The 142,880-nt window shown below is 47.6% G+C and overlaps 9 protein-coding genes, 1 long non-coding RNA gene and 2 pseudogenes across 12 annotated transcripts; 2 read left to right on the top strand and 10 right to left on the bottom strand.

Annotated features, from left to right (window-relative positions):
• Positions 1-24,349: 24,349 nt before the first annotated feature.
• Positions 24,350-26,361, bottom strand: LOC124659972 (PR5-like receptor kinase). The gene has a single exon (XM_047197776.1). It carries the CDS (start codon positions 26,353-26,355, stop codon positions 24,481-24,483), a length of 1,875 nt encoding a protein of 624 aa, XP_047053732.1. The 5' UTR covers positions 26,356-26,361; the 3' UTR covers positions 24,350-24,480.
• Positions 26,362-28,350: 1,989 nt separating this feature from the next.
• On the bottom strand, positions 28,351-30,391 carry LOC124659973 (G-type lectin S-receptor-like serine/threonine-protein kinase SD2-5). Of its 2 annotated transcripts, XM_047197778.1 has the most exons (2): positions 30,049-30,391; positions 28,351-29,937 (listed from the first exon to the last, which is right to left on the bottom strand). In XM_047197778.1, the coding sequence occupies exons 1-2, from the start codon at positions 30,329-30,331 to the stop codon at positions 28,472-28,474; spliced, it is 1,749 nt and encodes a 582-aa protein (XP_047053734.1). In that variant the 5' UTR covers positions 30,332-30,391; the 3' UTR covers positions 28,351-28,471. The 2 variants fall into 2 exon arrangements, with proteins under 2 accessions (XP_047053734.1, XP_047053733.1); XM_047197777.1 differs by having other exon boundaries at positions 28,351-30,391.
• A 13,292-nt stretch (positions 30,392-43,683) lies between these two features.
• On the bottom strand, positions 43,684-46,922 carry LOC124664551 (annotated as a pseudogene).
• A 1,213-nt stretch (positions 46,923-48,135) lies between these two features.
• LOC124665061 lies at positions 48,136-50,923 on the bottom strand. Its single transcript, XR_006990470.1, has 2 exons — positions 50,315-50,923; positions 48,136-48,422 (listed from the first exon to the last, which is right to left on the bottom strand). It is a non-coding gene; the product is annotated as an uncharacterized LOC124665061 (long non-coding RNA).
• Positions 48,681-50,895, top strand: LOC124665060 (G-type lectin S-receptor-like serine/threonine-protein kinase SD2-5). The gene is made up of 2 exons (XM_047202465.1): positions 48,681-48,930; positions 49,000-50,895. The coding sequence occupies exons 1-2, from the start codon at positions 48,763-48,765 to the stop codon at positions 50,761-50,763; spliced, it is 1,932 nt and encodes a 643-aa protein (XP_047058421.1). The 5' UTR covers positions 48,681-48,762; the 3' UTR covers positions 50,764-50,895.
• A 3,038-nt stretch (positions 50,924-53,961) lies between the features above and the next one.
• Positions 53,962-56,252, bottom strand: LOC124667528 (PR5-like receptor kinase). The gene has a single exon (XM_047204797.1). It carries the CDS (start codon positions 56,157-56,159, stop codon positions 54,081-54,083), a length of 2,079 nt encoding a protein of 692 aa, XP_047060753.1. The 5' UTR covers positions 56,160-56,252; the 3' UTR covers positions 53,962-54,080.
• A 3,907-nt stretch (positions 56,253-60,159) lies between these two features.
• LOC124666099 (PR5-like receptor kinase) lies at positions 60,160-62,435 on the bottom strand. Its single transcript, XM_047203451.1, has one exon. It carries the CDS (start codon positions 62,359-62,361, stop codon positions 60,424-60,426), a length of 1,938 nt encoding a protein of 645 aa, XP_047059407.1. The 5' UTR covers positions 62,362-62,435; the 3' UTR covers positions 60,160-60,423.
• A 19,828-nt stretch (positions 62,436-82,263) lies between these two features.
• Positions 82,264-84,262, bottom strand: LOC124668308 (G-type lectin S-receptor-like serine/threonine-protein kinase SD2-5). Its single transcript, XM_047205475.1, has one exon. It carries the CDS (start codon positions 84,260-84,262, stop codon positions 82,355-82,357), a length of 1,908 nt encoding a protein of 635 aa, XP_047061431.1. The 3' UTR covers positions 82,264-82,354.
• Positions 84,263-90,216: 5,954 nt separating this feature from the next.
• On the bottom strand, positions 90,217-91,668 carry LOC124668309. The gene has a single exon (XM_047205476.1). It carries the CDS (start codon positions 91,666-91,668, stop codon positions 90,217-90,219), a length of 1,452 nt encoding a protein of 483 aa, XP_047061432.1.
• Positions 91,669-101,475: 9,807 nt separating this feature from the next.
• LOC124664553 lies at positions 101,476-120,646 on the bottom strand (annotated as a pseudogene).
• A 2,335-nt stretch (positions 120,647-122,981) lies between these two features.
• On the top strand, positions 122,982-129,849 carry LOC124668306 (rust resistance kinase Lr10-like). 2 transcript variants are annotated; one of them, XM_047205473.1, is made up of 5 exons: positions 122,982-123,223; positions 123,343-123,417; positions 128,055-128,190; positions 128,307-128,473; positions 128,557-129,849. In XM_047205473.1, exons 2-5 carry the CDS (start codon positions 123,384-123,386, stop codon positions 129,639-129,641), a joined length of 1,422 nt encoding a protein of 473 aa, XP_047061429.1. In that variant the 5' UTR covers positions 122,982-123,223; positions 123,343-123,383; the 3' UTR covers positions 129,642-129,849. The 2 variants fall into 2 exon arrangements, with proteins under 2 accessions (XP_047061429.1, XP_047061428.1); XM_047205472.1 differs by lacking the exons at positions 122,982-123,223; positions 123,343-123,417 and having other exon boundaries at positions 126,525-128,190.
• LOC124668307 (rust resistance kinase Lr10-like) lies at positions 123,800-127,038 on the bottom strand. Its single transcript, XM_047205474.1, has 3 exons — positions 126,199-127,038; positions 125,032-125,055; positions 123,800-124,898 (listed from the first exon to the last, which is right to left on the bottom strand). The coding sequence occupies exons 1-3, from the start codon at positions 127,001-127,003 to the stop codon at positions 123,820-123,822; spliced, it is 1,908 nt and encodes a 635-aa protein (XP_047061430.1). The 5' UTR covers positions 127,004-127,038; the 3' UTR covers positions 123,800-123,819.
• Positions 129,850-142,880: the final 13,031 nt, after the last annotated feature.

Consider the following 142,880-nt stretch of genomic DNA (forward strand, 5'->3'; position numbering starts at 1 on the left):
CGCGCTCGCGCACGGTGACCGTAAGCCGATCCTAGACAGGGCCTAAAAACCAACACGAGGTTGATCCCCGGAACATCCGTTCTAGGACTAGCAAACGCCACCCTACACGCCGCTGGATCCTCCAACCCTTCGTAAGGCCTAACTATTGCAGATATTAAACTAATCCTTGTAGAACAAGGAGCAATCGTAACGGATCAGATCTACTAAACTATGATCAAGCGGGGTGCCGCCCCTACACCTAAGATAGGTGTAAGGGCGGCTAGACATGCAAGGGTTGCACTACGAAAGCATGTAATATGAAGAACAATGCTAACCCTAACACGTCTAAGATAACTACGTTGCTCGCCATCAAAAAAGCTTCAGTACGAGCAACGCATGAACAACGTAGGCAGGCTTGTGCTGCCTAGAACGCAAGATGCGATCTAGGCAGCATGATGCTTACCGGTAGAAACCCTCGAGACGAAGGAGTTGGCGATGCGCCGAGATTTGTTTGTGGTTGAACGTTGGTTGTTGTTTATTCCATAAACCCTAGGTACATATTTATAGTCCAGGGGACTTTCTAACGTGGGTACAATCCCACCGTGTACGAGACAAACTCTAACTTTCAATCTAGATACAATCTACTATAATTAAAGATACACGGGCAAACAAGCCCAACTCCTCCATGCAAGGCCGCTTCGGAGATCTTCCACGTGTAATCTTCCAAGCCCATCCTGATCGCGGCCCACCTCTGACTCGGTTAAATTCTGGTGATAACACATGCCCCCCTGGTTTTGGAAATGACATTTCCAAAATCATTATGCCTTTCTTTCATCGGGTCATGTCGTGGCAGAACCGTCGCAGTATCCGTCATCATGATGACTTGCCTTCTCAACTTCTCCGCGTGACTTGGCAGTCTTTTCTCTTTTTTTCAAGCACCACTTCCTCGGAAACTGCTGTGGCATTGAATTCCCACTATATCCCCTTTTATTTAACCGCTCCGCACAGTTCAATCCTGCATCTCCTTCGCATTAGCATTCCAAAAGCCGTCCTGCGCCACCATGTCTTCTTCCTCCTCCACTTCATCGGCTCTTTCCACCCAGTCCTCTTCGTCTCGCGCGCCGACGCCGGAGCCAAACCCGGCGGAGATCCATGCGGCCAACATCCGCCGCGCCATCGAGGCCGGGGAGGAGTCTAGCCATGACTTCTCCCTCTGGTCGGAGGACGACAAATCCTCGACAGACGGGGAGGGCGACCTCCGCTTCCTCGCCGACGGGGAATCGGAGGAGGAGAGCGATGACGATCGCTTCTCCTGGGACGACTTCACCACCTCCGAGGAGGTGAAGGAGGAGGAAGAGGAGGACGACGACGATGAAAGCTCTCCCGACGAACCACCGGTCAAGCGCCATTGCCCCTGGCCGGGGAATCTGAGTGACTTCGACAGCGACGATGACGACGACGACGAGGAAGATGAGGACAATGAAGGTCCTGCCGGCGGCCGCTGGAGCAGCGACGACGAGCCGGCCGGGAGCAGCGCCGACACCGGCGATGACGGCGATGATGAGGGCAGCGACGGCCCGTAGATAGGACATCTAGCATAGGACCAGTAGCAGTAGATGGGGCCATGTATCCCCTAGTACTTCCTTTTGAGGGCTATCAGCTTCTTATGTAAGAAATCTATCAATGAAGAACTTTTCCCAATCTGATTTGCCGATTCCTTTAGCTTATCTTAGCCGATTTCTCCTCATACTGGTCTTGCCGATTCGTCCTCTTTTGCTAATGCATAACGAGCCGATAGCAACGCATCGGTCCCTTGATATTTACCCTTACATTCTTCACCTGATGATTATCTTTCCGGTGGATACTGTGGGATTTCCAAGAGAGCCCTTAAATTCCTCCCACCGGTTTCAGAGATCCTTTTTAGCGAGCGCTCATCATTTTGTGAAGAAGGTTGCAACGAAGATCAGCCGATGGTACCCCGATCGGTTCCTCAGAAGAGCATCCACCAGGCCTGTTGCCCCCCGAGTCTCAGCCAAGGCAAGACAGAGACGAGGATACGCCAAGTAGCTGTATGGACCTGGGCTTGATCATGTCTGAGGGAACTTCTTATGCAAAGCCAGCCGATCTGAACATAAATCGGCTTCTCAAAGCAGTGAGCTGCCCCCCGAGTTTCTTCAGTTCTTGCCGGCCAGATCGGCTCCTTTCCTTTGGTGGATCTAATGCAATCCATCCTTGACCTGATCCTTAAATCGATGTTCAGATCCTTAAGTCGATGTCTGCTGCATCGGCTGTGCTCGAAAATTTTCGAATTTTCAGAATTTTATTTTTTACGGCCGACTAGTGCATCGGCCCCCATATTCCAATACCCATCACCAAAAGATGAGATGCTTCCGTTGCATATCCTCATATTTTATCCACCTGGGTGCCCCCCCGAGCCGATTCTGTCAAGAGAATTGATGGTATCGGCTCTGTTGGATAACATGTTGAACCCAAGCAGAACGGTGGGTGAGGATAATTTTGGCCGATTGCTGGAATCGGCCTCCATATTGCTTGTTCGATGAAAGGTTTTGTAATGCCCCTTCATAAATTTTTTGGGGCCGATCACAAAGATCAGCCTCGCCATGTTTGCTCATTGACGTGTTCTTGCTACTCGTCCAGGCCGGTAGACAGAACCAGCCCAATCTCTGATTTTATCATGTTGGTGCGCTTGCTGTCGTCCACCTTGGATGTATCGTGTAACCGTGGAGCACTGAGCTTTGTCGGAAGAACGAGCACCATGTTTGTGCCAGCCGATGTTTCATCATCGGCTTTCCTTTGCTTGGGGCGCCACTCCATTTTTCGTGGACGACCCTCTTCATCCGGGGTTCGCTGAACCTTTGCAGCCGAGATCAGGCCTTGCTTTCCTCAATGTATGCAAGTATAACCTCTCGGCTTCTTCCGGGCCGCGCAATCGTTGAACCCTGCGTTTACGGGAACGGCTGAGTCCATCGGGGCACCACCTTGACCGGTGGTACTGTCTTCTTCTTCTCCCTCGTCTTCTGAATCTTCGAGATCTCCCAACCGAGGGACTCAGCTCGTTTGCTCTGTGGCGGGAGAGGTCCTAAGCGCTCGAACACGGACACGTTGGCTGCCTCCTTCTTCTTCCGGTTGCATTACGGGCAATTGCCGATTGTTGGCAATCGGCTCATTCCTGAATCCCGGCGGTGCTGAAGAAAGGACAATCCTAGTGCCTGTCCTCGTCGTCTTGCTCCCTTGCCTTTCCCTTGGCACAACGCTCGTGCTCCTCCTCATCGCGATTATGCCGACGATGTCTTCTGGCTTCTCTGGCCAGACGAACTCTTTCATCATCATCGCTGGACCGTCGGCGTTGGTCGTACTGACCCACATACTTGTTGAGGAGGTGATTAGAGAGAGGTTGCTGATATCTTATGTTCTTCACTTCTCCCTCTGTGACGTAGCGCTTGACGTCTTGGCGGAGCCGATCGCGTGGAGCGGCTTCCTCTGTATCTTTGCTATGAGAGCAGCTGCCCTCATCTCCATCCTTGCCAGCGTGGTGTCCAAGATCTACCATGTTGATATTGCACAGGAAACCCGGCTGGCAGCCTGCATGGCACGCATACTCCACCATGTACACGGCGGGGAAGGGCTGGGTATCGACCTTCATGGCGTACTGGTTGAAAATTAGACGCCCGTTCTCTATCGCCGCTTGGATGTGTTGACGCCACACCCTGCGGTCGTTGGTGGTATGGGAGAGCGAGTTATGCCATTTGCGGTATGGCTTTCCATTCAGCTCTTGCGCCGTGGGGAATTTGAGACCTTCGGGTATCTTCAACCGCTTTTCCTTGAGTAGGAGGTCGAAGATTTGCTCGGTCTTGGTCACGTCAAAATCAAATCCCACAGGCGGGCCCGGTGGCTTTACCCATTTGCGGGACACGGGGGTTCCTCCCGAGTCCACTCAGCCTTGCTACTTCTTGGTCTCCCGCGGGAACTTCGTCTTCCTCTGCATCGACCGGGGCTACTGCACGCTTGAACTTGTCTTGGTACGAGGTCCGGTGGCGGCTGTTCATATGCTGAAAGTTTCTGAACCACGTGCGCCGGCGAGGATAATCTGCTTGGGAGGCCATGTCCTTGAGGCTGTGTTGCAAGGCCTGCTACTGCCAACTCGGCTGCTTCCTTTTCGGTTATACGAACCGAATAGCATCGGTTCCTAAGATTCCTGAAGCGGCTGGATGTGATTCCATCACGGTTTCTCCGCGCTTCGACGTAGTTGTGCTAGATCGGCAATGCTAGACTCGGAAGCTTCGAATGATGCTTGCTCATGGAGCTGCTCTTCCAAGCTGCTTCCAAGTTTGGATGGAGTTCGGTGGTAGCGATGTGTACCACCCGAAAGCCGATCATGTGAGGGACTGTGAGAAGAACCTCACGCGCAACTCATCCGACGCTGAGATCGTGCCCGGCTGTGCCAAATATCGGCTCACATGCTCGATGGAGCTGGACCCCTACGACCCATCGAACTTTGTGAAGTCCGGGAGCCGATATTTGGGTGGCAGCGGGATCGGTTCGTAGCTGTTGGGGTACGGCTTGGTGTAGCCGAACGCTTTCCTTTTCGGCATCATACCGGACCGATCTTTCGGAATTGTACAAATCTGATCCGCTGTGATGGCTGAAGGTGTCGAACCACGAAGATTCGCCGGGGTGGCATACTTAACCAGCCATGCTTGCTTTTCCGGTTCTAAGCCAAGCTGCAGGAGCTGGGCTTTGGAGGTTCGTCGGGGTGGCGTACTTAGCCAGCCACGATTGCTTCTCGGGATCGGCTCCCGACGTTCCTCCTGCCGTTCCGAGAGGCCGGCGATATTGCAGCCTGGTTCGAGAGTGCCCGGGCGTTGCGGTCCGGTGCGTATGCGCACGTGTATCCGTGCGGGATCTCCTTAGGCGGCTCGGGTAGGAATTGGTAGTCACTAGGATCACCACCAACCTTGTAGACGACGTATGCCGATGAGTTCGGCGGTTCGGTGCTGCCCATGCGAACGGGCAGGGGCTGGAGCGGCATCTCTCCCTTGAAAGTCCCCGAGCTGGTCCCGATGGAGAGTACCGGTGGCTCATGATTTCTGGACGACGCGCGAGCGACACGCTCCAAAGTGTTCACCGGGCTCTCGAGTGGCGGTGCAGCGAATGAGCCACCATGTAGTTGATCTCCTGCCGCGGCGACACGGTGCGTTCTTCGACGGAGCGGACAGGTCCACTCCATCGAGCGCGCCTTCGGTGTGAAACCCTTCCACCGACGCCATGGGAGCGGGTTCGGTGGAAGGAGCCGATGAGTTCGGCTTCGAGGGTTGCCTTGATCTCGTCATGTTTCTTCTTGAGCTCATCAGGCAGATCCGCATACGTGACCGGAGTGCTTTCCGCCATCTCGGATGTAGATGGCGATGTGGTGGATGTTGAAGGTTGTCCCACCGAGCGTGCCAGAATGTGTTGACGTCAGAAACCCCCTGGCGGGCAGAGACGGGCAACACCGTAGAGCCGGGAACAACTAGGGCTGCGGCTGGCCCCAGTCCCTCTGAGCGACGGCCCGCAAAGCCTCCCGGTCGCACGCGCCGATGTTTATCACAAGGGCGTGCCACCTGACCTATACCGGTCGGGAAGGTGTGGATGATGCCTCGCTTAGTTTCTGCGGGGCACACACGTAAACGTTAAATACGAGCCTCGATCGGCTCTCAGGTTATCCTGTGAATCGGCTCAAAGAGCCGATCCACCCATGATTCAGACGGGGTGTCCGAATATATGGTGGTCCTGCTTGATCAAGGTAAAGCTGATTAGATCTACGACGATGTGGGGTTTTCACCGCATAATCGGATCATCCTACTCATGATTGGGCCTCGCGCTCGCGCACGGTGACCGTAAGCCGATCCTAGACGGGGCCTAAAAACCAACACGAGGTTGATCCCCGGAACATCCGTTCTAGGACTAGCAAACGCCACCCTACACGCCGCTGGATCCTCCAACCCTTCGTAAGGCCTAACTATTGCAGATATTAAACTAATCCTTGTAGAACAAGGAGCAATCGTAACGGATCAGATCTACTAAACTATGATCAAGCGGGGTGCCGCCCCTACACCTAAGATAGGTGTAAGGGCGGCTAGACATGCAAGGGTTGCACTACGAAAGCATGTAATATGAAGAACAATGCTAACCCTAACACGTCTAAGATAACTACGTTGCTCGCCATCAAAAAGGCTTCAGTACGAGCAACGCATGAACAACGTAGGCAGGCTTGTGCTGCCTAGATCGCAAGATGCGATCTAGGCAGCATGATGCTTCCGGTAGAAACCCTCGAGACGAAGGAGTTGGCGATGCGTCGAGATTTGTTTGTGGTTGAACGTTGGTTGTTATTTATTCCATAAACCCTAGGTACATATTTATAGTCCGGGGGACTTTCTAATGTGGGTACAATCCCACCGTGTACGAGACAAACTCTAACTTTCAATCTAGATACAATCTACTATAATTAAAGATACACGGGCAAACAAGCCCAACTCCTCCATGCAAGGCCGCTTCAGAGATCTTCCACGTGTAATCTTCCAAGCCCATCCTGATCGCGGCCCACCTCTGACTCGGTTAAATTCTGGTGATAACAGCGGGATATCCCGTCCCGCCGGACATGCGCCTGCCAAGCAGCGGCGGGTGGAGGATGGCCGTCAACGGCATAGGCGTCCCGCCACCGCCGTTGCCAGACACGGAGCGATGGAGGGACGCGATCAAGATCCGGCGGTCTGGTGGATAGCCTACTTCCAGGCGCAGCACGACATGGAGATGAACAGCGCCACCGGCCTCGCCGGCCGGCGGAACAGCTGGAACAAAGACGGGCGCGTCCTCTTCGACGGCATCCTCAACGGCGCTCCAAGGTTGGAGACGCCGTCGTCGCCGCCACCATCTCCCGCAGCGCGCTGGTAGCCGAGGAGGACGTACTCGTCGTCCTCCAACTCTTCCTCATCGGGGCCGGCGCGATCGACGCCGTCCTCGTCGCACCGGGGCCGCGCCCTACACTGTCCCCAAGCGCGAGGTGAAGGAGGAGCAGGAGTTCGTGACGCCGCCCATAAATCCAAGGTACGGCAGCAGCGGCAGCCGACATCAACATAGGCGCGGCGGCGACGCCCTCCTCATCCCGAAGCCGGAGGTGAAGGAGGAGCATGACGACGAGGCGGCCGGGAAGGTGGCGCAGTTGGCGGAGTACGAGCGGTAGCAGTGACTCATCGCGAGCAGCGATGACCCCGAGGACTGCCTAGGGCTGCACACGGCGTCGCTGAACGACAAGGACGCCTGGAGGGGCGACCTCACGGCGGTGATCGCCATGTCCATCCGCGACACCGGCAAGCCGCTCGTGGACCTCACCGACGACGGCGAGGCTGGGGCAAGCGACCTGATGAAGGACGAGCCCGTCGACGAGCCCGATGAGTGCGTCAAGCAGGAGGTCATCGCTGACGACATGTACAACTTCCTGAAGGAGATATGCCCTAGAGGCAATAATAAAGTGGTTATTATTTATATCTTTATGTTTATGATAAATGTTTATATATCATGCTATAATTGTATTAACCGAAACATTAGTACATGTGTGATATGTAGACAAACAAAGAGTCCCTAGTATACCTCTTAACTAGCTTGTTGATTAATGGATGATTAGTTTCATAATCATGAACATTGGATGTTATTAATAACAAGGTTATATCATTGTATGAATGATGTAATGGACACACCCAATTAAGCGTAGCATAAGATCTCGTCATTAAGTTATTTGCTATAAGCTTTCGATACATAGTTACCTAGTCCTTATGACCATGAGATCATGTAAATCACTTATACCGGAAAGGTACTTTGATTACATCAAACGCCACTGCATAAATGGGTGGTTATAAAGGTGGGATTAAGTATCCGGAAAGTATGAGTTGAGGCATATGGATCAACGAGTGGGATTTGTCCATCCCGATGACGGATAGATATACTCTGGGCCCTCTCGGTGGAATGTCGTCTAATGTCTTGCAAGCATATGAATAAGTTCATAAGAGACCACATACCATGGTACGAGTAAAGAGTACTTGTCGGGAGACGAGGTTGAACAAGGTATAGAGTGATACCGATGATCAAACCTCGGACAAGTAAAATATCGCGTGACAAAGGGAATTGGTATCGTATGTGAATGGTTCATTCGATCACTGAAGTCATCGTTGAATATGTGGGAGCCATTATGGATCTCCAGATCCCGCTATTGGTTATTGGTCGGAGTGAGTACTCAACCATGTCCGCATAGTTCGCGAACCGTAGGGTGACACACTTAAGGTTTGATGTTGAAATGGTAGAACTTGAATATGGAATGGAGTTCGAATATTTGTTCGGAGTCCCGGATGAGATCCCGGACATCACGAGGAGTTCCGGAATGGTCCGGAGAATAAGATTCATATATAGGAAGTCATATTCCAAGTTTGGAAATGATCCGGTGCATTTATGGCAGGTTCTAGAAGGTTCTAGAAAAGTCCGGAAGAAATCACCATGGAAAGTAGAGTCCCGGAGGGACTCCACCTTGCATGGCCAGCCAACCCTAAAGGGGAGGAGTCCAAGGTGGACTCCTCTAGGGTGGCCGTGACGACAAGGGATTAACTTGTCAATGCCTATGGATTGTAGGCTAGGGTTTAGTTAGAAGTAGAGGGCAAGTAGATCTCGAAGGTTTCAGCCGAAAAGTACTCGACGATTATGAAAACTAGGGTTTGCGAGACAATGATTCGATGATCTCCTCGTCCCTCGACTCCCCCTTTATATAAGAGGTGGAGCCGAGGGTTTCGTTTTGTACAAGTTACGAGTCCGGGACGGTTTCTACCTCATCCCGCCAGATTACAAACAACACTTCCTATTACAATTCTACTTTCCTTAATATATCTTGGGCTCTCGAACCTTCTTATTCTTCGGGTAGTGGGCCTTCGTTAAACCCCGGGTACTATCTTTGGCAGGCCCATTTGGGATGCCTATGTCGATAGCCCCGAGATTTTGCTTGAATCGTAGAATCGGGGAAAATCTCCACTGATTATTCTTATTCAACAATTTAAACTTTTCTATATTTCTTTATATAAATTTCTATATTGTACGGGGATATTGGTAGTTGGGGCTAGTTCATCCGACGGATCGGGCACTAGTTAAGCTGCTCTAGTGGCAATCCGCAAAAACCTACTTCAAGATCACGTCCCTGGACATGATCTCGGGATACTGGTGCAAACTTCGACGGGCGCCGCTTAAGGTCTTACCATTCCGTCGAGTCCCGAGTCAAATTTATCGAGTACCTAACGCGTCCGTTAGGATTTTTCTTCGTATCTGTTGATACGGATAAAAGTAGCGAGAGCGCGGTCTTCGGCGATGCCACGCCCGGCGAGAATGGATCCGGGGTCTTACCTTCGCAAATTTGCGGCATTCAGAAATTGATCGCAACATTGGCGTTCGAGAATATATTGTCGAGTGCTTTTCCGGCTGTTGGAATGGCACATTTTATCGAGTCAAATATGACTTATATTAATCTCCCGATGGGAGTATATGTAGAGTTAATTATAACTCGAAATATACTCTCTTGCTTTTCTATCTTTCTTTCTTTTTCCTTTTTATATTTCATCGGGCACGCGAACAGCGTTCCCGATGGGAGTAGCCCCCGAGGCTACAGCCAAGAACTTGTGCTTGGTTGTAGGCTCAACATTTTAGTCCACCTTGTCGCTATATTGCCATTATCTCCCGATATTCTTTCTCTTTCTTTTTTTTTTTATCTCTCGGGTGCGCGAACAGCGCTCCCGATGGGAGTAGCCCCCGAGGCTACAGCCAAGAACTTGTGCTTGGTTGTAGGCTCCCACAATTTCTATATTTGCCATAGTCGAAATTTTACTTTTATCGAAGTAGCCCCCGAGCATTTGGGCAAAAACTTGTTTTTGACCAAAAGCTCCCGAAGAATTCAAATAACTTCTCCTGTCGCCATTCGTCTTTTATTTTTCTTGTCGACATATTTTCCGTTGTCAAATTCTCTTCAGCTCTATTAATAGTCGAGATTTTTCTCGCCTTGTGGGTCCATTGTTCCCACCACGTTGACACGTCGTGCAAGTGGGGGACACACGTCCTCCGCTTTCCTGGCGCACGTTCGGTAACGCCTGTTCCATTCCATCTCCGTAAAAATACCTTTTTACCCTCTTATCAACTGGATCTCTTTTCACCACACGATTTCTCATCCAACGGTTCATTACTTCTCCCAAAGCCTATATAAACCTTTCTTCAACCTCCGTTCACTCCTTCGCTTGCGCCGCACATCTGCTCCCCTTTGCAAGAACTCCCCTGCGCCCAACTCTTTCTGATCTTCCGCACGCACGAACACTGCTTTTCCGAGTCTTGTTGATGCCACCGCGTACGCGACTCATCCGCCACGAGCACTCCGGAATCCAAGATGGCCGGCGAGGATCTTGAGTGGGAGAGATCCAAAATCTCCAATCAAGATGTCAATATGCTGAAGAGGCTTGGCCTGATGAAGAAGGAAGACGCCATCCGTTTTCCCAGCGAAGAAAGCTACCCCAAGCCTCCAATGGAGTACCGGGTTAGTTTCGTTGATCATCTTATCCGCGGCCTTTCTACCCCAATCCACGATTTCCTCCGCGGTCTCCTCTTTGTCTATGGGATTCAGCTGCACCAGCTGACCCCCAATTCCATCCTTCACATTTCTATTTTTATCACGCTTTGCGAATGCTTTCTTGGAGTCGCTCCTAATTGGGCTCTTTGGAAGCGCATTTTCACGCCTTCGCCGCAATGGCGCTCACAACGCCACCTACAACATAGGTGGTGTAGTTATCTGTGTCCGAACCGATGTCGATTATTTCGACGTCAAATTTCACGACTGCGTCCAAGGATGGCGCAAAAGGTGGCTCTATATACACGAAGAAAGCGCCAATTCCGTGGAACACAACATAGTTCCTTTCGACGGAAACGCAAAAATTCAACGCCGCTACTCCTGGGACGGCTGAAGCTTCCGAAGAAGAGAAGAAGGCGACGAAGCTCTTATGTCTCGTATTCATCGGCTCCAAAATACTCGAGGCAAAGAGTTATCCGGTGTCCAAATCACTGCCTATTTTCTTAGGATTAGAGTGCAGCCTCTTCGGGCTCGCAAAAATCCCCTTTGGACGTATTACTGGTGCCAATGACGCCAATAGGCTCTCCGAGTGATCTTTACGTGAAGGACTTGGAGAAGCTTATTCGAAGAATCACCTCGCTGAGCAAGAGGGATCCTATTCCTTCCTCTTGTCGCGTGGAGCCATACAGCTCCACCAATCCACTCCCCGAGGTATTTTGTCTTCTCGAATTTTTATCTTGTTCTGATTTTTCCTGCATCTCATTGTATTGATATCTCTCTATTTTTCCTTTTGCCGCTATTTTCCTGCAGAATCATCCTACTATGGCTTCCCTTCCTCCTCTTCTCGAGGATGGAGAAGTCGAAGAAATGGGCATTGTCACTGATGACAATCAAGAAGCTCCATCCTTTGTGAATGATCCCGTGGATTCTCGAAAATCTGCGGGATCTTCCGAGGACACTACGTCGGTCCAATCTCCTCCTCCCGCCGTTTCTCCACCGAAGAAAAGGAAGAGGAGTAATGCCGAAGATTCCGGCACATCCAAAGCCGAAGAAGTTGTTCCTTCTCATCCGAAGGCAGCTTATGATCCTTACATTGAATCCCTCGTCAGCTCGTAAGTTTTCCTTGGCTTCCCCTTATTTTTGTAGTCGAAGTTTTTCCTTGTCTTGCTTTTTATGCTATTTGATCCTCACTCGCAGTGATGACGAGGAAGAAGTACCAACTCGTGACGTAGCTCCTCGGACGAGCACGTCACATACTTTAGTTATTTCGGAGAAGCCTGTTGAAGGAGAAGAATCATCGCCTCCTCAACAAAATGTTGATACATCTACTCCTCCTTCGAGCCCCCTTGTCCCTTCACCAAAAAGGGCAAGGGTTGAAATGACCGTTGAGCCTCCCCCTCAATTGAGCAGCTCTTCGTCGCAACTCTTGGATGATGTAAGTTTGTCGATGTCTATATTTCTTCTATTTTGCTTTTTTAGGCCCTTACTTTTTTTAATGCCGATGTTTTCCCCTTCGTTCTTCTTCTTTGACAGCCTATGATCAAGGATCTTATCCGCATCGGGTCCCAATTTATTGGGTACCGCGAGTATGCCGACAGAGCCGAAGGTAATAACTTTTATATTTACTTGTTCTTCCTGAATTTTGCTCCTTTTTGTTTGTCGCGATTTTTTGATCTTTCTTTCCCCTTTGTTATCTTGATAGAGAAACTTGCAGAGGCCAACAAGCGTGCCGACGCACTTGCTCGCAAACTAGAGCACAGTGAGGCGGCTCGCGAGAAAGCCGAACTTGCCGCTAGCGAAGCTAAAGCTGAGGCTGATGATGCCAAAGCAAAGGTTGCTAGTGTCGAGGAACTGCAGAAAAGGCTCAAAGATGCTTGAATACTGCTTTAGACGAGCGAAAAGCTGCACAAGCTGCACGTGAGCAAGGGATCATCAAGCGTTTGAAGTCGCAAAGTCGACGTACGCTGAGTAATATCATCAATCCCTTCTATTTTATTGTACTTCCTGTGTCTTGGTTTTTGACTAATGTTTTGTCTCGTGTGGCAGCCCAAACAAACCAAGATTTTGATCTGGAGAATCCCGTCAATGACCCTCTCCTTGACGCACTTTCTCTTCTGGAGTTTCATGGGCGCGAAATTCGTGAAGGCGTGGCCAATGCCAGTGCAGGTTTGTCGGCGTTGTTCCCCTACTTCTTCCCGAAGAAAGAGGAACCTTCGACTTTCCTTGCCCTTGCCAAGCTTTTCAATTCATCGGAAGACCTTGGAGTGAAGATGCGTCATGAAAATATGAAGGTTGCTTGTCGAAAATACTTGTTGCCCGGTTCGTCGACAGCCAACGGACTCTTGATCTGGATGAAGGTTGGCGACACCGATCAAATAGAACGGTCGAGATGGAAGTCGCCGATCAAGGCAGCCAAGCCCAACACGAAGAAGATCTTGGCGTATCTCGGGATCAAGCCGGCTTCGACTCCTAGCTCCTCGAGGCCGGAGGTCTAGTTGCATGCCTCCTTGTTTCTTTTTCTGTTTCTTTTGCTCTTGTCGCCATTTTAGCCTTGGCGACAATTACTCTCTTAGTCCCCCTGGAAAACTTTCTTTTGTAATGTTTGTGTAAATTTTCCAGCAAGTAATGAAATTTCTCTTCGTGCTTTTCATTGATCCTGGGCCTTTCTTTTCCAGTTAATATTTGATAATTACTCGACCCCTCCTTGTTACGCGCTTGCTTCACCTGCATCTTCCTTCTCGAAGAAAGTACTAGTCGACCATAATCTCCTCGAGAGTTCATCAAGCGGACATTTGTCGGAAGATTTGCAAGAACTTCGACAACAACTTCAATCTATGAAGAAACAAACTTTGGCCATGATGGAACAATCTCGGAAAGCATCTGAACGAGAACAACTTGCTTTTCAACAAGCCCAAGAAGCTATGGCTGCTAAGGATGCTGCTGTCTTAGAAGCGAAAGGAGCCACAAATCGAGAAAATAGTATGCTTGAGCTAATGCTGGAAGCTAGCACAGATATGTTAGGTACGTTTTTGCAACCTCAAGGCGCCTTCTCTTTATTTTGCTGTGCTTTTCTTTCAATTTCTTGCCCTGTTGCTTTAACAGGCTCAGTTCTTGATTCTGCTGCCGAAGATCAGAGAGTGAATGAGAGGACAAATCTTCTTGTCAATCTTTCCCTTAATCAAGGGTGTTTGTTACGGGCCACTCACTGAACGAACCCAACAAATTGTTAGGTTCCAAGATCGTGCTTGCCAAGTGCGCGATTTTCTCGGTTTTTGCACGGCGACATTAACCCTTGTCTATAGGAATCTATTTCCGCGAAACGAGGTTCCAAAAACTCTTCCCGAATTATTGGAGGTATTCGAGAGATGCTCCCCGCATCCATAACTTTGTGCGGGCTCAACTCACTTGCTGGAGCGAGATTTGCCATGATTATGATAAATATACGTTATCCAAAGTTGGACTGACGAAGATTGTTGCTTGGTTGCACTGGCCAAGAAAACGCATCGGAAAAATGATATTGACTCAATCGATGCGATGGTAGCTCCTGTGGCCGAATCGATGATAGATGAACTTCTTCGGATGGACTCGGAGTTTTTTACCAAGGGTTCTTATGCTGAACATAAAACAACCCGGGGCTTGTCCGTAGATACTATCTTGGGATTTAACTGACTTGTATTATATTGGAAACCTTGTATCTCACTCTTTTTTGTTTTCCCTCCTCTTTTTTATATTTCCGAAGGAATTTATTGTATATTGCTGAGGTCCTCTATGTTGTTGAAGCCCCCGAGCCTAACTGGGCGGAAATTGTACTATTTTTTATCCTTGAAATCTATCTTTTCTGTTGTAATAAGACATCCTTGTTTGTCCCTTGGATGGATTGCCAATCTTCGAGTACCTTTGATGTCGAAATTCTATGTTTGTATTGCGAGGTTCTTAGACCAAAGCACTTAAGATTTTTGATGTGTACACTATATTTATGATTACTGGCTTCCATTTTTTATATTTGGCGAGGTATTAATGTACCAAGGCGAAATATTTCAGTGAATCTATATTGTATGTATTTTAAGACTTGGGCGTTGAGCCCCGAGCGTGTCGAAAAATAAGAAGTATATCTCCACTATCTTTATTATATTGCAGCACCACGAGCCCGCCTCATTAAAAACCTTTCCCGGCCCCACTCGGTGCCCCGAAAAAGGAAAAGAGTGCGTCTGAAAACTCGTGGGCGTTTCAGTACATTGAAGTTTTACAAGGACTATATTTTTGCTCCTCCACCCCTGTCTTCTTGTCCTTTAACCTGTATGCTCCTCCTCCGATTACTTCCGTGACGATATAGGGACCAAGCCATGGTGACTCGAGTTTTTCATGACTTTTTTGCGTGAGCCGAAGAACTAAGTCTCCCACTTGAAAGGATCTTGGCCGCAAACGTCGGCTTGTGGTAATTCTTTAAGTCCTGTTGATATTTGGTGACCCTTGATAATACTTCGTCTCGAGCTTCGTCGAGTGCGTCTATGTCGTCTTCCAATGCTGTCTTTGAAGCTTCTTCATCATACGCTGTGACTCTAGGGGAGTCGTGCTCTATTTCTATTGGTAGTACTGCCTCCGCGCCATGGACCAGAAAAAACGGTGTTTCTTGTGTCGCTGTATTTGGTGTTGTTCGGATGCTCCACAACACACTTGGTAGTTCTTCGGGCCAGGTATGTCGAGCTTTTTCTAGTGGTCCCAACAGACGTTTCTTGATGCCATTGCAGATAATGCCATTGGCTTTCTCGACCTGCCCGTTGGTTTGAGGATGTGCAAGCGACGCAAAGTGCGGCTTGATACCCACTTCTTTGCGGTAATCTTTGAATTCGTTGGATGTAAAGTTACTTGCCATTGTCCGTGACGATGCTATGAGGCACTCCAAATCTGAAGACGAGGCCTTTTATGAATTTTACTGCGGATGCTCCATCTGGCGAATTTATCGGCTTCGCTTCTATCCACTTTGTAAATTTGTCGACAGATACTAGCATGTATTCCTTTCCTCCTGGCCATGATTTGTGTAACTTGCCCACCATATCGAGTCCCCATTGTGCAAAGGGCCACGACAAAGGTATTGGTGCTAGTTACTGTCGCTAGAGAGTGAGGTTTTGCGGCGAACCTTTGACACGCATCGCAAGTCCTTACTATTTCTTTGGCGTCCTCGATTGCTTGTCAACCAGTAGAATCCTGCCCGAAAAACCTTGGCCGCGATGGCTCGACTACTCGCGTGGTGGCCGCATATTCCTTCATGCACATCCTTCAAAATTACTCTTCCTTCTTCGGGTGTTACACACCTTTGCAGAACACCTGAAATACTTCGCTTGTATAGTTCTCCTTTGATCACCGTGAAGGCTTTAGACCGTCGAATTACTCGCCTTGCTTCAACAGGATCATCGGGTATTTCTTTCCTGAGGATGTATGATACATATGCTTGCATCCAAGGAACTTGTACCATCATCACAAGCTCTTGTTCATCTTCATCCTCCGTGGTTTCTGCGAGGGGTGTCGAAGTTTTTCTTTTTTACGCACCTTTTTTGGCTTTGTAGATCTCTCCGATATTTCTTCCCAAAACACTCCTGGCGGGGCCGGGAGGCACCGTGACCCGATGTTTGCGAGGACGTCGGCTTCATCGTTGCTCAACCTACGATGTGATTTACTTCGCATCCATCGAATAGCTTCTCGAGTTCATTGTACACCTCCTTGTATGCTATCATGCTATCATTGATTGCATCACATTGGTTCATAACTTGCTGGGCCACCAATTGTGAGTCGCCAAAGATTTTTAGTCGAGTTGCACCGCATGCTTTCGCCATCCTCATCCCGTGTATGAGGGCTTCATATTCTGCTTCATTGTTAGATGCGTTAGGGAACGTCATCAGAAGGATATACTTCAATTTGTCGCCTTCAGGTGATATAAGTATGACTCCTGCTCCAGCTCCTTCTACTCTTTTGGACCCGTCAAAATTCATGGTCCGAGGTTCTCGACGAGTGCAGGGGTCCTGTGTTTTGCGGCTCCATCCACTCTGCGATGAAGTCCGGCGAGAACTTGCGATTTGATTGCTTTTCTTTTTCATACGTGATGTCCCGAGGGAAAGTTCTATTCCCCAAAGGGAGACACGACCAGTAGCTTACTGGATTGTTCGGTATATTTGACAAAGGAGCCTCATTGACCACTATGATTGGGTGTGCCGAAAAATAGTGGCGCAATTTTCGTGCTTGTTGTGAACACTCAGTATGCTAGCTTCGATGCGAGGATACCTTTGTTTTGACGGCGATAAAACTTCGCCGACGAAGTAAGCCGGCCTCTGTACTCCGTGGAGTTTTCCTTCTTCTTCTCTTTCGACAACCGGTGCCGTGCTCACCACTTGCGGCGTGGCTGCGATATATAACAGGAGAGGTTCCTTTTCCTTCGGTGCCACCAAGATTGGTGGTGTCGAGATTTTGCGCTTCAAATCTTCGAAAGCTCTGTCGGCTTCTTCGTTCCACTGGAATTTGTCTCCTTGTTTTATCAAAGCGTAAAATGGTAACGCTTTTTCTCCTAACTCGGCGACGAATCTGCTCAAAGCTGCGACTCGCCCGGTTAAGCTGTTGTATCTCTTTCAACTTTGTTGGCTTTCTCATTGTTACAATAGCTTGTATTTTATCGGGATTTGCTTCAATCCCTCTTGCTGAGACTAGAAACCCCAAGAGTTCTCTCTTCGGGACACCAAAGGAACACTTCGTCGGGTTCAACTTCAGGCAGAACTTGTTGAGGTTGTCGAACGTTTCCTTGAGGTCCTCTATCAGCGTTGATCCTTCTTTTGATGTGATGACGATGTCGTCGATGTATACTTGCACGTTTTTCCCAATCTGTGTCGCCAAGCACTTTTGCATCATCCTCTGATATGTTGCTCCCGCGTTTTTCAGACCAAAGGGCATTGTTCTGTAACAAAACACGCCATAAGGTGTAATGAACGCGGTCTTTACTTCATCTTCTTCTTTTAACCTGATCTGGTTGTAACCGGAATACGCGTCCAGGAAGGAAAGACGTTCGCATCCAGCCGTGGAGTCGATAATTTGATCGATCCTCGGGAGGGGGAAGTGATCCTTTGGACAATGTTTGTTGAGACACGTAAAGTCGACGCACATGCGAAGGACCTTAGTGTTTTTCTTTGGCACCATCACGGGATTTGCTACCCATGTGGCTTATGTGAATATTTCTTTGATAAAACCAGCTTCTTGTAGTCGATTGATTTCGACGAGCATAGCTTTGCGGTTTGGTTCCGAAAAACGCCGCAAAGGTTGTTTGATTGGTCTCGCTGATGGATCCAAATTTAGGTGGTGCTCGGCAAGTTCCACAGGTACTCCTGGCATGTCGGCTGGACACCATGCGAAGATTTTCCAGTTCTCACGGAGGAACTCGACGAGCGCGCTTTCCTATGCGATATCCATGTTGTTTGCAATGGATGTCGTCTTTTTGGGTACTGTCGGGTGAATACGCACCTCCTTAGAATTTTTCTCTGTGTTGAAAGTTGATTCTTTATTTGGCCTTCCAACGTCTGGCAGTACGTCGTAATCAGTCATGCTTTTCGACGCCAAATATTCCGCTTGCATCCCGAAAGTTTCTGATAATCGATGGAAATCCTTGTCGCACTTATCAGCTAAGGCGAAACTCCCTTTGACCGTGATTGGTCCCTTGGGTCCAGGCAATCTCCACAACAGGTATGTATAGTGTGGTACTGCCATAAATCTAGCATATGCTGGTCGTCCCAACAAAGCGTGGTACTTGCGATGGAAAATCCACGACTTCAAACTCTAGTTTCTCGATTCTATAATTTTCTCGGGTTCCAAAGGCGAACGTCGAGGTTGATCTTTCCCAATGGGTAACTTGGTTTCTCCGGTGTGATGCCGTGGAACCTTGTGTCCGTTGGCTTCAAGTTTGCTAAGGATATGTTCATCTTCCTCAATGTATACTGCATACATAAGGTTTAAGCTACTGCCACCATCTATGAATACTCGAGAAACATCAAAGCCCGCAATAACTGCTGGCGAGAATAAGTGCTTGACTGCCCTCGGTCGAGGAACTTGCTGCGGGTGGTCCGCTATGGTGAAGCCGATGTCTTGTCCCGACCAATTGAGGTACTCAAGCTGTTGGTGGAGGCATTTTCTCTGCCATGAACACTTGTCTCGAGATTACTTTTTGAGTTCGTTGGACGGCCTTCCCTTCGAATCATCGACACCGCTCCGTTTGAGTTAGGATCAACATAAGGTGGTGGTGGAGGTGCTGCCCCTATTCTGAGCTGATGCCGATTGTCGTCTGTAATCGCGGGAGGTGGCGGTAGATGAACTTCGCTCCTAGGCTCCCGAGGGTTTCTCTGTGCTGCTCGAGCGTGAGCATTTTCTGCGTATCTGAACATTGCCTGAAAATTTCGACAGTCTTTCTGCAGGTGCCCTGACTGTCTTTTCCCGTTGCTGTCGAGGAAAAAATGCATCTGGCACGGTCCGTTCAGCATTTCTTCGGGGGACACGAAAGGTCTTGGAAACCTTGGCCCACTATTTTGTCTATTGCGGGAGTTGTCCCTATTATCGCTTCGCTGCTCATTGCTTCTCTGATACTCATCTCTGTTGTTTCCTCCTGTGTTTGCCCGAAATCCTGCCGAAATTTGCCCTGGGGCATCATAGTTTGGATACTGCCGAGGAAATCGTCGCCTCGATTGATAATTTCGACCACGGTCCTCCTGCGGCGACTGTGTCGTTTATTGTGGACAGCGTCTTCTCCGTCTGCCCATCTATTTGCTATCTCCATCAACGCGGATACTTGTTTTTGGATTGGTCCTTCCCAAGTCCTCGACAAAATCTCCACGCCTAATTCCTGCGACAAACGCATCTATTGCTCTCTCGTCAGATATATTTTCTGCCGAGTTTTTTATGATGTTCCACCTTTGGATGTATTTTCTCATTGACTCATCGGGCTTTTGTCGACACGCTCTCAGCTCTTCTAACGACGCAGGTTTTTTGCACGTGGACACTGAAGTTTTTGACGAATACGTCCTCGAAACTTTCCCAGCTGTCGATAGACCACGGCGGAAGTTTTTTGATCCAAGATCGTGCGGCCCCACTTAAGTGCACCTGAATACTTTGCATGGCTGTTGCTCTAGTTCCTCCGAGTTAACTTCACCGTCTCGAGGTAATCAATTAGCCGATCCTGCGGATCTTGCAGGCCGTCGAACTTTTTGAAGTGATCAGGCAACTTAAATCCCGACGGGACTCGAGTTTTTCATACTCTCCTTGTGAAGCACGGCAGGCCGCACATATCCTCGTCGTTAAGCTCCGGGGATTGCCGATGATCCCTTCTGCTTTGTCTCGCTCTATCGACCCTTGCTTGTGCTCCTGTGTCTCTTGCTCCGCTTGGTCCTTCAGGAACCGCCGCTGTTGCCGCTGCAGGTCGTGGACTATTTTTCCTTGCCGCTCCTTCGGGAGGCGTTGCTACGAACGCTGTCCCCATAGCTCCAACCCCTGCTAACGCCATGTTGTATAATGTTTCCCTTGGATCTCCGGGGGTGGCCTGGATGCGAGGATGTAAGCTTGTGTCGCCATATACCCGGCTTCGGTGTCTTAGGGATAATATTTCCTCTTGTATCTATCGACATAAAGGACATGTCGAGGTTTTGAACCAAGTGCTCTCTTCTACGCTTCGGGTATGTGTTGTAACCTTGATCTTCCTCTGTTCCGAGCCTCCCTGTGGCTATCACCCGAAACTCTAGATTGTCCACTTAGATCTGCCCTTCTCCTGCTGGATGCGAAGCTGCCTCCTTTCTCTGTTCAACTCATCTCGTCCGTTTTTCTATTTCTCGGGCAGTTCGTGCGAGCCTATATTGATAAGCTTGCGGTTCTTGAGCTGTAGCTGTTGTCGTCATTGGCTCCGACCCATCTAAAGCTTTTGCGGCTCTATCCCGAGGCTGCCTCGTGGAAGTTGAACTCTGACACGTGGTGTGGGCCCGACATATTTAGTGCCCATACCTCTCCTTAGATCTGAGGGATCGACAAAAGGATTACCCAAATCGTCGAAAGCCTCCGATGTTTCCTCTTGATTGTCGATAGCATAAATCCGATGATATTTTGTACTCCGATCTATGTTGGGTTTGGTGACATCATTGTTGAGATTGATGAAGACCTTGCCCATTGTGATAGATTTGTCGATGAAGTCGCAAGCTGTCGACATCGCTTGAGCCATCGCTTATATATGAGTCCGTGAGATGACTCAAACGATGTGTTCGTCGAAGATCTTGGCGAGTTTCTCTCTTGCTCGATGCGACGTAACGTGTTGCCGAAGTTTCTTCTTCGACTCGGTTGACGATGCATAGCTTGAAAAATCAGAATCGACCGCCGACGATCCCGACGAAATCGGAATTTCGACACGATACGATCCTTCCTTCTCGACGCGAAAGTGAAACCTTCCGAACGTCATCTCCAAGGGCTCCGCCAGATACGCATATGCATCCAAACGGGAGGGTGGGTGAGGAACAAAATCAACAAGACCGGCGAGCGATCTGTTTACCTCGATCCATAGTGTTGCTTCCGGTTGATGATGTCGAAGATCTTGAACGTGCCATCGAGATCGGATCCTTACGCCTCTAATTCCCACGGACGGCGCCAATTGACAAGGGATTAACTTGTCAATGCCTATGGATTGTAGGCTAGGGTTTAGTTAGAAGTAGAGGGCAAGTAGATCTCGAAGGTTTCAGTCGAAAAGTACTCGACGATTATGAAAACTAGGGTTTGCGAGACAATGATTCGATGATCTCCTCGTCCCTCGACTCCCCCTTTATATAAGAGGTGGAGCCGAGGGTTTCGTTTTGTACAAGTTACAGAGTCCGGGACGGTTTCTACCTCATCCCGCCAGATTACAAACAACACTTCCTATTACAATTCTACTTTCCTTAATATATCTTGGGCTCTCGAACCTTCTTATTCTTCGGGTAGTGGGCCTTCGTTAAACCCCGGGTACTATCTATGGCAGGCCCATTTGGGATGCCTATGTCAGTTGGGATGCCTATGTCACCGGCCAACCCACCTCAAGGAAAGGTGGGAGTCCCACCTTGGGTAGGACTCCCTCCTTGAGTAGGTTTCCCACATATGGGAGGTTTTAGTGTTGGGGTCTTATTCGAAGACTTGGACTAGAACTCTTGGGGCTTCCACCTATATAATGAGGGGCATAGGAGAGGGGGCTGGCCACTTCAAGCCTCAGCCTTGGCCGCACCCCTTAGAGGGCCGGCGCCCAACCCCCCTCTCTCCCCAAACCCTAGCGGTCTCTCTCCTCCACCACATCCCGCACGCTTAAGCGAAGCTCCGCCGGATTTCTCCACTACCACCGACACCACGCCGTCGTGCTGCCGGATTCAAGAGGAGCTACTACTTCCGCTGCCCGGCCGGAACGGGGAGGTGGACGTCGTCTTCATCAACAACCGAACGTGTGACCGAGTACGGAGGTGCTGCCCGTTCGTGGCGCCGGTGATCAAGATCTTCTACGCGCTTTTGCAAGCGGCAAGTGAACGTCTACCGCAGCAACAAGAGCCTCATCTTGTAGGCTTTGGAATCTCTTCAAGGGTGAGACTCGATAATCCCCTCGTTGCTACCGTCTTCTAGATTGCATCTTGGCTTGGATTTCGTGTTCGCGGTAGGAAATTTTTTTTGTTTTCTATGCAACGTTATCCTACACTTCCACCAGTACTACGACGCCCCTGGCCACCACAAGTACTTCTAGATTAGGGTTTATTTTAAATTTTCATCGAATTTCGTTCAAATCTATGTAATATATAACAAGTTTAAATGAATTCGCTCAAGTTATAAATATCTGAAAGTTTATTTGGGGACGTGGCTGGGGAGCGACGTCCCCCAAACGCAGCACCAACAAAACACGTCTCTCAAACGCTCGATCCAACGCCATTTAGAGGATGCTTTGGGGGACGTGACTAGAGATGCTCTTTAGAGATGTGTAGCAGAAGCAAATTCGGTAGTGTTGCACAAACGAAACTGTTGTTAGAGCATCTCTAGCAGAACCGTAAAAACGCGAACTAAAAAATCTTCAGTTCATCAAACTCGTGTTTACTTGTCGGAAAACTGCCAGCGCAGAACAGAGCGCATAATCCTAATCCAAAATCGTAAAACACCTAAAAGTCCACCCGTTAGTTTTTTTTCTCTTTTTTTTTCCTTTTTTTCCTTGGTTCTTCTTCCTCTCACCAACCACGCCGGCCACCCACCAACCGCCCATGCCGCCGCACTCCAGCCCCGCTCCGCGCCGTCGCACGCCGGCCCCGCAGCCCCGCATCCCCGCCCCACGCCCCCGCTCACCAGCCCCGCGCCGGCCCCGGCCCGCCCCGCGCCGCTTGATGTTGCGGCGCCACGAGCTCGCCCGGCCCTGTCCCGGGCCGCCCCGCGCCACCACGAGCTCGCCCAGCCCCTCGCCGCCCCACGCCGCTGCTAGCTCGCCGCCCACAAGCTTGCGCCGCCCCATGCAGGCCACAAATTTGGCTAGATTCCAGCGACTGTACCGACAGAAGCAGTTGGTCGCATCTGAAATTTCACCGCGCCATGAATATAGTTTGGAGTTCAGTTCACCCTTTAAGCCCCCTACAAATACAGGTCGAGTTAAGTTTTCGGTCTCGGACTGAAAACTTTTTCGATTTTGGGCTCGTTTATTTCTGAAACAAATCCGTAATTGGCAGCTATTATTCGATTTTGCCCAGTTTACGGGCTCTGATCTGTAAAAGGTAAGAAGCAGCTGGTAGCAGATTTCAGGCTTCTTCAACTCGGCACCCGGCAGATAGGAAGAAAATAAAGGCGACACCTTTTCCGTTCGCGTGAATGTTTGTGGGCGCGATATTTGGTGGGGTGCGTACTGGGCCAGGCCACCCATGTCTGCGGGAGGTGGTCCCTCCCCAATGGCCTCCTCCAGCCGCCGTTGCCCCGTCCGCGGCGACCACGCCGGCGAACTGGACCGACTGACCAATGGCCTCTCATCTTGCACGCGCCGCCGCAGATCCTCCCTAGTAGATCACATCGTTGCACCTCTACCCATCTGCAGGCGCGCCGCCACTAATCGCCGGCCATCGAGACGCCTCGCCGCCGTCTTCTTCCGTATCATCCCCCTCAAGGCCTCAACCCTCGTAGATAGATGTAACTGCATCCCGTACCAATTGCTTGCTCAGCCAACGATTTGGCGATGAAGAGCTCACAAATGAGTTCGTTAGCATGCCAGGTCAAGGATCAAGGATGGGGATAAATAACACCAACGGCAGCAAAAAGTAAGCATCAACGTCTTGCACACCTCTATACAATGCAGTTTTTTTTTTTGGAAGATCTGATGCAGCATCACTACTTTATCATCTACTCCCTCCGTTTCTATTTAATTGACTTCAATCGGAACAATTGCTAGTTCACTTGTCTCATCTCCTGGCATCGATTAAAATGGAATAGAGGCAGTACCTATGGACTCCATGTACATCACTAACTCAAAAAAACATTTGCACATAACTTCGAAACCACTTATAGCTACTAATTTATCGGTGTTTCTTCGTCTCTCATAGTCCCGGTTTGCTTCATTCAGTGCATTTTTCTGCCTTGTTGGCACTAGGAACATTTTAAAACATGCTACAAGTTTCGAGTCTTGAACGATAATAAGCAGATACACATTTCTGAGTTCAGACATAACTGGACAAAGCAGTAGAAACGAAATGAACTGAAGATAAGGGGCTTAAGATTGTAGTAATTTGACAAAATACAGCAGATGCCTTTTTTTTCTTTACATCAGAAAATCCCCTGCCTACTCATAATCTGATTGCATATCTTGCCAACACCGTCTGGTTTCACCTAGGGCCTGATACATGTGAGGCTAGAGGCGGAACAGAGGAGGTCACACTTCCAGGAATCCCGAAAGTAGCTTGATTTGTTGAGACAAAGTTATGATCTATATTGCTCTCTGCATACATGGTGCCTTCCAAGACCTTGACTACCTCGGACATTTTCGGCCTTCTTTTGCAATCAATCTGCAAACACCACATCGCGAGCTTCATCATCTGAATTGCATCCTGCTGGTGTGCTTCCATGTTGTCATTGTTCTTGTCAATCAAATCTACCAAGTTATCGCACTTCACCTTCTCTTCCAATAGGGCAATGAGATGGATGCTCTCTTCCGATCGAGAGGCGTCGATGTTCTTTCTTCCGCTGATGACTTCCATGACCACAACACCAAAGCTGTAAACATCGGCCTTTTCCGTGATTTGTGATGTCAACCATTCAGGAGCCAAATATCCAGGCGTGCCTCTCATTCGAGTAACTACTTGGCTCATATCCCTATCAATGAGCTTGCATAATCCAAAATCAGAAATTTTTGCATTGAAGTTGTCGTCTAAGAGGATATTTTGTGGCTTGATATCCAAATGAGCAATTCTTTTCATGCACTCCTCATGAAGATAAGAGAGGCCCTTAGCTATGTGAGTGATAATCTTGCATCGCATGCTCCAATCCAGAGGGGGAGCATTATTCTCATGCTGACAATAGATCCACCTGTCCAAAGACCCTTTGGGCATATACTCGTACACCAAAAGCCTATGTGATTTCTCCACGCAGAAACCAATCAGTTTGACCAGATTGATATGGTGGATGCTTCCGATTGTTTGAACCTCTGCTGAAAATTCTTTCCTCCCTTGACCTGCATGATCTAAACGTTTTACCGCAATTTTTCCCCCGCCAAGCTTGCCCTCAAACACAGAACCAAATCCTCCTTCCCCAAGCTTGTCTCTGAATTGCTCGGTTGCTACTTCTAACTGAAGAAATGTGAACCTAATTGGTCTTCCTTGTAGCTTCCCAAACTCTTCCTCCATCTCCTGGTGCCGTCGTGTTCTTCGTCTATGTATGACAAAAAGGATGAATGCGGTGATTAAGATGAAACTGACTATGGTACCTAGAATCAGACCAATGCGTCCTTTGCTGGATGACAATCCGGTGCTTGGAGAAGTTGTTAGATTAATCTGTGGACAAAAGACGATCTGGTAGTTGGTACCCAATGGGCAAGTGAATGTCTTGTTCCAGTCAGTATCCATGGAGTCGACGTAGACGTCTGGGCACATTTGGTTGAAGAACATAGAATATTTGGTGGGTACACAATTGTACGCTGCATTCCCAGTACAGCAGTATCTGTCCTGCTTGAACACAGTGCACGCATTGTTGCAGCCTCCAGGAGCCTTCAACTCGCTTGGGCACTGCGATGTGACGTTGGCGGCGCAGCTCGGCCCTTTGCTGCACCCTGTCCCTCCCTGCGCCGGCACCGGCAGAAAGTCCATGGGAACATTGAAGCCGTCGACGAAGGACATGTCGAAGAAATCCGTACTGTTGAACTGGCCAATTATAAACTCGGCCATCGTGTTGGGTGGCCGACCATGGCCTTTGCAGGCAAGCACGCCACTGCAGTCGCCTGTCTGGCATGAACCGTTGCCTCTGCTGTCGAATGAGCAGCCCGTGCGCGCCCACAGGCGCCCGCGGGAGGTGAGGCCGGACACGTTGAGGGTCCATGTCCTCCCTGGGTTGAGCTGCACCCCACCGCCTATGGGCAAAGCAGCCGGCCACACGGTGTAGGAGCACCGGTTGGTGATGTTTAACATGGTTGCCTCGCTGAGAGCAACCAGAAGTAGGAGGAAAAAGGACAGTGAGTGGAGGGTCGAAGAGGTGCTGGCAGCTGCCATTTCTGTTATCATTGCTCGCTTTGTTGGCACGGACTGAAACTTTTGTTATATATAAGAACTTGGTGGCAAGCTGAAGGTGACGGCAGCTGCGTGGAAGCTGCTCAGGCATGGACCTCTTGTTGACTGGCCTAATCATTCAGTCAACAAAGGATCCATTTTTTTAGGACCTCTAAGGGACCAAAATATAAAGAAACGTTTGGTTTTCTATGCCAAGACAGACGACACCCGAATTTTTAAGTCCTTTGCATACAGTAAATGTTCATTAAAACGTTATTGTGTCCTGTGTAACAAAAATGTTTAGTGGTTCTAGACACTAAACATGTCGTTTTTAGCACAGCACAAGTGGTAAGAATACTCCGTGTAATGAAAAAAATTCATGCGCACAAAGGGCTCGAGTAACCTGTATGTGCAAGTATTTTACAATTATTTATCATTGGAATAAGTTTTTCTTACCAGTGGAGCACGTGCTTCACTGGAAGTTTCCAATGTCTCACTCACTATAACTTTGTGACTTGACCATTTGCGTGCATCTGAGAGGGGCGGCCAAAGCCAGAAAGCGTCGTCATCTTTGTGTCTCTGGCCAATGTGGAAATAATGCAATCTGTATCTTAATTTCTCCGGAGTTTGGAGGCCGCTACAAATACAGGTCACCATTGATAGAACCTCAAGAGCAAGTTGGCAGTGGCAGACGCGCTGTACCTTAATTTCTCTGGATTTTATGGGTCATGGTCGAGAGTCGACATCAACAAGGTGGCACTGGCAGGTGCGTGGAACCAGCTCTGCCTCGAACGCCTAGCTTGACTTGACTGGACTACTAATATACCATTGCCATCAAGGCGTCAACTACGGTCTACCAGGTCAGGTCCAAAACCTGATGGTGCCTTGGTGGTGGGGTTTTGGCTGGGTACTTGCTTGTCAAGTGACAAAATATGGAACTCGGCTGCAACTTTGTGAGTTAGATGTGACCGGCTTGAACTGGACAGGCACAGCTGTACCATCACCTTAGAAGTAAAGCATCTTTTGCTAGCAAGCCTTTGTGATTGATTGCCTCTCTGGATATTGCCATACTTTCGGTGTATCCCTTCGTACCACTCTAACAAAAGTACAAAACTAGCAAGTCCCCAGCCTGCTGTCCAAAAGAAATGAAGAAATTGCATTTCTGTGATGTAGGTATTTTGCAACTTAATTTTTTCAAGAATCGGGAAGTGTGCTAGAAACAGGATTTGTATTGACCATGGTGTAAGATAGCCTTCTTGAGTCGGTGCATATTTTTTTTATTTGAGCACTTATGGTGAGAGGCTAAGTTCGTTGTGGAGTACATAGGGTTTGTCTTTTTTTTTTTGATAAAATTACCTATTTCTAAGTAAACACTAACAACCATCTGATGTGGACAATGCGTGTCTTTTACCTGTCTTCTCAACAATTGTAGATGTCCTGTCTATGTACAACCTCTTATTATGGCTTCTTGAGTCTTTATAAAGTTTATCAAAATTTCATAAGAAAAGCTTTATTCGTAATATTAGATCTGCTTTCGAGGCAAACCTTTTTTTATAGAGAATATTTTTTTTAACCATGCCATTTTTTAGGGTAGAGATACCATGCCATGTCTATCTCCAGTGAATCACAACCTGAAGGTTGATTCTGTCCAGGTGTCTGCTTATGCATGAGCTGCTTGCGCTTGGTCAAGTCCAATATCTGTAAAATCAAGTCCATCGATTGGACAACAGGTTCATGAGGAACTACTTACCCCTCAGTTCTTCGGCATGACTTAAATTTAGGCTCAACCATCACTACCATGTGCCATGGAAACTCAGTGGCAATTGCACAAAACTCAAAAGCACTAGTGGTTGCTAAGTGATTTTCTTTTATTAGTCCCTCGATCTTCCGGTTTGCTTTCGTTCTTGCATTTGTCTGCTTTATGGGAGCTAACAAACATGCTGCTAATTTCAGCTATAAGTAGAAACAGATTGTGGTATTATAGAGTAACTGAAAGGGAATAATAAATTAATAACATATTTTCGTTTGTTTTAAAACAAAAAGTTTCAATATTATACATTTAGGTAAGAAAGTCTGGTGCTCATAATATAATTGCACATTTACTCGGGATTGTCTCATTTCACCTTGGGCCTGATACATCTGAGACCAAAGGTGGAGCTGAGTAGCTTACATTTCCAGCAATACCAAAAAAAATTGGACTTGTTGCAACAAAGTTATTACTTATGTTGATATCTGCATTCATGTTGCCTTCCAAGACTCCGACAACCTCAGACATATTAGGCCTTTTTTTGCACTCAGTCTGTAAGCACCACATCGCAAGCTTCATCATCTGAATTACATCTTTCTTGTGTGCTTGCATGTCTGTACTGCTCTTATCAATTAAATCTACCAACTGATCGCTCTTCACTTTTTCTTCTACCAGTGTAATAAGATGGATGCTCTCTTCAGATCGCGAGGTGTCGAGGTTCTTTCTTTCACAAATGATTTCCATGACCACTATACCGAAGCTGTATACATCAGCCTTTTCTGTGATTTGTGATGTCAACCATTCAGGAGCTAAATATCCAGGTGTGCCCCTCATTCGAGTAACCACATGGCTCGTATCCCTATCAATGAGCTTGCATAATCCAAAATCAGAAAGTTTTGCATTGAAGTTGTCATCTAGGAGGATATTTTGTGGTTTGACATCCAAATGAGCAATTCTTTTCGTGCACTCTTCGTGAAGATAAGAGAGTCCTTTGGCTATGTGAGTAATAATCTTGCATCGTGTGCTCCAATCCAGAGGAGGATCATTATTATCATGTCGACAATAGATCCACCTGTCCAAGGATCGTTTGGGCATATACTCGTATACCAAGAGCCTATGGGATTTCTCAGCACAGAAACCAATCAATCTCACCAGATTGATGTGGTGGATGCTGCTGATTGTCTGAACCTCTGCCAAAAATTGCATCTTTCCTTGCCCAGCTTGATCCAAACGTTTCACTGCAATTCTCTCATCACCGAATTGCCCCTTGAAAACAGACCCGAATCCTCCTTCCCCGAGCTTGTCTGTGAATTGCCTGGTTGCTACTTTTAGCTGTTGAAAAGTGAACCTCACTGGTGTTCCTTGTAGCTCCCGAAACTCTTCCTCTTCCTCCATATCTTGTTGTCGTCGTGCTCTTTGTTTACATGTGAAGAAAGTGATGATAAACAATAGTGTGAGCAAAACAAAGCCACCTACAGGAGCTAGAACCACAACATGGTTTCTTGAGATGGAGGATTTCAAGCTCATGCTTGCTTGCCCAATAGGCGCAGGCTGGGAACTCGCAGGTGCCGGTGAAACTGTTAGGTTTAATGGGGGACAGAAGATGACCTGGTAGTTGGTTCCCGTTGGGCAAGTGAAACCATTGTAGCTGTTGTAAGCATCCGGGCACATCTGCTCAAAGAAGCCTGAGTAGGTGGTCGGTTCGCAGTTGCTTGTCCCACTGGCGATGCATGCATTGTTGCAACCTCCTGGAGCCTGCAGCTCGGTTGGGCAATGCGCCGTTATGTTGGCTTCACAGCGTGGCCCCTTGCTGCACCCTGGCCCTCCCTGTGTTGGCACTGACAGGAAATCCATGGGCACATTGAAGCCATTGACGAGGGAGATGTCGAAGAAATCATCTGTCTGGCCTTGGCCAATCTTGAACTCAGCTAGTGAGATGGGTGGCTGACCATTGTCCGTGCAAGCGAGTACACCACCGCAGTCGCCTGTTTGGCACGACTGGCCGCCTTTGCCATGGAATGAGCAGCCTGTGCGCCCCCACAGGCGCCCATCTGTGGTGCCTGTGGGCATGTCCAGTGTCCACTTCTTCCCTGGATCGAGCTGCATGCCACCTCCCACCGTGAAGGAGCATCGGTTGATGATGGTAAATCTAGTGGCCTCGTTAGTGGTGGCGAGTAGGAGGAGGTGGAGAGATAGGAGGTGGAGAGACGGATAGGTACTGACCACTGCCATGGTGTGTTGTGGTTTCCTTGCATTGGTTAACACATAACGGAGGTGCCAGGAGATACTACACAGAACAATTGAGTTGCGGTAGGTCTCTTGTGACAGCCAATGGGGTGGAAGAACTATTGGAGGGTGCTAGTGGACAGCAGACAGGGACCGGTTAAGTGGAATTATACTGTAATTAAGAATTAGTGGAGGGTGCTAGTGGACAGCAGACATGGACTGGTTATGTGGAATTATCCTGTAATTCGCTACTTTAGTTATTGGACTGTTAGAGCCAGATTGCTTGTTGAGCTTTCTTGTTTAGTTCCTTTGAATTTCTTTTGTACGTCTTTACAATATGTGCAGATAGTTCATTGATGATTTCGGCTGTAAAATACTCAAGTTCCGCTTCTCTGCGCTAGCAGTAATCTTTTGATTTAAAATTGCAGTGATTTACTGAATTAGGTGGTAGAAAATTTGGAGCTGATTGTGATACGGTTGCATCAATGTTTCCTAATATCCGACCGGGCGGGTTTCTCAGTATCTAATGTGTCACGAGGAGTACAGTAAATATCAATTATCTTCTCTCAAGGAAAATCTATCTATTCATTTACTTTACAGAAAAATGGGGAATCAATGTGGAAGGCAATAATTATATTTTGTTGTTTTGACAGGTGTGACTAGACGGCTAGACCAGAGGCCAAGTCTTGGTGGGCGATCAAACTGACATCAACCATTGACTCCGATTGGCAATTCATGGCCAGTGAGTGGTTGTGATTGCGCGATGACTTCACCATTGACTCCTCAGATTGGCAGTTCATGGCCAGTGAGTGGTTAGTAATAGCGATGTTTGGAGGACTTAGCTGAAACTGACAGCGGTCGGCAGCTGCCTGGAAGCAGCAGCTCTAGACCTGCATGCTCCATTCACTGGCCTTAGCTATCATATCCTCAATCACGGAGCCATGTCTTCTTCCCCAGGACTCCGTGAATTACGTCCTGTGAAGCGTTTATTAGCTGTTTTATACATATTTTGTAGCTCAATTGCTCTGTGCTTAACTGTGAAATAAAGTTTCCTGAGGAAATTTGTTAGACTGGACATCTTTGTTCATTCCTTATATGCTGCTCTATGCTTTGTTGCAAAACTGATACAAATAGGCCGTCACTGTCACTATGCAAGAAGTACTTGGGAGCAAGCTGAATCTGACAGCAGTCGGCAGCTGCCTGTAAGCTTATGAGCATCTTACTACAACAACCATGAAAGGATTCACGTCTGATTACAGATAGCCTAGGCCGCTTTTCTGCAAACTAAAAAAATCTAAAGTTCAGAGGTTGAGAACTAGCCCTGGAAGCAAACTGTAAATGGAAGATTTGAGCAGCATGAAAGAGTTCCTTATTATTCTTTGTAAAAAAGTACTACCTCTGTCCATAAATAGATGTCAAAAGCTTGTCTAAATTTGAATACATCTAGCCATGATTTAGTGTATAGATACATCCAAATTTGAATAAATCTTTGGCATCTATTTATGGACGGAGGGAGTAGAACTTATGCTGCGTAGACAATTGCTAATCCATGTAGTGTCTTGCATTGTTCAGTGAAAGCTTTCACGTCTCATGCTGATTATATATTCTAGACTTCTTCAGGTCATCAAACATCTCCAGTAGCTGCTGATGGCTGTGATACTCTTTGCCAGTTGGTGGAAGCTAGTTGAGATTGTAAATTTTACTCAAGATATGGTGTCCATCCCTTTGTCCATCTGTGAAGTTATTGCTAGCTGAATCATTCATTTGTTTTTCAAAATTCTAGTTATCGTGCATGCATCTAAGCTGGAGGTACATCTAAATTCTTAGTCCTTCTGATTACTAATATGGAACGCACTGATGGATCGGAGGGAGTACCATTTCAACTGTAGCAGGTAATTTGATGTGGACAAATCTTACCGATACTGTTCACAGATCTTTGTGTCCGTGTGTGTATGCATCCATGTGATGAACGATAAGAATGAAGGAGTCAAGTCTCCTCGTTCGTTTCGACACGATTCACACTGTGGGGTGAAAATAGGGACCACATAATATTTTTTTACATTGGCATCTGGGGAAAAAAAATTTGGGACCATGTCAATTATCACAGGATATTCCTGCTCCTAATCTGAAGAAGGTCAAAGTGGAGGTTCCTGTTCAGGATGATGTTCCAATTTTCAGGTTCACTGGGGGTTCGGAGGAAGCTCTGGTGGACATGTTCTGAATCAGGTTGGTCCTTATGCGAGACAGGATCAGTACTGTGGCGATTTCTTCGAAGGGCAGCGGATTTGGGGGCTCAGGGCATCTCCAGCGGCGCGACAGCCGGAAATGCGTCTGACACTATCTTCAGCGGAGCGACCCATAGTGATCGGGCCGTTCGCAGAGACGCAAACCTGGTCCAAATATGCGCCAGGTTTGCGTCTCTGCGGACGCTGAGCGGACGCGCAAAGTGTCCGCTCGGTCGTCGCACGGGCCCGCCTGGCAAGGACATAACTGCATCGTCTTCCGCGGCATTACTTGCGAGCGGCGCGCTGCAGCCTTTGCAGGGCCGCGTGAATGGCACGCCTCGGCTTCCGCGAGCGTGCGCAGCGAGGCGGCGTTGCAGTGGCAGGCCATTGAAGGCGAGATGACGTCCGAACCTCTTAAAGGGACGCTGTCGGCGGCCCCGACCAAACCATTGCCACATCCCACGGTATCCACCCCACCGACGCCATGGGGAAGAAATGCTGGCCGTTCCGCAAGACCAAGAACGACCACGAGTCTAGCGGCTCGCGGTCCGGTAAGAAGGCACGGGTCGGCTGGTACGTGCGCGTCGACTTCGCGCGGCAGCTATGGGAGGAAAACCGGCCGGTACCATGGCCGGACGCGAACTTGCCGGGAGGGGGCTGGTACCTCAACTCGAGGCGCGTGCCGGTTCGCCCCGTGACGCGCGAGGGGCGAGAGCGACGGGACGAGGTGCGCCGCCGCCGAGCGATCTTGCCGCCGGATCTGCGGGAGGATCCGGCGTACGCGCTGAACTCCTACAACTGGATTTCATTCGGGTCGTCGGAGTTCGACGCGCGTCGCCGCGCTGGCTACCTCGCCGATGTAGACTACTTCGAGCGCGAGATCGCCGCAGAAGAATAGAGAACGACCAGGAGGACGAGGACGAGGACGTGACCATGGCACAGTACGACCACGACGACAGCGGGCCGGCGTGGGATCCGGAGACCCAGCTGCCGGACATTTCCGAGGAGGAGGCCATTGCCATGGCACAGGGCCACCAGCGAGCAGGACGAGCTCAACGAGCTCGCTTTGTGGGACGGGCTCACAATCCAGCTCCGCGAGTCAGCGCTAGCGCAGGGGAGGCCGGCGACTCCTCCGGCCACGCCGACGCGTTCCAACGACCGCGCTCCGCCTGCTGCTCTGGCGTGGGATCCCTGGCCACAGGCTCCTGCCCATGCGGCGGTACCTCCTCCGCCGTCGGCGTATGAGCTTCCATGGCCGACGCCGGAGTTGATTGACCTCGTCAGCGACGACGACCGCAGTAGGCATCACCTACTTTTAGCACGCCTTTCTGGCTTTTTTATGTTTTTTTATTAATGTAAATTATGGCTTCATGAATGAAAAAAAAAATTATGTGTCGTGCCGCTGGAGCCACCCCCGACGCAAACGGATGTCCGGACGATTTCGACCATTAGGCCAGATGCGCGTCCGTTTGGACGTCCGAAATACGTCGCGCCGCTGGAGATGCCCTCAGGTTTCCATGATGGCGGGTCCAGAGGGGGGTTGTTTTGGTGGTGGTCGTGGTGCACTGCCGCATGGTCTGCGCCCCCTAACCTGGCTGATATCAGGACTGGTGCCTGCAATGGCGGAACCAGGAATTGAACTGAGGGGGGTCGAAACCAAGCTCTAAATTTTTTTTAACAGAAAAGAGCAAATGTATTCAAGAAAAGAGCAAATGTATTCAAGAAAAGAGGTCCAAACAGATTCAATTTGCATATTTCATCAAGTACAACAATAAAATAACTATAAAAAAAAGAACACTAAAATAGAGCTACATTTTGATAAGATAGTATCATACCATTAAGTTGCCTCCTCGTCGGCGTCCATCAAAGGCAGCCGGGGACGAGCCGAGCTGGGGGCAGCCGGGCAGGGCCGACCGGCCAAGCAGAGGCCAGGAGATTGGAGTCGGAGATGGGGACTGGAGATGAAGGCGGCGGCGGGCCGGCGAGGAAAGGCGGCGGCAGGCCGGCGGGGAAAGGCGGCGGGCCGCCGGAACGGCGACGACAGCACCGACCTCCTCGACCTGGTCAGGGACGCCGAGGCCCTGGCTGAAGCGGAGAAGGGAGCATAGGAGGAGCGGGCGGCCCATGCGACGGTCGACGCCGAGATGGAACAACGCATGGTGGCAGCCACCGCAGCCGCAGAGGACTCTGACTCCGACATATCATGGTCTTCCGATGACCATGATGCGCCTACCCCGGAGGAGAAGGCGGTGGAGCAGAGGGCTATAGTCGAGTCCTTCGAGACGCTCAAGGACGACGCCGCCAACGCGAGGCTGCAGCAGTGCCTGCTAGAGGACGCGGCAGCGCACCGAGCCTTAGCGGCCGCACGGGAGGCGGCGAAGAAGCAGACGAGGGAGCGACGCAACGACGGGCCGGCCCGTCAGGCAACAAGTAGTCTAGACTTCTAGAACTACTTCGTATAGTTTGAATGTATTAGGTTTCTATGCTTTCTATATATGTTGCAAATCTTTAAAAAATGGGTCGACCCGGTGGGAGCACACCTAGATGCAAACGGACGCGCGAACAAAATACGTTCGCGAGGCGATGCAAACGGACGCTCGCGATCTCTTTTAGGAGTCCGAAATTCGTCGTCCCATTGAAGATGCCTTAGGGTCGATTATTTTTCCACAGTTTCCGAGCCGGGTCGACAGACCATCCTCGACCCGGTGGTGGATCCGCCCATGACCGTGCCTGGTAGCAGCAGCGGGGTGACTCGTGAGGGAGCAGAGAAAGAGAAACAGAGTGGTCAGATTGCCTCGTTGCATGCTAAGAAGGATCTTTATTATCACACGTGCACCAAGACTTGGCATGTTCAAAGAGATTGGACTGCTGCTCCAACTTGTTAATACATTTAAGCAATCCGGCCATGTCTCTTCTCAATGCGAGGGACCAAAAAACCTGGTCTTGAGGCTCTGTGCGATGGTGGCAGGTGATAGGATGTTCTACAACATGCGTATCAATGTTCCTGATTCGGTTACTATTCCCACTACTGTAGGTGCTGTGTTAACTGTTCAGTCTGGTGCTTGCGGTACTGATCTGGTGATGGAGGAATTAACTCTGTTGTACCGTGATTTGAATTGGCCTTGGCGTATCCGTCAACTGACTTCGAAGGGGAGTTCCTCGATCGGGCAAGTCGCACGGATTTGACACGTTTTGTACATGGCCTTACTTTCATTTCAAACAAGGGTGACTGAGTCTATCCCTGAGTTCGAAGCTTTTGGGTTGTTGGATGAGGTTTGGACGAAAGTGTTTGGCATCTCAGGCTGGGCTTGCAATGAAGATGCGGTATGGGAATTGGTGTTCGTGGTCGGGGAGATTGAAGACATTCAAGAGGATATTCCGGCATATCAACTCCTTTTCTTCACTTATCCTGGCTGTGGAGGTCCGGTCTTGGAACATAATGCTGATGAGGGGGAAGCAAAGAACCTCTTGATCCTACTCCCGTGTCAGTTGCTTTTTCGATGGGCATGAAGCCGTGGAATGGGAAAAGCTTGTGCGAACTTGTATCACACACAAAGAGGGGAAGAACGAGAAGGTTAATCTGAAGGACCCAGTAGTTGCTGTGAGGCAGAGCAATAGGAACCTGAAGAACAACGATGGGCTCTGACAATTTTGCAGAGGGCGGAACAGCGTGCCTCAAAAAAGACATTTCAGGTACATACATCTAACCCTTTCCATGTTCTTACTTCATATCAAAATACTTCTTTAGCAAAAGTCATATAGGATAGCAAAGTGAGTTTAGGCGATTCCCCGGAGGCTATTAATCAGCAAATCAATATTTTCAATATTTTCAAAGCAAAAGAGATGGTGAAGGAGGTTTTCGCGGCATTTAGGGACAACTTGGCTACTGAAGCTCGAGATAACACTACGGGAGAATTGCCGTACGCCGACGGCCAAGCGATGTGCCGACGGCCAAATGTCGGGGCCGTCGGCACAGGAGCCTCCGGAGCGCGGTGACAAGGATGGCCGTCGGTACAGGCTGGAGGTGCCAACGGTCACCGTTGGCACAGTTCTGGCCGTCGGCGCATGACCAGCCTGGCCGTCGGCACAACATTTTTTTTCTTTTTTTTTTCACTACAGACCTGTGCCGACGGTTATACCGTCGGCATAGCTTTTTTCTATTTCTCCACGATAGTCTTCAAAAAAGCATAACTAAATCATTCTAATTGAGAAAAATAAGTATAATATATCAAATTTTGCATAAAACAAGATCTATCATAGAAAAATATCAAAAATGGAATATTTCAAATACCTAAACAAATCTTCTTAGAAATAAGCTATAATGTTCGAGGTTTCATGGTTTTCACACACACCAAAAATGAAAACATGGTCGTCGGTGGGTCGGATTTGAAATTCGCGTATGGGGTATTGCTTACCATCCTAGGGCCCACACATGTGCCAAATATGACCTCGTTTCGGCAAACTATGCCCTGCCGAGGCTGTTTCCCAACTCATTTTCCCTGAAATCCATAAAACTCCGGACGTGATAGCTCTTTTCGTGAAGGGTTTTTCAAAATAATTACCAGATCCCAGTTTTGACAAACATAATAGTTACTATGACATATAATATGATGCCGCGCGGCTCCGTGGGATTTTTTGACTTTTTTCAAATTGCCATCTAGCCAAAACAGGGCCCCGAGACATGCGGTATCGCCGTACCGGGTGTGCGGGTGCACCCATTCGCGAACAAACTAAACGGGAAAAAATTAGCACATATAATGATGCGTCGTAGAGCTAAAAATATTTTTTCCGGAATTTCTGGAGCGACGGATAGTTGAGCCCTAGTTCAAATCCGGTCAGTTTCCAGCGGATTCGGCGGGACACCGCCGGAAGCCGCATGGTTTCCCAAAAAGCTAACGCGTGCACATATCATGTGATAGGTGGTGCGTAGGTGCTCTACTATCATCGCACGGATGTTTCACGTCATACTAAAATGCGGCCCATGTAGCTGCTTCATAAATAAAAACCGTTTGGGCACGCTAAAAATGAAAAGATGGTCGCCCGTGGTTCGGATAGAAATCCGCACCTGGGGACTTTCTTCCCATCCTAGGGACCACACACGTACCAAATATGATCTCGTTTCGGCAAACTATGCCATGCCAAGGTCGTTTCCCACCTCATTTCACCTAAAATCCATAGAACTCCGGACATGATAGCCCTTTTCGTGAAGGGTTTTTCAAAATAATTACCGTATCCCAGTTTTGACAAACGAAATAGTTACTATGACATATAAAATGACGCCCCGCGGCTTCGTGGGATTTTTTGACTTCTTTCCAATTGCCATCTGGCCAAAACAGGGCCCCCGGGACATGCAGTATCGCTGTACCGGGCGTGCGGGTGCACCCATTCGCGAAAAAATTAAACGAACAAAAATTAGCACATATAATGATGCATCCTAGAACTAAAAACATTTTTTCTGGAATTTCTGGAGCGGTGGATAGTTGACCCCTAGTTCAAATCCGGCCAGTTTCCAGCGGATTCGGCAGGACACCGCCGGAAGCCGCATGTGTTCCCAAAAATCTAACGCGTGCACATGCCATGTGATAGTTGGTGTGTAGGTGGTCTACTAACATCACACGGAGGTTTCATGTCATACTAAAATGCGCCCCATGTAGCTGCTTCACAAATAAAAACCGTTTGGGCAAGCTAAAAATGAAAAGATGGTCGCCCGTGGGTTGGATTAGAAATCCGCATTCGGGGTCTTGCTTCCCATCATAGGGCCCACACATGTGCCAAATATGACCTCATTTCGGCAAACTATGTCATGCCGAGGCCGTTTCCCACCTTATTTTCGATAAAGTCAATCAGATTTAAACTAGAGGTACTTGATCTAATGCTCATGATTTTTGGGTAAATTAACTTTGTAGGTTCAAAATATGATATGGATGTCATATTTGTATTCCTCTCATTTTTCTGATCAATTTAGACATATTATTTGCCAAATTCGCATTTACTGATATTAATTATTCCATATTAAATAAAAAAGATAAAAAATAAAATTATTTAATTGTTTTCGAATTATATATTATTATTATTTATATATATTCATTGTTGTTTACTTAAGTGATTGTTTAGAATTCAAAAATATAGAAGTATGGCATCACGGTCAAAGGGTTAATATGATTGAGATGGTAGTATTAACAACAATGTGTCATTTCTTTCGTGGAAGCTCATCAGAAGAGAACCAAGAAGTTAAGCGTGCTGGGGTAGGAGTAGTGTGAGGATGGGTGACCAACTGGGAAGTTTGACTACACGTGCAATTTGACCTAAGATTAGGTGTACTAAATGTGATTGTGAAAGATTAACAAGTAAAAAAGAATAATTAGAAAATTAGAAAAAAAATATTTTTTTTCGAAAAACATAATTTGACTATTTTTTGGAAAATAAATTTGAAAATTTTGAAATACTATGCCGACGGTTAAACCGTCGGTACAGCAATCTATGCCGACGGCCAGTCTGTGCCGATGGTGATCGGGCAGTCCCCGACCAGAACTATACCGACGATGCTACGCCGACGGTCACCGTCGGTACAGCCTGTGCCGACGGCCTTCCTTGCTGTGCCGACGACTGGCGGCCATCGGCAGACTGCAGCTGTCCCGTAGTGTGAAGCTGCTAAGACAAATAGTAAAAATCGACAAAGTGAATCCAATGTATAGCTCCTTGTCGGAGCCGTTGGTGGATGTTGGGGTCCTTTTCGGACTTGTAACTTTGTAACTTTGTTTGTCCTTGGAGAGACAATAACACAAATAGAGCTGCACATAGGGGTAGCAGTTCTAAGAATAAGAAAGTTAGTAGGCATAAAAAGAGAGGTTATGGAAGAAAGCCTAAAGCACGATGAGTGTAATGATTTATAATGTGAGCGGGTTAGGGGCGGCTAGGAGAAAAGGAGAAAATGAACCGGAAAACCAAAACTGATCATGGGTGCATATGCACCTGGTATGTATAAAACATATTTCAAAAAGTAAAAAAAATTAGGAAAAGAATTTAGCATGTAGAGGGACATGTTCTATGTGTACACATAAAGTTTCACGTAAAACCAACAATTTTTGTACCATGTGTAAAAAGACAAATAATGCCTCGAGAAATAGACTATTTTAACACCAAAAATTTGTCTTTTTAGTACAGGGCACAAAACATATCGGTTTTTGCTGAAACAACTTTGTGAACATGTAACATGTCAAGGTATACACGAGGCATTTTTGTTTTTATTTTTTTAACATTTGGAAATATGTTTAATATGCATTTTAAATAAAGGGTGCATATGCACCCGGGTGCAGAAACACCCTGTCCAAAATGAACAAGTTACTTACTTTATTAAATATTTACTCGGTGGAGATTTTTTTTATCTTTAAGAAACAATCAAAGAATCGTTTGCTGCGTAGGCACCGAGAACTCTTGGTGGCCCAAACCCCATCGCCGTCAAACCCATCACCATGGCCGGATCTTCCCGCCACCGCTCCCCTCCAACCATCCGCAGCGCCAGCCGCAACCGCGCGCGGGCAGCATCGCCGAACTAGTGCCCTCCCTGATCTCCCGCCGCCACTGCATAGCCGACACCACAGCGTGCAGCAGCACGAGTGGGGACCCCGAGTGGCCGAGATCACTGGCCGGAACACCGCCTGGAGGATCTGGCTAGGCACCTTCCAGTCGGCGGCGCAGGCGGTGTGGAGGCATGCATGACATCGAGAATGTCAGCGTCCACAGCACCGAGTGCGGCGAGCTCAACTTCCTGCTCGGCACCACTGAGCCCGTGCTGGAGCTCATCACGCCTCCCCGCCGTGGCCGTGCAACGCAGCTCGCGAGGGAGGACCGCGAGGCGTGGGAACGCCTCAAGGCCGAGTGTGCCGGCAAGGAGTACATGGCCAACCTCCGGCCCCACAATCCCGAACACGTCGCGGCGGAGGCGGCGGCGTACACCATGTACGAGGGGAGGTGCCGCGTCGGAGGAGGAGGAGGAGGAGGAGGAGGAGGAGGAGGAGGAGGAGGAGGAGGAGGCGGGAACGACGACTACAGGATTGACTTCTCCGCGTTCGACGACTGGGAGGCGGAGTTTGAGGCTGCAACGATGACAGCGGGCTCGGTTGATGTTTAGTTTAATTGGTTTAAGCTCTACTTTTAGTTTGTTAGCTTAAATTCCGTTCATGTTTTTATTTATTTCTATGAACTATGTGTAAACTGTAGTCGAAATCGTTTAAATCCTACGACAAATGGTTAACTAGTTTTAGGGGATCGGATCGATCTAGCGGCCACCGTTGAGAGCAAAATACTCCTCTATTTTGCTTCACCGTCTGGTCCTCTAAATTTTAGGAAATCGGTTAGAGATGCACCTGGGGCATGTGTACCCAAACGCGGACTAGGAAGCAAACTCATATACTAATCAGTTAAAGGATAGCAAAAGATTGCGAGCTAGCTAGGGTTTTTTTACGTACGAGCTAGGAAGATACTGTTTTTGGTTTGACACGCACGATTCGCAGCGGTACAACAACCAGGATCCCAACCATTTGCCCGACTCATTTTCTTTGCATCTCCAGCCCGCATCTCCAACAGCCGCAATGACTCCGGCGGCGCCTCTGTCCCCGCTCGAAGATGACGATCTCCTCCGCGAGATCCTGCTCCGCCTCCCACCGAAGCCATGCTCCCTCCCACGCGCCTCCGCAGTCTGCAGGCGCTGGCTAGGGCTCGTTACCGACCGCAAGTTCACCGCCCGCTTCCGCGCCCACCACCGGAAGCCGCCCCTTCTCGGTGTCTTTCATCGCAGCAACAGCCAGGAGATCGCCTTCACGCCCGTCCTCGACACTCCGGGCCGCATCCCTCCCCGCGATCGACCTGCGTCGACGCTACAAAGATTACGACGTCCTCGCTTGCCGCCACCGTCGCCTCCTCGCCATCAACCCGCGGCATACAAAGCTCCTCGTGTGCGACCCCATCACCGGCAAGCGGTGCCGCGTGGCCGTTCCACAGGTGTTCAGGCAGTTCAGGCAGTCTAGAGGGTCGGTGCTCTGCGATGACCGCGCCCAGTGCCACGTGCACGGTGGCTGCCACTCCGGCCATTTCAAAGTGGTCTTGATGACGGAGTACACATTGGATTTTAGACCCACTGCCTGTATTTACTCCTCGAAAACTAGAACATGGGGCAAGATCATGTCAACAGCAGCTCCATCTGAGCTTCGTTATTATGGCTATGATTTTCCTGGCGTACTTATTGGTAATGCACTCTACTGGTTGCTGTCAGTTGGCATGGACAGGGACATGCTTGTGCTTGATCTGTATGAGCAGAGTCTGGCTGTGATCGCGTGGCCTCTCATTACATGTGAGTTCCAATCTGGGTACCGTCGGATTGTCGAGGCTGAGGATGGCGCTGTTGGGCTAGCCATATTGTCGTACCCCCGCTTTCGGATTTGGTAGAGGAATGCTAATTTCCATGGCGTTGCCACATGGGAGATATGGAAGACCATCGACATGAACAACATTCCTGGGATCCCGCGGAACGTGGCCCATTACGTTTTACTCGGATATTGCGAGGATACTGATGCATTTTTTATATCTTTGGAACGCAATGTATACATGGTTCAACTTAAGTCGATGCAATCCAGGAGAATTGATCATGGAACACAATATACCAATTGCTACCATCCTTTCGCAAGTTTCTACACACCAGGTGATTGCTCTTGCTCATCCTTAATTAGTGTTTACGTTTACGTTGTAGGAGTAACCAAATACAACACACTATGTTTCGTACATGTTTGCTCAAAACTGAATCCCCAAGATCACTTATGTTTCTAGCTTATTAGCCTGGGCATGTTTTCGTACCGTCTGCTTGACATCAATTCATACTGAAGGATGAGTTCACATAAGAAAAAATCCAGACATTTTTCAATATGGTAGTACCGACATTCTTTGCGTTTTGCATTAGCTGTGATTTTATTCTTCTATTCATAGTATCAAACGTGCGTTCTATAGTACCTGCGCAGTGAGTTTGTTATTTTTCTAAGTCATATTTATAGGTTCATCTGTGTAATAACCACTGTTCAAAAAATCGTCCGATTCAACGATTAATCGCCCGATTAATCCCAATTCAGTGGTCACCGATTAGCCGATAAACTCATTTATCGCCCGATTAACTCATTTATCGCCCGATTAATCGGCCGATTTGGCTATTAATCGCTAATCGGCAGCCGACCGAGTTGACCCCGATAAGCGATTTCCTCAACATTACTAATAACCCACTGTTGCCTTCTCTTATTTTGTGTTTTCCTCGGTGCATTCATTAATTTTCTGACTGTATATGTACCAATCTTTTTTTAAGATCATGCGTCTACCAATCTGGTTATGAAGTTGAAAGCTTTACATCAATAGTCCATTTTTTGTCATAAACATCAGTCATAACTCACAACTCCACCCCAACAAATTACAGCGGCAAAAGACTTAATGGATTTTATTTAAAGTGTTACTCCTATGAGATATAGCCAGTAACGTGATCCGTTACAAAGCTCTTGTTTAAGTTACTGAGCTGATCTTGAGTTTGTGCACAAATCTTGTTCATAGACTATTGTATAGGTCTTATTCTTAGGTTCAGATTTTATCTGTATCAAGATACTAACAGATTGACGATTTGTTTTTCCAGAGGTGAATGAAAGGCTTCCGCAGTACTCTTCAAATTGGTCACGTCGCATCATAAGTTACCTGAAAGAACTTCTTGAATGCACGCCATGGCCTGCCTAAGTTTGCAATGCAACAAGATGCTTTCGAATACCTACTCCGGGAAATTTTAGATTCACAAGTAACAATTCAAGTTGAATTTTTGTCGTATCTTATGAATTCTTATAAGATTGTGCTCCTCAACTATTTTCTTCATTTTTAACTCCAATACTCAGTCTACTTCTCCCCTGTTTCTCCGCCTTGCCTGCAATTATTTAATTTACTAGAAGCGCACCCGTGTTAGCAATTTCCTTGGCAATCTTTTATTCTCTGTGTTTTCAACAAGGAAAAAATAGTGCGCTATAACGAAATAACGTTGGTCTTAAAATACGCTATTACCGCCGACATAGGGCGCTATTTTTTTCCATGGTTTTCACTAATCAAATCTGGCTCAAACTATTTTAGGCAATAATCCGTGGGACAACTGAATGCAGTATCTGTGGGAGCATTGCTAGAGTAGCTTAATGCCTCCGGGCACATACGCATAAAGAAGGCTGAGTATTTATTGGATTCACAGTAGCTCCCATAGCAGCAGTACTTGTAATAATCCTGCTGCTTCTGAAACACTGTACATGCGCTGTTGCAGCCTCCCGGTGCCTTAAGCTCACTTGGGCACTGTGACGTTATGTTGGCCGCACAGCGGGGCCCCTTGCTGCACCCAGGTCTTCCCTTGATCTGTATTGGCAGGAACTCCATAGGTACGTTGAAGCCCTGATAGAGGGAGATGTCGAAGAAACTATTGTTGTCATACTGGTTGAGCGAGAAGTCGGCAGATGTGAAGGGCGGTGTACCATCACTCTTGCAGGCAAGCAATCCGCCACAGTCACCTGTCTGGCACGACCTGTTGCCTTTATGGTCGAATGAGCATCCCGTGCGTGCCCACACACGCCCTCTAGTGATGGTAGAGGATACGTTGAGCGTCCATGTCTTCCCTCAGTCCAGCAGCATGCCGCCGCCCATCGGCATAGCGGCTGGCCACACGGTGTAGGAGCATTGATTAGTGATGTTCATTGTGACGGAGTCGGAGTCTGCGCTGACGACTGGCAGGAGGATCAGAGCGAGAGGGAGGAGAAGGAGGTAGGAGGATATCCATACTTTCCAGTAGTGTTGTGTGGCAGCGGACTCCTCTTGGATGAAATGATAAAGGACGAACGGATGTCAAGATCAGTCTACTTGACAAATTTGTGCTGTGTTGAAATGTTCAAAGGTCTACGGTCAACGTCCGACATAACCCACTGCTGTCCTCCACCATAGATAGTTGCTTGGGAGGCCTGTTTTCCTTTTAGTTCATCTGAACTCTGGAGTGTGGAGGCCATAATAATCTATGGTGGAGATCACTCTGAAACGAGACAACGGGCACAGCGGCTCGCCACACGCTGTAGAAATATCGGTTGATGATGCTGAATGTGGTTTATAGCAGAAGAGGGACTCACCACTGCCATTTGTTCTGTAATTTTTGCTTGCATTCTTTTAACTTAAATCAGATTTGGACTTGCTATAGGACCTCCTGTAGCAGCTGACTGCTGACAGAACGGAAGAACTTCAGGAGGATGCTAGCTGCGACCTTCAGAACCGGGACTGACTGACTTGGTGCTAGTCATGGCTTGAACCAACTACTGAATCTTTGTAGGAAAATTGAGGTTCAATTTACTGTGGATTTTAAAAAGGAAAGAAGAATGATTTTTCGAATGCTGATGAAAACTGTTGCACGCCGAAATTCATAGCCCTCTGATAAACTGTCTCCGTAGTTTGTTTTTCTGATGCTTGGATGAACGGATGTACTGCAAATTTTGTAATGATTCACTGTTGCTGCTTGTGAATTTTATGTGCATCTTGTGCAAGGATGCAGTGTTCTCTGTTCAATCGATGTTGGCACAGATGCCCCTCCAGTTGATGGCGGCAATTCTGGGGAAAGACGGGAAACATCCTCCAGTTGGCTGAGATAAACTAAACTCATAGACAAACTAATTTTGATCACGACCTTACGCCCAAAAGCTCACTCAGAATTCAGAACCGTAGCCGGCTCTTTCACGTGGACACGTCAAAACCAGCTCCAAAAGGCGGAGCACACCTCCTAAGTGAATACTGTCGGTGTTGCTGAAGGGGGTATATCTCCGGCTGCGCGTTCGGTTAATTTGGTTAATTCGGTTCGGTTTATACGGTTTGTCGGTAAATACGGTTTTAATACTTCGGTAAATACGGTTTTGTACGAAAATACGGTTTGGTTTCGGTAGTAACCATTCAACTTCGGTTAGGTTTCGGTAATAACCAAATTAACCAAAGTTGACGTGAATTTTGTAATAACACGTAATTTTATGTTCAATATTTTTAGTTTTGCATATGGTATAACTGAACTAAATCTACTGCAACAAGACAAACAAAGAAGTGGTTCAGTTTTCGGCAAAATAGAAAAAAAAAGCAGCAAAGCTAGTTTGGAACTTGCAACCTGTACGTTAAAATACTTAATATGCATGTTCAAACCAGTGTGACAGAACGATTTTCATTTAAGCATTGCACTTGGCGTCCTATAATAGTTATATGCATAGTTTGGTTGGGCGGGACATGCAATTCTGTGTCTAGATGACCAATGTTCGGTTTCTTTCTTTTTTTTTTTTTTTTTTTTTGAAACGAGGCAAAAGCTTTGCCTTTCATTAATATAGGAGAAAAGAGTTGGCCCGTTTATAAGGAAAACTGGCCGAAAAACCGTTACAACACGACACCACACACCAGCCCCGAGGCTGCGCTCCACACGGGTCGACGACCAACCAGATCGACACCACACCTCAACGCAACAAGCGGAGGCGAAAGACCGGAGCCACCGCTCCAACTACCACGCCGACCCCAAGGCCGCGCCCCGCCTGGCCGAAGACGAACCCGCCTCCGCCGAAACCACCAAAACCCTCCACAAGTCCCTCTGCCCGGTGGACGTCCAAAGCGAGGCCCCAAGAGGCAAAGCGACACAAAAGCGCCGCCCACGCCCGATCCCGCGGGATCTAGGGTTTCCCCCGGAGAGCCCGGGCGGAGATCAAGAAACACCCACTTCGACGACGCCTTCAAGAAGGATGCGGCGCCCACAGGCGTCACCGTCGTCGGTCCTGGCCGGCCGCCAAGATAGAGCTTTCGCCCAGCGAAGAGTCCCAAGACCTCGCGCCCGCCCAACAAGGACCGGCACAAACCACCACCTACTTCCACCGCATCGCAACCCCCAGAGAGCCGCCGAACGCACCCCGCCCCGCAGCTAGAAAACGCTCGTCTTCTAGCAGCAACCTCCTGGCCAACCTCTAGCCGCCGCCGCGTAGCAGGCTGCACACCCAGAAGCCAACGGAGCACCACCGAAGAGCACCGTGGACGCCGCCGGAACGCCACATAGAGGGGACGCCGACCAACACCAACACGAGCTCGAGGACGAACGCCGAAAGCCGTAGACATGAGCTCCCCGCACACCCGTAGCTGTCACCTTCGGTGGAAGGATGCAACACCCCAGTGGTGCCATTCATCTCCCGCAGACCTTGCCAGCGCGAAGCCCTGCCTCCACGGCCATCCGCACAGCACAGCTCCTCCACCCGGTGCGCTAGCATTCCTCCTTCCTCTTCCCCGCACTGAAACGAAGGATGCAACACCTGCAGCGGCGCCATTCGTCTCCAGAGGATGCAACACCCGTCGGTGCCATTCATCTCCGGAGGATGCAACCCGCAGCAGCGGCGCCAAACATCTCCTTCCAGCCACCACCAGGTCACGAGCACCTCCATGAACTTGCAGGACGAGCCCGGCAGAGGCCCAGATCGGGCCCGAGCGGACCCAGATCCGATCCGTGCGTGCAGCCGGAGCTGCCCAGCCGCCAGGCCATCCACCGGCGCCGCACACCGCGCGACCGCCCGTCTGCTCATCCACTGCTCCAGCACGCCGCGCATCACAGATCCTCCGCCCGCGACCCGCAGGAATCCACAGAATCCCCCGTCCGCCTCCTCCAAGCCAGCCGGGCCGGCCTCCTCACGACCAACCAAGCCGGCTGCCTCCTCCTCCTCCTCGCCGACAACCGCGCACGCCGACGAGGACCTCGGGCCGCCGCCCGGCTTCCGCATCTCCGGCCGCCAACGCCCCACACGCGCGACCTCCGCCTGCTGAGGGAACTCCGCCCCGCCACCTTCGGGAGAGGGGCCCGCCGCCACCGCGGCTCAGGCCGGCGGCAGCGGCGGCGGGGGGGAGGCCAGGAACGGCGGCCTGGCGGCGCGGTCGCAAGGGTTCGCCCTCGCGTCGCCTGGGGAGCGACACGAGAGCCACTCGTTTTTTTCCCAAATGCCCCCAATTGTACAGCTTCAACTTCCAATGTTCGGTTTCATTCGGTTAAAATAACTGAATTTATAATGGTTATCTCTTTTGCTAACTGTAACCTAACTGAAAACTGAAAAAACCACAATTTTGGTTCCGGTTAGGTTTTCTTCGGTTCGGTTTTCAGTTTCAGTTCGGTTTTGCACAGCCGGAGGTATTATCGCCAACTTTGGACAAATCATCTACAAGAAGTCTCAAGAATGAATGGACCTAGATGGTGCAGTGTCTCCCAGGGATCAATGGTGTACATATTAGTTGGCGTTCGACAATATCTTGCGTGGTTGGTCAGACCATAGCACAGCCAGGCAATGTCCATGGGCCAGTTTCTTCCTGTGCGCCCGAATGGATCTGAAATACTAGTCGTACAGGAACAATGCGATGGTTAATCTATGAAAGATAAGCTGTTTCTTTGAAATACTTCACTACAGTCCGTGATTCCGTGCTAGTTTTCCACCGCGAGTAACAAAAATTAGAATCACAATCAGCCAAGATGGACCAGCTGCGAGACAGGATTCGATCTGTAAACGGCACAGCCAAATACTCAGCGCTACAAAATGTGTATAAGAAACAGCTAATTCACGCATGTTCACGAAGATGACAAGGCTTTTTGCCACCCTCGTTTGGACGTAATTCACGGAATTATAGTGAGTGAGACATGGTTAATGGTATGATAGCTAAGGCCAGTCAACAAGGCATGCAGGCCTCCAGCTACATGCTTCCAGGCAGCTGCCCACCGGTGTCAGCTTCAGCTTTGCCCCTAGGAGCTTCTTCCAGAGTGACGGTGATGGCCTCCAGATTCCACAGATCTGAATGTGGCAACAAACCGTAGAACGAACAAAAATGAGTGCCTAACAAATTTGCAGAATTAGAGAAAAAAAAAGGAGCCGATGCCTTATGAAATGTACTAGTGACACGGATCATCTGGGTATATTTGCAAACAATATTTCACGACCAAAATACATCAGTCAATTCAACGCAATGCCTACAAAATTCGATGCAATTCCTACAAAATCTGCGGAGACCACAGCTGTCCAGCTTAGCTCCACAGATAAGTATCCTAGCTAGCACCCACTGTTTACTTCTTCCGCTCTGTGAGCCTGTCACAGGAGCCTGACTCCAACTCCAATTTTTTGTTCATGTTAACCTATGCAAACACAGATGCCAGCCATGAGCGCCTCTTCTGCTCTCAACCTCCTGCCTCTCCTCCTCCTGCTCCTCGCTGCCACCAGCTGTGAGGCCACCACGATAAACATCACCAACCGATGCTCCTACACCGTGTGGCCAGCCACCGTGCAAGTGGGCACTGGTGAAAGGGTCATTTCGGGGCATGGCTCCTATACCGCGATTCCAGCCGGTGTGGCTGTGCGCGTTGAGGGCAGTGAGCTCAAGTCAGGGCAGGTGTGGACACTGGATGTGCCCGCCAACGCTTCCAGCTGGCGCATCTGGGCGCGCACGGGCTGTTCTTTTAGCGGCAATGGCATAGGGTCGTGCCAAACAGGTGACTGCGGCGGTGCGCTCGCCTGCAAAATCTTAGGTAAGCCGCCAACCACGTTCGCCGAGTTCATGACTGGCAGCACACAAGATTCCTTCGAGATCTCACTTCTCGATGGCTTCAATGTGCCCATGGATTTCCTGCCAGTGCCGGTAAAGGGAGAGAACGAGTGCAGCAAGGGGCCACGGTGCGCGGCCGACATCACGTCACAGTGCCCAGAGGAGATAAAGGTGCCTGGGGGTTGCAACAACACATGCACCGGAACTGGGTCCAGCAATTGCACCTACTCGGGCTTTTTTAAGCGGATGTGCCCAGACGCACACACTCTCCCGGAAGATTCTGCTAAGTACGCTTGCCCAGCGGGCATGAACTACCAGGTCACCTTCTGTCCCCCAATCAATCTAGCAATTTCTCCTGCAGCTATGAGTCCTCCACCTACACCCACGCTCGAGACAACGCCTTCACTATCAAGTCCTCCGCTTGCTCCTATTGGGTCAAGAAGGACAAAGCGCAGAGTCACAAGCAGAGTTATCGCCATTCTAGCTAGTGTATGCAGCTTTATATTGGTCAGCATGTTGTTCACAATCACTTTCTATATATGTACACGAAGAGCACAATGGAAACATCGGGAGATGGAGGAAGAGGAAGAGTTTAGGGAGCTACAAGGAACACCAATGAGGTTTACATTTCAACAACTAAAGTTAGCAACTGAGCAATTCGCTGACAAGCTTGGGGAAGGAGGATTTGGGTCTGTTTTCAAGGGACAATTTGGGGAGGAAAGTATTGCAGTAAAACGTCTGGATCGAGCTGGCCAAGGAAAACGAGAATTTTCAGCAGAGGTTCATACAATCGGCAGCATCCATCACATCAATCTGGTGAGATTGATTGGTTTTTGTGCAGAAAAATCTCATAGGCTCTTGGTATATGAGTATATGCCAAAAGGATCATTGGACAGATGGATCTACCGCCGACATGACAATAATGCTCCTTCTCTGGATTGGAGCACACGATGCAAGATCATTACTCACATAGCTAAGGGCCTCTCTTATCTTCACGAGGATTGCACAAAAAGAATTGCTCATTTGGATGTTAAACCACAAAATATCCTCTTAGATGACAACTTCAATGCAAAACTTTCTGATTTTGGACTGTGCAAGCTCATTGATAGGGATATAAGCCAAGTGGTTACTAGAATGAGAGGCACACCTGGATATTTAGCACCTGAATGGTTGACATCACAAATAACAGAGAAGGCCGATATCTACAGCTTTGGTGTAGTGGTCATGGAAGTCATCAGCGGAAGAAAGAACATCGACACCTCCCGATCAGAAGAGAGCATCCATCTCATTACCCTATTGGAAGAAAAGGTGAAGTATGGTAACTTGGTAGATTTGATCGACAAGAACAGTAACGACATGCACACACACGAGCAGGATGTAATTCAGATGATGAAGCTCGCGATGTGGTGTTTGCAGATTGATTGCAAAAGAAGACCTAGGATGTCCGAGGTAGTCAAGGTCTTGGAAGGTAACATGAATACGGAGAGCAATATTGACCATAACTTTGTTGCAACAAATCAAGCTACTTTCGACACTGCCGGAAATGTGTCATCCTCAGTTCCACCTATAGCCTCACATGTATCAGGGCCCAGGTGAAACGAGACAATCCTCACAAGATAGATAATTAGATTATGAGCAGGCAATGTTCCAATGTAAAGAAAGAACGATAATTTGCCTGTTTTGTCAATATTTTGTCAAATTACTATAATCGAAAACCCTTTATCTTCAGTTATTGTCATTTTTATTGCTTTGTTCAGTTACGTATGATAGGAAAATCGATTAATTATATTGAAAACTTGAGACTAACAACATGTTTAGCAATGTTCCTACAAGAGCAGAGCAATGCAGACAATGAAATCAAGTTCATAAGTATAAATGAAAGCATGGTTTTCTATTTTTTTTTTTTTTGGAAAGGATGGTAGAACCTATTGTAGTAAGGGACCTGTTAAGTGGTAACTATATTGGAAAAGTTTCTATATTTGCACCAGTGCAAAGGTCCTCAGCTCCGCCTCTAGCCTCGGAATCCAGGACCCAAGTGAAATTAGACAGCCCCACATGATAGCCTCTTCCTCTTTGATTGTGAGCAAGAGATTCTCCTAAATAGAATAAAACCCCTGGTTTGTCGTAATTCCTGAAATTGCTGCAATCCAAAACCACCTATCTCGAGTTAATTTTACCTGCAGTATATTTCAAATATCACGAACATTCTTTGATCTACAAAAGATGAACTCAATTTTACTCCTTCGTTCAGTTTCTCACAGTAGCACAAATCAATCTTCTTCTGAAGATCATAGTGGAAATAGGCAGCATGGTTTAAACATGCCGTAGCTACAATGAATTAGAGAAATGCACAGAACGAAAGCTAGGTAGTAAGTTTGAGGAATAACTAGTAAAAACTGATCAGTTAGTTAGCACAAGTTATTTAAAATCTGCGCCACAGTTGGTGACAGAAAATATTTACAGTTGGTGAACAAAAATATTTGGTTAGAACCCGTTGCTTGAGCGAGTGTTCATACGGGTCGAACCTTCGTCGACGAGGACACAGGGGGGATGAGACCGAAGGCGGCGGCGAGGTACTCCACGGCCTTGTCCGGAGGCCGGCGATCAGGGGCGGCGCGCCCACAGGCTGGGTGCGGTAGGAATATGTGAGACGGCGGAGAAGCGAGAGAGAGCCACCGGGGGCTGGCGGTCCATATCGCCGCCACGGCCGCGGCGGAGGAAGCGCCGCCGGCAACTGCGACGGTGGAAGCGAGGAAGGAAAGGGCATGAGGCGGCCCGCCTACCCAGCCCACCGTACTGGGCTGTTGGAAGAGTGACATTTTCTGGCCCTTTTTTTCTTAAAAAAAAAACTCCCCCGCTGGCGGCATTGCTCCGTCCGCTTCGCCGACGGTGGCGGCGGCGGCGGCCTGGAGCTTCTTCCAAACGTTTCGCCTTGAGCGCGCCGCCACGTTGCCGCGCCCACAGTTCGCTTGACCTTGGGCTCGGGCTCCTACGGTACGCCGTCCCTCCTCCCTGTGCCCTAGCATCGTATCTGCCCACCGCACCCGACCTGAATGCCAGCCGGGGCACCCCGTCTAGGTCATTAGGTCATCGATCTCACATCCTGGCTCCTGCTGAAGTCGATTCTCGTGCGTACTGCTCCACTGCATATATTGGTGTTTTTCACCGGGTGTGTGTTGTCAGACCACACAGCTTTCTGTGCTAAAAGTCTCATTTCTATGGATTGAAAATGTACCAAAATCCTCAAACTGTCAGGGAAACAAACAAACTTCCGCATCAACTATCAATAGTATTGGTTACCACGAGTGATGAAAAGAGAGCAAAAAGAATCCAATACATGAAGCGCTTTATTGTTCTGTTGTGATGAAGTTAGGTTCGATCCATGTTTTCCCCCTTTTGAGGGAAACTGACCCATCATTCCCCCCCCCCCCCCCCCCCTTTCCTCTCTCCTTCCGTCCGCTCCGCTTTGAGAGTCTCCTGCCTCCTCCCGGCTCCTCCCTCCCTCTTCTCCGGCGGCGCCGCCGGCTGGAGGAGGCGGGAGGGAGGAGGCCAGTCTGTATATAGTAGATCTAGGTCTAGGAGTAGTTGTGTTCGGGCTTTGTCCCGGTTTGGCGTCTTGCCGGTGGAGATTCGGTGGCCATGGCTCCTGGGCAGCTCATGGCGGCCGAAGGAGTTTCTACCTCAGCTCGTCAAGCTCTGGAGGAAGGAGCTGATGGCGAGCAGTGGTGCTGCTCCTCCCTCCACAAGAGTCAATAAAGCCCTGTGCTGCACCTTGTTTCCGATCTGTGCAGCATCTCCCTCTTCTCCGGCCGGCCATGGTGGCGAGGGGAGAGGGCGTGGAGGTGCTGTGTCAGTTGGGAAAGCTTGGTGGCAGCAGGGAGAAGGGAAGCTGCTGCAGCGGAAGCTACCAAGCGTCGGCGAGCTGCGCCGCCGCTATCTTTGGCCGAGGGGGCCGCTCCGCGTCTCTGGAGCTCTTGCTCCAGATCTTCATTCTGGAGTTCACCAGCGTCGGCCTTGGCTAGCCGGCGCTATCTTCGGCGTTCTGAGCCACTCCAAGCCGGCTTCTTCGTCGGCTATCTTTCCTCTGCGTGAGGATTTATCTCGACCCCGCTCCAGGAAGCAACGCCATCGACGCCCCAAGTGGCAAAGTCCCCGGCGGCGACAATGGTGCCTGAAGATGGAGGTCTCGCTCCGGCGGCGGCGACTGAGGACTCGATCGCGTTTTTGCAATTTTCTTCAGGGTCCTAGTTGTAATATTCAAGGCCTGCTTTTCATCTTCTTTTTCTTAGAGGGCCTGCTTGTAATTTGTACCGACCGCTTTGACTAATGAAACTTCCTGACTCTTCGGGGTCTCTCCTGTTCAAAAAAAAAAAAAATCTTTTCAATCTTCAACACTGCCTATGTCATGAAAACGCAGTGCAACCGGTTCAGAACATAAAGCACTTGTGGCAACGAACTGATCGATGCATATTACTTAGTCCCTAAAACATCCAGTGTTCTCTTATTCTGTGCATTTTTCTGCTTTGCTGCAGCTGTGAGCATTTTCATTATTTCAAACATGCTGTTAATTTCAAATATGGTATCTGCGAGCAGATTTGCATTACAGAGATACTGGACAAAGGAATAAAGACGTGTTCATTTGTTGTAGATCAAAGAAGGTTTTCATATCAAGATACTCTGCAGGTAATAAGAGGTTTCAGATTGTACTCCTTCCAATCCGTAATAACTGTCGTGGTTTTAGTTTAGATTTGATTTAAAATGATCTAAAACCACAACACTTAATTATGGATCCGAAGGAGTAGTAATTTCAGAAAGTAAATACAATTCTCGAAAAAAGAAAGTAAATACAACAGACCGGGACTTCAAACTCATGCTCACAATCTAATTGGTTTTTTTGCCGGGACAGTCTCATTTCACCTGGGCCCTGATACATCTGAGTTTAGAGGTGGAGCTGAAGAGTTTACATTTCCAGCAATACCAAAATTTGCTTGACCTGTTGTGACAAACTTATAATCTATGTTGGTGTCTGCATCCATTTTACCTTCAAGGACTGTGACGACCTCAGACATCTTAGGCCTTTTTTTGCAATCAATCTGCAAACACCACATTGCAAGCATCATCATCTGGATTGCATCCTGCTTATGTGATTGCATGTCGTAACTGTTATTGTCAATTAAATCTGCCAATCGATCACTCTTCACCTTTTCTTCCAAGAGAGTAATGAGATGGATGCTCCCTTCTGACCGGGAGGTGTCAAGGTTCTTTCTTCCGCTGACGACTTCCATGACCACAACACCAAAGCTGTAGACATCTGCCTTTTCCGTGATGTGTGACGTCAACCATTCAGGAGCTAAATATCCTGGTGTGCCTCTCATTCTAGTAACCACTTGGCTCATATCCCTATCTATGAGCTTACATAGTCCAAAATCTGAAAGTTTAGCATTGAAGTTGTGATCTAAGAGGATATTTTGTGGTTTAACATCCAAATGGGCAATCTTTTTGGTGCACTCCTCATGAAGGTAAGCAAGGCTCTTAGCTATCTGCTTAATAATCTTGCATCGCGTGCTCCAATCCAGAGGAGGAGCATTATTGTCATCCCGAAAATAGATCCATCTGTCCAAGGATCCTTTGGGCATGTACTCGTATACCAAGAGCCTATGGGATTTCTCTGCACAGAAACCAACCAATCTTACCAAATTAATATGATGAATGCTGCCAATGGTCTGAACCTCTGCTGAGAATTCTCTTTTTCCCTGACCAGCTCTATCCAAACGTTTTACGGCAATACTTTCCTCGGCAATTTGTCCCTTGAAAACAGACCCAAACCCTCCTTCCCCTAGCTTCTCCGTGAATTGCTCAGTTGCTACTTTTAGCTGCTGAAATGTGAATCTCATTGGCGTTCCTTGTAGCCCTCCAAACTCTTCTTCCTCGTTTATCTCCTCGTGTTGCCGTGTTCTTCGTTTATATATGAGTAAAGTAAAGATGAATAACACCGTTAACAAAATGAAGCCGCCTACAGGAGCTAGAACCAGAGGAACTCTGCTTGCTATCGAGGATTTCTTGCTTGTTGGCCCAATGGGTGCAGGTAGGGGACTTGGAGATGCAGATGGTATGTCGGCCGCAGGTGTAGGCAGAGGACTCACAGCTGCAGGAGAAATTGTTTGATTTGTCAGGGGACAGAAGATTATCTGGTAGTTGGTGCTCGTCGGACAACTGAAAGTGCTGGAGCTATCATCCTTGGGGTAGCTGTAGGCATCTGGGCACATCTTCTTGAAGAAGATCGAGTAGTTCGTGGAGCTGCAATTGCTTGCCGCGTTACCGGTGCAGCAGTACCTGTCCTGGTTGAACACCGTGCATGCATCTTTACACCCCCCTGGCGCCTTCAGCTCGCTTGGACACTGCAATGTGATGTTGGCTGGACAGCGTGACCCCTTGCACACTGACCTTCCCTCAACGGGCACCGGCAGGAAGTCCATGGGCACATTGAATCCGTCGATGAGGGAGATGTCGAAGGAATCTTTCATTTGTCCTTGACCAACTGTGAACTCTGCGAGCGTGTTGGGCGGCTGGCTATAGCCCGTGCAGGCAAGCAAACCGCCGCAGTCGCCTGTTTGGCATGACCCGTTACCATTGCCATTAAATGAGCAGCCTGTGCGCGCCCAGATGCGCCCGCCCGTGGTGCCAGCGGGCACATTCAGAACCCATGCCTCTCCTGGGTCGAGCTTCTTGCCGCCTCCCACCGGGACGGCGGCTGGCCACACGGTGTAGGAGCATTGGTTGATGATGCTGAATGTAGTGGCCTCGTTGGTGGCGGCGAATAGGAGCAGGTGCAGAGAGAGGAGGTGGAGAGCCCAGGAGGTGCTCACCACCATTTGTGTTGTGATTTTCGCTTGCCAGAGATAGGACTTCTGTGGCAGCTTACAGAGCAGAAGAACTAAAATGGAGGGTGCTAGAGGACTTGATCGGTGGTATTTTTTCCAACATATTTCCATGACCCATGCCTTGAATTATTCAAGGGTCAGCATATGACAGCCTTACATGCTACAGTGGGAACTGTTGATGGACTAGTACTTGCTTGTGGAACTTGTGCTCTCGCTTCTGGAGGTACATGTGAACATCCGTGCATTATGTTTATTGATGATTTTGGCCGTAAGAAATATTTGAATTACTGCTAGATTGGTCTTTTTATGGATTTTTTTATTGCTTGGAGATCTTTATCTGTTCTTGATCTTCTCTATTTAGGCTTGCAAGATAGCTGCTCTTTGAAGGCGATGTCCCGTGGAAGAGGCTGGTCGGGGAAGTTGAGTACTCAGGTTCAGCACTTGCTTGACATCCCTCTTTGAATCTGCAGGGACAATCTTTGCGCAAGCTGATTCTGACAGCAGTGACAGCAGTCGGCCAGCTGCCTCTCTTGAGGCGGTCAAACTGGAATCTAGAAGCAGCAACGAATAGGTCATGCGTGATCTTTGCAAGATGTTGACAGCAGTCAGTAGCTGCCTGGAATTAGCTCTAGACCTGGATGCCATGTTGACTGGAATAATTAGCTGTCAACTTTCGGGCCATGTCGCTTGTCATCAACCAAAACATTCTCCTTGATTTATGGGCTGTCAAGGGTGGCTAAAACCTTGTGTTCACAGAACATCTACGTTAATTAGCTGCTTTTATAGACATTTTGTAGGGTTGAATCAGAGGTTACATGAATGCTCAGTTGCGCCGTTTACATAATTGTGTCTCGCAGCTGGTATTGTACTATCTTAGCTAGTTCCTGTATTTCTGAGTATGAAACTGCCCTTCCTCGGTGGCAAGAAACAATAGCATTGGAGTTTTGAACTATTTCTTCTTGATCGGAAAACATTCAAAAACCTTGCATTCATAGATGAACTGCCGTTATACTCGGCATGATTGATTAGGAACTGAACTGTATGGGCAACACACTATTGCTTGGTTTTGCAATGGTGCTGAACATTGATTCTACTGTAATATGCCTCTGGTAATATAGCATTAAGACCACTACAAGTACATCTGAGTGCATATTTTGAAGTTTGTTACAGAACTAAGAGGAACCATACTATCAAAATCTTGTAACAGAATGGTACAACAGTGCTGAAACCTCAAATTACTATTCTAAAACTGCACCTCAGCGTGACAGTCGACACTGCACCTGTTGCAGTCGCCGTTGGACACTTCAGCTAGCTCCATCCTGTTTAGCTGGTCTACGAAAGCTTCTTCCACTAGTCCGTGCAGGTCCTACGTGTGAGGGTCCCCGCTGGAGTTGGGCGCCGGCGGCGGCATGTCGCTGCTCCTCTCGCCCATCGACTTCGGCAGCGCTGCAAGTTAAGTCGCAGAGTGTTTGATCGATTTGCTGCTAGCTAAGCATTCTAACGGAAGGATGACAGAAGGAGGAGAAGAAGAAGGGACAAGCTACTCTGAGTTAGGTCGACGGCGAAGCTTACCTCCGGCGAAGAAGCCGCCGATGTTGAGCAGCGCCGCTACGAGGACCAGGGACAGTAGCTGCAGCAGCGCCGCTAGGAGGAAGGAGAAGCTGTGACGTTGATGCGGCTGTTTCATCTCTCTTTGTGAACTCTTGACTGATCCTGCACTGTATTAGTCTGGATATTTGTTTGTTTTTTTACTTCTGATGATTCGTAACGAAGCATCTCACTGCCTCTCGTTCTGAATTCGTCTGAAGCTGTCAGGCAGAAGCCGCGAACTGCACATGGGAAGGAGAAATTCTTCAAGGGAAGTGAATGGCTGCGATTGAGGGGAAGGAGAACAGAGAGCAGAGACATGTACAGGTGTATTGTAGGAGGTGATGTGTTAAATCGGTACAGTAGTTTATAAGCAGAGAGCATCTTCTTAATCAGGCTTATGTATAAGCATCGCACGTGTGATGCATTGATGGCGGTATCGCACCAAATCACTGTGGTCAAATCTAACTGCTAGCAATCCATATATATGTATAAACATAACCACTGCAGTATTTTGTTAGGGGAAACATAATCGCTGAGGTGATGCTTGTATGTTTTTTTTATTGAAGATGATGCAAAATCACATTGGAGGAGGATAGTTCGACTCAATTAAACGGCCCACGAGAGGCCCTTTAACGAGAAAATACAAAGACCAAAACTATCCTCCTCCAATGTGATTTTAAAAAAAATAATACGATGGTTTTGTCAATTCAATAATAATACACGTTTTTCGATTTTTTTAAAAAACATGACCTAGTTGCCGGCCAGGGCCTTGTTCGCAGGCCGCTGGCTGACCAAGCCCAAGTCGGCCCTCTAGCTGCCAACCGGCCCTAATTGGCCTATGCGACATGGTCGGCAGGTTGCTTGTCGCCCTTGTTGATCGACTCGATTGCATCTCGGTCGCTCGACTACCGTGCCTAGCCGTGCCCTGATGACCACACCCCGCCCTGTCGTGCCCCAGCCCCGACGACCGCGTCCCATCGCTTCCTTCGCTCGAGCACCTCTCCTCTCCCCTTCACCCATCTCACCCCGGTCACCCTAGTCTCCTCCTCACCTTATGCTCCGACAGCCGCCTCGTCCCCCCTACAGCACGCCGCCAACGAGTGTGTCCCCGCCATCACCAGAAGTGTCGCCTCGTGCCTCCGCGTGTTGTGCGCCACGCCCAAACTTGTACCGTCGCTTGTTCCTCCTTGATGCGACATGTCCATGTTCCATCTGTCTGCATCGCTGCTCCCATCATCATCGACCAGCGCGTTGTCGTGCACCGACCTCCGCACGCCCCTCAAGCTCGACACCCTTCTCCCGCCCTCGCGCGCGAGCGCCTCCTCGACGCGGATGTGCTTGATGCCCTGCTGATGCCGCAAGCACTCCACCGAGTGGTGGTGGTGCTGCCCAAGTCCAAGATGGGGTTCTCGTTACTGTTGTACACGATGCTATGCTCCTTTCCCGAGCTTCGGTGGCCTACCGTGTCGCACCTCGGCCTGCCGCCAAGCTTGCATGGTCGACAGGTAGAGCGCCGACCAACTGCTGTCAGCAGGTGGCGTGCCGACCAGGCACGGTCAGTTGGCAGCCAGCCGACGGAGTCAAAGTTTTGCAATCCTAAAAAAAACATGTATTATTATTATTGAAAATTAACAAAAAAAATCGTATTATATTAAAAAAGAAATCTCGCTTCCTCCAATAGCCCAATATAGTGTGCTGCTGGATGTGGGCTGCCTGCTACGAGATACCATGGGCCGCAGGGTGGGGCTACTCTTTCATTCCTCGCTTCCACCGTCGCAGTTGCCGGCGGCGCTCCGTCCGCCGCGGCCGTTGGCGGCGATCTGGACCATTAGGCCGGTTGCTCGCCGTCGCTTCTCCATAGTCTCACATATTTCCACCGCATCCCACCTGTGGGCGTGCCACCCCTAATCGCCCGCCTCCGGAGAGGGGCCATGGGGTACCATCCTCCTCAGCCTTCACCGACAAGATCAGCGGGTTGATGATGAACCGGGCAAGCAGCCGTGTCAGTGTCAAGGACGCGGATGTGGCCGAACCACGCCAACGCAACTCAAAGTAAGCATCCACATTGCAAATTGTTGGGCAGATCTGATGCTGTGAAATTACTTTGTGGTGATAGCTTTACATGGTTGAAGCTTTCAATTCATGATATTGAAGTTGCTTGAACGGAATGTGATATAAACTTGGCACCACTGGTATAGTGATATTTACGTCGGGCCCTTGTCGAGAAAATGATGTTTATGTGTCGAAGAGTAGCTGATTACTCGTTGTTGTAACACTTCACATGTTTATTCACCAACGGTCAACATTGATGATTATATGTAGTGGTGAAAAGGAGTGAAAAATCCCATACACCTGTAGTCATCCTTTTGATATTCTTCTCGCTGCCTATGTGGCTATGTCAGAAATGCTGCAGAATTTGAGAGCACTTGTGCTAACTACCTGATCAGGATTTATTAGTTACTCTCAAACTTACAACCGGCTTTCATTCTGTTTATTTCTATACTTCATTGTAGCTACAAGCTGTTTAAAACATGATTTTTATTTCCACTATGATCATTAGAAGCAGATTTCTGCTACAGGGAGAAACTGAACAAATGAATAAAACCGAGTTCCATCTTTTGTAGATGAAAGAGTGTCTGTAATTTGAGATATTCTGCTGGTAAAATTAACTCGAGACAAGGGGTTTCAGATTGCAGTTATTTCACAAAATGCAACAGACCAGACATTTTGTTCTACATAAGAGAATCTCCTGCTCACAGTCGAAAAAACTGTGGACTGTCTAATTTCACCTGGGGCCTGATAGTTCTGAGGCTAGAGGGAGAGCTGAGGATTCCACATCTTCTGCAATGCCATAATTTGCTGGACTTGTTGCAACAAAGTTATGGTCTATGTTGGTGTCTGCGTTCATGGTACCTTCCAGGACTTTGACGACCTCGGACATTTTAGGCCTTCTTTTGCAATCAATCTGCAAACACCACATTGCAAGCTTCATCATATGAACTACGTCTTCCTTGTGCGCTTGCATGTTGCTACTATTCTTGTCAATCAAGTCTACCAACTGATCCGTCTTCGCCTTTTCCTCCAATAGGGTGATGAGATGGATGCTCTCTTCTGACCGAGAATTGTCCAGGTTCTTTCTTCCACTGATGATTTCCATCACCACGACGCCAAAGCTGTAGACATCGGCCTTTTCTGTGATATGTGATGTCAACCATTCAGGAGCTAAATATCCAGGTGTGCCTCTCATTCTGGTAACTACTTGACTCATATCCCTATCAATGAGCTTGCATAGTCCAAAATCCGAAAGCTTGGCATTGAAGTTGTCATCTAAGAGGATATTTTGTGGTTTGACATCCAAATGAGCAATCCTTTTTGTGCATTCCTCGTGAAGATACGAGAGGCCTTTCGCTATGTGAGTTACAATCTTGCACCGTGTGCTCCAATCTAAAGGTGGAGCGTCATTCTCATGTTGATAATAGATCCATCTGTCCAAGGATCCTTTGGGCATATACTCATATACCAAGAGCCTATGAGATTTCTCTGCACAGAAACCAATCAATCTGACAAGATTAATATGATGAATGCTGCCAATTGTCTGAACCTCGGCAGAAAATTCTCTTTTGCCCTGACCAGTTCGATCCAAACGTTTGACTGCAATTCTTTCATCACCAAACTGTCCCTTGAAGACAGACCCAAATCCTCCTTCCCCTAGTTTGTTTGTGAATTGCTCGGTTGCTACTTTTAGCTGTTTAAATGTGAACCTCATGGGCGTTCCTTGTAGCCCCCCAAATTCTTCCTCTTCCTCCATCTCATGCCGTCGTTCTGCTCTTCGTTTACGTATAGTGAATATAGTGAGGAACAAGACGGTGAGCAAAATGAAGCCAACTACAGGAGCTAGAATTGCAATGACTCTTCTTACAGAGGACTTAAATTTCTTGCTTGTTGGCCCAATAGGTGCAGGCAGAGCACTGGGGGACAATGGTGTTACCTCAGCTGTAGGCGATATTGCTTCACTGGTCAGGGGACAAAATACAACCTGGTAGCTGGTGCCCGTCGGGCAACTGAAAACGCTCGACCTGTCATCCGCGACGTAGCTGTAGACATCTGGGCACATCTGCTTAAAGAAGACCGAGTAGTTTGTGGGGTTGCAATTGCTTGCCGCGCTCCCTCTGCAGCAGTAATTGTCTTCGTTGAACACCGTGCATGCGTCGTTACAACCCCCCGGCGCCTTCAGCTCGCTTGGGCACTGCGCCGTTATGTTGGCTGTGCATCGGGGCCCTTTGCTGCACCCTCCCCCTCCCTTAGCTTCCAAAGGCAGGAAGTCCATGGGCACGTTGAAGCCGTCAACGAGGGAGATGTCAAAGAAATCCTTGTCATTCACGACACCAAGCCTAAACTCCGCGATGGTGTTTGGTGGCTGACCATAGGCTTTGCAGGCGAGCAAGCCGCCACAGTCACCCGTTTGGCATGTCCCGGTGCCATTGCCATCGAATGAGCAGCCCGTGCGCGCCCACAGGCGCGTGCTGTTGGTCTCACCCGTGTTGAGGGTCCAGGCCTTGCCTGTGTCGAGCTGCATGCCACCACCTATCGGCACAGCAGCTGGCCATATGGTATAGGGGCACCGGTTGGTGATGTAAAATGTGGTGGCCTCGCTGGTGGCGATGAGGAGCAGGAGGAGGGGAGGCAAGAGGTGGAGAGCCGAAGAAGTACTCACCACCGCCATTTGTGTTACATGAATCAGAATTGGAGTATAGAGCTCCTGTGGGCTGTGGCTGCTGCAAGTGTGGAACTGCAGAAGAACTAATGAAGGGTGCTAGGGGACTGGTATAATTTTCAGCTCTTCCCCATGATCCACGCGTTGAGCTGTTCAACGGTCAACATGTGACAACCTGGACGCTGTCCTGATAACTTTTTGATAGAGATGGTTGCTTCTGGAGCTTGTTTTCTTGTTTAATCCTTTTCCAGTTACATGTGTTTATTCATATAGTATGTTGATTGATCTTTTTTTTCCGTAGATTCCTCTCCAAATATTTATTAGGAAAACTTGTTAGGTAAGCACATATTTGGTTACTCCTAATCTGCTTTTTTTTTTTTACCTAATCTGCTTTGTGATTTTGTTGTAATGGCTAGATCTGGAATCTGGAGGCCAGGGACGAATAGGTCATCTTTGCATGAAGTCGACAGCAGCTGCCCGGAAGTAGCTCGAGGCCTGGAATCCTGGATGCGTTGTTGACCCATGCGTTGTCATAACTCAGCGACTTCCGTGCAAACCAGGGTGACCAAAACCTTTTGGTCTTTGTCAACGTCTGTGTTAATTACTTGTACATACACATTTTGTAGCGTTAAATCGGAGGTTGAATGGCTGATTGTAATTCTACTACTGATTATGAATGATCCCTTTCTCATGGCCAAAATATCGCACTTAACAATAATCGGTCAGGAGCTCTTCTTTTGTTTTGTTCTGTTCTGAAAAGCACCATCATTGGAAATTTATGACGATCGTGGAATTCTTTTTCGGCCATTTGCTTTATATACTACCTTTATGCCAAAATAGTGTTTATAAGATGTTTTTGAAGTCAAACTGTGTTAATTTTAATCAAGTTTATAAAAAAGTTAACATTTGGAGTATCAAATGGATATCATTTTGATTAATCATGAAGCATATTTTAATATGGTATACATTTGATATTATAACTATCAATAATTTCTCTATAATGATCGAAGATAATGAAGTTTAACGGAAACCAATGTATGTCAAGGAGGGAGTAACTTTTGCGAACTATTTATTCCATCCTTATCATAAAAAAAGTGAACTATCTTCTTCTCAACGAGAAACATTCAAACACCTTGCTTCATATTCACTAAAACATATCTAGATACATACATTTATGAAAAGAAAAAAAATGGTCCTAGAGCATTGGACACAGATCAGGTGACATGCACCTTTTGCACATGCGGTCTAAATTCAAATTTAAACATTGCGAAAAAATATGAAAAAAATTATGCATATTCATAGCACATATTAAGATAACCCCTAAAAATTTCAGATCAAAATTCGAAACATACATCGAGAAACAAAAAAGAGAAACTCAGATGTGAATAGTCTACAGAGAAACTCAGATTTGAATTCGGAAACTATTCATGAAAGATTTCTCTTTTTTTGTTTCGCGATGTATATTTCGAATTTTGATCTGAAATTTTTAGGGGTTATCTTAATATGTGCTGTGAACATGCATGATTTTTTTCAGATTTTTCCGCAATCTTTAAATTTGAATTTAGGCCGCATGTCACACGGTGACATACAAAAGGTGCATGTTACCTGATCTGTATCCCACTACACTCCAGCTCAGGCGCCGGTACAGGAGAGTGAGGGGGTCGTTGCCGTTGGTGAGGTTGGCGACATTGCCTGAGTCGGTGGCGTCCACCAATCCGTCATCTCGTTCTCTAGCACGGGGACGAGGTTGGTGGACTTTGCGAGCGTTTTACTAAGGCCGGTGCCAACGCGGGCGTGAGCGCGGGCGGTACCGCCCGCCGCCGGCGAGAGAGGGAGGGAGTGGGGCGGGACGGGAGCGCGGGGCGCTGCGGGCTGGCGCCGGGCGGTACCGCCCGCTGCCGCCGGCTCCCGCCCGCGTTGGGGGCGACGGCCGAGGCGTTAGCGGGCGAGAGGCGGGGCGGCGCGTTGGCGGCGCTGGGCGAGAGAGGGGCGGGCGAGAGGGCGGGCGAGAGCGGGCGGTAGGCGGGCGGGAGTGGGGCGAGATGCGGGCGCTAGCGGGCGAGAGATGGGCTGGAGTGGGGCGGTAGTGTGTAACGGCTAGCTGACGTGGCGCGCTCTGATTCGTCCACGTCAGGTAGCCGTTGCTGGTTAAAAAACCCCTATAAATACCCCCATATGGTTTCACTCACTCCACACCCATTTCATCTCCATTCATCACCTTCCCTCTCTCAAATCTTCTCCACCATGTCCGGTTGGACTCCACCAGCATTGCACCACGTTCACGGATCCGATCCAAGACGGGTCACCAATAGACCTCGATGGTGTCTCTCCGACACATCGTCGCACCAATGTCGGTTCTTCGCCGCTTCCCGAGTTTTGTACTCCTCCGGCACACCACCTCCGGGACCATATGGCCCATACGCTCCACCTCCGGGACCATATGGTTCGTACCCTCCACCTCCGTATCCATACGCGCCACCTCCAACCGCTCCACCTACGAGTAGCGGGAGTGGCACCGTACCTCCATACCCACCACCTTCGTACGGTTCATACCCTCCACCTCCACCTCCGTATCCATACGCGCCATATGGTCCGTACCCCCCACCACCTTCTGAAGCTCCCGCTCCAAGCTCCGAGTCCAATGCCGCGGAAACAATCGTACCACCGCGTGCAAAGAGGCTTGACTGGACTGTTGCGGAAGAGGAAAAACTGGTACTTTACTTGCCCATCACATATTTATTTCGGGGTTGGTTCTTGCTTGGATTTTTCACTAACAATATCTACTTCGGGGTAGGTTAATGCTTGGCTTTTTAACTCCAAGGACTCTGTTGCCGGTAATTGCAAGACCGACACTAGTTTTTGGGGTCAGATAGCTACAACCTTCAACTCTACCTCGGATCCTGCCCGTCATCGCACCTCGAAGCAGGCGAAGGATCATTGTAACGCCTACAACAAGGAGGTGTCCCTGTTCAATGCATTCTACATCCAAGAAGAGGGGTTACGTCGTAGTGGAGCGAGACGATGATATGGTCATGAAGGCGGCAATGGAGAGGTACGCTTGGAGATATGCCCAAGAGGCAATAATAAAAGTGGTTATTATATATCTTTATGTTTATGATAAATGTTTATATACCATGCTATAATTGTATTAACCGAAACATTGATACATGTGTGATATGTAAACAACAAAGAGTCCCTAGTATGCCTCTTAACTAGCTTGTTGATTAATGGATGATTAGTTTCATAATCATGAACATTGGATGTTATTAATAACAAGGTTATAACATTATATGAATGATGTAATGGACACACCCAATTAAGCGTAGCATAAGATCTCGTCATTAAGTTATTTGCTATAAGCTTTCAATACATAGTTACCTAGTCCTTATGACCATGAGATCATGTAAATCACTTATACCGGAAAGGTACTTTGATTACACCAAACGCCACTGCGTAAATGGGTGGTTATAAAGGTGGGATTAAGTATCCGGAAAGTATGAGTTGAGGCATATGGATCAACAGTGGGATTTGTCCATCCCGATGACGGATAGATATACTCGGGCCCTCTCGGTGGAATGTCGTCTAATGTCTTGCAAGCATATGAATAAGTTCATAAGAGACCACATACCACGGTACGAGTAAAGAGTACTTGTCGAGAGACGAGGTTGAACAAGGTATAGTGTGATACCGAAGATCAAACCTCGGACAAGTAAAATATCGCGAGACAAAGGGAATTGGTATTGTATGTGAATGGTTCATTCGATCACTAAAGTGATCGTTGAATATGTGGGAGCCATTATGGATCTCCAGATCCCGCTATTGGTTATTGGTCGGAGTGAGTACTCAACCATGTCCGCATAGTTCACGAACCGTAGGGTGACACACTTAAAGTTGGATGTTGAAATGGTAGTACTTGAATATGGAATGGAGTTCGAATATTTGTTCGGAGTCCCGGATGAGATCCCGGACATCACGAGGAGTTCCGGAATGGTCCGGAGAATAAGATTCATATATAGGATGTCATTTTATGTGAATTAAAATGTCGCGGAAGGTTCTAGAAGGTTCTAGAAAAGTCCGGAAGAAACCACCAAGGAAGGTGGAGTCCACATGGGACTCCACCTCCATGGCCGGCCAACCCTAGTGGGGAGGAGTCCCAAGTGGACTCCCCTTTGGGGGCCGGCCACCCCCCATATGGGAGGTGGAACTCCCACCTTGGTGGGAGTCCTAGCTTGGGTAGGTTTCCCCACCATATGGAAGGTTTTTTGGTTCGGGTCTTATTCGAAGACTTGGAGACCAACACTTGGGGTTCCACCTATATAATGAGGGGCCAAGGGGAGGGGGCCGGCCACCCAAGAACCACCAAGGTGGCCGCACCCCTTAGTGGCCGGCGCCCCCTCTCCCCAAACCCTAGCGGCCTCTCTCCTCCACCACGTCCCGCAAGCTTAGCGAAGCTCCGCCGGACTTCTCCACCACCACCGACACCACGCCGTCGTGCTGTCGGATTCAAGAGGAGCTACTACTTCCGCTGCCCGCTGGAACGGGGAGGTGGACATCGTCTTCATCAACAACCGAACGTGTGACCGAGTACGGAGGTGCTGCCCGTTCGTGGCGCCGGAACCGATCGTGATCAAGATCTTCTACGCGCTTTTGCAAGCGGCAAGTGAACGTCTACCGCAGCAACAAGAGCCTCATCTTGTAGGCTTTGGAATCTCTTCAAGGGTGAGACTCGATACCCCCTCGTTGCTACCGTCTTCTAGATTGCATCTTGGCTTGGATTGCGTGTTCGCGGTAGGAAAATTTTTGTTTTCTATGCAACGTTATCCTACAGGTGGTATCGGAGCCGTGTCTATGCATAGATGGTTGCACGAGTAGAACACAATGGTTTTGTGGGCGTTGATGCTCTTGTTATCTTTAGTTGAGTACTTTGCATCTTTATGGCATAGTGGGATGAAGCGGCTCGGACTAACTTTACATGACCGCGTTCATGAGACTTGTTCCTCGTTCGACATGCAACTTGTATTGCATAAGAGGCTTTGCGTGTGTCTCGTCTCTCCTACTATAGTAAAGATTCAATTTACTCTTCTATTGACAACATTAGTATCAACGTTGTGGTTCATGTTCGTAGGTAGATTATATCTATATCGAAAACCCTAAACCACGTAAAATATGCAAACCAAATTAGAGAGCGTCTAACTTGTTTTTGCAGGGTTTGGTGATGTGATATGGCCATAATGTGATGATGAATATGTATGAGATGATCATTATTGTATTGTGGCAACCGGCAGGAGCCTTATGGTTGTCTTTAAATTTCATGTTGAGTAGTATTTCAAAGTAGTTGTAATAGTTGCTACATGGAGGACAATCATGAAGACGGCGCCATTGACCTTGAAGCTACGCCGACGATGATGGAGATCATGCCCGAAGATGATGGAGATCATGTCCGTGCTTTGGAGATGAAGATCAAAGGCGCAAAGACAAAAGGGCCATATCATATCACATATGAACTGCATGTGATGTTAATCCTTTTATGCATCTTATTTTGCTTAGATCGCGACGGTAGCATTATAAGATGATCCCTCACTAAAATCTCAAGATAATAAAGTGTTCATCCTTAGTAGCACCGTTATCAAGTCTTGTCGTTTCGAAGCATCTCGTGATGATCGGGTGTGATAGATTCAATAAGTACATACAACGGGTGCAAGACAGTTTTTGCACATGCGGATACTAAGGTGGCCTTGACGAGCCTAGCATGTACAGACATGGTATCGGAACACATGATACCGAAAGGTAGAGCATGAATCATATGATTGATATGATGAACACTTTGAGTGTTCGCCATTGAAATCACACCTTTTCTCGTGATGATCGGGTTTAGGTGCGGTGGATTTGGTTCGTGTGATCACTAAGACAATGCGAGGGATATTGTTTTGAGTGGGAGTTCACTTAGATTTTTAATTATGTTGAATTAAAATTTGAACTCAATTTGTCATAAACTTAGTCTAAACTATTGCAAATATATGTTGTAGAGATGGCGTCCCCAATCAATTTTAACCAGTTCCTAGAGAAAGAAAAGCTTAAGAGCAACGGTAGCAACTTCACCGACCGGTTCCGTCATGTGAGGATCTTCCTCTCGGCGGAAATCCGCAATATGTGCTTGATGCACCGCTAGGTGACCCTCCCGTGAAACTGAAACCGATGAAGTAAAAGCTGTTTACGAGACTTGGAAAACTCGGTACTCTCAAGTTCGGTGTGCCATCCTGTACGGTCCGGAATCCGATCTTCAAAAACGTTTTGAGCACCACGATCCTCATGAGTTGATGAATGAGCTGAAAGCTATTTTTGAGACTCATGCGGCCGTGGAATGCTATGAAGCATCGAAACATTTCTTCAGACTGTATGATGGAAGAAGGCAGCTCCATTAGTGAGCACATGCTCGCCATGACCGGGCATGCGAAGAAACTCGGTGACTTGGGAATAGTGATTCCTAACAGATCGGGGATTAATCGTGTCCTTCAATCACCGCCACCAAGTTACAAGAACTTTGTGATGAACTATAATATGCGGAACATGAACAAGGAGTTACCCGAACTCTTTGGCATGCTAAAAGCTCGCCGAGATTGAGATCAAGAAAGAGCACCAAGTGTTGATGGTCAACAAGACCACCGAGTTTCAAGAAACAGGGCAAGTCTAAGGGAAAATTCAAGAAGGGTGGCAAGAAAGCTGCCACGCCTCCTATGAAACCTAAGAACGGCCCTAAGCCCGATGCTGAGTGCTATTACTGCAAGGAGAAGGGACACCGGAAGCGTAATTGCTCCAAGTATCCGGCTGATCCGAAGAGCGGCCTTGTCAAAAAGAAGAAAGAAGGTATATCCGATATACATGTTATAGATGTTCATTTCATCGGTTCTCGTTCTAGTACCTGGGTATTTGATACTCGGTTCGGTTGCTCATATTTGTAACTCGAAACAGGAACTAAAGAATAAACGACAACCGCTGAAGGATGAAGTGACGATGCGCGTTGGAAACGGATCCAAGGTCAATGTGATCGCAATCGGCACACTTCCTCTACATCTACCTTCGGGATTAGTTTTAAGCCTAAATAATTGTTATTATGTACTGCGTTGAGCATGAACATTATATCCGGATCTTGTTTAATGCAAGACGGTTATTCATTCAAGTCTGAGAATAATGGTTGTTCTATTTTTATGAATAATATCTTTTATGGTCGAGCACCACAAAAGAATGGCTTATTTCGTTAGATCTCGATAGTAGTGATACGCATATACATAACATTGATGCTAAGCGAATTAAATTGAATGATAATTCTACTTATATGTGGCACTGTCGTCTTGGTCATATTGGAGTGAAACGCATGAAGAAACTCCATACCGATGGATTACTTGAATCACTTGACTTTGAGTCACTTGATAGATGCGAAGCATGTCTAATGGGAAAAATGACTAAGACTCCATTTTCCGGAATGATGGAGCGAGCTACCGACTTATTGGAAATCATACATACCGATGTGTGCGGACCAATGAGTGTAGCATCGCGCGGTGGTTATCGTTATGTTCTAACCTTCACGGATGATCCGAGTAGATATGGGTATATCTATTTCATGAAACATAAATCCGAAACTTTCGAGAAGTTTAAGGAATTCCAAAGTGAAGTAGAAAATCAACGTAACAAGAAGATCAAATTTCTACGATCCGATCGTGGAGGTGAATATCTGAGTTATGAGTTTGGCATGCATTTAAAGAAATGCGGAATACTTTCACAATTGACACCGCCGGGAACACCACAACGAAACGGTGTATCCGAACGTCGTAATCGAACTCTCTTAGATATGGTTCGTTCTATGATGTCTCTTACCGATTTGCCTTTATCATTTTGGAGTTATGCATTAGAGACAGCCGCATTCACTTTAAATAGAGCACCATCAAAATCCGTAGAAACGACACCGTATGAATTATGGTTTAATAAGAAACCTAAGTCTGTCGTTCCTTAAAGTTTGGGGTTGCGAAGCCTATGTAAAAAAGTTACATCCGGACAAGCTAGAACCCAAAGCGGAGAAATGCGTCTTCATAGGATACCCTAAGGAAACTATAGGGTACACTTTCTATCACAGATCCGAAGGCAAAATCTTTGTTGCTAAGAACGGAACCTTTCTTGAGAAAGAATTTCTCACTAAAGAAGTGATCTGGAAGAAAAGTAGAACTCGATGAGATTAATGAATCTATACTCGTTGATCAGAGTAGCGCAAGTACCGGAAGTTGTACCTGTACCGTCTACACCGGCAACGAGAGGAAGCTAATGATAATGATCATGAAACTTCGAACGAGGAAACTATCGAACCTCGCGGATCGACAAGGGAACGTGCCACTCCCGATTGGTATGATCCTTGTCTAAATGTCATGATTGTAGATAACAATGATGAGGACCCCTGCGACGTATGAAGAAGCGATGATGAGCCCAGTATTCCAACAAATGGCAAGAAGCCATGAAATCCGAAATGGGATCCATGTATGATAACAAAGTATGGACTTTGGTAGACTTACCCGATAACCGAAAGGCTCGTCGAGAATAAATGGATCTTCAAGAGAAAAACAGATGCCGATGGTAATATTACTGTCTATAAAGCTCGACTTATCGCAAAGGGTTTCCGACAAATTCAAGGTGTTGACTACGATGAGACTTTCTCACCGGTAGCGAAGCTAAAATCTGTGAGGATTTTGTTAGCAATAGCTGCATTTTTCAATTATGAGATTTGGCAGATGGATGTCAAAACAACATTCCTTAATGGAGACATTGAGGAAGAGTTGTATATGGTACAACCCAAAGGTTTTGTCGATCCTAAAAATGCTGACAAAGTATGCAAACTTCAGCGTTCAATCTATGGACTGAAGCAAGCATCAAGAAGTTGGAACCGACGTTTTGATAAGGTAATCAAAGACTTCGGGTTTATACAGTGTCATGGAGAGGCCTGTATTTACAAGAAAGTGAGTGGGAGCTCTGTAGCATTCCCGATATTATATGTAGATGACATATTATTGATTGGGAATGATATAGAACTATTAAGCAGAGTGTAAAAGGTTATTTGAATAACAGCTTTTCAATGAAAGACCTTGGTGAAGCATCGTATATATTAGGCATCAAGATTTATAGAGATAGATCAAGACGCCTAATAGGGCTATCACGAGTACATACCTGGACAAGATTCTAAAGAAGTTTAGAATGGACGAAAGTAAGAAAGGGTTTTTACCTATGTTACTAGTGCAAGGTCTTGAGTAAGACTCAAGGACCAGCTACGGCAGAAGAAAGAGAAAGGATGAATCGGATCCCCTATGCTTCGGCGATGAGGCTCTATTATGTATGCCATGCTATGTACAAGACCGGATATAGCGCATGCCGTTAGTTTGACTAGCGAGATATCAAAGTGATCCGGGAATGGAGCACTCGGACAGCGGTCAAGAATATCCCGAAGTACTTGAAAAGAACTAAGGATATGTTTCTTTGTTATGGAGGTGACCAAGAGCTCGTTGTAACAAGTTACACCGATGCAAGTTGGAACACCGATCCCGATGACTCTAAGTCACGATCCAGGTACGTGTTTATATTGAATGGTGCCTGCAGTAGGTCGGGCAAGCTCGAAGCGAGTGCACGGTGGCAAAGTCTTCAACGGAATCGGAGTACATAGCGGCTTCGGAGGCTTCATCGAAGCGGTATGGATGAAGAGGTTCATTGTAGAGCTCGGTGTGGTTCCTAGTGCATTGGACCCATTAGTCATATACTCGTGACAACATGGGTGCCATCGCCAATGCACAAGAACCAAGGTCACACAAGAGGCTGAAGCATATCAAGTCTGCGTTACCACTCGATTCGCGAGTACATCGAAGATGGAGAAGTAAAGATTTGCAAAGTACACACCGATCCGAATGTAGCAGATCCGTTGACTAAAGCTCTCCCTAGGGCAAAGCATGACCAACACCGAATGCCATGGGTGTTAGGTTCCTTACAATGTAATCTAGATTATTGACTCTAGTGCAAGTGGGAGATCTGTTGGAGATATGCCCAAGAGGCAATAATAAAAGTGGTTATTATATATCTTTATGTTTATGATAAATGTTTATATACCATGCTATAATTGTATTAACCGAAACATTGATACATGTGTGATATGTAAACAACAAAGAGTCCCTAGTATGCCTCTTAACTAGCTTGTTGATTAATGGATGATTAGTTTCATAATCATGAACATTGCATGTTATTAATAACAAGGTTATATCATTATATGAATGATGTAATGGACACACCCAATTTTTAGGGGTTATCTTAATATGTGCTGTGAACATGCATGATTTTTTTCAGATTTTTCCGCAATCTTTAAATTTGAATTTAGGCCGCATGTCACACGGTGACATACAAAAGGTGCATGTTACCTGATCTGTATCCCACTACACTCCAGCTCAGGCGCCGGTACAGGAGAGTGAGGGGGTCGTTGCCGTTGGTGAGGTTGGCGACATTGCCTGAGTCGGTGGCGTCCACCAATTCGTCATCTCGTTCTCTAGCACGGGGACGAGGTTGGTGGACTTTGCGAGCGTTTTACTAAGGCTGGTGCCAACGCGGGCGTGAGCGCGGGCGGTACCGCCCGCCGCCGGGCGAGAGAGGGGAGGGAGTGGGGCGGGACGGGAGCGCGGGGCGCTGCGGCTGGCGCCGGGCGGTACAGCCCGCTGCCGCCCGGCTCCCGCCCGCGTTGGGGGCGACAGCGAGGCGTTAGCGGGGCGAGAGGCGGGGCGGCGCGTTGGCGGCGCTGGGCGAGAGAGGGGCGGGCGAGAGGGCGGGCGAGAGCGGGCGGTAGGCGGGCGGGAGTGGGGCGAGATGCGGGCGTTAGCGGGCGAGAGATGGGCTGGAGTGGGGCGGTAGTGTGTAACGGCTAGCTGACGTGGCGCGCTCTGATTCGTCCACGTCAGGTAGCCGTTGCTGGTTAAAAAAACCCTATAAATACCCCCCATATGGTTTCACTCACTCCACACCCATTTCATCTCCATTCATCACCTTCCCTCTCTCAAATCTTCTCCACCATGTCCGGTTGGACTCCACCAGATTGCACCACGTTCACGGATCTGATCCAAGACGGGTCACCAATAGACCTCGATGGTGTCTCTCCGACACATCGTCGCACCAATGTCGGTTCTTCGCCGCTTCCCCGAGTTTTGTACTCCTCCGGCACACCACCTCCGGGACCATATGGCCCATACGCTCCACCTCCGGGACCATATGGTTCGTACCCTCCACCTCCGTATCCATACGCGCCACCTCCAACTGCTCCACCTACAGGTAGCGGGAGTGGCACCGTACCTCCATACCCACCACCTTCGTACGGTTCATACCCTCCACCTCCACCTCCGTATCCATACGCGCCATATGGTCCGTACCCCCCACCACCTTCTGAAGCTCCCGCTCCAAGCTCCGAGTCCAATGCCGCGGAAACAATCGTACCACCGCGTGCAAAGAGGCTTGACTCGGACTCGTTGCGGAAGAGGAAAACTGGTACTTTACTTGCCCATCACATATTTATTTCGGGGTTGGTTCTTGCTTGGATTTTTCACTAACAATATCTACTTCGGGGTAGGTTAATGCTTGGCTTTTTAACTCCAAGGACTCTGTTGCCGGTAATTGCAAGACCGGCACTAGTTTTTGGGGTCAGATAGCTACAACCTTCAACTCTACCTCGGATCCTGCCCGTCATCGCACCTCGAAGCAGCTGAAGGATCATTGTAACGCCTACAACAAGGAGGTGTCCCTGTTCAATGCATTCTACATCCAAGAAGAGGGGTTACGTCAGAGTGGAGCAGACGATGATATGGTCATGAAGGCGGCAATGGAGAGGTACGCTTGGAGATATGCCCAAGAGGCAATAATAAAAGTGGTTATTATATATCTTTATGTTTATGATAAATGTTTATATACCATGCTATAATTGTATTAACCGAAACATTGATACATGTGTGATATGTAAACAACAAAGAGTCCCTAGTATGCCTCTTAACTAGCTTGTTGATTAATGGATGATTAGTTTCATAATCATGAACATTGGATGTTATTAATAACAAGGTTATATCATTATATGAATGATGTAATGGACACACCCAATTAAGCGTAGCATAAGATCTCGTCATTAAGTTATTTGCTATAAGCTTTCAATACATAGTTACCTAGTCCTTATGACCATGAGATCATGTAAATCACTTATACCGGAAAGGTACTTTGATTACACCAAACGCCACTCGCGTAAATGGGTGGTTATAAAGGTGGGATTAAGTATCCGGAAAGTATGAGTTGAGGCATATGGATCAACAAGTGGGATTTGTCCATCCCGATGACGGATAGATATACTCTGGGCCCTCTCGGTGGAATGTCGTCTAATGTCTTGCAAGCATATGAATAAGTTCATAAGAGACCACATACCACGGTACGAGTAAAGAGTACTTGTCAGGAGACGAGGTTGAACAAGGTATAGTGTGATACCGAAGATCAAACCTCGGACAAGTAAAATATTGCGAGACAAAGGGAATTGGTATTGTATGTGAATGGTTCATTCGATCACTAAAGTGATCGTTGAATATGTGGGAGCCATTATGGATCTCCAGATCCCGCTATTGGTTATTGGTCGGAGTGAGTACTCAACCATGTCCGCATAGTTCACGAACCGTAGGGTGACACACTTAAAGTTGGATGTTGAAATGGTAGTACTTGAATATGGAATGGAGTTCGAATATTTGTTCGGAGTCCCGGATGAGATCCCGGACATCACGAGGAGTTCCGGAATGGTCCGGAGAATAAGATTCATATATAGGATGTCATTTTATGTGAATTAAAATGTCGCGGAAGGTTCTATGGAAGGTTCTAGAAGGTTCTAGAAAAGTCCGGAAGAAACCACCAAGGAAGGTGGAGTCCACATGGGACTCCACCTCCATGGCCGGCCAACCCTAGTGGGGGAGGAGTCCCAAGTGGACTCCCCCTTTGGGGGCCGGCCACCCCCCCATATGGGAGGTGGAACTCCCACCTTGGTGGGAGTCCTAGCTTGGGTAGGTTTCCCCACCATATGGAAGGTTTTTTGGTTCGGGTCTTATTCGAAGACTTGGAGACCAACACTTGGGGTTCCACCTATATAATGAGGGGCCAAGGGGAGGGGGCCGGCCACCCAAGAACCACCAAGGTGGCCGCACCCCTTAGTGGCCGGCGCCCCCTCTCCCCAAACCCTAGCGGCCTCTCTCCTCCACCACGTCCCGCACGCTTAGCGAAGCTCCGCCGGACTTCTCCACCACCACCGACACCACGCCGTCGTGCTGTCGGATTCAAGAGGAGCTACTACTTCCGCTGCCCGCCGGAACGGGGAGGTGGACGTCGTCTTCATCAACAACCGAACGTGTGACCGAGTACGGAGGTGCCGCCCGTTCGTGGCGCCGGAACCGATCGTGATCAAGATCTTCTACGCGCTTTTGCAAGCGGCAAGTGAACGTCTACCGCAGCAACAAGAGCCTCATCTTGTAGGCTTTGGAATCTCTTCAAGGGTGAGACTCGATACCCCCTCGTTGCTACCGTCTTCTAGATTGCATCTTGGCTTGGATTGCGTGTTCGCGGTAGGAAATTTTTTGTTTTCTATGCAACGTTATCCTACAAAAAGAGTGACTCACCCGTTCAGAAAGCACCACTGGTGGCAAGCTGTTCGCAATGAAGCGAAGTGGAAAGGACAACATGGTCCTTGTAAGGGTACATTGCCCCTATGTGTGGTTTTGGTAATTAATGACAACCCCTATGGACTAATGTTTTCATTGAGTTTATATGAAGGAATATTCCATAGGTACTACTTGCTCTCCATGTGTTGGATTCAAGTATGGATGCCATGAAGATAAATGTATACCTTGTGTATTGGCATCAAGATCATTGTTTTAAAGATACATATGTGACATGATCAAGAAGAAGAAATGAAGATGGAGTTCTTATGTGGAACTCAATATTAGCCATGCTCTATCTTAAGTGAGTATGAGAAGATACAAGGTTGATTTGGGCAAGTTCAAGATGAGCATCTCAAGTGGATCACATGCTTGAAGCTTGCCGTCCATTGGTGATAATGGACATGTGAAGATGTACATCTATGGAGCTTTCCCATCATGGTGTATGGGGGAGCATTTGTGAGTCTTCACGAAGCAACGATGATCAAGTTGAGGCATACCGGCTTGTATGGAGCTTGAAGAGCTATCATCAAGATCAAGCGGGATGTGCAAGGCAAAGGTATGGCTTTGCTAGGTTTTTCCTTTTACCGGTCTCAAGGTGGTTGATGGGAGACCGGATTATAGGATACATAGCCGCACTATTAAGAGGGGCTTTCGGTTGGGTAACTTGATCACATCGTCTTAGGGAGCTCAATCCTTTGCATACTTTGCATATCCTTATTGCTTCTTAGTGTTTCTCTGTGTGAGGTTCTTGAGCTTGTTGCTAGCTTTACAACAAGCCCAAGTTCATCGAAAACGGAATCCGCATGCATCTTCTATTGCGTTTTCGAGTTTGGACGTCTTCGCCGTTTCTTGACGGTGGGAGACTCCCTCTCTAAAATCATCTAAAATATTCTGTGAGGAGTCTCCATATTTCCAGTTTTTGTTGGGGTTCTATTCGTCGTTATCTTTCCAACAAAATTGGTTTCATGCGAATCGGAGTTCGAGAGCATTAGTTATTAAAGAAAAAGGAAAGAGGAGAAAAGAATATAAAAAGAGAAAAAGAAAAAAGGGGGAGGGACCAGCCGGCCGACCGGCCTAGACACCGGCCCACCCGGTCCGCGACCGGGTCCGGCGCTGGTGCCATCCGGGCCGCCTCCAGTGGCTTTTTGGCCCAAGTCCGGTCGCAGGCCCGGTCACCGACCGTCCCGCCCGGCGCCAGCCCCGGCCGGACCAGCCTCGCCGCCGATTGGGCCTCACACCGCGCGGTTGGGCCTCAGCCCGGTTGCTGGGCCGGTCCGACCGGGCTGCACGCTGGCCTGTCCGGCTGCTGCTCCGGTCGACCGGCCTGGTGACCGGCTGGGCCGTTTTTCTGCCCGTTTTTTCTGTCTTTTCCCCCCAACAGTTTTATTTGCTCCCATGCTATAAATAGCTCTTCTTCCACCTTGAGCAAACCAGTTCTTCCTATTCTCTCTCCTCCATTGTTGCATTTGAAGAACTTGCTCTCCCCTTTGATTCCTCCAACCATTCTTGCTCATTCTTGAGGGATCTAAGAGAGGATATCTAGATCTACATTTCCACCAATCCATTTCTTCTCTAAGTGAGGGAATCTCTTGGGATCTAGATCTTGGAGTCTTTGGTTGACTTTCCCCTTTGTTCTTCCTCTCCAATCTCATCCTAGCATTCGTTGCTTTGGTGGGATTTGAGAGTGACGGACTTGAACACCTCTTGCTTTGCATCATTGCATAGTGTTGAGCTCTCCACCACGATTAGTTCGAGTGAGAGACCGTGAGCTTGTTACTCTTGGAGGGAAACCTCCTAGTTGGCTTGGCGGTTGGTGCTCCGGTGATCTCTTCAAGAAGATTGTGAAGAGGCCCGGGCTTCTCCTTCGTGGAGCTTGTGAAGTGGTTGTGGAGTTTGCCATCTCCGGAGCGGAGGAAAAGCTAACCATAAGGAAAGGGCCATTATCCTTCGTGGGTGTGGTTCGGAGAATAGGGTGAGCCTTCGTGGCGCGGGAATCCTTCGTGGGACCTCCACTCCTCCAAATGTGACGTACCTTGTTGCAAAGCAAAGGAACACGGGAATACATCCTCGTCTCCGCGTGCCTCGGTTATTTCTATACCCGAGCTCTCTTTCCTTGTGATAGCCATCGTGCTTGAAGTACATATATCTTGCTATCACTTGTGCTACATATATCTTGTGCCTATCTTGCTTAGCTCTAGTTGCCATTGTTACACTTAGTTGAGCTTAGCATATTTAGGGTTCGTGCTTGTAAACTAAACATTAGTTTAATTCCGCATTCTTACAAGACAAATCCGCAAGAGTTTGTAATTGCCTATTACCCCCCCTCTAGGCGACATCTCGATCTTTCAGTCCTGGTAGTGGAACCGACTCCACTTCCAAGAGAAGCCGTCTAGGACTTTCTGGTGAGTACAGCTCTAGCGACGTGACAGGCGACACGGAGGAAGAGCGTCCAACGGGCCGCGATAGGGCCAAGGCCGCGGTACGGAATGGCAGGAAGAAGGGGAAGGAAACCTCATCAAGCAGTGAGGTAGGAAGTAAATCCTTCGCGATGAGTAACATGATGAAGGGTTTAGTGAAGGCTAAGCTATTCAAGCAATGGAACAAAATGAAAGACCGATCAACCGCCGACATGAACGAAGGTGAAAAGCGCAAACATGCGAAGGCCATGAAGATGGTGGAAAAAGAGCTTGGTCTGGACGATGATGACGACGAGGAGGAGGAGCAGGAAGAAGAGGAAGACGAGTAGAATTTTTATTTATTATGTAATTTTTAATATTTATTATGCAATTTTATTAATTATTATGTAATCGGTAACATTTTAAGTTGAATAAAATAATTTCCTTGCATTATTTTGAATGTCTAAAATAAATCGAGTGAAATAACTTAATGTGGAAAAGAAATGGTGATGTGGAGGAGAGAGAAGTGAGAGTGGGGACTATAGCCCGTGCATTGGCACCGTGGGGTGAGAGTGGGGTGAGAGTGAGGGAAAAAGCTGACATGACGGGTGAGAGTGGGGTGGTGCATTGGCACCAGCCTGGCCAGGGAACTCCTCCGGGTCGTCCTGGGTGTGCATTGCCACTTGCATCTGGCGATGTGGGCGCCACTTGTTGTCCAACGCCTTCTCCTACTCGATCTTCTGTATCTTGCGGTGTTTCCTCCTTCGTGGGCGCCAGAGGACGTAATTGGAGCCACGCACGCTGGTCAGTGTGACAGCCTGCATTTGTTGCAAAACAGTTTGAAACCATATACTATCTAAATTTTGCAACGGAACCAGGAGAACAATTCCAAATTCACTCTTCCGAAACTGAACCTTAGTGTGACAGCCTGCACGTGTTGGAGACTTGAACTACATCTAGTTTAGCTTTTCTACGCAAGGTTGGTCAGGTCTTTGGAATGAAACTGACAGCAGCAAAACAACCTGATGGAGCTGAAGTGGGACACACAAGATTTCACGAAAAAAACGGGACACCAATTCTGCAATCTCAGATGTCTTGTCAATACTGAAAACGAACCTCGGTGTTACAGCCTCTACAGTCCAATTACATCTAGTTTATCTGGGATTCTGGGTTATGGAAGGCCTGTGCAGCTCCTACGTGTGAGGGTCCTCGCTGTAGTTGGGCGCCGGCGGCGTGCTGCCGCCGTTCCTCCCGCCCATTGACTGCTCCAGTGCTGCGAAAAGTCAGAAAGGTCAGCTGTGAACATTCAACGCAGAATGAATCCAAGATGGAAGTACCATTCTTACCTCCGGCGAAGAAGCCGCCGACGTTGAGCAGCGCCGCGAGGAGGATCATGGACAGTAGCAGCAGCAGAGCATGGGCGAGGAAGGAGAAGATGTGCCGTGGCTGCTTCTGTTTCATCTCTCTGTGAACTGACTGAACTGAAACCCTCCACGGCATAGAAGTTCTATTTCGCATCTCTCCTGCTTTCTTTTCTGCTCCATGACGGAGAAGATCGTGCGCACCTGGCCAAGTTTTACAGTTCCTGGAGCAGCGAGCATCTTAATCAGGTTTATGTATAAGCATTGCACGTGTGATGCATTGATGGCAGTACGTATCGCACCAAATCACTGTGGTCAAAACTAACTGCCACGGATGCTATCACTCCATATGTTTACATGAACATAATCACTGCAGTATATATATTGGTTGTGAGAAACACAATCTGCCGTAATGCATGTATGGTATTTTACTTTCTCGTTGTCAAGTCACCATTGATGCCAAAATTCCAAATCGGTGATGTCATCTGCGTCTACGTGCAAAGGCTGGCTTTTTATTTTTTTGAGAAGAACGTGCAAAGGCTGGCTGTTCGGCCCAATTACACGGCCTACAGAGAGGCCCGAGGCCCATTGAATCAAACAAATTTTGGGTGCCCAGATCGATCAGTTTTGTGTGCAAAAGAGGCCCACTATCCCCGTCCCCTTCCTCCGCTCTCACGGCCAGCCTAAAACTTCACGACGGAGCTCCGCCGGAGGCGGGCGTGGATCTGGACCGTCTCCCGACTGACTCACCATGGCTTTCGTGTCTCGTCGGCTCCTGTGACACGCCCCCACTATTCCCGATTTGCACTTTTGTTTCCCACGGCCGCTGCCGTCTCCTATAGCTCACTGTCGCCTTCAATCTCCTCTGCCGTCGCCGCATCGAGACTAATCGACTGCACTCCTCAGCTAGGAGAGAAAGCAGCTTAGCGAGGGCTAATTCAGGTCGACCTACTGCACAGCGGAGTCCCACGGGCGGCAGTACTAGTAAGCACCAGTCAGCAATTCCTTTCGGTCGAGTAGTGCTAGTATATTAAACTGCAGTCTGCAGACTGTTGTGGAATCTGAATATCTCAAGCTATATATGAACATTTTGGTTCGTTCCTCATGTACTCTCTATGCTTTGCTAAGACGATCAGATCTGGAACATGTAGGGAGCAACAGCCTAGAGTGACCATCACTTTGCAAGAAGTACTTGGGGGTAAGCTGATGCTAACAGCAGTGACAGTAGTCGGCAGCTGCCTATATGTTGTTGCGACAGCTGGAATCAACGAATGCTTTCCAAGAAGTTGACAGCAGGCAGAAGCTGCCCGGAAGTAGCCCAAGAAGCCTTGTTGCCGTGTTGACTGGCTTATCATGCCGTCAACTCTCAGGGCCATGTCTTTTGTCATCAACCAAGCATTCTCCTTGATTTTCGTGCTCACGAGGGTGGCAAAATCCTTGTTATCATTGTGAACGTCAGTGTTAATTAGCTGTTGCTGATACACATTCTGTAAAAATATCGCACTGTAGCATCCAAGTCATTTTTTTTAATTTTCATCTTACTACCTATGTGACAATCCAGTAGAAATGGTGCAGAATTTAAAAGAAATTATTAGTTATTCCTCAAACTTACAACTTGCTTTCATTCTGTGCATTTCTCTGCTTCATTCTAGCTACGAGCTGTTTAAAACATGCTGTTTATTTCTACTATGATCATTAGAAGTAGATTTGTGGTACTTGAGAGAAACTGGACAATGGAGTAAAAATGAGTTCCATATTAGTACGTCAAAGAATGTTTTTGATATTGAGGTATTCTACAGGTAAACTTAACTCGAGATAAGGGGTTTCAGGTTGTAGTAATTTCAGAATATAAAACAGACCAGGGGCTTTGTCGATTTGTTCTACACAAGAGAATCTTCTCCTCACAATCTAAAATGCTTTGCTGTTGGGGTGTCTAATTACACCTGGGCCTGATACGACTGAAGCTAGAGGCGGAGTTTAGGAGTTGTGCACTGGTCGCTGGTGCAAAGAGAGCAGAACTTCTAATTTTTTTTTTTTTTTGAAAAGGGAAAAACCCGGCTTCTGCATCGTGGTGATGCACACAGCCTTTTATTGAGAAACAGTAGTCTTTGTTCAGTACTTATTTTTATACTTTCTTACTACGATAGGTTCAAGCCATCCTTTTCAGTATTTGAGCAAACTGTGCCTTGTTTTTATACTTACGAACTCGATGTACACCAATAAATTTATTTTAAAACTATTCAAATTGCACAGAACTGAAAAGCACTTGTATCCACTAATTGATCAGTGTTAACATGTTATTACTGTCTAGTTTTCAATACAATAACTCGAAACAGATTTGCCTTCTTCACAGATAACTGAATAAAGCAATAAAAATGACATGAACTGAAGGTAAAGGGGTTTTGATTTTTGTAATTCACAGAATACGTCTGATCATGCCTTTTCCTTTACATAGGAAAATTGCCTGCTCGTAATCTAACTATCTATCTTGCAGGATTAACTCATTTCACCTGGGCCCTGATACATGTGAAGGTAGAGGTGGAGCTGAGGATGTCACATTTCCGGCAACGCCGAAAATCGATTGATTTGTTGCAACAAAGTTATGATCAATATTGCTCTCCGCATTCATGGTGCCTTCTATGACCTTGACTACCTCGGACATCTTAGGTCTTCTTTTGCAATCAATCTGCAAACACCACATTGCGAGTTTCATCATCTGAATTACATCATGCTTGTGTGCTTGCATGTCGTTACTGTTCTTGTCAATAAGATCTACCAAGTTATCGTCCTTCACCTTTTCTTCCAATAGGGTAATGAGATGGATGCTCTCTTCTGATCGGGAGGTGTCGATGTTCTTTCTTCCGCTGATGACTTCCATGACCACAACACCAAAGCTGTAGATATCGGCCTTCTCCGTGATCTGTGATGTCAACCATTCAGGAGCTAAATATCCAGGTGTGCCTCTCATTCTAGTAACCACTTGGCTTATATCCCTATCGATGAGCTTGCACAGACCAAAATCAGAGAGTTTTGCATTGTAGTTGTCATCTAATAGGATATTTTGTGGTTTAACATCCAAATGAGCAATTTTTTTCGTGCACTCCTCGTGAAGATACGAGAGCCCCTTAGCTATTTGAGTAATGATCTTGCATCGCGTGCTCCAATCCAGCGGAGGAGCATTATTGTCATGTCGATGGTAGATCCACCTGTCCAAGGATCCTTTCGGCATATACTCGTATATCAAGAGCCTATTAGATTTTTCTGCACAGAAACCAATCAATCTCACCAGATTGATGTGATGGATGCTGCCAATTGTCTGAACCTCTGCTGAAAATTCTCGTTTTCCCTGGCCAGCTCGATCCAAACGTTTTACTGCTATACTCTCCTCTCCAAATTGCCCCTTGAAAACAGACCCAAATCCTCCCTCCCCAAGCTTGTCAGTGAACTGCTCAGTTGCTACCTTTAGCTGTTGAAATGTGAACCTCATCGGTGTTCCTTGTAGCTCCCCAAATTCTTCCTCTTCCTCCATCTCCTGGTGTTTCCATTGTGCTATTTGTTTACGTATATAGCAAGTGGCTGTTAACACCCCGGTCACCAATAAAAAGCTGCCTACACTAACTGCAATAGCAACTTTTCTGACTATGACTCTGGTCCTTGGCCCAGCAGGAGCAAGCGGAGGACTTGCAGGTGAAGGTGGTTTCTGGAGCGTTGGTGCAGGCGGAGGACTCGCAGCTGCTGGCGAAACTGTTAGATTCATTGGAGGACAGAAGATGACCTGATAGTTGGTGCCTGCTGGGCAACGGTATGTAGCAGAATCATCTGAGAGGCTGTAGGCGTCTGGGCACATCCCCTTAAAGAAGGCCGAGTATGTGCAGTTGCTGGAACCAGTTCCGGTGCATTTGTTATTGCAACCCCCGGGCACCTTCATCTCCTCTGGACACTGCGACGTGATGTTGGCCGCACACCGCGGTCCCCTGCTGCACTCTTTCTCTCCTTGTACCGGCACGGGCAGGAAGTCCATGGGTACATTGAAGCCATCGACAACCGAGATGTCGAAGAAATTTTGCGGGCTGCTAGTTGAGAGCTCGGCAAATGTGTAGGGTGGCTTACCTGAGATGCTGCAGGCAAACGCACCCCCGCAGTCGCCTGTTTGGCACGACCCTTTGCCATTGCTGCTAAACGAGCACCCCGTGCGCGCCCAGATGCGCCCGTCGGATATGCCGGCGGGCATATCCAGTGTCCATACCTGCCCTGACTTGAGTTCGCTTGCACCCCTGCCCACGGGCAAAGCGGCTGGCCAAACGGTGTAGGAGCATCGGTTGGTGATGTTTATCGTGGTGGCCTCGTTGGTTCCAACGAGGAGCAGGAGGAGAAGCAGGAGGATGAGAGCGGAAGAGGCACTGGTGGCCGGCATGTGTGTTTGCAGCGGTTAACATGAACTGAAATTTGGAGTTAGAGTCAGGCTCTCACAGATCGGAAGAACTAAACAGGATGGCTCAGCTGTGGTCTCTGTGAATCTTATAGGAGCTGCGTAGAATTATTCAACGGTCAACATTGAAAGGACCTTGACATGCTGGAGCGAAAACTGTCTTGGGGCCAAGCTGCAGGTGACAGCAGTAGGCAGCTGCCTGGAAGCATGCAGCTGGATACCTCGTTGACTGGCCATCATGCCGTCAACCGTCTCACTCACCATAACTCTGTGATCTGCGTCCAAACGAGGGTGGTAAAAGCCCTTTGATCTTTGTGAATACCTCTGTTACTTGGCTGTTTCTTTTCGCGAAAACGCAAAAGACTTGCGTTTCGATGCATTGATAGATAGGAAAAAGGTTATATGTACAAGTCCACGAAGGGACCAACACCCCACACTACAACTCGACCCAAGAAAGAAGACCTAGTCTAGGGGATGATCTGGCGGACACCCCGGGCCCCCGCGCTCACCCACTGTTGCGCCTCGGTCTTGATGTCGTTGAGCAGGGAAGGCATCGAGGGTTGTGCGTTATCAAAGATCGCAGCATTCCGGTGCTTCCAGATCCACCACGCCGTGAGCATGATGACCGACGATGTACCTTTGCGCAACTGGCGGGGAGCGGTCCGCACCGCCTGTGACCACCACTCCACGAAGTCCCCCTCCGAGTCCGGAGGCGCTGAGGTAGATCGGATCCACGAGAGGACCTCGAACCAGATCGTCCTGGAGAATGAGCATCCGGTGAGTAGATGCGCCATAGTCTCGTCGGATTGGTCACACAGCGGGCATCTGGGCGCATGTGGTAGACCACGACGCGCCAGCCTCTCACCCGTCCAACACCTGTCCAGACAGGCCAGCCATAAGAAGAATTTCACCCTAGGAGGCGCCCAGGATCTCCAGTTCAGCTCCCATGATGCTGATGTGATCCCCCCTGGAAGAGGGCCTCATAGCAAGAATGGGAGGTGTACTGGCCGTCCGTCGTCCACAACCAGGACATCGCGTCTTGCTCCTCCGAAAGCTGGACATCCCTCAGTCTGACCCATAGTTGCACATATTGCCATAGTGCTAGGGGACTCGGTGCTCCAGCTATGTCGGGGATCCAAGTGCGGTCTACCAGTGCCTGACGCACCGTACGCACCTTCCTGCGCCGTTTAGGAACTAGCGCGAACACCTCTGGCGCCATCTCCTTGATGGACTTGCCGTCCAGCCACCGGTCCTCCCAGAAGAGCGCGGACTCCCCATTACCCACCGTCATCGAGGTGGAAGCCGCGAAGATGTCCAGCTCCGCCTTCGAGAACTGCATGTCCAGCCCGCGCCATGGCCGTTGGGGATCCGTGCGCATCCTCCACAGCCAACGCACCCTAAGGCTTATGACCATCCGTGCAAGGTCGAGGATCCCCAACCCTCCTAGGTTAAGCGGCCGGCACACCCTTGCCCAGTTCACGTGGCAGTGACCTCCATTGGCCTCTGCCCTGCCCACCAGAGGAACCCTCGCAGGATCTTGTTGATCTGTTTGAGGGTCTTTTTGTTCAGGGCCAGTACCATTAGCTGGTGCAGCGGGATTGCCGCGAGCACCACTCGGATCAGCGTCAAACGGAGCACACTCATTTCGTAGCGCTGAGTCGGAGGTTAATTGCGCCGTTTACAGAAACGTGTCTCCTGGCTGGTATTACTATACCTTCGCCGATTGTAATTCTATTCCTAGGTATAAGAAGCCCCCTTGCTAGTGGAGAAAAAACTAGCACCCAATCACAAACTTCTCATTCATTGATTAACCGTTGTTCTTGTACTATAACTTTTTTCCTTTTGGTTCAGGAACCTTCGCAGGCAACCACAGTACCACACTATCAACAAACCTGATGCAAAACATGGGACACCAGTTCTGAACTCCCAAAATCATGATGCTGAGACCGAACCCTCAGTGTGCCGCTCTGTAGCTACTCTCCAACTACACATCTAGCTTGCCTGTTTATGGAAAGTTGGCGCACTCCTCCTAATAGTTCGCGGCTTCGTGCAGCTCCTACGTATGAGGGTCCCCGCTGGAGTTGGGTGCCGGCGGCGCGCGGCTGCCGTTCCTCCCGCCCATCGACTGCTCCAGCGCTGCGAATGTTTGAAATTTCAGGTCAGCTGTCGGGACCCTGAATTCAGAAATAGAGACATCGATAGATGAACGCTGAACGCATGCCGCGTCATACTACTGGAGCTGAAGAGTTCGTATCTATACACGAACCATTCCAAATGTATGACAACTGCGGAAATGCTGGTAGGTTTTGTACGGGAAATTAAGATGCAAGCACTTTCATTACCTCCAGTGAAGAAGTCGCCGACATTGAGCAGCGCCGCGAGGAGGATCATGGACAGTAGCAGTAGCAGAGCGTGGGCGAGGAAGGAGCAGCAATGTCGTCGCCGCTGCTGTTTCATCTCTCTCTATAACAGAGCAGCTCGTGCGCACCTCGCCAACCAAGGGTATATCTATCTGCCTCTTGGTCTGAATTCTGTCGGAAGCTGACAGGTGCAAGGCTAGAACTGCACCTGCAAATGGTAAGGGGTAATTTCTTCCAGGGAAGTGAACTGGCTGGAATTAAGTTGCAAGGAGTTTACAACTCTAGTACAGTAATATAAGAGACGTCGTGTCAGGTCGGTTCAGTAATTTACAGTTCTTGGAGACGAGCATCTTAATCTGGTTTATGTATAAGCATCGCACGTGTGATGCATTGATGGCGGTATCGCCACCAGATCACTGTGGTCAAAGCTAACTGCTGCGGATGCTATCGCTCAAATTGCTTTCTTGAACATAATCACCGCAGTGTATTGTTTGAGAGAAACACAATCTGCGGTAATGCCATGTACTATGTTATTTTACTGTCTGGTTGTCAAGTCACACGAATTGATGCCGAAATTCAAATCTCAAGATTTTTTTTAATAATCAATACCACATATATATAATAACAAATAGTACATGGTAGAGATAACCTAGGTAGCTGTTTGATCGGAGGAAGCACGGCGGAAGGAGGCGGCTAGAACATTGCCTCAAGGAAGAAGCCATATGTTGTCATACCATGAGCTGTATCCATTGGTCAAAATGGAAATCATTGGTTATTAGTTCGAAAAAGAGTATCAGTCCCGAATAAATCCACTTAAGAAGCAGCTTTACACGGGCTGTCTTCAACGATTACAAAATAAAGTCTAAAAAATCTTAGCAAATCTTCGAGATCTTCAATCTCTTTCTTTTTGCAAAACATAATCTTGTACTTTCCAGAAGGCAGCCAAAGATAGATAACAAACCATAAACTTGTAATACCAACGAAGGTTCTCTCATAATTTTAATTTGAGCCGCAATGCCAAGTCTGCATGCACGCGCCAGCCATTAAAGTAGTCAATCAACATCAGCAAAAGTACCAACACCAGTATGCCAGGGAATAAAAACCGATCAGCCTTGTCGACGTTGATGGAGAGCCGAGAGTACGAATCACCATTATCGAGGACGTAGCAACCGGGACAAAAACTGTGAGGATAATCCTTCTCGCGGCAATCATGAGAAAAGATCCAAGATCGATCTAGCGAAGCAAGATCTGAATACCCATCCCTAGATAATTGTAATCTTTCAACACCACCATTGACATCGGGAAGGAGATCTCGTCGTCGAACGAAAGGCCGAAAATCACTTATTGCAAACAATATCATCTCCATTGCGGGAAAACCAACAAGAAAACGGCAACCAAAACCCTAACATAAATTACTGGAAAAACTACTTTTATTGAAAACTTCACGCATAGATCGGGTTCCCTACTCCTCCCAATACCGATGAAGCTGGTCGGAGGAGGGGAAACCGATCCATGGAGAAGGCTGAAGTGGAGGCGGCTAGGGTTTTATCGCTGGAGGCGGCAACTAAGACTCAAATCTCAACATCTAAAAAAGAAAATTACAAGCTCATTCTGTGACCTGCTTCTGCGTGCAAAGGATTGGATGTGCCGCCCAATATGACGGCCCACTTTAGGCCCAAGACCCATTGCAAAAGAGGCCCTTTTTCCCGTCCTCCACCACCGCGTCACTTCAGGGCGGAGCTCCGGGCTTCGGCAGAGGCGGCGGCGATCTGGAGCCAATCGCCTTCGACCTCCGCCTCCTCCTCTAAGTTGCCGCTGCTGTCGCCGGCGCCGCATGGAGACCATTGGATAGCGCTCGTCAACAAGGTGAGGCACGCTGGGGTGCTCTCATACACCTTACGCACTTGTGTTGTTAAGCTTCTGAATAACATTTCTTTAGACTGGTAAGCTTCTGAATATCTGATTGCATAACTACCGGATTGCGAAATATAGCAATATTTGTTACCATACAGTTCACCATCAGGCATATGGCTGTTAATCTTGTGGAAAACCAAGTTTCATATTCAATATGCATTAATAATGGACAGCGCTCGTCAAAGAGGACGAAGACTAGGGGGACCATCTTACTAAGGACTACACTTTGCGACTTGTGCTGTTAAGCTTCTGAATATCTGATGGCATAGTGACTACTGTTAAGCTACACTCAGCAGGCTTTCTTGGTCTTTCTTTCTTTGCTTGCATCATTGACTTTGCATTTCTTTTCATTGAAATGGCGAAGTTACATGCCTCCTAGGAGGTGAGTTGCATCAGATGGCTTAGGAGGAATTATTTTCTCTCTAGGTTTGTGGTTGTAGAAAGATGAAACAGATGGCTTAGGGGAAATTGCTAGACTAAGCTAACTTTCTAATAACATTTTGAATTTTTTCATAGATGTGAGATTTTTTTTTGGTTCCACTAAATACACCTTAGTACCGCAGTGGCCTATTTCTTTCTCTCCTAGCGCCACTATAAAATCTCATTTCGGTCCTGAATACATGGATCTGAGTTCCTGCTCTCAGCCACCGTTTCCAACAACAACAACATGCTAAAGTTATAAACATCTAACATGTAAGATATTGTCTAGTCCCGAAAAATATTGTTCTTGTGAAATGTTCCTCTATCAGAAGCCATTGTGGTGACGTTTTGATTCGTTGCACACCGCTTTGGTAGCCAAAAATATGAAATCTTTGGATAGTAACTGTAGAAAATTATATAGAGGCAGTAAAGAACAACAACAACAATCTAGTTTTAGTCCAAAACCAAGTTAGAAGTGAAACCCAACTAGCAAAGCTGCAGTCAGTGGAACAAAAAACGATTACCCATCAACTAGCAAATTTTTGGTTATCTGGACTGGTGCAAAACACCTGCTAATGTATGTATTGTATTTATCCTGTTACAATATTGATGTGCCATCCATTTCCTTTTTGATGAAATAGAACAATGTTGTTGAACTTGGGAACCCTATGTAACTCACCACCTGTGTGGTTACTTGTAAATTAGTGCTCATCCATCTCTCAAATTTCTAATTTTCTTTCAGTGTGTGCATTTATGACTTAATATTCTTCTGAATTTACATGAGCCGAATTTAATTGCAATAAACTACAAACACGATTTTCTAACCTGAACTAGATTTTCGCAACCTCACTTTTATACAGTTGATTTTTCTCTTGTCACAGAAAAATAGGCGGTAACATAGTTTATTTCTATCTCTTACAGCGTATCTTTATCTATTTATATCCACTCTTTAATGTACTTTTATCTGCTCTTTAAAGTATCTACCATCTCAATGCGATTGCATCTATACTTCACAACCTGTGGTTACTTTTAAGTCAGTACAAAAGAAGAGAGCTTCAATATCTTGAGGGAAATAAAGATACACATGAAAGTAAAGAGAGGGAAGAAGGCTAGTTAAATAAAAGGTGGCCACTGCCAACGTATAGTTGATTGACTTGAAACATTATTCGATTGGGTATTTGTCAAACTACAAAATGCCATGAAAAATTAGAGGACTATTACACTTATCAAAGCTATGATATAAGCTCATAGAGACACTCCTCTTCGTTTTCTCCCTGACAAGGGGGTAACTTCAGGCATATCCTTAACATTGGTCTGAGCGAAGTGAGCAAATGACTTGTAAGGAGGAATCCTTGATTTCCAAGACAATAAACTGAATTCCCCTTTTGGCCTAATACTAGGATCTACAAGGATCTCCCCAAGTGTCACCTTTGGTAATTCATTCTTCATTGGAACCTTAGCTGTATAAGGTATTATGTGTAGTGGTTGCGAAGAAAAATCACTTATGTCCACTGGATGACCTTGTTCCATTAGTATATTAAGATGCACACCATATGCGGAGATGTTCTTTTCAATCACTCTTCTGCCCTTGTTCAATAGGCAAAGCCAGAATTGAACACTCAAGTTATTCCTCAGTACATCTGTAAAAGAATTTGCGACGCCAAGTGACCCTTCCTTGTGAAACTCCTTGGAAAATTCTTCTGCTATGTCTATTAGTTGTGGATGTTCTATCGGATTTGCACTCCCGAATGCTAGTATCTTGAAGAGGTACCAGAATTCATCGTAAGGCAGAGTATTGAGAAAGATTGGCTTCACTGATCCAAATCTGGTTAATCTCTGAAGTTTACCCACGATGATCACCTTGCTACATCTAGCCATACTTTTGACAAATGAGTGAAATGTTTGCCAGTCCTTGTCGTCTACATTGGAAACAAACTCAACAACCACCAATATCTCGCCTAACATGGTGCTTCCATGCTCAAGTATTCTGAAAAGGTTGTCTCCGTTCAAGTGCAAAACTGAAGAGAAGCGTGAGCGCACCCTCTCATTGCTGCAGACATGAGCAACCAATGTTTTCTTCCCAACCGCGTAACCACCAATGATCGGAAGAACAGCTGGTTCGTCGCCAGGAATGCTATCTTGCAACAAGAAGTTCAAAAGAATTTGCTTTTCTGTATGTCGTCCAAACATGATGTTATCATGGTAAAGATATGCATCATATGGTCTATGCAGCATTCGGTCGCATCCACCCAAAAGCACAACAAACTCCATCATGTTAGCAGCAACAATCTCTATGTTCTTCAAGGCACCATGTAACTCATGGTGCATGACTTTGTCCTTTCTTGCACATGTAGTTCTGCGAGAACGCTTAAGAGGAATGACAAATGGCATAATGGATGAGTCGCAAACCTCATTGCTGCCTCTGTCCTCGATGCCTTCATATGTAAAGGTGTCAAGCGCATGGTAGCCTCGATACATGGCCTCCGAGAGCATCCTGAGCTGCATCAGCATGCTGGAGTTCATGATGTATCGCCCATCTGCCTCCTCGATGACTGTGTGCACTCTCGTTAGGAGTTGCTGCAGCCTCTCCGCCTTCTCCTCCAATCGTACATGGCTTGAGTAAAAGTACTTGTTTACCAGGAAAGAGATGAATCGGCTAAGAAATTCGCCTGCCACTGCAGATATGGCGGCCTCCATGTCAAATACACCGAAGTGTTGGAGATTTAAGAGGTAACAGATAGTAGAAGATTTATGAGGTAATTGATGACGAAGCTGATCTCTAACTATATAGTATGCTGAAAGCATGCACCATTTATTTAGCTAGTGCCTCAAATTAGATAGTTACGCGTGTTGCAAGACGACTTTCTTTATGATATCTTTTGGATATAGTAGATGTGTTCAAGTCAAAGATGCCGAAGTCAATAGTGCTTGACAGAAAAACGAAGTAGTGTTTGGCAATAATGACTACGACATGCCAACTGCCACCTATTTTGTTTAGTCTCATGGAGTACACATATTCTTGTACAGTATCTTTTATTAGGACGCAGGAATCAAAAGCATGTCAAATTAACCAGACCATCGCCGATGGTTAGGACGCAGGAGTATTGTTTCAGATTCATTTTTTTTTAATTATCTCGGTTTGTCTCTCCTCTTTCAGATAAATAATTAAATATTATTATTCAACTCAGCTATACAAAAAATGCTGATTAGGAGATTGAGCCTAGCTCAACTGGTTGGGGAAGTGGATGTACAAACCCAGTACCTGAGTTCAAATCCTCACGGATGCGAATTTAGGTTCCTATTTATACTTGAGGCCCAGGCTGGTCCTGGTACTCATGCAATTTATCTTGAGGACTATGTTTTAATCTTATAATCAAGATTAAAAAATTTAGTACTCATGCCAAATGGCTGTGTGCATCTCTGGTTGGAGGCCGGGAAGTGAAATTCTCCCCATTTAAAGGTGGGCGTGCATGTGATGCAGTTTAATTTAACTCTCAGAACCTAACCCACCCACGCGACCTTGGCGGCGGCGGCGCCGTGCTGCCCAGGGAATCCGACGATGAGCCCCTCCAGCGCCCTCTACTCCGTCCTCTCCTCCCTCCGCCGCCGCCAAAGGCGTCGCCGGCCAAAGGCTGCTCGGCGTGGCGGCGGCGGGGCGCCCGCTGGGAGCGGCCAGGGATGAGAGGTGGCGCCCTCCACACCTCTGTATCTGTTGAGATGCATGGTGTGATGTCGGCCGGAGCTGCTCGCGGTGGTGAGTTCTCGACCTCCTCTTCGACGGCGGCGCTGCTCCATCTTCTGGGCATCAGGGCGGCGGCCCTAGGCATGGCTGTGCCGCCTTTCACCTCCGGAGGAGGATGGCCAAGATGGGATCGAGTGTGGTGGATCTTGGGATCCAACACTGATCTCCGGCGGTGAGGATCCTGACAGGGATGAGCTTGGACTGACGGGGCAGCCGGTGAGAACCGCACCTCGACCTCGGTCTTGGTGGATGATGGCGGCGTCGCTTGACGTCGTTACCTTGTCGGAGGCATTGTCTTTGCGTGTCTCGTCATTTTTCTCGGCTTGGCATAAATAATGGTGGCTGTCCTAGGATTCCTCTTGCGCCAAGTGAAGATTGGTCGGATGCTTCTTCCTGTCGAGTTGACTGGATTGTCATGTTGCGGAAGGACCTGCCGGCGAAATTCATTGTGCGATCAATGCCTGAAGATTGCTGGATTGGGTGCTTTCGGTCGTGCGCATCCATGTTTTTTATCTAACCGTTTGGTTTCAGAGGGAGCGCTTCGTAGCTCTGCTGGCTGTTAATATCATGGAGTTTTATTTTCATGGTGCTGGCGGAGAAGGTCATGAAAACTGAGGTCGGTGGAAGAGCAATGGTGGTCGGATCTTGGTGGTGAGGTGGAATTGGCTTGGAGCTTCGTGACTTCGAACATCGACATGTATTTGGGGGCGACTGCACATGAGAAGTTCAGAGTTCTATCTTTCAGGGTGAAAATCTAAGGTCTGGCCTTAACTGGTTGTGCCTGACAATATTCTTGTTGAAAACATTGTTTTGAGAGAGAGGACTTTTCTTCAGGGTGAAAACCTAAGAGCATCTCCACCGAGGCCTTCTACGCTGATGCGCAAGCTGAGCTGGCGGAGGAGGCGGCACAGTGGGGTGAGCAGCCGCAGGCACCCCCTGACCTGGAGCAGGCGGTGATCCTGACGTCGTTGAACGCGGAGCGGTTCCAGAGGTTGAAGGAGGAGCAGCGGGAGTTCATCGACGACGCTAATCTCGAGCACGCCCTCGAGATCTTGCGCCAGCGAGCGGCCACGGAGGAGGCGGGACGCCTACTGATGGAGGCGGAGCAACAGAAGCTCGCCTCCCTCAATGCCCATCGCCACTAAGCAAAGGCGGGAAGCACGGGGACGGCGCCGCCAGCAAGCTCCTGTGATGCCAGCCGCCATGCTCCACCGCTAGATGCGCGAAGGAAGGGCCGAGAGGCGGGCACGGAGGCAGACGGCAAAGGCGAAGAACGACGACGAGGCAGGCCCGTCGCGCGCCCCGTAGTAGATTGATTAATTTTACGTTTTTAAATTCGGTTTTAAATGTCGTTTGAATTTCGTTTTGTATCAAATCGACGTACTTTTGTATAAATTTCATATGAATTTCGTTTAAATTCAGTATTTAATGTCAATTTAAATTTAAAATTCTATCGGGGCCGCCTGTTTGGGGGCGCCGGTGTGGGAACAGCTCCCCCAAATAGAGGATGCAGTGCCGGCGCCCCCCAAACGGAGCATTTGATGGTGTCATCACCATAAACAGCCACTACTAATTAACATGTCACCCGGATTTACATAGGGTCCAGGAAATAATCTCATGCCAACCCAGAATTATACAATAGTATTAGCAGCATTGAAATCATCAGCATATTTAAGCTCAACTAAGATTAAAACAGCCGTACCACTGAACTCCATCAGTTAACAAAACAGCGTATATCTAGCAGATAAGAGCTATTCCATAACAGCAAAACCACTAGATATGCATATAAGCTCACTAGCTCAAGCCACAAATCACATGATACCATAACCATCATAACAATCAGTAAGACATGATCAATTGGTTCTCAATATTTAGCTCCTCTATACACACATAGATACCACCAGTAGAACAAGCCTGGAGCAATAATAATGGTGCAGATCAAACACTATAACCATGAAGAGAGATGGGAGAATTCTTGCTTACAGTGATCAAAGAGGAAGAAGTCGATGCCATGGTTGCGTGCGCAGCGCCATCCCGCCGGCATCGAAGTCGAGGATGAAGTAGTCATCGCAGCACCACCCCATGTCATCACATCTACACCGCCACCAATCCACCACCAAAGCAACCGACCAGTAGATGGAGGGCACCGGGGTTGCAGACACTGCCGTCCGCCGGCGCCAGGTAGAGCACGTCGAGGCAGCGGTAGATGGCAGGGAGATCCGTGGCAAAGCCACGCCGGGGAGCAGTGTCAGTGGAGGAGACCGGTGGAGGCCAAAAGACCACCAACGGCGACCTAGGGTTCCAGGTTGGAGGCGGATGAAAGCGGACTCGGAGAACAAATCGAACAATTCAGGGAGTAGAGAACTGATACGTCTCAAACGTATCCATAATTTCTTATGTTACATGCTACTTTTATGGCAATACTCACATGTTTTATACACACTTTACATCATTTATATGCATTTTCCGGCACTATTCTATTGACGAGATGCCGAAGAGCCAGTTGTTGTTTTCTGCTGTTTTTGGTTTCAGAAATCCTACAAAGGAAATATTCTCGGAATTGGACGAAATCAACGCCCAGGGTCTTATTTTCCCACGGAGCTTCCAGAAGACCGAAGAGCATACGAAGTGGGGCGACGAGGCGCCCAAACCACAGGGCCGCGCGGCCAGGGTGGTGCCCGCGCCGCCCTATGGTGTGGGGCCCCTGCGCCGCCTCCGACTCTGCCCTTCCGCCTACTTATACTCTCCGTCGCGAAAACCCTATTACCGAGAGCCACGATACGGAAATAGTTCCAGAGACGCCGCCGCCGCCAATCCCATCTCGGGGGATTCAGGAGATCGCCTCCGGCACCCTGCCGGAGTGGGGAATCATCTCCCGGAGGACTCTTCATCACCATGATCGCCTCCGGACTGATGTGTGAGTAGTTCATTCTTGGACTATGGGTCCATAACAGTAGCTAGATGGTTGTCTTCTCCTCTTGTGCTATCATGTTAGATCTTGTGAGCTGCCTATCATGATCAAGATCATCTATTTGTAATGCTACATGTTGTGTTTGTTGGGATCCGATGAATATGGAATACTATGTCAAGTTGATTATCAATCTATCATATATGTGTTGTTTATGTTCTTGCATGCTCTCCGTTGCTAGTAGAGGCTCTGGCCAAGTTGATACTTGTAACTCCAAGAGGGAGTATTTATGCTCGATAGTGGGTTCATGCCTCCATTGAATCCGGGACGGTGACATAAAGTTCTAAGGTTGTGGATGTGCTGTTGCCACTAGGGATAAAACATCAATGCTTTGTCTAAGGATATTTGTGTTGATTACATTACGCACCATACTTAATGCAATTGTCTGTTGTTTGCAACTTAATACTGGAAGGGGTGCGGATGCTAACCTGAAGGTGGATTTTTTAGGCATAGATGCATGCTGGATAGAGGTACCAGAATTCTTCATAAGACAATGTGTTGAGAAGAATTGGCTTCACTGATCCAAATCTTGCTAGTTTTTGAAGTTTACCTATTATGATCACCTTGCTACCTCTAGCTATTTTTTGACAAATGAGTGGAATGTTTTCCATTCCTTATCATCTACATTGGAAACAAACTCAACAACTACCAACATCTTGCCTAACATGACCCTTCCATGTTCAATTATTCTCAAAAGGGTGTCTCCACTTAAGTGCAAAACCGAAGAAAAGCTCGAGTGGACCCTCTCATCACCGCACACGTGAGCAACCAATGTTTTCTTCCCAACTGCGCGACCACCTATTATCGGAAGAACTGCCGGTTCATCTCTGGGAAGGTTGTCTTGCAATAAGAAGTTAAGAAGCCTTTGCTTTTCTGTATGCCGTCCAAACATGATTTTATCGTGGTAAAGATATGTATCATATGGTCTACGCAGCATGCGATCGCATCCACCCAAAAGCACAAAAAACTCCATCATGTTAGCAACAACAATTTCTATGCTTTCCAAGGCAGCATGTAACTCAAGATGCAAGACTTGTTCTTACTTGTACATGCAGTTGTGCGAGAACGCTTGAGAGGAATGAAGAATGGCAAAGCGGATGAATCGCAAACCTCTTCCCTGCCTTTGTCTTCAACACCTTCGTATGTATAGGTGTCAAGCGCATGGTAGCCTCGATACATGGCCTCTGTGAGCATCTTGAGCTGCATCAGCATCCTGGAGTTCATGATGACAAGGAGATGATCTTTCACTATAAGTTAGTGCTGCATGATTAGAAGTTAATTGAATTAAAATATATATTTATTGGCCAATGCCATGTCTTTAGAGATGAAAAAGTCAATGGATGCAGCAATTCAGGATAGCTCCCACACGCACCTCCCTTCTGTTTGACTTTTTTTTTTTGAAGGGGTGTTTGACAGTAATGACAAGGAAATGCCAACTTCCACCTGTGTTATTTAGTATATCATGGAGTACCTATATATTATATATGTATACTCTCAGATCCTCTACAACGTAATCTTATGTTCTGCTTCGAAGACAGGACATAAAATAGTGTCAAATTGACCAGTATTTTGGTTTCATATTCATATTTTATGTGGGGTAACTGGGGGAAGACGTTGTCGTTACAACATGTGCCAAATAATGCTGGCAACCTTATCTTGGATAGGTGGTTTGAGGGAAAAGGGAAACTTAAATTATGTGCCTTGAACCTTGATGCAGTGGGATGCCCGTAACGATACCATATTTCATAGGAGATTTTTCAAGCTTCTTACTTTTTTTATATGGGAAATAGGAGGAGCTCTCCTTTTGCATTATAGAAGGGGGAAAACCTTTACAACAGGAAACGCCACGTTAGGAAAAACAAAAAGGAAAACACATCACTATAAGCTACTCTCGGAAAGCCATGGATAAATTATCCATGTTCTCCCTAATTTGCACAAGCAAACCCATAGGTGAGCAGCTACAATTCTCAAAAATCATGCGACTCCGCTCTTTCCACAGATTCCAGGCAGTGATCAGAGCCAACGAAGTTTGATCTCGCATGTTCTTGTTCTTCCTGAATCTAGCAATTTTTTTCCTCCACCAAGACGAGATGGATGTTGATCGAGAGGCGATGCATATGGGCATCCAAGCACCAGATGACTTCATGTTTCGGACGAATGTTTATTCTTCAGCAGTAGAGTCTAGTTATGAAGGAGAAGATGCAGGTGGAGATTCGCCGGGTGAGAACCGTGGTGGTCTTGTGGAGACATAGGCAAAGGAAACTGAAACTGGCGATGCCAGCAACCGCAGCTGGAGCCCCAAAGAGAGTAGGCTATCTGTTCTAGGCGCTGGTTCTTTCTAACTTTTGTTGGGTGTAAGGTTGCTTTTTCTTGGCCTTCTATACAAAATCTAGTAATCCCGGAGTGTATCTCTTATTTTGCTATTAGCAATGTACTATTTTTTGACATGCCCTTTTTTGTATGGCACGGGGGTGGTTGTTCACTTCAGATTTTGTGGCTAGTGAGTAGCAGCGCTATATTTATCAGTAGAACACTACTCTTATTAGGAATTCACATGGGTGATACAAGATTGATGTGGCCATACAGCTTGACTTGGAATGCTCGTTTGCAAGTTCGTTTATACCGTCGGAGAGTAGTATATTGGGTTCTTTTCTGAATAAGAACCATCTCCGTAGATTAACTTTGATGTACATATTCTGTGGGCTGCTACAGTTTCGGTAAATTTCGTGAATTTCGAACATATTTTGGTGGAAATTTGCATTTTCATTGCTGATATCGAAAATAGCTTCTGAATTCTCCGACATTTCGGTGCATATACCAATTTCCCCCCTTGATCTCTATGAACTGATCATCCACTGAATCGCTTTGCTTCCGTTTTTTTTTTCTTTGGTGGTTCATAATAGAGTGTGCGCGCGCATGTTCTTTTCTGCTGGAGTATATCGTAACAAAGAATCTATCTGCATGTCGACACGAATTTTGTCTGAATCTGCATGCAGGCAGTGCTAAGGAGAAATCTTCCAAGGGGAAGTGAATGGCTGGGATTGAGGCGGCCCAGAAGCAGAATCAGTTGAAGGTCGCTAGCTCTATAAGAAATGCCGCAGCGTGCTCCTCCTTGACGCAGAGCGCCATGACGCTGAACGACTCGTCGCCGTCTACGGATGGGAGGCACACGCAGGACGGGAGGCGGCCCATCCCCTCCTTCATGTACCCCATCACCCTCGCTGGCGTCCCCCCGCCGAAGTCCGCCTTCTCCATGCCGAGGTTCCGCCAGCACGACACGCCGAGCATGTTGCCGTACCCAAGCTTGCCCGCGTCGGCCAGCTCCTGCAGCCGCCGGCCATCCTCGTCGTAATCAGTGGTGGAGGAGGCGGAGTAGAGGCTCGGTATCCGGTCCTTTGCGTGCTGGATCATCTTGATCACGTCGTTGATGTCACCCTCTGCCACGGCGCCGCTCGTCGCCACGACCGGTGGCGCGATGAAGCAGCAGTTGCCGTAGTACCCGTGCTTGGCACCTGCGTGCCGGCGGGTGTCGGCCACGAAGCCGAGCAGGGCCGGGGCCGACGGGTCCTGCATGACCACGCGGGTGCGGCACTGCCACAGCACCGCCGTGACCGCCTCGAACACGGTGCACGGCTGGCCGTTGTTCACGGCGGCGAACTCGTGCTTGATGCGGGTGACCAGGCTGTACGGCACGCTGACGTGGACCAGCGTCAGGAGAGATGGCTGGAGGCTATTGATCAGCCGGTCAACGCGCTGGATGGCTAAAGGCATGCCTGCAAGGGCAAGATCGTGCCTGAACGGGACGACGGTCGGCGACGACATCCCGCGCGCGAGCTCGCCCACGGCCTGCAGGAACTGGCTCATGCCGGCGCCGTCCGCGATGGCCTGGTCCCACGTCACCCCGACCACGAACCCGCCGCAGGAGAAGACCGTCACCTGAAGTAGCAGGAGCGGGCGCATAAGCGGGTCGCCCTCGGCCGGGTAGAAGACGGCGAGCTCCTGCAGGTGGCCGCGCAGGTCGACGTCCCTTAGTGCGGCATCCGCGGAGGCCGCGATGAACGGCACGCCCGCGTCCCCCACGTTGCTGCAGTGGATGGCGGTGAACACGTGGTCGCCGACGAAAGCGCCGACGAGACGGCCGGAGATGGGGTAGTAGGGGACCAGCGCGAGGGACAGGCCCCGCCTGATGGTCTCGGCGGGGTCGTCGATCGGGCGCTCGAAGACGAGGAACGCCGTGACGGGCCGCCCAACGTTGGGATCGTCGTAGGAAGTGAGGCTAATAAGGCTGAAGTGGTCGATGGCCGCCGGATCGGATGATGGCTTCACGAGCACCGGCGGTGACTTGCTGATCACCACGACGGCCATACTGTCCTTGCTTGCTGATCTAGTACGGCTCTTGAGATGGATCGGTCGAGATTTAGCTCGCTGGTTGATTCACGATATGGGGATGGTACTAGTAAATGAGAGCCATGGTCACCTTCAACTAATGTGATTAAGTACATGATCATTTGATGTGTCAAATACGAGAAAGCTAGGCCGGTGCGTTGACAACTTCGACATGCGAGAGCAACTAATTCTCGTAATGCCCTACGCGTCATGCAGGGCCAATGAAATTCCTTGGAGAATTGGCAATCAGTCCACAAATTGGTACTTCTTGGTTCACTAATATAAAACGTTTTAGCACTAAACCATCTTAAATTAGTGAAGGGAGGAAGTGGTACTACAAGTTGATAGAAACGGTAGCACCGGATTTCTAAAACCAGTTTAGTTGACATGCTAATCGAAGGCTAACATGATGATATAAAAGCGTTTCATGGTAGTGCTTTTTAGATGGCTTGTTTTATAGCAACTTTGCATGATCCATGAGATGTAATAATGTTCGAATGCTTTTTCGCTGGTTGATGCAGAGGCTGGGGAGGTTACATTTTGAAAAAAAAAATTATAAGTTGATAGCTAGCTTATGTTAGAATTGATCTCACGATATAACAAACCAAGAAAATAACAAGGGAGATAATATCTCCTCCCTCAAGCTGGTACGTTCCAACATATGGTTTTACTCAATTTCCACTTACCACCAATTATAAAAAGGGATATTTCTTAGGTCTGCAGTTTACAAAAATGCCAACCTCATTCTAATTGCACTTTTCTGCCACATAATTACATTTTCTATAACAAGTGCAAGTCGAAGTGGGTTTGCACTTTTCTCGGGGCGACTGAAACTTAAGAAAAAAAACCCAGTCACATGAGATTTAGAAAACCCGCAGATCATGTTCTACTTAAGAAACACACAGGTAAGGGTTAAAACCCCATACCCCTAAGTGTTGATCCTAAAATGGTGGTAAAGTTAATTAGAAGGTCAACGACCACAGCTGGCCACAACGAGATATTGCGAGCGGCACTCCTGCACCCGTACATCGTCTTTGTTGCATCTCCATCACCCCGGCGGTCTCTGGCCCTTGTTCGTCGGCAAAAAAACTATTACCTAATCACATGCAAGCATGACCCCTACACTAATTTAATACTACTCACCAATATACAACATTTAAAAGGTAATTCATTGGGATTGTCATTTCAAAAAAAAAACATCGAACCTAGGATAGTGTTTTAAGAGGCAATGCATTGATGATAACGGGTAACCTGATAGTTATTTTGAATAAATAAAACACTAAAATAAACGCACGCAGAAATAATACTACATACTCCCACTTAAGTGTCCACAAAGTTGCATATGAATTTTATTAGTCGCATATATTTGTGGCCTTTACAGTCCCACTTAAATAAAAATGAGCTTCACTTATCCATTCTGGATCGACATTGTTAACATCTTGAGGCCGGCCGCACCCTTCATGAGCCTGATGGACTCGACAAAATCATCCAAAAGCTGATGACAATTTTAAATTCTGCATCATCAACCGCCAAAATTACCTTGATGGTGTTACTGTAATTTAGGTAGTGCACACAAAGAGCCTACAGAAGAAATCCATGTGAAACTAAATTCAAAATGGAGTAAAATTATAATTTCAAAGTGTTTTTTAGGTGTAACACTAAAGAGTGAAATTTGGCTATAATTGAAAGTGAAATTTTGCAGGCATTATTTCGATGGGCCTATGGCCGAACTTCATTAAGGTAGAAGAAAAGAAGGTACAAAGTCTGATACAAACTCGGCTGAGGTAGCCGAATAAAAGAAACAAAAGACCTCCAATACAATGGAGGGAAGGCTTTAAGAGAAACCTCAGCCGCATACATGTAGAGACAACTCACTAAAAGCATCAATGCAACCAGCCGCCCTCCAGGCACGGATGTCCTCAATGATCAACTCAACGACCCTCCCAATCGTACAGAAATTCTGCTGAAAAATGCGGGCGTTCCGTTCCTTCCAGATCCGCCAATGCACTAGAATGGCCACCGTGTCGAAATCCCTCCGCAAAACTTTTGGAGCCTTTTTCCTTGCTTGCAGCCACCAGTCCTCTGTACTCAAAAAGTCATCATTTGGGATGGGAAAATCGGCTTTAGCCCAATCCCGCACTTTGCTCCACACCTGATGCGAGAACCGGCAATGGACAAACAAGTGGGTGCAGCTCTCGTTAGCATTATTGCACAGAGTGCAGGTCGCATTTTTCAGGCGTTATTGTTATAACATGATAATTTTATTCCTTTTTAAGGTGCATACTTAGGTAAATTGCAGGCATTATTGTTATGACATAAATCTTGGTAGTGTGGATGACTTGCTTCAAAATTTAAGACACTCCTTGCACTGCGGGATATCTAATGAGTGATTTATATATGTTGGCATCAACAACATGATTAAGGATCTTGTTTTTCAAAGGAACCTAATAATGAATGTGTTTCGAATGTAAGAACATGTATTACTTACTTGTGGTAGCCCATAGGCGCTAGTAGCCATGAAGGTAACTGGGTGCCCACATAATGTTATATGTTCAGCTGGTCCAACGACATTTGATAAGTTTATTGTTGTGCGTGTGCCAAAGAGACGGTAGATAAAGCCTCATGTCTGTTTTTACTGGAAATTCGTTGCAACAGTAATTAGAAACATGAATAAGTAGACACGGTGCTTGTTCCAAGTTTGTGGAATGTAATCCTGGGAACAACGTACAAACTATAAAAAGAGCAGGATATATATACCTTTACACCAAACTATTTCACCACAAATTCACCAACCACTTGTGTCAGCATCACTTCTAAAGAGCTCTTTTTTCTATTCATAATCATTTTTGCCTTCCGAACATACTCAAGGGGATCGTGGTGCAAGGCTAGATGAAAGGGACAGACGAGGCCACTAAGTTGATTCCCTGTCTCTACTTTCGTAACATATGTCTGTCCATAGATGCGAGAACAAAATTAAAGCATAAAAAATTAACCTATTATAAAAATGCATAAAAAGTAAAATGTTAAAGTGTCAAAAAAATCTGAAATAAAATTTTCCTTGTATATGCATGCATACATTCTATGTTTGTACACAAATTTTTGGGAAAATGGAACATTTTATGTGACCTGTTTAAAAGGACAAAAAAAATTACGTGAATAGTCATGTTAGAGCATCAATATTTGTCTGTTTTACATGTGACACAAATAATGTTATTATTCCTGAAGATTTGTGTACAAACATAGAATGTCTTGATGTAGATGCAAATTTTTTTTTGGTTCTTTTGACATTTTAAAATGTGTTTTCATGCAAGGGGTTCATATGCACCCGTGACCCAAATTGGAAGTAATTTTATATTTTATAAAACTATGACGAGGGCATGTTAAAATGGCTTTGTGGCAATTAGTTGGTATTCATTTATATTTTCTCAGAGAAAAAAACAAGCTCTTACTTGTCGGCTAGATACTGGCCTAACGTTGACAGCAACAAATGAACGCAGGCAGACTCTCTTAGTGTTAGTGTCACCTAATATTTAAGATGAGAAAGCAAATGTAAGATAATTTCATGTGAAAGAAAAAAACATTAATTCGTTGCCATTGTCAGACAGACCACTTACCGGACTTGCGAAAGAAATATTGTGAAAGAGCTGATGTAGTCACACCGACTAGCACATCGTTGATAGTCTGCGGAAAAAAGAGATAGCGAGATAGTAAAATGGCCATATGGTGTCATCAAGCCATCTACAATGCTATGTGTTTAGAGATGTGCTTATGAAAATGATCTAGCTTTTTTCCTCGAGCAACTATCGGTGCTTATTTCTAAGGTAACGGTGCATAATTAAGCATTGCCTTTTGTAAATAAGGATCGTTTGCTTAAGAAGATGGTTTGTTTTTCTGAACACCTCTATAAACACCTTGCATATTACATGCCCTCGCATTGCCATATCCATAATACTAGTGAGTTAGTCATGAAAGTCAAGCATTGTACCATCGTAAAAGCTTTCTTTATATTGCGATTCTAATATTTAAACTATTTTATATCATAAATCGTCCGTGTTATATTTATCTCTTTATAACTGATATTTATGATATAAAATATAAAGGTGGATTGTAACTTATATTTTTTTAGTTACACATGAGGTTGCAAGTTATGAAAATGCCCGCTGCCATTAGATTCATCGTGATTCGTGCTAATCATAAATTGGAACATGGCTTGCAATTAAAGTTCAATTATGTTACCTGCCGAGAATTACTATCACTCCCTTATAAATAAATTGCACAAGTTTAATTACGTACGCAATTCATGACAGTCTTGATGAGATTGACGTCGTCAAGCCTAAGGCTTCGATGCACGAAGCGCCTGTGGCGGCGACGACCATCCATGCAGGCGAACATGGTGTGTGGATCACTCAGACTACTCACACTAGTGGAAAACGGGGCAATAGGCCCGGTCCATTTGGGCCTTTAGACCCGGTTCCCGAACCGGGACCAACTAGGCGGGACTAAAGGTGTACCTTTAGTCCCGGTTCAAAGATAAACCGGGCCTAAAGGCCTCAACACGTGGTGCGACCAGGGAGCTCGCGGCTGGAAGGGCTTTGGTCCCGGTTCGTGGTACGAACCGGGCCTATGTTTCTCGTCGCGGCGTGCAGAATTGCTATTTCTCCGCCGCGGCACAGATTTGGGCTGTACCAGCGTTCTCTGCCGCGGCGGAGAAACGATCTGTTTCCCTTGCCGCGGCAGAGTTTCAGCAATGCATATATATATCATTCAAGAAACCACGAGAAAATCGTCATGAATATATATAGACATCGTCAACAGTACACGACATCGTCAACACAGTACACGTGTAATGCATGCATATTTACAATACAACACGTCCTCGACGAACATCCTCCGCCGTCACGATCTTCCGATAGTGCTCTCCACTGGGGTAAGGACCTCGGTAATAAAGAATCCCGCGATTTCCTCTTGAATTGCTTTTATTTGATCCGCTGTTATGAGAGTGTCCCGCGGGCGTGTCATCTATATTTAAAAAGGAGATCAATATATGAATGGAACTCAATACAATAGATGGTACTAATTAAGATTAATTGTGAAAATTTGTTATCGTACACGAGTGTGGTGTATTTGGGCATCCCCACCCTTGGGACAGGACATGTCACGCATGAAGGTGCGGACGTAGTATCCACATAAGTTATTCCCTTGTTCCTGCCTCATACACTTTACGAAAAAATAGTTCGATCAAACTAATAATCAAGCATCGTATTGAAAGTAAATATCATATATAAAGTTTCACGGACATAGCTATATATATAGTACTACTTACAGGGTAATCTCTAAATGTAAGCTCCGGTTTCCATTTACCCGGAACAGTATTGATGAACCGTTTCCAAGCCCTGCCCGGCAAAAAATAATGAGTAAATGAGTAATTGATTAGTTGATGATATCTTCGAATTAGAGCAGATGAAGATGCCAATACGAAATTGATTGAAACTACCTCTGGAGGATGGCAGCCATGTCCGCCCATTCCGCATATTCTTTACGTTTCGAGTCCATGACGTTTACGACTCCAAGGTGAAGATCAATGATTAGGAGAATAAAGTGGAAACTGCACAAGCATAGCTCAATGATTACGAGAATAAAGTGGAAGGTGCACAAGCATAATGTATGTTATATATAACACTCACTTGAAGTTGTAGGGAAAGAATATATCCTCTTTGTCTCGCTTGCTTCTCTAAAAACATTACGATGTTGTCCTCTCGTGTCCTTGGGGTACTTGTCGAGCCGTAACTTCATGAACTGTGTTTGGGTCTATGAACCCCAGCGGTAGGAGCTTGCCTCTTTTGTATTCCAGCTTCTTCATTCTGCATAATTAAATGTATAGCGTACACAAAGAATATAATAAGGATAATTGTTAGTGCAAATGAATGAGCTACAAACTTAATTACACAAATAAATCACTTACGAGCAGTAGCAACCGATAACAGCTTTGTCGAGGGCGTCTTGATTGAATAACCGAAACAGCTTCTTCTATCTCAATGTTTATCTCGTCTTCCCCCGGAAGTAATGCTCATCTCTAAGATACACCGTGAGGTAGCTTTCACTTCTTCGACAGGCTTTCAGGTACCATTCATGCAACCTTCGCATCTGAGTCCCTAGACGCGCGAGCTCGCCAGGTTTGACGAGATCTTTTCCGTATCTATACGTGTTTACCACTTCAGCCGTTGGATAGTAATCTTCGTACTCAACTGATGCTCCCCGAGCTCTAGCCGCCCGTTCGATCATCGATGCCGTCTCTGGATCATGATATGGCTCCACGATGAAGTGGGGTGCGGCCTGAATGTCCTGCTGTCCAAGCTGTGCGACTTTTTGCTTCTTTACTCGCTCTAGAGGACTGTCCAAGAGAGCGGTCATAATCAGCTCTCAGCTCAGGTCTCTTCATTCTCGTCTCGGCAAAGTGCTTCACTGTCTGCGGTGGAATAAACATCTTCTTCGGCGCAGCTTGCAAGAAACGCCTTTTGCTCTTCGGTCCGCTCATGTGGTAACAACTCCGGAGTCTCGTGCCCTCATTGGAGTTGATGATCTCTTCGGAGCTGTAGGAGGTGCCGCGGACAGCTTCCTCTTTTGCTTAAGTGGAGGCGGCGGAGTCTCCCGACGAGGAGGAGGAGGAGGCGGAGGAGTATTTTCACGCGGAGCAGACTCGGTCATGGATAGGGGAATCATCATCGCGCACGGGAGAATCATCACGCGGAGGAGACTCGGGTGGCGGAGGAGGCGGAGGTGGCATGCTTGTTGGCTTCTCACCCGGAAACACAATGTTCTCCTTCCGCCATTGCACGGTGGTTCTACGGGCTTCTCCCGGTTCTTTGATTTCCCCATCTTCACCTGCAGGGTGCTCAAGCACCAACCCCTCATAAGCTGTCATCACTTCATCCACCATCACAACAACAAAGTCGTCTTGGACCGAACGGCAATGGTAAGACCTTGTAGGTAAGAGGATGCCGACCGCCGCCTTGAAGGATAGGTTGAAAACTTTAACATGCAGCTCACAAGGACGGCTCTCGGTGAGATCATCCACGGGGGTAGCGAGGAGGCTCGACCACCTGGTCATCATCATCATCATCATTATCCACCTCGCTGAGAGGAAGCCACGCTGCTTTTCCGGTGTGGTTGAGATTGCAGCGGGGCGATGGCATTGAGCAAGTGCAGGATCTACAGCCTGCCCCCGAGCCATCCGAGATGTAAGTACTTGGGTTACCATGCTTAATTGGGCTTGCATGGTGCTCATACCCTCCTCTAAGTTAGCCGGGCGGTCTGTTTCCCTTGCCTTCCTCCTCTCATGGCTTTTATCGTAAATCTCTTCCTTTCCGCAGGAAAGCCATACTTCCACGGAACGGAGCCTCGCCGTGCCTCGTGTTCGTCCGCCGTGTTCTTTGTTCCCAAGGGCGCGTGTCAGCTCATCGTTCTCTCTTTCGGGCTGGAACAACCCCGCCTCCACGTCCCTATGTGCTTTTTCCAGGGCATCAATGGGAACCTTCGGATGAGCTTTCTTATAGATGCACTTCCCTGTTTCTCGGATCCAACGTTCCCCCAATCCCGTAGAACCACTCCTTGCACCGTTCGATCCAACCGTGTGTCCCTAATCTGATCCCTTTATCGGTCGGTTCCGCCTCAGCTGCCTGCCACTTAGGACGGTTAGCCCCGTATCCACCTGGACCCGAATTTGGTGATATAGCTTCAACGCAGCATTTGCCTTATTTATTTCCGACCTTCTCTTAAATTCTTCTGACTCCGTGCTGTACTTCACGAATTCGTCCCAGTGAGTTTTTACCTTCTCATTGTCCGGAGTCTTCTTTATCTTGATAAGGCGGCGCAATCTTTTCTTGTGGCTCTTGAATAGTTCGGCCATCTTCTTCTTGCCAAACTCGCGGAGGGCCTGCTCCATCTTGGCCTTTTCAGCGTCACCCCCTCTTCGGGTACTATGTTGAAATGTGACATGAGCTTGTCCATAATGCTGTTTTTGGCTACATCATCGATATAAAGACCTTGACCTTCTTCCTCTCGCAGACAGCACTAGTCCCTTCGGCTTGTGCCATTCTCGAACGGTGATCGGGACGTGGTCCCGAACAAGCACTCCGCATTGAGCTATAAATGCCTTTGCACCTTTCTCCGGAGCAATCGGTTTACCATCATTTTCGATGTGGGTGATGTCGTGCCTAACACCGTCATCCAACTTTTTGGCCGGGCCTCGCTTCCTCGACTTTACAGAAGAAGTGCTCGATCCGGAGGGCTAAAAAAGAAATAATTCATAGTCAGTACAATTTAATTAGTTAATGCATCTAGTCGATCAACAGCGGCTTAATTAGTTTATATACCTCGGTGATAACTACAGTTCGGGAGCCATTATGATGATCTTGTTCCTCACCGGCGCCACTAGGATCTTCTTCCTCAATATTCTCCGCTCCCTCACCGGAGTCATTCAAATAAGTTGCGGTGACATCGTCACCGCCATCATCCGGAATAACGTCGTCGTCGCGATCATCCGAAGTACCGTTTGCTATGAGTTCCTCCATGAAATTTTCTTGAATTTCATCTCTCTCCATGCTTTCTACAACGACCTGCAAGCTATACATAGGAACCATCATATGATCAAATTAAGGATAATGCAGAAAACTGAAAAAATGGAGTTACATATGTGTAGTTCTTAACTAAGGATCGATAATATAGTGCTAAAAGCAGATAGTGCAGCTTACATGCATACATAGATCGGGTTCATGTTTATTTAACCCTAATACATATCAATCACTAACCACTCAACCGCGCAGACCGGGTCCTAGAGGGCGCCGACCGGGTCCCGAGCCGCGCCGGGTGTGCCCCCAAAGCCACGGAACAACAACGGGAGCATAGCTAACATGAGATCCCCGCATAACGCTCCATCCGGTCCTATACATGTTGTCTAACGCGTACATGTAACGGAGAACGTGCTCGTCCTCCGCCGCAATGCGCTGAGCTACCTCCTCCGGCGGGGCCGGCTCCTCCGAAACGACCGTGGCCCATAAGACCTCCACCATAGAATATCCGGGTCGACGACGGGACCCGGATTCCGCACCAAGGTGCGCGACCCGGAAGCTAAGACCTCCCGGTGCCACCCCGGCGGAGCCCGGTCCCGGACCTCCCCCATCTGCTCCATCTCCTCGGTGAGAGTCGGACCACGGCCCGCCGGCCGCCGCTGTCGCGGCATCGTAGCTACGAAAACAAATCATATATGTATACTAATATAAATAAAAAACATGATATTGTGCTAAATAAAAAACTTCACTACTTTTGTACTAACGCCGCGTTCCACGACCCTGTTTTGGGGGCGTCGGCAGGGCGCCGGCAGTACCGGCACCGCCACGGACTCGGCGCTCCTCCTCGCTCGCTCTTTCTCTATTTCGCGACCCTAAGTCTATGTCGCGGCGGCACCGCTACGGACTCGGCACCGCCACGGTCTAAGTCGTCGGCGCGCGCGGGGGGCGGCGCCGACACAAATGAATCTATTTTCTAACTTTTCTAACTTTTTCCTAACTAATTTTCTAACTTTTCTCTAACTAATTTTACTAACACTAATTTTTCTAACACACTAACTACACTATTTTTTTTTCACTTAATTTTACTAACAAACTAACTACACTAATTTTTGTAACACACTAACTACACTATTTTTTTTTCACTAAATTTTACTAACAAACTAACTACACTAATTTTTCTAACACACTAACTACACTATTTTTTTTTCACTAAATTTTACTAACAAACTAACTACACTAATTTTTCTAACAAACTAACTATACACTATAATCTAACAAATGAAAAAAAAAAAAAAACCGGATCGAGCGAGAGGCTTACCGGCGGAGGGAGAGGAGCGGTGGCGGCCGGCGGGGTCGGCGGCGGCGATGGCGGCGGACGGCGAGGAGAGGCGGAGGCGGGCGCGGCGGAGGCGGGCGCGGTGGCGGCGGACGGCGAGGAGGAGTGGCGGCGGAGGCGGCGGCCGACGTGCGCGCGCGGAGGCGGAGGCGGGCGCGCGCGGAGGCGGAGGCGGGCGCGCGCGGCGGGAGGGCGGCGGCGATGGCGCGGCGGCGGAGGCGGGCGCGGCGGGAGGGCGGCGGCGATGGCGCGCGGCGGCGGCGGCGGCAGCGGCGTGGGCGCGCGGCAGTTGGGCAGCCTCGGCGGCGTGGGCGCGCTTCGTCTCCGCGGGATTGATCGCCGCGGAGACGAAGTCCTTCTTTATACTCCCCCCTTTGGACCCGGTGCGTGTTACAAACCGGGTCCAAGGCCCCTTGGACCCGGTTTGTAATACAAACCGGGACTAAAGGCCATTTTTGCTGCGTTTTGCGCGCGCAGCAAAATAGTTTTTAGTCCCGGTTTGTAATACAAACCGGGTCCAAAGGCCAAATTTTTTAAAAATTTTCATTCCCGCCTTATTTCAAATGAAAAAAAGCCACCGCACTGCCCACCACCGCCACCGCCACACGTGTCCCTTCCCCGTGCCCCGCCGTCACCGCCATGTACGGGCCACCGCCGTGTACTGCCCACCACCGCCACCGCCGTGTACCGGCCACCGTCGGCACCGCCGTGTACTGCCCACCACCGCCACCGCCACACGTGTCCCTTCCCCGTGCCACGTGTCGCCGCCGCTTCCACGTGCCTCGCCCCGCCGCCACCGCCGTGCGACGTGTAGATCCCGCTTCCCCCCGCCACGCCCAACGCTTCCCCGCGCCACCTGTCGCCGCCGCTTCCACGTGCCACGCCCCGCCGCTTCCCCGCGCCACCCGTCGCCAAACTTGCCGCGTCGCTGTGCTATAAAGCGCCGCGTGCGCGCGGAACCACACGTCGCCGTCGCCTCCGTTCATTCGTCGCCGGGATGCCGCCGCGCCGTCGCGGCTCGTCCGGTTTCCGTGGCGTCCGAGCGCGGCCGAACGGTAGGTTCTACGCCGAGATGCGTGCCGGTGGCTTCCGGCTCACCCTCGGCACGTACAACACCCCGGAGCTGGCGGCGCGCGCTTACGACGCGGCCGCATGGCGATTTCGGCGGCCACGGTGCGACATGAACTTCCCAGACGTCGAATCGCTAGAGGAGGCGGAGTTCCTCGCGCCGACGCCGTGCCTCGTCGACGACGAGGACCGTCGCCGCCACCGCCGGTGCAGTGCCGGATCGCAATCGCCGAGCACGACGAGGAGTTGATGCGCCGATGGAGGGCGCAGTTCCCCAACGACGTCGACAACACCGCCGCGTTCTTCGCCGACCTCCGGGCACAACGCAGGTCCAACGAGCGCCATCGTCGGGCCGTCGCCGTGTTCGAGCTCGATAACCCGAATACAACTTGGGCCGACAACGACCCTCGGTGGGACGACATTTGGACCGAGACAACCTCCGACGACGAGTAGATCGACTAGACTAGTTGTTTATCTATATTATTGTATTTTCAATAAAGTCGTTGTGGCGTACGCTGATGATGAGAAAAGTTTCCGCCGGATTACATGTGGAATTAAAGTACATAACTCAACTGAAAATTAATTAAGATACATGGCCAGATAGTACTCGTGCCTAGCCCTATAGTACTCGTGCCTAGCTCAACCGAAAATTAATTAAGATACATGGCCAGATTCGATCTGTTCGAGTCATTCAGCCATACTCGTGCCCGGCCCTATAGTACTCGCCACCGTAGTCGTCGTAGTCGCCGTCATCATCGTCGCCGGCATCGGGGTCGCGGTAGTCAAACCTCGGCGGGAGAGCACGCGTGGGCTGGGACTGAGGGTAGCGCAGGCGGGGGCCACGGTGGGCCATGACGCCCGGGAGAGTTCGGTCGCGCCACCACAGCCGACGGCCGGCCTCGTTGAAGTTCGAAGGAGGCGGGCCGCCGTCCTCGTGCCTGGCGAGCGCCCTCTCACGCCGATTGATGAAGAAGCTCTCCCAAGTCGGGCTGTAGTCGGGATGCCACCGGGGATTCCTCCGCCGCTCGGCGTGAGCTCGAAGTAGTAGTGGTTCGTGATGGCCATCTCGCGCGCCACACCTAGAGGGACAGGAGGGACCGGTACCCTCCGACGCTCAGCAACCAGCCGGTAGGGACGCGGTAGCCCGGCGGGCAGGGGTAGTTCGACGCGCAAAGCGCCTCCGCCTCCCGGAGGGTTAGAGATACGATGGAAGCCATGTGACCCGGTGATGAGGTTTGCGGATATGAGTCTAGATGTGATATGTAAATGGAGGCCAAGCCAACATATATATAGTGAAAAAATGGCGGGAGGACGGAGGCGGGAAGCGAGTGGAAAGCGCGGGAAGAAAAATAGGCGGGAACGCAGTGGCGCCAAAAACTGTCGGTGGGATAAGGACGTGTGGGTAACCTTTAGTCCCGGCTGGTGGGTACAACCGGGAGTAAAGATCATTTTTTTGTCATATCTAACAAAAGTGTCGGTGGGATAAAGACGTGTGGGTAACCTTTAGTCCCGGCTGGTGGGTACAACCGGGACGAAAGATCCTTTTTTTGTCATCTAACAAAACTGTCGGTGGGATAAAGACGTGTGGGTAACCTTTAGTCCCGGCTGGTGGGTACAACCGGGACTAAAGATCCTTTTTTTGTCATCTAACAAAACTGTCGGTGGGATAAGGACGTGTGGGTAACCTTTAGTCCCGGCTGGTGGGTACAACCGGGACTAAAGATGTCGGCAGGATAAGAACGCATGGGTGGACGCACCGCTCGATGAGATAAAGCATGTAGCGCACGACGCCTCGTCGAGTAGAAGCGGTGCTGTGCCTATAAAAGGAGCATCGATACGGCTTGCCAAGCGGATCAACAAGCCAAGCGGAGATTCATTCCCATGGATTGGAAAATCTCCGTGGCGCAGCTTCTCGAAGATGTTGTTGGTGCACACGCCCTACGGCATCTTCGGAAGCTGCGCTCGGAATTTTTCCCCGCAAGCCCGTGAACGACTACATCTCCTCTAACGAGTGTTGGGGAAAGGGTTGGGAAATCTCCCGTGGCGCAACTTCTCGAAGATGTCGTTGGTGCACAAGCCTTACGGCATCTTCGGAAGTTGCTCCTCGGAATTTTTTCCTGCAAGCCCCTGAACGACTACATCTCCTCTAATAGTGTTGGGGAAAGGGTTGGGAAATCTCCCGTGGCGCAGTTTCTCGAAGATGTTGTTGGTGCACATGCCCTACGGCATCTTCGGAAACTGCGCCTCGAATTTTTCCCCTGCAAACCCGTGAACGACTACATCTCCTCTATATATATGGTACAAAAAGCCAACCACATCTCCACTTTTCATATCTTACATACAGTTAAATGATTACACAAAAATAAATGGGAAATTGATTGCCATGTTGAGATACTCATTTGTGCCATGGAGCATCTTCATCATTTAATCTTCTTCGGCCTTAACCATGGAGCATCTTCATCATTTAACTTGATGCTTGGATCAATGTTCACTCGAAGGGTGGAATTTCATCAAACTTATTATAATCTTCCGACATGTCTGTCTTGTCCTCCACTCCCACGATGTTTCTTTTCCGTAAAAGAACTATGTGGCGCTTTGGCTCATCGTTTGATGTATTTGTTTCCTTATGTTTCCTTTTTCTTGGTTTGCTAGACATATCCTTCACATAGAAAACCTGGGCCACATCCTTGGCTAGGACGAATGGTTCGTCTCTATACCCAAGATTGTTGAGATCCACTCGTTGTCATTCCATACAACTTGTCTACTCGAACCCCGCCTCCTGTTTTGTTGACCCATTTGCACCTAAACAAAGGGACCTTAAAAGAAGGTCCATACTCAAGTTCCCGTGATATCCTCTATGTAACCATAATATGTGTCATTTGGGCCTTCATTCATTATTGCATCAAAGCGGACACCACTCGTTTTGGTTGGTGCTCTTTTTATCTTGGGCGATCGTGTAAAATGTATTCCCATTTATCTCGTACCCTTGGAAAGTCACTACAGTCGAAGATGGTGTCTGGGCCAGCAAGTACAGCTGATCTTCAATATCTTCCTTATTCAAGAGATGTTTTTGCAACCAACCGCCGAAAGTCGACATGTGTTCACGTCTAATCCAATCGTTCGACCGCCCGGGTCTCGGGAGCGTAGAAAGTTCTTGTGGTCACCGATATACGGAGCCACCATGGTGGAACTTTGTAGAACCGTGTAGTGTGCTTGAGTCAAAGAAATCCCATCCCTACATATCATTGATTTCCTTCCTAGCGTGCCTTTTCCACTTAGTCTCCCTTCATGCCGCGATTCGAGAACACCAATCGGCTTAAGGTCGGGAATAAAGTCAACACAGAATTCAATGACCTCCTCTGTTCCATAGCCCTTGGAGATGCTTCCTTCCGGCCTAGCACGGTTATGAACATATTTCTTCAAGACTCCCATGAACCTCTCGAAGGGGAACATATTGTGTAGAAACACAGGACCGAGAATGGAAATCTCATCGACCGGGTGAACGAGGAGATGTGTCATAATATTGAAGAAGGATGGTGGGAACACCAGCTCAAAACTAACGAGACATTGGACCACATCATTCCGCAACCTCGGTAGAATTTCCGGGTTTATTACCTTTTGAGAAATTGCATTGAGGAATGCACATAGCTTCACAATGGGCAGTCGAACATTTTCCGGTAGAAGCCCCCTCAATGCAATCGGAAGCAACTCGTGTCATTATCACGTGACGAGTCATGAGACTTCAGGTTCTGAATGTTTTCTTCTCCATATTTATTATTCCCTTTATATTGGAGGAGAAGCCGGACGGGACCTTGATACTCGCTAAGACATTCAAAAAATATCTCCTTCTCTCGCTTTTGTAAGAGCGTAGCTGGATAAATGACGTCCTTTAACTCTCTCATGCAGATTTTTGGGGTCTTTCCAACGTTGCTGGTCCTCCCGTGCTTCCGGTGTATCTTTTGTCTTCCCGTACACGCCCGTAAAGCCTAGCAGGTTCACGCAAAGATTCTTCGTCACGTGCATCACATCGATTGAAGAGCGGACTTCTAAGACTTTCCAATATTCTAGCTCCCAAAAAAATAGATTTCTTCTTCCACATGGGCGCGTGTCCGGCAGCGTCATTCGGAACAGACCGTCCGCCGAGACCCTTTCCAAATATTACATCTAGATCCTTGACCATACCAAATATATCAACACCATCACGATGGGGAGGCTTCCTCCGGTGATCAGCCTCACCGTCGTAATGCTTTCCTTTCTTTCTTACGGGATGGGTAATCCTAAGAAATCGACGATGCCCCGTGTACACGACCTTCTGACCTTTTTCCAAATAATCACCTTCGAGCTCATGTAAACAGTGTGTGCATGCATTGTATCCCTTGTTTGACTGTCCTGAAATGTTACCAAGAGCAGGCCAGTCATTGATGGTTACGAAAAGCATCGCTCTTAGGTCAAATTCCTCCTGCTTGTGCTCGTCCCACACACGTACACCTGCTAGGGACCACAGCTGTAGAAGTTCTTCGACTAATGGCTTCGAGTACACATCAATGTCGTTCCCGGGTTGCTTCGGGCCTTGTATGAGCACTCGGCATCATAATGAACTTCCGCTTCATGCACAACCAAGGAGGAAGGTTATATATACAAAGAGTCACAAAGCCAGAGTGCTATGGCTGCAGCTCGCTCTCCAAAAGGATTCATGCCATCCGTACTTAGACCAAACCTTAAGTTCCTTGCATCCTGTGCAAAGTTTGGGAACTCTCTATCGATTTTTCTCCATTGGGATCCATCGACAGGGTGCCTCAACATCACGTCTTTCTTACGGTCTTCTTTGTGCCATCGCAACAACCTAGCGTGCTCTTTATTCCCGAACAAGCGTTTCAGCCGTGGTATTATAGGAGCATACCACATAACCTTGGCAGGAACCCTCTTCCTGGGGCGCCGCCCTCAACATCACCAGTGGTCATCTCGTCTGATCTTATACCGCAATGCAAGTGCACACCGGACATGCATCCAAATTCTCGTACTCACCGCGGTAGAGGATGCAATCATTAATGCATGCATGTATCTTTTGCACATCTAATCCTAGAGGGCAGACAATCTTCTTCGCTTCGTACGTACTGGCGGGCAATTCGTTACCCCTTGGAAGCTTCCTCTTAATTATTGTCAGCAACTTTCCAAATCCCGAGTCAGTGACACCGTTCTCTGCCTTCCATTGCAACAATTCCAGTGTGCTGCCTAGCTTTTTATGGCCATCTTCGCAAGTTGGGTATAACAATTTGTTGTGATCTTCTATCATCTTGTCGAAGGCCAACCTTTCCTTTTCAGTTTCACATTCTCTCCTTGCATCGAGCAATGGCCCGGCCAAGATCATCATCAAGCAGGCTCATCCGGTGCCTCTTGATCTTCTACTTCATTGTCTTCATTGCCTTCTGCAGTATCATCGTATTCAGGGAAATTGGGATAACCGTCATCATCCTCTTCCTCTTCGTCATTGTCTTCCATCATAACCCCTCTTTCTCCGTGCTTGGTCCAACAATAGTAACTCGGGCATGAAACCGGATCGCGAAGGTGGTCGTGAATGAGACTCGAGCGAGCGTAATTTACGGTATTCTTGCAGTCCACACATGGACAATACATGAAGCCACCATGTTTGTTTGCCTCCGCCACGGCCATAAAATTATCCAGGCCCGCAGATGAACTCGTCAAACCGTCGGTCAATGTACATCCATTGCCGATTCATCCGCATGATATAATTAAGCTGATCAAAACCATTACGTAACATCACGATGTATATATACACATGCATTTTATCAATTGCAGATGAAAAGGATAAAGTTGTTAACCTCGATGAAGAAGAAAAAAACAAGTTAAGTGTGGCTTGATTTGTGTAAACTCAAGTGGCAAACCCTCTTAAGCATTTCATCAAACACCTCTTATGCATGTGAAGAAGAGAGGAGAGCAATACACCCTCTTGTGAAGATAGTGAAAAAATGGCTAAGTGTGGCTCACACTTGGGCAAGGGCAAGGTTATATAGCCGGAGGGGGCTTTGGACCCGGTTTGTCATACAAACCGGGACTAAAGGGTTCCCCGAGCCGACACGGCCTGCCGCGCCTGCGGGTGGACCCTTGGTCCCGGTTTGTGTGACAAACCGGGTCCAAAGGCCGCTACTGAGACAGGCGCCAGCGGGTGGGGTCGTCCTGGGCAGAAACGAACCGGGTCCAATGGGGGCATTGGACCCGGTTTGGTTCAGCAGTGGGTCATTTGCTTGGGTCCAAAGGCCTCTTCTCCACTAGTGTCACAATGGGAGTATCATAGCTAGTATCATGCATCACATGCATGAAAAAGCTGATGTGTCACATCAATAAATGAAGAAAGAGATGGTAGTAGTATCATAGGTAGATACTGTATCATAGCACGTAGAACTAAAAAAATTAATATCAAACCAATCTTGTACACACTTTTGTATTGAGATTCTACAAATTATTAAATATAATTAACCTATGATACCACTACATGATACTATGCATTGTGAAGATAGTATCACACACTAGTACCATATGCATGATACTACTATATAATACTCCCTATTGTGACTAGTCTCAGAAACATCATCGTTGCAGCAAGCAAGGCGGCGTCCACCAGCGTATTCCACGCCAGCACAAAATACGACCAAATCCACGCTAGCAGGTCTAGGTAATTTTCCGCAGACAGGGGAGGCCGTGGACGCCGCTGGTAGATCGCGCCTGTGCGTCTAGGTGGCGGCGGCATGGCCGGCAGCCTTGCCGGATCCGTCATGACTGACATGGCGTCGCCGATGGAGTGGTGCATGACTGACATGGCGTCGCCGATGGAGTGGTGCAGGCGGAGCACAACCGTCGAGGTCGCCTCCGAGGTTGGGAAGTCGAGGAAGTGGAACTCCCAAAGCGCGCGTGACCTGTCCAATGGGAGCATGGACAGTGACGCCATGTAGTCCTCCACTACCTTCTCCGGGTCAGACGCCACGGCAGCAGGGTCGATCGTCGGGACGATGATGTGGTCGTCCACGTTCACCGTCGTTTGCACCCATCGTGGCTTGCCGTTCTTGGGGTCATCGATGACCTGTATACATGTTGTGGGTTAAGGGCATGTACAACAGTTTAGACAGCAGCTGTCTTTAGTGCCCTGCCATGTCACATGTAGACCACGTTACAGACGCCTTCTACAGCAATCTGTCTACTTAATTTCTATTTGAGGCCTACAATCACGCAACAAACCCAGGCGAGGCGGTTGGGAGATTAGACAGATCCTATAGAAAATAACGATGGCCTACAGACACCTTCTCCTAGAGCTATATACATTTTTGGTACCACAACTTGCACTAGACGTGCAGTTTAGTACCACAACTTGCAAAACGAGCATCCAGAGTACCACAACTTGCACCGAGCGAGCAAATAGGTCCACGACCAATCGAAAGCGGACATGTGGCATTGTAATTTTTGCAAAAAACACCATATATATTTTTTCTCGCAAATATGGACTTGTTGCTTTCTTACGTGCGGGTCCCACCTGTCAGAATATAGAAACAATTAAAAATAAAGTACCGAGCGTTTTTGGTGGGTTTCAAACTCGTGACCTAGAGCAGCCTAAAAAGCATGCTTGCCACGGAGACGGTTAACGCTTTGATGAACTATTTTCGGACTTCACTATATTATACAACTTTTTGAAGGCACGAACATTTTCAAATAGGCTTAAATACATATTTAGAGGATACATCGTTCTAGCTAACTAAGCTATTATATCTTGTCCAAGCGCACACCACACACCAAGAGCATGACTCAACACTAATTCACCTTGTGTGGTGTAGTGGCAAAATCCTATCATAGATAAGTAGTACTTTGCCCGATTGTTATGGCTTTTTTCCCCGGTTGAGACCCCAGTTGTTCTGGGGATTTTAGCTAAAGCATCTGCTAAATCTACACATGTGAAAGGAGACGAGATGGGAGGCAAGAACATACATAGCCTCTCGTAGTCGTAGCGTGCAGCCAGCGACAAGGACACTTACACTGACTGCCGCAGGTGATCGATCGGGTAGTGCAGCACCCACTTGTTCTCCGGCTCTCTACTGGCTCATTACGGTAACCGTCGACGCCGTCGCTTCCGTCGCATACGATGCCACCACATTCCGAACTGTCAGCGAACACAACATATGTACGTTCAACAGGTCTTCACAACGGCAAAATCCTATCACATAGTGCACGTAGCTCACGTTATTCCTATTCATGCGCTTGGAGAAGATGTAATAGCTTAGTTAGTTAAAACGATGTATCCTCTAAATATGTATTTAAGCTTGTATGAAGATGCCCGTGCCATCAAGCGGCTATATAATAAAGTGAAGTCCGGAAATAGTTCATCAAAGTGCTAACTGTCTCAGTGGCAAACATGCCTTTTAGGCTGCTCCAGGTCACGAGTTCGAAACCCACCAAAAACGCTACTTTATTTTAATAATTGTTTCTATATTCTGACAGGTGGGATCTGCAAGTTGTGGTACTAACCTGTACGTCTAATGCAAGTTGTGGTACCAAAAACGTATATACCTCCTTCTCCTACAATGGAAGAAGAGCCATCGGTAAGCCACGATTTTTGCACGAACTGACGATCGGTAATTGTACAGACCGGCTTGGCCCTCCCTGGCTATTCTCTCTCTTCCACCTCGATAAGAGTATGACGTGGTGCATGCTACAGATGGCTGACTAGATACTGTTGTACATGCCCTAATGATGGGCTATGGAGTTCCTCTATAAAAGGTTGTTAAGTAGATGTAGTCATATTAAGTGTCTCCGAGAGTCATGTCAGCATTGATAAAACTTGCCACATCAAATTAAGGCATGGTCAGTGCAGGAGTACTCAGAGACGTATAAATGTAATGCAAGATACAGTGCTTACCTACAAGTAGTACTCTAAAGGCTAGCTTGTTGAAAATATTATTATTAACGCACAAACAGCACAATTTGATTTTGGTACTTCACGTGCAATTTTTAATTTATTCTCTCAAGAACATGTAGTATTTTTAAACATAATACTCTACCAGCAAGGCAGCAACTGCATGTGCCAAAAAACTCCACGATTTTGCAGTATATATTGTAGTATTTGTAAGCTCTGGTATTTGTAGTCTAAAGTTTTTAAAATAGTAATTTCTCAGTAAAAATGCATATATTGAATCCAAACATAGCCTTAACCCCTGGAATATTCACTCCATTCATGCGGCCCAAACGAAGGTAGGTGATGGGTCCTCCTCACAGAAAATCAACCCATCACAGCCGCCCCAAATAAAATGGGAACCAGTAGTAAAATTCACATTCCTAGAGAACTCAAGTAAGAACGAGAGTAACATTACTTGAATGCTTCGGAAGCGCGGGAAACGGGTAATCAATTCTGTTTCGATGTCATTGCGGAAGACATGTAGGTCTAAGCGCATGCCAAGACCCATCACAAGGATGATATACACACCAACATCTTCCATGACTCTTCCGGTAGGGCTCATGGGATCCTCCGCCCATTCTATCGTCTCTGCTGGCGACACAAGGCAAGAAAGCAGCCGGGTTGGCGAGCGAATGCCACTATCGATGGTCATTTCTACTTGCAAGAGTGGATATGAGATCGATTGTTAATTGCATCGGCTCTTGGCTATGTAGGTGTAATATATAGGGAAGGAAGACAATAGGTTGCTATTACATGGTACTTCCAATACTATTTCTATTTAATGTGACAAGTTTCGTGCATATCCATCCAACCTAGGCGTACTTGCGAATTCAAATTAAGTCGACCATGACACACGTGCACAAATACAGATTAGAGATTGAGATGGATAACAAACCAAGTTCACACAGATAATTATTGGATCATGAGTACCTAATGAGTTCAAAATTTTCAAAAACTCGAAAATCGTACTTTTTTTTTTTTGAAACCACTATCCAAAAAAATCATTGGAAAATGCTTTAGCGTGCTAGTATCATGTAGTGCAGGTAGGAAATGGAGACAAATGGCTAAATGAACCGAATGTTCCTATAACATTTTCAAGAGGGCCAACCTATAGCAATATCACAAATTTTCTTACACTAAAATTACATGCATATGCAATTTTGTAGTCGTGGTGGAGCCCTGGCCTCTGCCGGTGCCCATGCATGCCTCAAACACTGTTGGCTACACGAAAAGGACCACAAAAAATAAAAAAAATACGTTGCATTTTCATTAAGGAGAAATGTTGCATTAGCAACATAGTTACTACAGCCTGTAAAACAACGTACAAGCAGCAATATAAAATAAATCACTAAGCAACAAGTAACAAGGAGATTTTTTAATAACTGTGTTTGGTAGCAAAGTATTTTTAAAGTATTTCAGAAAATACTATAATTTTTAAATACCAAAGTTCTAAATACTTTGATGTGTTTCGTTGTGACTAAAAATCCTGGAAGTGATACTTTAATGTGTCTTAAAACGTTTGACTAAGCCCTCTCCTTCACATGGTACACACATTTGACTAAGCCCTCTCTGAGTTCCGTTGCACTTTCGAAACAATTAGGAGCATACAATATATCTAATTTTATCGCCAAATTTTATATGCTTTTGTGAAATAAAGGAAAACATAGTTTGTGTGGCTGAATGGATAAATTAATAGATAAAATTCTAATAAATGGTGGCATGGTAAGTGGCAACTAATAAAAGACATCACTAAATTTAAAGGAATGTAATACATCTTGAATATTTTAGGTAGTAAATTCATAATTCTTTTAGTGGCTAAGTGTAGTGAAATTATAGGGAACATCTCCATTTCGGTGAGCATTTATGTCTAAGATACTATGAAAAAAAGTCTCTCCCTAGAGCTATGATAAATGTTACTGACAACAACAACATCAAAACTTTTTCCTCAAGCAAGTTATAAAACCCAACGGTCATGGATCAATGTGTTTCATGCGGGCCTATCAAGAGACAAAACTTTATGGAATATTCCAGTCCCTTAAGTCTATTTTTACCATCTTGGTCCATGTCAACTTTGGTCATCATCTGCCCCTCCTTATATGTTGCATATCTACTTAGGCTACGATTTAATGTTTGCTAATTCTTAATTCCCCTATTTTTTATGAATAGTAACCTAACATTGCACATTACGAAAAACGAAATGTGTACGTTCTATTTACCTATGTAATTTTGTTAAAAGTTACAAAATGGTTTTGTTAGTGATATGCTAAATTGAGTTAAATCAGTGGACGTACACTTTTCTATTAATTTAAATAATGAACACTTAGTGATATTTTAAATAAAAAATAACGTATGTGTAAACAATCTACAAAATTATATATGTGCATTTGATAAATACCTTGAACAATGCAAGTGTGGCATGTATGCGAAGAGCATGTTTGGTTGGATGGCTACCTTTGCCACACCTAAATTTTGGCATGTTGTGTCTAGGCAAAAAAAAAAAAGTGTGTCAAACAAGTTGGCCACGACAAGTGTGGCAACATTTGTCACAAGTTAAGTACTCCCTCATTTCAGCACTAAATGGCGTGGTCGGCGCGGAGCTCTGCCTATATGTACGTACGTATCATACTGTACTGGCATCGATTAATACCGAACGGAGGTAGTAGTACATAACATGTCTTTGAAAAAAAGTGCATACCATATTAATACTTCATCTACTTGGCTAACAAAACATATTTATGACAACAAACACGTTATTGTAAGACAAAATAAACCAAACACGTGTCTAATATAATGTGACACGACTAAAGTTTTTTAAATTTTTTTGAGCTTTTTTTATGGACAAGACTAAAGTTAACCTTGACAGCCTTAGACACGGCCCACACATCTAAATATTCACTACACAGCCCATTCTGTCGAAAAGATGAAGAAAAACATTACGGTCCATATTTTGTTCCGAGGCAACATTACGGCCCATAGTGGGGCCTCAGGAAATTCGTCCACACATTCCCCACCTCCATTGCCGGCTGAGACCCGGCGGAGATGCCGGCGATCTGTACTGCTTCCCGAGATAGAATGGCATCCGGTCGCCGGCGACCTCCGGTGGCACGCCGTCACTCTTCCATGGCTGAACATTTTCTTTTCACAGTGCCGCTACCGGCTAAAGCTGTCTTCTCCATTGCAGCCTTCGACCTCCTACTCTGCTGCCGCCGCCGGCGCGGCATAGAGAAAGGTGAGCCCTTGTCTTTTCATTTCTTCCATTTGCGCAATCCGCACGTATTATTTCCACCTAATTCTAACTTCCGAAGTGAAGACTTAGCGAATCCCCCTACCAATCTTTCGGCGTTGCAGGGACTTGATGATGGCCGAGTAATTGACTGCAGTACTGCACCATGAGTTACAGGAGCGACAGTATTACTGTACATGGTAAGCAGCAACTTCTTCGACACATTCCGATTTGTACGAAGTTCCAATATGTCGTAAAATCTGATGTCATACCCTAGCAGTACCAGCATTACATTTTCCACGACTTAACATGGCTACAGTAAAGCTAATTCAGTCAAATGCGACACATGTTAGGCATATTAATCAGAACTTTCTGAAACACACAACACTTGGAACTATACTGTAAGCGATGATTTTCTGTATCACAACTACTATAGATTGCAAATAGATGCAATATCTCACGCCGACACGCCATACAGTTTACCGTTACATTTCTTATTGAGTTGAAAATCAAGTGCCATATACAATAGCCAATAGGCAATACTGCATCGTACCAAGTCTCAGTGACTGAAATATTTTCAGATTCACTGTAAATAAGATTCTCTAAATACGCGGCATAAGGTGGCCTGGTGACGAAACAAATGGTTTAGGAGGCATCGTTAGATCCATCAAGCTTCCTGTTAACATGTTCAGCACTTTTGGCATAGGTGGGCGATTTTTGGGGTTCCACTGAATACACCATAGAGCCACGATGGCCAGCTTTCTTACTACCTCCTTCTCATCTTGCGCCATTTCCCTTGTTGACTCCAGGTCCTGCTCCATGTTTATTTTCTCATATATCCACTCTGGGATGTAAACCTCGTTTTGGTTCTCAATCCATGGATCTGAGTTCCTCCTCCCACTCACCATTTCCAACACCAGCATGCCAAAGCTGTAAACATCGGACTTGCTGGATATTCTTCCAAAGTTCCGAGAATACAGTTCTGGCGCAATGTATCCCATTGTTCCTCTTGCTGCAGTCAGTGTGACGATGCTATGCTCCCTTGCACACAGCTTTGCCAGCCCAAAGTCTGAAATCTTTGGAGTGAAGCTGTGATCTAGCAATATGTTGTGAGGCTTGATGTCAAAATGGAGGATGCGCTGATTGCACCCTTGATGCAGGTATTCGATTCCTCTGGCAATGCCTGATGCTATTTCTAGCATTTTGCTAGGTGTTAATAGTTCTCGACATATATCTGATTCATGTGCGAATATATAACTGTCGAGTGATCCCTTGGGCATGAATTGATAAATAAGAGCGCGCCTTGTTCCTTCAGAGCAAAATCCCAATAGACGGACTACATTAGCATGGTGTATTCTACCAATGGTCGAAACTTCATTTATGAACTCTTGTCCATCACCCTTTAAGTTCTCCAGCATCTTTACTGCCACAGGTACTCCATTTGTCAGCTGACCTTTGTATACGCTTCCAAATCCACCCTGGCCCAGTTTATCTTTGAACCGTCTTGTTGCTTTTTTAACTTCAGAGAATGTGTACCTCGTTGGTTTTGATGTGCCATATGCCCTGAGAAACATTTCGATCTTCAAACGTACCTCTTCATCAACCTTTGATTTTAGGGATCGATATAGTGCTGTGGCTGCCGTCAACAAGAGAACCACAAATGTGGCTACCGATGATGTTGCTAAAGAAACAGAAAGTAGGAAAACAGTCAGTTATATTTGGCTTGAAAAATGAATTCAGGACTTTCCTCTTATTTGAGTATTATATATGGATAAAATGCAAGAATAAGATCCAAAAAGATGTACGCATAATACCTGCAATGACTTTGACACGTGAACCTGCATACAGAAAATAAAACCATTTAGATGTTGGATGCAGAGTAACATAAGAGAGACAAATTTAAATTTTCTTTGTAAGGACAAAAATGCTAGTGGCTTATTAGTTGAAAAAGGGTACCAAGCCATGTCATTCTTGTGTTGATGGAATCGAAAAGAGATTCAACTAGTGTGAATGGGGCATCATAAAATTGTAGTATGACACCGTGCTAATTTGTGGTAAACACAGACCAATAATATATATTTTGATCTTAGAACTTAAAAAAGTGAACACACACGTCAAACATGAATTGAGAAGAAAATTTAAAATTGAAAATGACAGCATAAGTCAGCAAGTATAAAGGTAAGTAACATAAAGCCGACTCGACTATAGAAGAGCAGCCCATTTATATTTACAGAAGAACACAATGATCATATTTACATATATGTTTTAAGTTCCTAACTACACAAGAGCATTCTAGATTTACAAAAGAACATAATAATCAAACTAGTCACTTTGATCTTAACTTTCTTTGGACATCACTTGTTTTTCTCAAGCAAGAACTTCAAAGTATGAGAATCACAAAAATCCAGTTTATGCGTGGTGCAGTTCAAGCCACTTTTTGTTGAAGGTACTGTAACAATTATAACGTAAATCTACCTCATTGACTTCTCTGCATACAATAAGATTTTGATCTAAATCATGAACTAAAGATATTTTTTTGTGGGTAATGAACTAATGATGTTGATAGGAGAAATATAAAAATGGGATTTTCCTCTATGAGCTGTTTGATATGGCTCTTCAAGCATGATTATTCTCTACATATCCTAGTTAATAGTGAGTTTAATTATTTAGAGAGTGAAGGCAATTCTTATATGTCAAGCAGCCTGTTTATCAGGAATATTTGAGGTTTGAGCTCAACAAAGTTGCCATATCAGAACTTATGTGATTGTATTCTGGTAAGAATTTAACTATAATGCTGTTCACACTGTCTATATGTAGGAGTATCATAACCATGAAAGAGAGACGTATTTACATACATACTAAATGGTGGATAAAAACAACTGTTCTTTTTCTTAATCACTTAGATACTCCACTAAAAAATAATTCAAGGCATGTAATTGTTCAGAACAAATCCTTTTGTGCTTAAGAAGTAGAAACAGTACCATGGTGCTTGCAGAATGCTTGCCTGCGTTGTGAGCTGAATCCGCAGGGACGCCTTTTTTGCTCGCAGTCTTTGCAAATGCCGGTTACGTTAGGAATCGACCAAGTCAATGTTGTCTCAGCAAATTCGATGACCCTTTTGGCCCTTGGGGCAAACGACATATCAGAACTGCTACCATAATCCAACGGCAATGAAATGTTGTTTGAAACCACTGTACATCCTAAGGGAAGAAGAGACATGGATGCAAAACCATCCATCAAATATAGTAACCTGCTTGTGTTGCTCAGGCAAGAGATTGGGCCTACAATAGTGGCCCCCCTACCCATTGTAGAACTGGCTTTCTCTTTTGTTATCAACTCTCTTGAACAGCCTAGCAGGGTTGCAGTTCCATGTGCATAAGGTATGTATACACTAGTGGATAAATTGGTGGTGGAGATCTTCTGAAGCGGGCACCGAGTCCATGATTCGTCTAGCGGGATGATATTTAGGGTACCATAGCTGTATGCGATTGCAGTTACCTTGCATAATCCAATAATTGGGTGAAGTAGGATGGTATCTGCTTCCTTGGAGCATGATAGCTCCATCCCTGGTACTCCACAGGATGGGTGGCTGGTTGCATCGCGGAATGGAAAGCGGATCTCTGGGTTGCGCTCACTACACTTTGATGGAGTGCAATCATTGAAAAAATCTCCATCACCACTTGCTGTGACCCTGTTGATTCCATAGCTAAGGGCTAAGAACAACAGAACTACAGTGAAAGATTCAAACATTTTCTGTGAAGAAGTGAAGGTAGGAGGCAAGGACATGATGCTGTGCCTGCAAAACTCGGTCTTACATTGGAACTAAAAAAGAAGAAATAGCTGTGTAACCTTGGCTTTAGTGGCTATTAAGTATGCCATGAATTATGGTGGACCCATGAAATAGTTGGACGGATTCTAATTTTTCTTCCATTGGTGCTGCATATGGAAATGAGAATGCACTACAAGTCAAAACTTATCTTTCCTACAAATCAAAGCTTATGAATACTAATTTTACTAGCAAGACCACATGAGTGGTTAATGATTACCCAGCAGTCAGGTAACACACCAAGCTTGACTTTTCTTCCTCCTGTGTCCATCAGTCCATACGCACCAGAAAATTTATATATCATTCTGTCCGAGATCATATTGGTCATGCCTTGGATAATTAGCTTTCTCCTTAACTCTGGTGCAAACTTCCATGCCTGATTATGCATCTGTGAAACTCTCATGGCCATTTCCATTGCATATCTGTATTCTGTTATATTCCAAGCATTAGCAATCTCGTCCACACTTTCAGTTCTTCTAACGAAGACTGCAGCAGCACATATCCTGGGACAAGCAGTTTGCCCCTCTTTCTCCTGTGGGCATCTCCAAAACATCCAGCATCCTTTCCGTTTGCGAGGTGATCCTCCTGGCTGTGGTGTTCAGGAATATGAGCTTGTTTGTAGCGGCAATCTGGCTATAATTCACATCAACATGGGAAGATACTTTGTCACTAACATCTCCTACAGTGACTCTATTTTCTGGGTTGTTGATGCCAGTTTGGATAACAGCAGCTGCCCTATTCCTGAGAGGAATCACCATCCTTATCTATATGGATTGTCATCAGCTGACATGACGCTGTTCTATCCGGAGGAAGGTACATGGGCTGCCTTTGTGGTTTGTTCACAGATGATAAAAGATAATGTTATTTATAGGCCTGTTGATTGCCAGAGTACAAACAGTTCTTTTGTTTATGTGTTGACTAGCGAGCTTTCGTATTTGGTTCGAAATGTTGAGCCTTCATGTGGATACTTGGCTATGACTCCTTTGAGCAGTTGGCGTGTGTGGCCGACAGGTAATGTAGGTTATGATTATGAAGATGTCGTAAAATTTATGAGGAAGGGGTTTGCTGTTAGATTTCCTATCTATGCACATGATAGTACCTGGACATATTCATGGATCATCAACAGATGCCTGAATGATTCAGTGAGGTGAGTCTACATTCTGTCGACTACATACTTCTCTACCTTTGCACTTTCCACCTCAAATTGGATTGTTTTACCATAAAGCTTTTTATCTTCTCATCAATCCATGATATAACTTGCAGTAACTTCCACGAACAGATGTCTAGTTCAAGCATCCAAAATCAGACTTCAGCGATTCTTGGCGTTGACATCCATTTCTTGAGATGTATAAATTACCACTACCAAACTAAATTATTTTGGGCAGCGGTAGTCACAGTTTCTGCTATAAGTATTGTCAAGTTCATTATCGGTATGACATAATCGCCTACTTCTAATCATTAAAGCTACACAACTGTATACATCTAACTCAAGACTGCTATCTTGTTTATACAGTGTTTGCAATATTATCCAGGTTAGTCTTTGCACCATTGTCCGTATTGACCTTCCTTGCCTACAAATACTGGAAAACAAAGATAGCAGTTGACACAGTTGAGAAGTTCCTCCAGATGCAACTAGCCCTTGGCCCAACAAGGTACGCCTACACAGACATCACTGCAATCACTAGCCACTTCAGAGATAAACTGGGCCAAGGAGGCTATGGGACTGTGTACAAAGGTGTGCTTCCAGGTGATGTCCATGTTGCCATCAAAATGTTGGTCAGCTCCATGTCTGACGGAGAAGAATTCATTAGTGAGGTGTCCAGCATCGGAAGCATTCACCATGTCAATGTAGTGCGTCTAGTGGGTTTCTGCTCAGAGGAAATGAGGAGGGCTCTTGTTTACGAGTACATGCCCAACGGATCTCTTGAGAAGTACATCTTCTCGTCTGACAAAAGTTTCTCCTGGGACAAGCTCAACGAGATTGCTGTGGGCATTGCCAGAGGTATCAACTACCTGCATCGAGGGTGCGATATGCAGATACTACACTTCGACATCAAGCCGCACAACATCCTGTTAGACAGCGACTTCACTCCGAAGATTGCTGACTTTGGGCTCGCGAAACTGTACCCAAGGGACAACAGTTTTTTGCCTGTGAGCGCTGCTAGGGGAACAGTTGGCTACATAGCTCCTGAGATGATATCACGTAGCTTTGGCGCTATATCGTCCAAGTCTGATGTTTATAGCTTCGGGATGCTATTGCTGGAGATGGCTGGGGGGCGGAGGAACGCAGATCCACAGGCGCCAAGAAGCCAGACGTATTACCCAGCATGGGTGTACAATCAACTGTCCCGACAAGAGGTGGGTGAAATTTCAGAAGCTAGGGGCATCCATGAGGTGGAGAAGAAGCTATGCATTGTTGCGTTGTGGTGCATCCAGATGATGTCACATGATAGGCCATCGATGAGCGAGGTGTTAGACATGCTTGAAGCTGGCGTCGATGGCCTGGAGATACCTCCCGAGCCGTTCTTTTGCGGGGATGAGTATGCCCCTGATGCAAATTCCTTGCATTTGCCGGAATCAACTACATTTTCAGAATAAAAGACCTGTATGTCCTGGTTTTGTGCCAAATTGTGTGCCCTGACCACCTTGCAGGTCTTATGCCGAGTGCCCTGTATAAGTTGATTTTGGAAGGTTTGTGATTGTAAAAATATCTCAGGGTTGGATTTAGACCAATCAGGGGAGGTTATGTTGTATCTTGTATGTATGTGGACATGTGGTGTAAAGAAGAAATTATTTCTTAATACTACTAAGAGAAGACGTAGAACATGATGCGAATTGTAAATGAAAACAGCCTGGAAAGAAGAACTGCTTTTATTCTTGCACCATCAAGGGAATGTGAGAACCCCTTGCCACCGTTTTTTTTTTTTTGCTCAGTACAACTAGGGCGCCTCTAGCGAGCACGCGCGTGGTGGTTGGTTAATCCTGACACATCCCTAAATAAGAAAAGTCAGTAAATAAGAAAAGTCAGTGTTCCCATCTCTAAAAGATAAAAAAAAAGGAAAGTTTTCGTATGCATCGGTACGTGGACTGATCCCAGAAGGAAACGCGTGAAATAATTCAGATTAATTTTCCTTTTCAAATGTTCAAAATCGTATAACTTTTGAAAAGGAAAATTAGGATCCGTTTTCACTTTTGAATTTCTTGCGGTGAGCTCTTCAAAACTAGATATCATTTTTATGTATTTTGATGAAGTTTTTTGTAAAGCAACTTCTACGTGCCACAGAGCACAATTATAATGCAAGACGATGCAACTTTAATGCGGGGTGAAGCAACTTTGCTGCATAACGTAAATCTACATTCACAACGAAAGTTGCATCGCTGGATGCCAAAGTTGCTTTGCCATCCATCAAAACTTATTCGGTGGACACCAAAGTTGCTTCGCTGGACGCCAAAATTGGGCGGTCACAAACCAAAATTTTCTCTGCCGAGTACCAAAGTTGCTCTGCAGAACACTAAATTTTCTCAGTCGGACGCCAAAGTTGCTCTGCAGGGTTCAAAAACTACGTCACCGGGGACCAAAGTTGCTCTGCAGGGCACTTAAGTTCCTTCGTCACACATTGAAATTGCTCCGATGGACACCAAAGTTGTTGTCGGGCACCAAAGTTGTGCCTTCGTGTACCAAAAAGTGTACATGTTCGTTGCACATCAAAGTTGCTTTGTCGTGCACCAAAGTTGTTTTGCTGCACAACAAAGTTGCTCTATCGCGCATCGAAGTTGCTTGTTAAAAAATTTCATCGAAACATATGAAAATGTGTTATAGTTTCGAAGTTCTCGTCGTGGGGATTCTAGAAGTGAAAACGGATTATAATCTCACCGCACGGTTTAAAAGTTACAGTTTTTTGAAAAACGACACGATATCAGTTAGCCTACACAACAGCTGCCGCCTAGTGCGAACAATTATACTCTTTTTCAGTTACATTTATAGTGCAACATGCAGAGCTGTGAGTCTTATTTACCGAACTCCATTCTTATGGTTGTTCTTGCACACAATTAACTAAACAAGTTAAGGCTGTTGCGTTCCCTGGGCTCTCAGCATTTTAGCTTAGTACTTGCAAGAGATACAAACAATCAGGCTGTAAGCATGACTATTCACACCTCGAAGTTATGATCTATGAACAATATTATATGTTCTGAATGAAAAGGTTGTTAATCTGTTTAGGAAATAGCCTAATGCCATTTGTGTGTGTTCCAGGAGAGTGGGGATACAAACTTGCCTTTTATGCTATTCTATATGCTAATGAGAAAGGTGGTCAATCTGTTTACAAAATAGCCTAATGCCATGATGCAGCAGAACAAAATGTAGGTGGCGAGACATGCGAAGTTCGATTGGCTCCTCCGCCCTACTGCATTTTGGTTTTCTTGCTGTACTGTTTGGTACGTGTTGCTGTTTAGTACTAACAGTTTATTTTGCTGAATTGAATGTCACTTTTTTGCTACCTCTTACAACCAGGTTGTGGGATAGGGTATCTTATATTCGTATCCAACATTATTTACTTTGATGTTTAGGAAGGCGCATGGTGACTTTGGTACTATCATCTTCCAAACTTCAAACCACAAGGTCATGTATGTAGGTTTTCATTATGTTGCATGCAAAGCTGCAATTATGTTCTCTTTTCAGTTTGAGAAACCGTCGTGTTTGCTATTATGATTTCAGTGGGACTTGGGAGATTATTATGATTTCAGTGGCACTTAGGAGATGTCAATCAAGCAGTGCAAAATTTCTTTGCTGGATTTTTGTGTTTCCGTGTATGCACTCTTTTTTATTCTTTGTTTCCTGAGAATGCTTGATATACCACTTGTGTACTGTTATATGAGTATATGGAACTTCCTTTTGCTCTCAGTTTTTGATTTGTCTAAAAATAAAGAAATGAACATTAATCTTCTTTGATGTCATGTTATCCTGTTAGAATTATCTGAAATTGAAATTTATAGGACATCCTTTGTATCCATGAAGCACAAGTGCCTCTCAACTATCATATGCTTGATTCTATATTTAGGAGGTTATTGTGAAGAGGTGACATTAGTAGGGTTCATGCTTCTCCTTATCTCTTGACAAATCTTTTCTAGATGTGAATAGAAACAAGAAGGCTTCCCATGTGAGTCTTTTATAGAGTTCACGGATGGCTCAAGCTTTATGCAGCTATGGATAGTCACTCTATATTTTCAGTCTTCACTATGAATTGTTTCTCTGTATATCTGAAGTGTAAATTTTCCCAGGTATGTATGGGTCTGTTTGGTTGATGCCTCTAAGCTGCCCTTCCAAATTAGGATGGATTCGTGTTGTTGGCAGGAAGAGATGGCATGAGGATGCTGACATCATGCAACAGCTGGAGAGGGTAAGTTTTGCTCGAGGAGTAATCATGCTGCAACACATATAGGTGCAAAACTTTCGTCAGTTCGGAAGACAAGTGTGAGAGCACCTCCATGTATCCAAAGTCCACCTTTCAGAAAAAAAAAAGAGGTATGCAGACTCGATGGATTGCACACAGAAAAACAACAAAATCAAGAAGTAGCCGCTGTATTCTTCAGCTTCTTGGCGTCTCTTCTGATACAAAAAAGATGCCAGAGGTTGGTAGGGGCTAGGGTTCTACCGGGTCTAGGGCGGAGGTTGTAAGGGTGGAAGTGAGGGCGGAGAGGCTGGAGAGCTCGGCGCCGGCGGCTGGGCGCCGTCGCGGAGGAAGGAGGCGGCGGCTAGGATTGGTGCGGTGGGGCGCAGGGGTCTCCCGTCTCCCTTCAGGAGACGAGACAGTAATGATACTGAATATTGTCTGATTAATCTCGAAGGGATACAAGTGTTTATATAGGAGGACGGTCTCCTCTAAACCCTAATTTACTTGGGCTAAGCCCCTAATTTACTTGGGCTAAGCCCATAACTAGCCACTACTGGGCTTCCTGCGTGTATAGGTCAAACCGACCATAACATCTCTCCCTGCCTTCTCAAACAGCTCGTCCTCGAGCTGAACTTCTGGAAACTGCTGGCGGAGATCTTCAAGCTTCTCCCAAGTCGCCTCGTCCTCTAGCAGGCCTGTCCAATGCTCCAAAACGTGCCAAACACCACGGCGCTGCTGGGCCTTCAACACGCGAGCCACAATCGCCGGGGCAGGCTCGAGACGCCCATCCGAAGTAGGTGGAAGAGATGGTGGTGCAGAAGGAGGGTCGCCCCGGTAGGCCTTCAGGAGGCCGACGTTGAAGACGTCGTGGAGGCGCGAGCCCGCAGGCAACTCAAGGCGGTAGGCGAGCTTGCCGATGCGCTCCAGCACCCGGAAAGGACCGGCGTAACGAGGTCCCAACTTGCGCCTGGAGCGCGGGTCCAAGGACTGGGTCGTCCGGTGAAGAAGGCGTAGCCAAACCCAGTCGCCCACCGCAAACTCCGCCTCGCGATGATGTGCATCATAGTACCTCCTAGCCAGCTGCTGAGCCTGAAGAAGTCGCTGGCGCGCCTCAGCCCGACATCTCGTCGCGGGTACGCAGCAGGTCATCCGCCGTCTCGGCACGGGCCGTGCCGGACGCATAGGGAAGCATCGCCGGTGGTGGCCTCCCGTGGACCACCCGAAGGGAGTAGCGTGCAGCGCGGAGTGGTAGGACGTGTTGTAGCAGTACTCGGCCCACGCCAGCCAGCCCACCCAAGCTCGTGGACGATCCCCGGTGATGCAGCGCAGGTACATGGCGATGATCTTGTTGACGACCTCGGACTGGCCGTCCGTCTGAGGATGAAACGCCGTGCTCATGCGGAGCTTCACGCCCGCCAACCCAAAGAGGTCCCTCCAGACGTGACCCGTGAACACAGGATCACGATCACTGACGATGGAGGACGGAAACCCGTGGAGGCGAACGATGCCGTCGAAGAAGGCGCGTGCCACGGACGCCGCCGTATAGGGATGGCCGAGGGCGATGAAGTGCGCGTACTTGGAGAAGCGGTCAACCACCGTGAGGATGACGGACTTGCCGCCAACCTTCGGCAGACCCTCGATGAAGTCCATGGAGATGTCCGCCCACACCTGGGACGGCACGTCCAGCGGCTGCAGCAAGCCCGCCGGACGGAGCGTCTCCGTCTTGTTCCGCTGGCATGTGACACACGCCCGCACCCAGTCTCGCACCAGGGCGCCATCCCCTGGAATGTAAAAGTCAGCGCGGAGACGGTGCAGGGTCTTCTGGACGCCCTCGTGACCTGCAGAATGCGCCAAGGACAAGGCCTGGTGGCGCAGGTCTCCATGATCCGGCACGAAGATGCGACGTCCATGGAGGAGTAGTCCCTCGTCCAGGCGCCATGGTGCGGCCAGCTCGCCGTCGGCCAGGCGCTGGCGCAGCTGCTGCGCATCCGCAGCCGTGGCAGTAGCGCGGCGAACCTCGTCGATGAAGGCGAAAGATGGCCCGGAGTGGATGCAGAGGGCTGCACCGACTGTGGGCGCGTCCGCAGTGTCGTCAACGTCTCGGCGGGACAGGGCGTCGGCGACTGTGTTGAGGCGGCCGGGGCGGTACTCGACGGTGAAGTCGAAGCCGAAGAGCTTGCTGATCCACTGGTGTTGCGGGACGGTGGAGAGGCGCTGATCCAGCAAGAACTTCAGGCTGTAGTGGTCCGTGCGCACACGGAAGGTCCGGCCCCAAAGATACGCCCGCCAGTGGCGCACCGCCTGGACTAGCCCGATCAGCTCGCGCTCATATGCGGCGAGCTTGTGGTGGCGCGCGGCGAAGGGGCGACTGAAGAAAGCGAGTGGACCCTCGCCCTGGTGAAGTACGACGCCGAAGCCAATGCCGAAGGTGTCGCAGTCCACCACGAACGGCTCGTCGAAGTCCGGCATCTGAAGAACGGAACCCGTCGTGAGGGCCCGCTGCAGGGCGGCGAAGGCCGTGGCCGCCTCCTCGTCCCAGGAGAAAGCTTCGCGGCGAAGCAGGCGCGTGAGGGGCGCGGCGATGAGGCCAAAGTCCTGGATGTATCGCCGGTAGTATCTTGCGAGGCCCAAAAATCCGCGAAGGGCTCGCGGCGACTAGGGCGTCGGCCAGGCGGCGACGGCAGCGACCTTGTCCGCGTCCATCGCGACACCGTCGGCGGAGATGGCGTGGCCCAAGTACGCGACGGAGGTCGTGCCAAACGAGCACTTCGAGCGCTTGAGATGAAGACGATGCGCGCGAAGCTCGTTGAAGATGATGGCCACATGCTGCAGGTGCTCCGCCCAGGATGCGCTGTAGATCAAAATATCATCAAAGAAAACAAGCACAAAGCGGCGTAAGTAGGGGCTGAGCACGTCGTTCATCAGGGCCTGGAAGGTCGCCGGTGCGTTGGAGAGGCCGAACGACATCACCAAAAACTCGTAGTGGCCATGGTGAGTGCGGAACGCCGTCTTGGCGATGTCGTCCGGGTGCATGCGCACCTGATGATAGCCCGAGCGCAAGTCGAGCTTGGTGAAGAAGCGCGCGCCATGCAGCTCGTCCAGGAGCTCATCCACAACGGGAATGGGGAACTTGTCCTTGGACGTGACGGTGTTGAGGGCGCGGAAGTCGATGCAGAAATGCCACGTGCCGTCGGTCTTGCGCACAAGGAGCACGGGGGCGCAAAACGGTGACGTCAAGATCCGAATGATGCCCTGTGCTAGCATGACCGCCACCTGGTGCTCGAGCTCGTCCTTCTGTAGCTGGGGGTACCGGTACGGCTGCACAGCTACGGGTGCCGTGTTTGGCAGCAGGTGGATGAGGTGGTCACAGGGTCGCGAGGGAGGCCCTGCGGCTCGTCGAAGAGGTCGCCGTGCTGCTGCAGTAAGTCGGCCAGGAGCGGATGCGCCTCGTCTAGCGCGGCGGCCATCAGGTGGAGCTGCGGGGATGTGCCAGTGCTGCCCACACCCGTCCAGTGAACACGGCGGCCGCCCTCGCGCCAGAAGATGAGGGACAGCACGTCGAGGTCCCACAGGATGGGGCCTAAGGTGCTCAGGAAGTCGAGGCCGAGGATGAAGTCGTAGCAGCCCAAGTCGATGCCAACGCAGTCGATGGAGAACGGCTCGTCGCCCACGAGCACGGGAACCTGTCGCGCTACGCCCTGGCACGTAAGACGATCCCCGTTGGCGACGGTGACACTGTACTTCTCCGATCCCGCCGGCTGGAGAGCGAGGCGGCGCATGGCGGTGTTGGACAGGAAGTTGTGCGTGGAGCCCGTGTCCACCAGCGCAGTGAGACGCTCCCCATTGATCGTCACCGGGAGCAGCATCATCTTTGCCTTCTTGATGCCCGCCATAGCATGAAGAGAGACGACGAAGGCGGACGCGTCGACTGGCGCGTAGGTCGTGACACCGGCCTCAGTGACGGTGGCGGCCGCGTGCTCGGCGGTGAGGGCATCAACATCGGCGTCGTCGACGGTCTCCAGGTAGAAGAGGCGGGCGCACGTGTGGCCCGGTGCGTACTTCTCATCGTAGTTGAAGCACAGCCCCTGGCGGCGCCGCTCAAGCTGCTCCGCAGCCGTCAGCCGCTTGAAGGGGCGAGTCGGCGCAGGGGGGCCTGCGGGCGCAGCGGCCGGTGCGGGGCGCGGCGGGGCGGTGGGCGTCGGGGCGGGTCGGGGCGCGGGACGAGCGCTGCCACGTTGCGCGTAGACCTGCTGCATGGCCAGGGCGCGCTGCTCGTAGGCTCGTGCGTAGTACATGGCCGTCTGCAGGTCCCCTGGCTCGCGCATCTCGACGTCGACGCAGAAGTAGTCGGGGAGGCCACCGATGAAGATATCGGCGCGCTGCCGCGCCGAGACGCCCGGGGCATGGCACGCGAGTGCCTGAAAGCGGTCGGCGAAATCCTGGACCGTGGTGGTGAAGGCGAGGCGTCCTAGCTCGGCGAGGCGGCTGCCACGGAGGGTCGGCCCAAACCGCTGGAGGCACAGGTCGCGGAAACGCTCCCAGGGCGGCATCCCGCCCTCGTCCTGCCCGAGGGCGTAGTACCAAGTCTGCGCGGCGCCCCGTAGATGATAGGAGGCGATCCACGTGCGGTCGGCGCAGAGCGTCCGCTGCCCCCTAAAAAACTGCTCACACTGGTTCAGCCAGTTCAGGGGGTCGGTGGCGCCGTCGTAGGTGGCGAACTCCAGCTTGGTGAAGCGGGGCGGCTGCTGTGCCAGAGGCGGGATGATACGTCCAAAACGTATCTACTTTCCCGAACACTTTTGCTATTGTTTTGCCTCTAATTTGTGTATTTTGGATGCAACTAACACGGACTAACGCTGTTTTCAGCAGAACTGTTCTGGTGTCTCGTTTTTGTGCGGAAATCCAACTTTCGGGAAAAACCTCGGGATTTTGACGGAAGGCCCTATTTTCCCAGAATGCGACGGAGCCAGAAGGAAAAATCAAGTGGAGGCCCGAGGGCCCCACACCATAAGGCGGCGCGGCCTAGGGGGGGCCCGCGCGGCCCTATGGTGTGGCCCCCTCGGTCGGCCTCCGACGCCCTCCTTCGGACTACTTATTGGCCTCGACCTAAAAACGCCTGGAGAGAAGTCGAAGTCGCCAGAAACCCTCCAGAACGCTGCCACATCGCGAAACTCCGTCTCAGGAGCCAGAAGTCTCCGTTCTGGCACTCCGCCGGGACGGGGAATTGGAGGAGATCATCACCGCCATCACCACCGACGCCTCTCCATCGACCAGCCATGTTTCCCCCATCCATGTGTGAGTAATTCCCCCGCTGTAGGCCGAAGGGGATGGTAGGGATTGGATGAGATTGGTCATGTAATAGCATAAGATTGTTAGGGCATAGTGCCTAGTGTCCGTAATTGGTACTTTGATGATATTGTTGCAACTTGTTGTGCTTAATGCTTGTCACTAGGGCCCGAGTGCCATGATCTCAGATCTGAACATGTTATTATTTCATCATGATATTCATTGTTTATGGTCTTACCTGCAAGTTGTATACACATGTCGCTGTCCGGAACCAATGGCCCCGAAGTGACGAAATCGGGACAACCGGAGGGGATGGTAGTGACGTGAGGATCACATGTGTTCACGGAGTGTTAATGCTTTGCTACGGTACTCTATTAAAAGGAGTACCTTAATATCCAGTAGTTTCCCTTGAGGCCCGGCTGCCACCGGCTGGTAGGACAAAAGATGTTGTGCAAGTTTCTCATTGCGAGCACGTACGACTATAATTGGAACACATGCCTATTGATTGATTAGTACTTGGACACCGTTTTATTATTATCTGCAAATGCCCTGCTATGATTGTTACATGAGTTTCTCTCATCCATGCAACACCCGTTATCCGTCCCCGTGCCTACAGTATTTTAATCCTGCGGTTTACTAAAATCACTACTGCTGTCTTTGTTACTCTGCTGCTGTTATTTTACTACTGCTACTGCTATAAAACTGTTACTACTGATAAACTCTTGCGAGCAAGTCTGTTTCCAGGTGCAGCTGAATTGACAACTCCGCTGATAAGGCTTTCAAGTAGTCTTTGTCTCCCCTTGTGTCGAATCAATAAATTGGGTTTTACTTCCCTCGAAGACTGTTGCGATCCCCTATACTTGTGGGTCATCAAGACTATTTTCTGGCGCCGTTGCCGGGGAGCATAGCTTTATTTGGAAGTTCACTTGGATTGATATTGTTCGCTGCAAATTCTCCATCATGGGTAAACCTCGCGATACTAAGGTCGCCAAATTACCATCCACTACAAGAAAAGGTACAACTCGAGTACCTCTGCTGCTCTTGATTCACCATCTCGTGATAAGTAAACTTGTTTCACCACCACAAGCTTCAAATGCTGGTACTTCTGCTGAATCTGAAAACTCTTATAATATTGATGATGCCTCTGCTGTGCTTGATGATAGTGGTTCATTGGGAACTTTTCTAGATGCTACAATTGCTAGGTCTAGACAAATTGAAAATACTGAAACTCCTAATGAAAATGCTGTTACACCTGTTAATTCACCTGAGTCTGTTGAATACTCTAGTGATGATCTTGATGAAGATTATGTGGAACTTGATGATGATTTTATTGAAAAATGCAATGCTACTACTGATGCAAGAAAAATTAAAAAGTTGCTTGCAGAACATGCTGTTAGATATAAACTGTCTCCTGATCCTAAATTTGCCACATCTCCTATAAACATTAAGGATAAAGATTATGATTTTTCTCTTGATCTATCTCATGTAGCTATTGTTGAGAAAACACCCCTTTGTGGTACTGAAAAAGAAAGTGCTGTTGAACACATGATTGAGTTATCTACTCTAAGTAGCTTGTTTTCTGATGATGTTAAGAAGCGTACTTACTTTGTTGCTAAAATCTTTCCATTCTCATTAAAGGATGACGCTAAAACTTGGTATAATAGTTTGCCACCTAATTCTATTAAAAGTCCAAAAGAATTGCTTGATGTTTTCTTCCGTAAATACTTTCCTGCTAGTGCTCAACATGTTGCTTTGTAGAGAATCTATAATTTTGATCAGGAAGATGGAGAGAAATTGCCTGAGGCTTGGGCGAGATTTTGCTCTCTTATTAGAGCTCGGCCTTACCATGATTTGGAAAAGCATGATTTACTTGATATATTTTATAGTGGACTAACCATTGAGTCTAGGGCATACCTGGATAGTTGTGCTGGTTGTGTTTTCAGGAAAAGAACTCCAGACGAAGCTGAAGAATTATTGGCTAAAATAGGCCGGAATCATGATGATTGGACTACGCCTGAACCAACTCCAACGCCAATATTGAAGAAGAGGGGTTTAATTAAATTGAATGATGAAGATATGAGGGAAGCCAAGAAGTCTCTCAAGGAGAAAGGTATTAAATCTGAAGATGTGAAGAATCTTCCTCCCATAGAAGATATATGTGAGATAATTCCCCCTTCATCCATGATTGAGGTAAATTCCCTTCGAGCGCTTTACTACGGAAGATATTCCGTATTCAAAACCTCCTGCGCAATGCTTAGATGAGTTTGATAATTATATTGTTAAGCAAGAAAATTTTAATATGAGAGTAGAGAATCATTTAATGGAAAATTCTCGAGCTATTAGTGAATTGCATGATACCGTGGAGAGAACCTCCAATGATGTTAAGATGCTTGTTAAACATTTTCATATGGTTCAAACTCAAATTGATCAACTCACTAAAGTGCAAAATGACTTGTTGGGAAATAATTCTAAAGAAAAACATGCTTATGAAGTAACAACTAGAGGTGGTGTTTCTACTCAGGATCCTCTATATCCTGAAGGACATCCCAAAAGAATTGAACAAGATTCTCAATGCATTGAACCTAGAGCTCCTTCTAAGAAAAAGAAGAAGAAACATAAAAATGTTGTAGAATCCTCTGAACCTGTTAATGATCCTAATAGTATTTCTATTTCTGATGCTGAAACTGAAAGTGGTAATGAACATGATAAAGATAATGATAAGAATGATGCTCCTGATAAAGAAGAGGTTGAAGAAGAACCTGAAAAGCATGCTAAAAATAAAAAGTATACTAAAGAAGATTTTATTGCTGAGAAACATGGTAATGAAAGGGAACCTTGGGTGCAAAAGCAAATGCCTTTTCCTGCTAAGAAACTAAAATCAAAGGAAGAAGAACACTATAATAAATTTTGTGATTGGATGAAACCTTTATTCTTGCAAATCCCTTTGATCGATGCTATTAAATTGCCTCCTTATTCAAAGTATATGAAAGATATTGTTACTAACAAAAGGAAAATTCCTAATGAGGAGATTTCCACTATGCTTGCTAATTACTCTTTCAATGGCAAAGTTCCAAAGAAGTTGGGCGACCCAGGTATACCTACTATTCCTTGTTCTATTAAGAATAATTATGTTAAAACTGTTCTATGTGACTTGCGAGCCGGTGTTAGTGTTATGCCTTTTTCTCTTTATAAGAGACTTTATTTAGATAAGTTGATACCTACTGATATATCTTTGCAAATGGTTGATAAATCTACTGCTATTCCTGTTGGTATATGTGAGGATGTTCCTGTTCAAGTTACTAATAACCGCTTGATATTAACTGATTTTGTTGTGTTGGAAATGCTCGAAGATGATAATATGTCTATTATTCTTGGGAGACCTTTTCTTAACACCGCAGGGGCTGTTATTGATTGCAATAAAGGATAGGTTACTTTCAATGTTGATGATAAGGAGCACACCGTCTATTTCCCCAAGAGGATTGAAAAAGCGTGCGGAGTTAATACTATTTCTAATGTGAGAACTATCAAAGTTGGAACTATCGATTGTCCTATATATGAGCCTGTTATCACCAGAATTTGACCGAGTCGGAGGTGGGCCGCGATCAAGATGGACTTGAAGATATATACATGGAAGAAATACGTGAATCGGCCTTTTATACCAAGTTGGGCTTAATTGCCCGTGTATACGTAACATATTAGATCGCATCTTAGTTTAGAAGTTAGAATCTTACCCGTGCACGGTTTAGTGCACGCCCACATTAGAAAGTCCCCTGGACTATAAATATGTATCTAGGGTTTATGGAATAAACAACAACCAACGTTCAACACAAACAAATCTCGGCGCATCGCCAACTCCTTCGTCTCGAGGGTTTCTACCGGTAAGCACCATGCTGCCTAGATCGCATCTTGCGATCTAGGCAGCGTAATGCCTATCCCCGTTGTTCATGCGTTGCTCGTGCTGAAGCCTTTTTGATGGCGAGCAACGTAGTTATCTTAGATATGTTAGGGTTAGCATTGTTCTTCGTATAATATGCTATCGTAGTGCGACCCTTGCATGTCTAGCCGCCCTTACACCTATCTTAGGTGTAGGGGCGGCACCCGCTTGATCATGGTTTAGTAGATCCGATCCGTTACGGTTGCTCCTTGCTTCGCAAGGATTAGTTTAATATCTGCAATAGTTAGGCCCTACAAAGGGTTGGAGGATCCAGCGGCGTGTAGGGTGAAGTTCGCTAGCCCTAGAAAGGATGTTCCGAGGATCAACCTCGTGTTGGTTTTTAGGCCCTATCTAGGATCGGCTTATGATCACCGTACGCGAGCGCGAGGCCCAATCGTGAGTAGGATGATCCGATTATGCGGTGAAAACCCTAAATCGTCGTAGATCTCATCAGCTTTATCTTGATCAAGCAGGACCACCATATATTCGGACACCTTGTTCGAATCATGGGTGGATCGGCTCTTTGAGCCGATTCACGGGATAACCCGAGAGCCGATCGAGGCTCGTATTTAATGTTTACGTGTGTGCCCTGCAGGAAACTAAGCGAGGCATCATCCAACACCTTCCCGACCGGGTATAGGTCAGGTGGCACGCCCTTGCAATAGCATCGGACGTGTGACCAGGAGGCTTTGCGGGCCGTCGCTCTGAGGGACTGGGGCCAGCCGCAGCCCTAGTTGTTCCCGGCTCTACTGTGTTGCCCGTCGCTGCCCGCCGGTGGGTTTCTGACGCCAACACATTCTGGCACGCCCGGTGGGACGATCTTCAACATCCACCGCATCGCCATCTACATCCGAGATGGCGGAAAGCACTCCGGTCAAGTACGAGGATCTGCCTGATGAGCTCAAGAAGAAACATGACGAGATCAAGGCAACCCTCGAAGCCGACCTCATCGGCTCTTTCCACAGAACCCGCTCCCATGGCGTCAGGTGGAAAGGGTTCTCACCTGAAGGCGCACTCGATGGAGTGGACCTATCCGCCCCGTCAGAAGAACGCACCAGGTCGCTGCGTCAGGAGATCAACTACATGGTGGCTCATTCGCTGCACCGCCACTCTGAGAGCCTGGTGAACACTTTGGAGCGTGTCGCTCTGCGCGTGGTCCAGGAAATCATGAGCCATCGGTATTCTCCGTCGGGACCAGCTCTGGGGACTTACAAAGGAGAGATGCCT

The sequence above is a fragment of the Lolium rigidum genome, chromosome 6 (genome assembly GCF_022539505.1).
Source record: "Lolium rigidum isolate FL_2022 chromosome 6, APGP_CSIRO_Lrig_0.1, whole genome shotgun sequence".
Lineage (NCBI taxonomy): Eukaryota > Viridiplantae > Streptophyta > Magnoliopsida > Poales > Poaceae > Lolium > Lolium rigidum.

Excerpts from the sequence above, each read along its gene's own strand:
- LOC124659972 (XM_047197776.1), bottom strand. The coding sequence starts at position 26,355 with ATGGCAGCTGCCAGCACCTCTTCGACCCTCCACTCACTGTCCTTTTTC.
- LOC124659973 (XM_047197777.1), bottom strand. The coding sequence starts at position 30,331 with ATGGCAGTGGTCAGTACCTATCCGTCTCTCCACCTCCTATCTCTCCAC.
- LOC124665060 (XM_047202465.1), top strand. The coding sequence starts at position 48,763 with ATGCAAACACAGATGCCAGCCATGAGCGCCTCTTCTGCTCTCAACCTC. Across the intron at positions 48,931-48,999 it reads AAGTGGGCACTGGTGAAAGG|CTCAAGTCAGGGCAGGTGTG; the intron begins GTCATTTCGGGG and ends GAGGGCAGTGAG.
- LOC124667528 (XM_047204797.1), bottom strand. The coding sequence starts at position 56,159 with ATGGAAATATGTTGGAAAAAATACCACCGATCAAGTCCTCTAGCACCC.
- LOC124666099 (XM_047203451.1), bottom strand. The coding sequence starts at position 62,361 with ATGGCGGTGGTGAGTACTTCTTCGGCTCTCCACCTCTTGCCTCCCCTC.
- LOC124668308 (XM_047205475.1), bottom strand. The coding sequence starts at position 84,262 with ATGCCGGCCACCAGTGCCTCTTCCGCTCTCATCCTCCTGCTTCTCCTC.
- LOC124668309 (XM_047205476.1), bottom strand. The coding sequence starts at position 91,668 with ATGGAGGCCGCCATATCTGCAGTGGCAGGCGAATTTCTTAGCCGATTC.
- LOC124668307 (XM_047205474.1), bottom strand. The coding sequence starts at position 127,003 with ATGTCCTTGCCTCCTACCTTCACTTCTTCACAGAAAATGTTTGAATCT. Across the intron at positions 125,056-126,198 it reads AGCATTCTGCAAGCACCATG|GTTCACGTGTCAAAGTCATT; the intron begins GTACTGTTTCTA and ends TTCTGTATGCAG. Across the intron at positions 124,899-125,031 it reads ACGTGTCAAAGTCATTGCAG|CAACATCATCGGTAGCCACA; the intron begins GTATTATGCGTA and ends CTGTTTCTTTAG.
- LOC124668306 (XM_047205472.1), top strand. The coding sequence starts at position 127,445 with ATGGCCATTTCCATTGCATATCTGTATTCTGTTATATTCCAAGCATTA. Across the intron at positions 128,191-128,306 it reads TGCCTGAATGATTCAGTGAG|TAACTTCCACGAACAGATGT; the intron begins GTGAGTCTACAT and ends TATAACTTGCAG. Across the intron at positions 128,474-128,556 it reads TATTGTCAAGTTCATTATCG|TGTTTGCAATATTATCCAGG; the intron begins GTATGACATAAT and ends TTGTTTATACAG.